Source organism: Saccopteryx leptura, chromosome 1 (genome assembly GCF_036850995.1).
Source record: "Saccopteryx leptura isolate mSacLep1 chromosome 1, mSacLep1_pri_phased_curated, whole genome shotgun sequence".
NCBI classification, from domain to species: domain Eukaryota; kingdom Metazoa; phylum Chordata; class Mammalia; order Chiroptera; family Emballonuridae; genus Saccopteryx; species Saccopteryx leptura.
In genome coordinates this window covers 386,326,022-386,431,946 of record NC_089503.1, presented here as the reverse complement: position 1 = coordinate 386,431,946, position 105,925 = coordinate 386,326,022, and the positions used below count along the sequence as shown (strand labels likewise).

Genomic DNA, 105,925 nt, shown 5'->3' with positions numbered 1-105,925 from the left:
GTTGCCCTTGGAGCCCACCCTAATCTGCCCCCAAATTCCTGCGACTTTCTTGGTTCTTCTCATTCCTCTAATCCTCAGGTGGCCGCCCCGGGACACCCCACTCCACGCTTGCGATTTCTCGCTTGTTCCCCACATTCCTGGTACCCTCAAGGGAATCCACTGCGAATGCCGCAGACCTGGCGATCTGGCGAGACCTCTCGCCCTGAAGAAATAGCTCCCACTCCACCCTATAGGAGCCCCTTTCCACACCTGCCTCCCGGAACCCTCAGCCTGACCCCCTCCCGCGCGTATCCAGGGGGCGTGGCGCTCCCGGGCACGTGGGGCGGGGGGAGGGGGAGGGCGTTCGTTGCTTCTGGAATTTCAAAGAAGAGAAACAAGTGGAGGAGTCCGGAGAGGAAGCCCGAGAACATGGAATGCATTTTTGGTTCCAGGGAGCGTCACCTCTCACCCTCCCCATTATCCCCAGCGCCTGACGGATGCCCTCCTCCTCTGCCTCTTCCCCTTCCTCCTGCTTCGCTCTGGAACAGCCTGCGGCCTCGTCCCCTGTCTCCCCCCTGCACCCGTCACAGCCCTCTCTCCCTCCGCGGTGCCCACTGGATGCCTTCGCCCCTCCCGCCTCACCTCAGTTCCCGTTCGCCCGTGCCCCTCCCGCTCCCCGTGCTCTCTCGACCTCGGGTGCCCCGTGACAGCCAGCGGACTTGGCAAACGTGCCTGTTGTTCTTAGGAAACACCGTGGGGAGGGGGGGGAATACATAGAAATGTTGACCCAAGTCTCCTCCAACCCACCAATCCAATCCAAGAAAAAACAGCCATCCTGCCTGCCCAGGTGTTCTTCCCCAGTGCCCGCCTGATTCTGTTCCGCTTGGGGCTTTCCTGGGTTAGTTCCGCCAGGTCCTTCGGCCTGGCTCCCACACGTCTGCGTATGTATGTATGTATGTATGTATGCGTTCGGCAACGTCAGAGATACAACATGGACAAAAGAGAACTTGACGGTTTTGATGCGGAGGAGCGAGATGCATGTAGGAGAATAACTAACAGTGCAAAACAGCCAAGTGGAGAAAGTCTGGTAGTAGAGTCAGGCAGACCTGGGCAAGAAGGATTCAAGATCCTCACCCATAAAAGAATCACTTAGATCAGGAAAGAGCATGGAGTCCAGCACGTGTCAGGACTGCCCTGGGACCTGGGTATCACACACAGGCATATGCTGTGGCTCCTGCCTTCCAAGGATTTGACCTCGGGGTGTTCGTGCTGAGAATCCCAAGATCGAATCCAGCAGTTAGTGCTCGCTATCAACTGTACCCCTTGTAATAATACCTCTCCAGTCTGTCCACTCCCCTCCGTCCTCTACTTCCCTGGTCCCACCACCCCCGAACATCTGGCTCGCCTCTGAATCTCTGCAATCGTTAGAGAGGCTGGGCATGGCCTTCTCTAATACCCGCTACACACCCGAGTAAGAGGGGATGTCTTTGAAATGCAAATATGATTGTTTCAGGCACCCTACTTAAATTCATTCCGTGGCTGCCCATTGATCTTAGGGCAAGGACCCAGGTCCTTAAGCTGGCCCCTAAGGCCCTGTGAGGTGTGTGGCCAGCCAGCCTCTGCAGCCTCACCTCCCACCCCTCACTCTCTCCTCACACCCCCGCCCCCCTGCTTTGCAGGGCTCCACTTCCTGTCCCCGTGTGCTTCCTTCCTCCCCACCGGGAGCCTTTGTGCAGGCTGGTCCCTGTGCCAGAAAGACCCCTCCTTCCATTGCTCTCTGTTAGATCCTTTTCATTGTTCAGATACCAGCTCCTTTAACCCGCCCTCAGGCCTTCCTTTCAGGGTCAAAATCCCCTTTTCGGAGCTTCCACACCGAGGTGTACTTTTCCTAATAACTGCGCCCGTCAGCTCAGTGGACAGTTGCTGTGCACATGGCACACTTGCTGGAGACTCTGGTTGATGTTCGTCTCACCGTAGAAGGTCAGCTCCCCGAAGGCAGGGGTACGGCTGCTATGCTCACTCGTACCATTCCCTGGACCTGGACATGAACACTCCATAAATATTGAGTCGACATGTTGGTTGAACGGATCTATGTGGTCCAAGGTCTGGGGCAGGAGGGTTTTAAGAGGCAGCAGGGAGTAATGTGGCAACAGCACAGGGTTGAGAACCAGAATATCCAGGTTCAATAACTATTGATAGGTTAAAAGTATTAATGGCGTGAGCTTCAGCAGGCTGTGAAACCACTCTGAACCCTAGCTTTCTATAAAACGGAAACAACTGCCCTGGCCGGGTAGCTCAGTTGGCTGGAGCGTCATGCCCATACGCCAAGATTGCTGATTCAATCCCAAGTCAGGGCACATACAATAATTAACCAATGAATGTAAAATAGGTGGAACAACAGATTGATATTTCTCTCTCTCTCAAAATCAATCAATCAATCAATCAAAACTTTGAAAATGGATATTTTTCTCTCACCTTTCCTCTCCCAATATTTTCCTTTCTTTCTTTCTTTCTTCCTTTCTTTTTTTTTTTTTTTTTTAGTGAGAAAGAGACAGACAGGAAGGGAGAGAGATGAGAAGCATCAATTTTTCAATGCAGCACCTTAGTTGTTCATTGATTGCTTCTCATATGTGCCTTGACTGGGAGGCTCCATCTGAGCCAGTGATTTCTTACTTAAGCCAGCGACCTTGGGCTCAAACCAGCAACTTTGGGCTTGAAGCCAGTGACCATTGGGCCTAAGCCGGCAACCCTGCGCTCAAGCTGGTGAGCCTATGCTCAGCTGGCCACCTCAAAGTTTCGAACCTGGGTCCTCAGCATCCCAGGCCAATACTCTATCCACTGCACCATTGGTTGGTTTAACAATAAATTTTTTTAAAATAAAATAAATAGGAACAACTTGAGAATCAAGCCAGATAGAGGAATTAGAGAATCTAAAAGTAGCCCTGGCTGGTTGGCTCAGTGGTAGAGTATTGACCTGGCATGTGGATCTCCCGTGTTTGATCCCTGGCAAGGGCACACAAGAGAGGAGCCCATCTGCTTCTCCACCCCTTCCCCTCCCGCTTCTCTCTCTCTCTCTCTCTCTCTCTCTCTCCCTTCCTGCAGCATGGCTTAGTTGGAGCGAATTGGTCCTGGGTGCTGAGGATGGCTTCATGGCCTCTGCCTCAGGCAATAAGAAGAGCTTGGTTGCTGAACAACAGAGCAACGCCCCAGGTGGGCAGAGCATCGCCCCTTAGTGGGTTTGCTGGGTGACTCCCGGTCAGCGCGCATGCAGGAGACTCTGTCTCTGTCTCCCCTCCTCTCACTGAATAAAAAAATAGAAAGAAAAGAAAAAAAATTTTAAGAGCACCATCACCTTGAAATACTGGATAAAATATAGAAAAATAAATAAATGTATGACTGAGTTCTTAGAAGGAAGTTAAAATCTCACATGCTAGAAACAAAGAGGAAACAAAACTGAAGGATGAGCTGCCAGGGGTGACAGTTACTAGAAGGGAGTTGGGGAGAACTGGCTCTGTTGATGAAGAGCCCGAGTTTTAGCTGGCCAGGAACAGAGGCGAGGCCTTGGTCTTGAGAGGTGGGGAAATCAGATGAAAGGCAGCCAGAGCTGCCTCAAGAAGTAGAAAACCTGAACCGGACTATACATTCTAATAAGTTGAACTAGAAGCTAAAAAATGCGCGCGCGCGCGCACACACACACACACACACACACACACACACACACAGCACCTAGATAGTTTTATAGATGTATTCTGCCAACTCTTAAAGAGACTGTTTATTTATTTTTATAAACTGTCCCAGAAAATGTAAAAAGAGGGCCAATCACACTTATATAACTAATAATCTCAAATGAAATATTAGCACACTGAATCCAGTAGAGTGTGGCAACTATGTGCATAGGTGTATGTATGACAAAGAAGGGCTTCTTCCAGGAATGCAAGGATGGTCACTTTAGAACTCTATTTATTGCCTGCCCTGTGGTGGCGCAGCAGATAAAGCATCGACCTGGAATGCTGAGATGGTGGTTCAAAACCCTGGGCTTGCCCAGTCAAGAAACATACAAGAAAAGAAGACAAAAAAGAATGGAAAGATATGCAATGCTCATAAATAGGAAAATTCAATATAAAGTTAGTATTTTTATTTTATTTTATTTTATTTTATTTACAGAGACAGAGAGAGAGTCAGAGAGAGGGATAGATAGGGACAGACAGACAAGAATGGAAAGAGATGAGAAGCATCGATCATCAGTTTTTTGTTGCGACACCTTAGTTGTTCATTGATTGCTTTCTCATATGTGCCTTGACCGTGGGGCTACAGCAAACTGAGCAACCCCTTGCTCGAGCCAGCGACCTTGGGTCCAAGCTGGTGAGCTCTGCTCAAACCAGATGAGCCTGCGCTCAAGCTGGTGACCTTCGGGTCTTGAAACTGGGTCCTCTGCATCCCAGTCCGACGCTCTATCCCCTGCGCCACCGCCTGGTCAGGCTAAAGTTAGTATTTTATAAGTTCAGTAAAAATCTCATCAAACCCCCAAGATATTTTATGGAACTTGGCAAGCTGTTCTTAAAATTCTTATGGAAAAGTAAACAGCCAAGAAAAGCCAAACAAGTTGGAGGTGAGAAAAAGAGCCCTTGCCTTGCGTTTGTTTGTTTGTTTGTTTGTTTGTTTAGTGAGAGGAGGGGAGGCAGAGACAGACTGCCCTGTGGCCCTGACCTGGATCCACCTGGCAAGCCCACTAGGGGGCGATGCTCTGCGCATCTGGGGCCACTGCTCCACTGCAACCTGAGCCATTTTTTAGCATCTGAGGTGGAGGCCATGGAGCCATCCTCAGCAGCTGGGGTCAAGTTGCTCTAATCGAGCCATGGCTTTAGGAGGAGAGGAGAAGAGAGAGAGAGAAGCGAGAGGAGGAAGGGTGGAGAAGCAGATGGGCACTTCTCCTGTGTACCCTGACCGGAAACCGAACCCGGGACTTCCACACGCCAAGGCCAACGCTCTACCACTGAGCCAACCGGCCAGGGCCAAGCCTTTGCTTTAACACACATCACAAGTTTATTCTCACGCTAGAGTGATTAGTCCTGGCACATGGGCCAATAAATAGATCCCTGGGACAGAAAAGAGCTTCTTGGAATCAGACCCTTAAAGATTTGAGAACGTGTCCTAACACAAAAACCAGTGAGAAAGGTTGGAATATTTGTTAAATTTTCTTGGATTCATTGGTAATCCCAATGGGACAAAGGTAGATTACACACCCCAGAATAACTTTCAGATAGTTTAAAAGTGTGAAATGCGGCCCTGGCCGGTTGGCTCAGCGGTAGAGCGTCGGCCTGGCGGGGGACCCGGGTTCAATTCCCGGCCAGGGCACATAGAAGAAGCGCCCATTTGCTTCTCCATCCACCCTCCTTCCTCTCTGTCTCTCTCTTCCCCTCCCGCAGCCAAGGCTCCATTGGAGCAAAGATGGCCTGGGTGCTGGGGATGGCTCCTTGGCCTCTGCCCCAGGCTCTAGAGTGGCTCTGGTCGCGGCAGAGCGACGCCCCGGAGGGGCAGAGCGTCGCCCCTGGTGGGCGTGCCGGGTGGATCCGGGTCGGGCGCATGTGGGAGTCTGTCTGACTGTCTCTCCCCATTTCCAGCTTCAGAAAAATACAAAAAAAAAAAAAAAAGTGTGAAATGCAAAACTTACGAGACTGTTCAAAGAAAATATAAGGCACTATATTGACAATACCAGGGTAGGGAGGAGTTTCTTAAACAAGATACAGAAAGCACAAAGGAAAGATGGTCACATGACTCTGTATTTTAAATTTTTTGAATTTCTATAAGACAAGACACATCATAACACCGTAAAAAGACAAACCACGACTTGGAGAATATTTCCAGTTTATATGACCAAGCAAGGACGGGTATCCAGGATTTATAAAGAACTCTTGCAGATCAGTAAGAAAAGGACGAGGGCCTGACCAGGCGGTGGTGCAGTGGATAGAGCGTCGGATGGGATGCGGAGGACTCAGGTTTGAGACCCCGAGGTCACCAGCTTGAGCGTGGACTCATCTGGTTTGAGCAAAGCTCACCAGCTTGGACCCAAGGTCGCTGGCTCGAGCAAGGGGTTACTCGGTCTGCTGAAGGCCCGTGGTCAAGGCACATATGAGAGAGCAATCAATGAACAACTAAGGTGTCGCAACGAAAAACTGATGATTGATGCTTCTCATCTCTCTCCATTCCTGTCTGTCTGTCCCCCTCTCTGACTCTCTCTCTGTCTCTGTTAAAAAAAAAAAAAAAAAAAAAAAAAAAAGGACAAGGCAGCAGCTCTGCCTCCCCGGAAGACACCTGGCCTTTCCCTCCCTTTCTCTCCTACCCCCGCCCCCCAGCAGACAACTGCAGTGTCTGAGCTCCAACATCAACTGCCTATCAAATGAGTGAGGACGTTTGGGAACACCCACCCATCCCAGAGCCCAGCCAACAGTGAAGGAAGACCTGCCCAGTCAACCAGCAGAACTGTGAGAAGCAAGAAACCTGTTTTAAGATGCCAAATACAGTACTAGGGTGGTTTGATAAGCAGCAACTGAGAGTCAAAATATGCATTAGAAAAAAAAGAAGCCTAATCTTACCTAGAAGAGTCAGGATTGGAGATTTGAGCTAATTCTTAAAAAGGCGTATATTGGTATTTCAGTGTGTGTGTGGGAAGGAGTGGATGGTGAGCAGTTTCCCCTCCCAGAAGGAGGAGAAAGTCTGTACACAGCATGGATAATAAACAGTGTAATGCAATGAGGGTCCCCAAGTAAGTCAGTTGTGCCAGTTGGCAGGCGCAGTGCACCAAGGCGGGAGGGACAGAGATAATAACTTCTGTGAGTGTGTGTGTCTGTGTGTGTGTGTGTGTGTCAGAAACAGAGAGAGAGAGACAGATGGGAACAGATAGGAAGGGACAGAGATGAGAAACATCAATTCTTCATTGCGGCTCCTTAGTTGTTCATTGATTGCTTTCTCATATGTGCCTTGACCAGGGGGCTACAGCAGACCGAGTGGCCCCTTGCTCGAGCCAGCCACCTTGGGCTCAAGCTGGTGAGCCTTGCTCAAACCAGATGAGCCCGCGCTCAAGCCGACGACCTCAGGGTTTTGAACCTGGGTCCTCTGCGTCCAAGTCCAATGCTCTATCCACTGCGCCACCGCCTGGTCAGGCCCTTTTTCTTTATTCTCCTTATTTTTTTTTTAAGTGAAAGGAGGAGAGATAGACAGACTTCCACATGTGCCCTGACCAGGATCCACCAGGAGATAATAACTTCTAACATTTCTTGGAAACTTACTGTGTGTCAGGGATTGTGATAGATGCTTCACAAAATCATATACATCACTAATCCTCACAATGTTGCTATCTCGTTTTACACATGAGAAAGTTGTAGCCCAGAGAGGTTAGGTTACTTGCCAAAGATCACACAGCCAGCAAATGGCAGAGCTGAGACGTGGCGCTGCTCTGCAAAGCCTGTGCTCTTTCCACTCTATGGTGGAGACACGACGGTTTCATATATTGAGTCAGACCCTGAAGGGTGGTGTGCCAGGTGAACGGGTGGAATTGTCGCTAAGGAACTGCGAGTAGGGGAATGAGATGTTCCGTTGTCACTTCCGAAGCATTCCCCTGGCAACTTGGCAAATCCCGAAGCAGAGGACAAGTAAGGAGGCATTTCCGAAGGTGCAGGTGGGGACCTGCACAGGCCCGGCGGCTGGCCGAGGGGCTGGGATCCGGTGTTAACTTCATGGCAGAACCCGGATAAAGGTCCTTTCGGAGGCACAGTGAGCACTGAAGGCCTGGCAGGGAAAACTGGGGTCAAACCCTGAGTCCAAAGGTCCAGAAATGAGACTTAAGGGGTTGGGGTTATAAGGCCAAGAGTTAGAAGCAAGCGGGGGGCGGGGGGCGTTTGCGCCACGGCCACAAACTCTGGGGAGCGCTGTGATTCGCGTCGGTGACGCGGCCGGGCTTGCTGTGCCCGCGGCGGAGGAAGGCCAGGGGCAGGTGGACAGGCTGGATTCGTGTGCGGTCAGGAGTGGTGAGCTGGGTCACAGGCTCCGGAGGAAGCGCAGGGGTGTGACCTGGGAGCCCTTCTGTGTTTCTGGCCTGGGCAGCTGGGTGGTTGGTGACTCTAACTACTGAAACCAGGAACAGTGGAAAAGGTGCAGGTTTGGGAGAAAAGATGAATTCAAATTTGGGAAATTCAGTGCTTGCTTGGTAGATTTTTTTTTAAGTGAGAGGAGGGGAGATAGAGAGACAGACTCCTGCATGTGCCCCGACCAGGACACCCACTCAGCACCCGTCACCCCCGTCCCGTCTGGGGCTGATGCTGGAATCAACTGAGTTATTATCCTCAGTTCCCCAGGGCTGATGTTTGAACAATGGAGCCACTGGCTGCAGGAGGGGAAGAGGGAGGGGGAGGGGAAGAGAAGCAGATGGCCGCTTCTCCTGTGTGCCCTGACCGGGGATCCAACCCTGGTCGTCCACACACTGGACCGATGCTCTACCATTGAACCAACCGGCCAGGGCCTATTTTATTTTTAATTTTTTTTTTATTGATTGCTTTTTAGCGAGAGAGGAAGGGAGAGAGAGAGAGAGAGAGAGAGAGAGAGAGAGGAACATAGATCTGTTCCTCTATGTGTCCTGACCGAGGATCAAACCAGCAACCTCCATGCTTCTGGCCGATGCTTCAGCCACCAAGCTATCTGGCGAGGGAATATTTTAATACTTCAACACCCATCTCCTGAAAGGGCTTCCTCCTACATGATCACAATGCCCTAACCACGAGAAAATAGTGAGTCCCAAATATTATCCATATGCAGGCCCTGGCCGGTTGGCTTAGCAGTAGAGAGCGTCAGCCTGGCATGTGGATGTCCCAGGTTCAATTCCCGGCCAGGGCACACAGGAGAAGCGCCCATCTGCTTCTCCACCCCTCCCCCTCCCCTTCCTCTCTGTCTCTCTCTTCCTCTCCCACAGCCAAGGCTATATTGGAGCAAAGTTGGCCCAGGCGCTGAGGATGGCCCCATGGCTCCACCTCAGGTGCTAGAATGGCTCTGATTGCAGTGGAGCAACACCCCAGATGGGCAGAGCATCGCCGAGTGGGCACACCCTGGTGGGCATGCCGGCTGGATCCCTGTCAGGCACATGCGGAGTCTGTCTGACTGCCTCCCCTGCTTCTCACTTCAGAAAAATAAAAAAAATTTAAAAAAATTATCCAGCCTGACCTGTGGTGGCACAGTGGATAAAGTGTCAACCTGGAAACACTGAGGTCATGGGTTCAAAACCCTGGGCTTGCCTGGTCAAGGCACATATGGGAGTTGATGCTTCCTGCTCCTCCTTTCTGTCTGTCTGTCTGTCTGTCTGTCTCTCTCTCTCTCCTCTCTAAAATGAATAAATAGAAAATATTAAATAAAAAATTATCCAGCCTGACCTGTGGTGGCACAGTGGATAAAGCACTGACTTGGAATGCTGAGGTTGCTGGTTCGAGACCCTGGGCTTGCCTGGTCAAGGCACATACAAGAAGCAATTACTATGAGTTGATGCTTCCTTCTCCTCCATCCCACCTTTCTCTCTCTCTTCTCTCTAAAAAATTAAAAAAATAAAATTTTAAAAATTATCCATTGCAGAATATACTCAAATTCTCTCCAGTGAATTCCAAAATGTCTTTTCAAAGGATCCCAGCGAGCGGCGTGCACTGTGTACATGAGGGGCTGGGCAAGGCGACCGACAGGTACACTTCTCCTTCTGAGGGGGGGTGACGTGGAGGAAGGGACGTTCTGTTTTTGTTTTGTTTGGAAAGGGAGACATTACAGATTCAGGGGAGAAAAGGAGCAGCTGAGGAAACAGGGTGCAGAACGCCGCTCAGAGATGAGCCTGGGCAGGAGGAGGGCAGCGCCTCGCCTCTGGTGGTCCGCACAGGGGGTCCCCAAGCCGGCAGCATCAAGCGTCCCCTGGAAACAGTCACAGATGGAAATCCCCACCCCTCCCCCACTTCAACCTACTGAATCAGAAACATGTTTTTGGTTTGTTTTATTTTTATTTTATTTATTGCATTGAGAGAGAGAGAGAGAGAAGGGGGGAGGAGCAGAAAGCATCAACTCCCATATGTGCCTTGACCAGGCAAGGGCAGGGTTTCGAACTGGTAACCTCAGTGTTCCAGGTCGACGCTCTATCCACCGCGCCACCACAGACCGTGTCTTTACATGCCCCCCAGGCGGTTCCGAGGCACGCAGAGTTGGAGGATGATTGCTCTGCTCTGATACGAGGACAAGGAGAAGGGTGCACAGCTGCAGCATTGGTTTGGGAGCAGGTGGTTGAGAGAGCTCACCTCTGATGGCTTCAGTCTTCTCTGTGACAACAGAGTAGGGTCGCCTGACCAGGCAGTGGAGCAGTAGATAGAGCGTTGGACTGGGATGCGGAGGACCCAGGTTCGAGACCCCAAGGTCACCAGCTTGAGTGCAGGCTCATCTGGTTTGAGCAAAGCTCACCAGCTTGGACCCAAGGTCGCTGGCTCAAGCAAGAGGTCACTCAGTCTGCTGTAGCCCCCCCGGTCAAGGCACATATGAGAAAGCAATCAATGAACAACTAAGGTGTCGCAACGAAAAACTAATGATTGATGCTTCTCATCTCTCCGTTCCTGTCTGTCTATCCCTCTCTCTGTGTCTCTGTAAAAAAATAAAGTGAAATAAAATAAATTTTAAAAAAATTAAAAAATTAGCCTGACCTGTGGTGGCACAGTGGATAAAGCATCGACCTGGAAATGCTGAGGTCGCCGGTTCGAAACCCTGGGCTTGCCTGGTCAAGGCACATATGGGAGTTGATGCTTCCAGCTCCTCCCCACCTTCTCTCTCTGTCTCTCTCTCTCCCTTTCTCTCTCTCCTCTCTAAAAAATGAATAAATAAAATTTTTTAAAAAGATTTTAAAAATTAAAAAATTTAAAAAAAAAAGAGTAGGGTCATCAGCTGACAGGGAGGTGAGAGACAGAGATGGCCTCTCAGGTCCCAGGGTCAGGGAGTGTAAAGTCACCAATGCCCAGCACGATGCGGTTTGGGTCGCTTAGGGATTGTCAGGTTGATGGCCACAAACGAGGAGGGGTGACCATGTCCCGGTTGGGTGACTTCCTCCAATACTTGTCAACCCTCAGAATGAAATCCTGAAGAAATCAAAGCAGTGAACTCTGGGCCAGGAGCGGCTGCCGGGCTGGACGAGGGAGACACATGGCTCCGGGGGTCCCGGGAGACTGCACATGGCTGTGAGAGGAACAGACAGACTGAAGGGTGGGAGGGTAGGAGGTGGGGAGAATGGGTGGTGGTCGGGAGCGGCTGCCGGGCTGGACGAGGGAGACACATGGCTCCGGGGGTCCCGGGAGACTGCACATGGCTGTGAGAGGAACAGACAGACTGAAGGGTGGGAGGGTGGGAGGTGGGGAGAATGGGTGGTGGTCGGGAGCGGATGAGGTCCAGCGGGTGAAGTGGCCAAGTTGTTGAGCGGTCAGGTGGGGAATGGGTCTTCCACGTGGACAACGGGATGGGAGCAGACAGACAGTCCGCCGCGGGGTGCCAGCACCCCCCCTTACCCCCCAGCGAGGGGGAGAGGCCAGGCCGGTGGCAGACAGAACCACAGGGGAGGGACAGGGGCCAGTCACCCAGTGGCTGAGCCTCAGACGCAGAGGGTTATTTTAAACTAGCGAGTGGGGGTTGGCGGAGGACAGCAGCAGAGGAGCGGTCTGGAGAGAGCCGGCAGCTAGGGAAGCACCCACCCCTGCAGGAAAATAAACAGCTCTCACTTCTGAAGCGGCCAGAGGAGCCTGTGCCCTCGGGGAGACTTGAGTTTCAGTGACCGCCGGGAAGTGGAGGGGGCTCCAAGGAGAAGTTAAGACTCTGAGGACATTTGCCATTGACGAGAGGGCATGAGGGAAGTTAGGGAGGGGACAAAGGGAGGGCTGGGACACAGCCAGCGAGCACAGAGCGAGTCTGGGACAAGAATGCCATGGAGTGGGTGGGCCGCGGAGTTCACGTTTCCACCACTGCCTGAGACCCGCTGGGAGGGGCGGCTGGACCCCGTCCAATGAGCCTCTCGGAAGCCGTCAAGAGCGGGGGCGGGGGAGGGTGTTCAGGACGTGGCCTCTGGAGTCACCCTGCCTGGATTCGCACCCGAGTCTCCTCATGCACGAGCGCTCTATAACCTTGGGCACATTCTCTGGGCCTCAATGTTCCCTTCTGTGAAACGGAGTTAACAATAATACCGACCTCACCGGGTCGCTGTGATGAGTCAGTGACTTAATGTGTTTGATGTTTAAAACAGGATCTGAGCGAGTCACCTCAGATATGCTGGAGGGGCTCCCAGGCCGGGGGGGGGGGGGGTGGAGCAGCCTCTTCCCGTGCCTGGCCCCTGGCTCTGTGCCAGGTAGGAAACAAAGTGTCAACCACGGGGACAGCGGGGACAGGTTTGACGAGCAGCTGCAAATGCAAGAACCATATGGAAACACCAAGCACAGCGAAGAAGGTCCCCGTGGAAAATGGATTCTCTCAGGCAGCAGCCGGCTGATGCTCCCAACAAGTGCAATCTGGACCAGAAGGCTTGGTTCCCCAAGGCCATGGTAAGTTTCGTTCCTACACATCTGGACGATTCTGTAATGGCTTCTGTAATGACAGCATGTCTTGCTCTTCTGCAAACATCCAAGCTACCAATGGTGCCCTGGACGGTTGGCTCAGTGATAGAACGTCAGCCCGGCGTATGGATGTCCAGGGTTCAATTCCTGGTCAGGGCACACAGGAGAGGTGCCTCTCTGCTTCTCCACCCCTCCCCCTCTTGCTTCTCTCTTTCTCTCTCTATCTCTCTTCCCCTCCTGCAACTATGGATGGATTGGAGCGAGTTGGCCCCAGGCTGGAGGATGGCTCCGTGGCCTCTGCCTCAGGCACTAAGAAGAGCTCGGTTGCTGAGCAATGGAGCAATGCCCCAGATGGGCAGAGCATTGCCCCCTATTGGGCTTGCTGGGTGGATCCCAGTTGGGGCACATGCAGAGGTCTGTCTCTGCCTCCCCTCCTCTCATTGAATGAAAAAAAAAATTCCCTACAGGCAATGCATCCTCTTACTGCCTGCCCCAGGATCACCTCGCAGCTTCTGGTCTTTGAGCCGGTGCAGCTGGGGTGGCCCACGTGAGCACTGTGCCACACCTCTCCCAGCTCGGGAGCCCATGGGAACCTTCGGCAAGTGAGGATTGTTTGGAATCTAGTAGCATGGTTTCGTGCAGAATTGTCTTGTACAAAAAAAGGTGTTTCCTAAACATATGATGAACAAATAAAGAATTGAGTAATAATGAAAAGGCAAGAAAATACAGGCAGATATTACACAGCAGGCATTTATCAAACATGAAGAAAACCTTCCTAATTACCATGGTTGAAAAAATGCAAATTAGGAAACTACCATTTCAACAGAGATCTAGGGGTTCTTAACTATTTTATAGTTTGGACCCCTTAGACAGTCTGGTGAAGTCTGTGGAGTCTCAGAATGTTTTTCAGCTGCACAAAATGAAATACCACAGAGTTACAAAAGAAAACAATTATATCGAAGTACAGTTATCAAAATAAAATACAAATGTGTGATGATAAGACCTAGTCAGAGGCAGATTTAACAGTGGGCACACTGGGTACACGCCCCAACTTCTGAAGGGCTCCACAAAACCCCAACTTTACACTTGTTTCTAATGTAAGGGACCCAATATTTTCTTCTGCACCTGGGGCCTCAACTGACCTTAATCCGCCTCTGGACCTAGTGTTAAGTCTAACCACGATCCTAACTACAAAGTAATGATGAGCGTATATAACATCTTGAAATTTCTGCAAATGAAAGATGATATAAAAACTCTGTGATTGCTGCCTGACCAGGCAGTGGCGTAGTGGACAGAGCATCAGACTGAGATGCAGAGGACCCAGGTTAGAAACCTCAAGGATGCCAGCTTGAGTGCGAGATCGCTGGCTTGGGCGTGGGATCATAGATAAGACCCCATATTTGCTGGCTTGAGCCCAAGGTCACTGGCTTGAGCAAGGGGTCACTCGCTCTGCTGCAACGCCCCTCCTCACCATCGAGGCACACATGAGAAAGCAATCAATGAACAACTAAGGAGACTAAGGAGCCACAACAAAGAATTGATGCTTCTCATCTCTCTCTTCCTGCCTGCCTGTCTGTCTGTCTCTCTCTCTCTCTGTGTCTCTTGTCACACACAAAAAAATGTCTATGATTCCTATTGGTGACAGTCACATGCACTGCTAATAGTGTTTGTTCCTACATTTATCATTGGAGGGAATGCTGAATTTCAGTTTGAGGTTAGTGAAAATAAAATGTAATTTTCCCAGCCCTCATTCACAGATACTTAGGGGTCCTGGGTAAGAGCTCTGCGACAGAGCGAGGGAAGTGTCGGCGTGGAAAGAGAGCCAGGTGGAGGACATGCGGCTCCCTGCCCATGAGCCTTCTGACCCTTGGTTCCCGGTACCTAGATCCTGCCTGGAACTGTCCTTTTCCAAAGCCTACCCGTTCAACTTTGCCTTCAGTACTGTGAACATCTTTCCAAATAACTTACTCTTACTTCTTAGGAGTTAATTTGTTATTCCTCTACACCCAGCTGTTTTCTCAGCTCCATCCATGACTCCTAGCCCGGAGTCATGGCCCACAGGGTGAATGTGGCACAGACGGTCTGAGCCACTGAGTGGCTGTGTCTGGTACGGGCTCACTACTTCTTTGAGCACACGAAACAGGAAGAACAGCTCTTTCCAGGGCAGGTGTGTGAAGCCAGTGAGATGAAACTACTGTTCTGTGAGGTTAGGAACCACAGAACATGGGAAGGGGGGGGGTCAATAAATGTGTCTTGGTTTAATGAATTGTATATCTGAAAAATTTTCATGAACTCTAAAATGCAATGTGAGTTGCTGTATCCATTATTTCCAAGATGAACAGCTGATCTCTATTTTTCCCCTCAAAGTTTTGTCCTGGTCTTGCTTTCTCCTTCTTTCCTGGGAACCCTTGCTTTATTCTTTTTTTAAAAATTTTATTTATTTATTTATTTATTTTTTACAGAGACAGAGAGTGAGTCAGAGAGAGGGATAGACAGGACAGACAGACAGGAACGAAGAGAGATGAGAAGCATCAATCATTACTTTTTCATTGCGCATTGCAACACCTTAGTTGTTCATTGATTGCTTTCTCATATGTGCCTTGACCGCGGGCCTTCAGCAGACCGAGTAACCCCTTGCTGGAGCCAGCGACCTTGGGTTCAAGCTGGTGGGCTTTTCCTCAAACCAGATAAACCCTCACTCAAGCTGGCGATCTGGGGGTCTTGAACCCGGATCCTCTGCATCCCAGTCCGATGCTCTATCCACTGCGCCACCGCCTGGTCAGGCCTGGGAACCCTTGCTTTAAATCTGTGTGGAAACCCAGCCAACGCGCCTGCTTCCTGGAACACCTGCTTTCCTGAAATCAGAAAAGCCGTCCTTATTAAGTGGAGGGTGGATGGGTGCTGTGAATAGCATGGGAAGAAAAAAGGATGTCCCTCATTGCTTGTGTCCTAGGCGTACATATCCACATTCAATGGGTCCGAAATTTATGCAGAGATGGGCACCCTCATGGTATGCAGAAACAGAGCTGTTGACCACTGAGCAAATGTTCCCCGGAGAGCACAGTTAAGAAATAACTCAGGGCACAGCCCTGGACAAAGAGGGAAATGATTTGTCTTTAAAGGACGGAGATCCCTGAACAGATTGGAGTGGTTGTTACCATCCAACGGGACACCTCCAAGTCCTTCCTATGAGAGTGACAGTAGGTGAGGATAGGGACCCTCGCACAGATACGTTCTTAGAGATTAGCAGAGGGAAGGAGGATAGTGACACAATCTTGTCCTAGGGAGTGATCCCAGACATTTCTGGGTCTGAGGCCAGTGTGTCCGTCATCAGCGGAAGGAAAGAAGTGGGGGAGAAAGTTGAGGGGCAGTGATGTTCACTGGAAGTTATGAGGTTCGGCTGAAGGAAGAGCCCCTGGGCGCTTTCAGCGTGAGGGGGGTTATGGAAGAAGCCAGGATATCTTGAGAGAACGGCAGCGACTGCGGCCGAGAACAATTCCGTCCCATGGTCGATGCTGCCCCCTGGACGTCCGCAGAGGTATCGCGGTTCCCTTGCACGCTTTTGTCTCATTTTAATCCCACTCGCAGGGACCTTTCTTTGGGTCAGAGAGTTCGTATGGACCCCCGGGGACTTCAGTGTCCCCGAAAACTGGGCTCCAGCGTAACCTGAATGCCTCCGAGTTCCAGGACGACGAGCCCCGCCCTCCTCACACTCCCGCACGGCCCCTCAGCGAGCTTTGCAACAAACGACCGCTTAAAGGTCAAGTCTGAGTGTTCGGGTTCGGGGATAGATAGAAGGAAAGGGCAGAAACTGGGGAACCCCAGGCGTCTGTCTGCACCCGCCTTCTTACATCGCAGCTTTCGTTGGCTCCCGGTGAAGTGGCGGGTCTGGGAGGCAGTCTCCCTCGCAGGGCACCCGGCGACCCTTTCTAGGGGACCCCACTCTTGGCGAAGGCAGCCTGCGCCTCCCCTGCCTAAGTCCCCATCCTTGGGCGGGCTCTTCTGTCCGTCCTCGCGCGGAGGCTGGAGTCAAATGTGAGGACAACTGGACCCCCCCAAGGTGGAAACCTAGAAGTGGGGTACGGGTGTAGGTGGGCGAGGAGGGAGGGGCGGGAAGGGGGAGAGACAGACTGCCGGGGCCGCTCCCGGAGCCCAGCACGCCACCGCCTAGCGCGGGGCAGGCCCGGGGCGGAGAGCCGGGCGAGGTGGCGCTGGGAGGACAACGAGAAGGAGAAAGCGGCGGTGGTGCCCGGTGAGGTCAGTTAAGGACGCTGCCCTGGTTCCGCCCCCGAGGTGTCTGGGCCAATCCGGAGCCGCCCTCAGCCCCCGACATCACCCGGTCGTCCTCCCCTGCACTCAGCCTTGGGCGCCATGACGCTCAAAGCCGCCAGGCCGAGGTTCTGAGATGCGGTTTCCAAAGCCAACGGAACCCGGCTCTGGATGGGGCGGAACCCCAAGAAAAGGCGGGAGCCAGGAGGGCGGCCCTTCGCCACGCCCCTTCCCGCGGCAGCCAATCAGGAGAGCCCTCCAGCCGTCACGGCTCTAGCTCCGCCTCAGGAACGCGCCCACTTTTCCAATACCGCCCGCGCGCGGGACGCTCCCACACTCGGCGCCCCGACCACGCGGGCCGCTCTCAAGGACGCCTTCTTCCCCGGCACCGCTAGGCGGGGTCTGCACCCCGCGGCATAAGCGGACAGTAGAAACCGCTTTCTTTCCACCGCTCCGCGGGCCCTGGGAGGGAATATTAGGCCTTAGGGGCAGAGGAATCAAAGGAAACATTGCCAAGTTACCGTTTCCCCTTGACTGCCCGCGCTTTCCCCCATAGGATTTCAAGGCTCCCGTGTCTCTCCGATCCAGAGGCCAAGTTCAAAGGACACGTACAGGCGGAGGCTATATAGTAAGACTCCAAATCACAAACGGAAATGGGCGAGGACACCCTGCAAACCTGGCTTACCCCTGCCCCAACGGTGTGCTACATAGAGCCCTCTCTCTCTGCAAGGGCTGCAACAGCCACAACCGGAATGGCTAGGAAGGTGACGCTGAAATCGTGTGGGGGAGCCAAGGTAGCCCTTGGGACAGTACCTGAGGCTGCAGAGCCCTATACCCCGCCCTTGCATCTGCTCCCTCCCCCCCACTGATTTGAGAGAGAAGCATCAACTCGTTCCACCTGCCGTAGTTGTTCCGATTAGTTGTATACTCACTGGTTGCTTCTCACTTGTGCCCTGACCTGAAATCAAACCCTATGACCTCCGGCACTGGGCGACGCTCTACCCACTGAGCACCTGGCCACGGTTGCATCTGCCATTTTAACCAAAGGCCACCTTCCTCGTCAGGTAGATTACTCAAGTGAAATAATCCCCACCTCAAAGCCAATGCAGCCACTTTGGCCTAAAGCAACTAGAGGTCAGAGGTCCCTACTTTTCTGACACCCACTAGGAATGTAAGCCCAGGACATTATTCAGAGATGGAGGTGACCCTGGAGCAGAGATGGGGCTACTTGGAGGCCCCAGGCGGAAGGAGAAAGGAAATGAGAGAAGTGTTTATGTCATATTAAATATTTATTGTTCTCTGCAGACTGGCCTTGGAGTACCTCTCAAGTCAAGTGGGGGACTGGTTAGTGTTCAAGTTGCTGAGATCTTAGGTCCAAAAGCTACAGAAAATCACTTTGCATGAAAAAAAATCCCAATTACGTGGACGCAGTCTCCCCTCGCCACCAATTCCTACAGTTGAGGCTTCACGCCTCAGGACATGGTGTGGAGCTGAGGGAACAGGAGACTGAGGCAGTGCAAGTTTTACTGGAGGAAGAGCCTTGGTTTGAGGGTTTTCTTGGGGGGGACGGTGTCAAACTGGGAGAATGATAAAGGTTGTTTCAGACGCCTAGGGGAAGGTGATTGTGGGAAACCTGAAGACACATGGAGATTCAGAAGGCCAGTTTACCCTGCTGAGGCAGGGCCCTGGGAATGGGGGCGGGGCCCGGAGGCAGGGCCCTGGGAATGGGGGCGGAGTCCGGAGGCGGGGCCCAGAGAATGGTGGCGTGTCATAGACTTGCGAGGTTAGGGACCTGGAAGGGGCATGCCAGGTGAAGAAGGGGATGGGACAGAGTACAAGAGTCCACGGAGAGGGCTGGCGAATCCCGGGCTCCGGCGCGTCAGAAGTTGGGCTTGTGCTTCTTGAGCTCCACCATAAGGTGGTGGATGTTGATGAGCTCGGCCCGGGCAGGGAGCGCGCGGAGCTGGGGCTGCGACAGCACCCGGTGGAAACGATGATAGAGCTGGATCAGCTGGGTCAACGCTCCCTGGTCAGAGAAAGTCAAGGGGGGCTCAGACTGGGGTGGGGGGGTGCTGAGGACGATGACTGAGAATCGGGCTAGGGCTCATCCAGAACTTCTGGGCACAGCTGCCAGTTGAAGGCTAAGGGTCCCTGGGGTGATGCTGCGTCCAGGGCAGAGAGAAAAGCAGTGACAGGGCAGGGTGGGAGCGGGCGCGGGGAGCCGCAGGTCACCTGGATGATACTCGTTCCGTTTCGGAAATTGGTGAAACTCCGCATTACATCCTGACTCAGGGACTCCACGGATGACTTCCAGGAACTACCAAAGCCGCGGATCAGCTGAGTGACCCGGGCTGACGGCAGGAGGAAAGCGAGTGTCAGACAGGGCCTCGGCTGACCAAGCTCTGACTCCACGGAGTCCTCTCCAGGGCACAGCCACCCTCAGCATCCAACTCCCCGCCTGGTCTTCTCCCAGCCCCCTTTCCCCGCCACCCACTCGCCACGTGGGCCACACCCTCATTTTCCTTTCCCAGTCACCTCACAACCGACCCCATCACGGCCACACCCTCCTCCTACCTTCTTCCCCTCGGAGCCGTTCAGCCTGCCCACGTTCAATCAAAGTCTCCGCCTCCTTCACAAATGCCACCAGACCCCCAAAGGGGGGAGACAGCAACTCCTCAATGAATTCCTGGAGAAACACACACACACACAGAGTTGAGTAGAGAACAGCTAAAGCCTGCAAAGTTCATACACTTTAAGAAACTGCTGGTCTCACAAAAGGTAGGGGAAATTTGACAGACAGGAATAGCCAGACAGGAATAGCCAGACAGGAAGGGAGAGAGATGAACCACATCAACTCATAGTTGCACCACCTTAGTTGTTCACTTGATTGCATTCTCATATGTGACTACACCAGGGGCTCCAGCCGAGCCAGTAACCCCTTACTCAAACCAGCGACCATGGGGTCATGTCTATGATCCCACACTCAACCCAGCGACTGCACTCAAGCCGGGTGAGCCTGCACTCAAGCCAATGACCTCAGGGTTCTGAACTTCAGTCCTCAGCATCTCAGGCTGACGATCTATCCACTGTGCTACCACCTGTTCAGGCACAAGAGGTAGGGGAAATCTCTAAAACTCCCCCATCTCAAAAACAAACCAAGAAACTAGCTTGTGCTGGGAGCAGACCACCTGGAAATTGGGGTCAGAGCTGGAACCAGAGGGCTGGTGATGGCAGAGGCACGGCTACCAGAGGCAAATGGCCATGGCCACTCTGCTCTCTGGAAACCGAGCCTGACTCCAGCCTCGGGGGGGGGGGGGGGAGCTACGTCTCTCACGAGAGCCCAGAGGTGCCAGGGTGGCCCAGGCGGAGGGCATCTTTCAGTACCGCAACAACAGAGGCAAACCCTTTCTGAAGGAAAACATTCTCAATCTCAGGTTAGTCCCACGTGACCCCCCACACACTGAGGTCAAGCAGTGACTCAAAGACCAGACAGAAAATAAACCAATCAGTCATGTAGAAAATAAATAATGCCAACATTAGAAACTGTCAGATACCTACAGTTGTATGTTATCTTTTTAATTGATTTGAGAGGGAGAAAAACATTGATTTGTTGTCCATTCACCCATGCATTCACTGGTTGGTCCTTGTACATGCCCTGACCTGGGACTGAATTTACAACCTTGGCACGTCAGGACGACACTAACAAACTGAACTACCCAGCTAGTGCTTACACTTGCAAGTTTGTTTTGTTTTGTTTTTTACAGGGACAGTAAGAGAGTCAGAGAGAGGGACAGATAGGGACAGACAGACAGGAATGCAGAGATGAGAAGCATCAATCATCAGTTTTTCACTGCGACACCTTAGTTGTTCACTGATTGAGTTCTCATATGTGCCTTGACCAGGGGGCTACAGCAGACCGAATAACCCCTTGCTCGAGCCAGCAACTTGGGTCCAAGCTGGTGAGCTATGCTCAAACCAGATGAGCCTGCGCTCAAGCTGGCAACCTCGGGGTCTTGAACCTGGGTCCTCCGCATCCCAGTCTGACGCTCTATCCACTGCTTCACTGCCTGGTCAGGCTCACTTGTAAGTTTTTTTTGTAAGTTTTTTATGAAACATTTAAAGTAGTTAAAAGATAAAGATACAAAAATGACCATTAAGATTAGGAATGGGGAGACTTGAAACAAAATGGAATTAAAAAAAAAAATTTTTTTTTTTGGCCCTGGCCTGTTAGCTCAGTGGATAAAGCAGGCGTGGCCAACATTTTCTGCCCCCGGACCAGATTAGAAATAAAACCTTTCTTCACGGGCCAGATGAAATATTAAAATTAAAAAATGTTAAATAGCCTGACCTGTGGTGGCGCAGTGGATAAAGCGTCGACCTGGAAATGCTGAGGTCGCCAGTTTGAATCCCTGGGCTTGCCTGGTCAAGGCACATATGGGAGTTGATGCTTCCAGCTCCTCCCCTCCTTCTCTCTCTGTCTCTCTCTGTCTCTCTCTCTTTGTCTCTCCCTCTCCTCTCTAAAATGAAAAAAAAATTTAGAAAAAAAAAATGTTAAATACAAAACCGATTCGTTTAAGTAAATGAAATTTTATTATGTAATTTGTTTATGAATAAATGTAAGTATTTAGTACCACAAATTAACAAAAAAACTAATGTGATGTGTTGAGGCACTTTGCATCGCCTATTATTTTTTTAATATCTGGCTCTATACCTGTAGTAGCTATTCTTAACAGCATCCAAATGTAAATCATTCAATCTTGATCTTGTTGTACTTTTATTTAGAATCATTAAAGTTTGTTAACAAATATAAGTTGAGCTGAAGATTACTGAAGATATCGTAGTTTATGTATAACGATTTAAAAGTACCACTTACTTCATTTCCACAGTGCGTTGTGCAGAGAATACTAAAAATTTAATTGCGGGCAGCATAAACTCATTATGTGGGCCGGATCCGGCCGCGGGCCGTAGTTGGCCGTGCCTGGGATAGCGCATCGGCCCGGCGCACGGACATCTCAGGTTCGCTCCCCGGTCAGGGCACACAGGAGAAGCGACCATCTGTTTCTTTCCCCCTCGCTCTCCCCCTTCTCTCTCTCTTCCCCTCTCACAGCCAATGGCCTGAGATCACACAAAGGATCCATATGTAGACTACATAAAGGATTCTTTTAAATCAAAAAGAAACATACAACTCAACTTCTTTGAGTTTTTTCAAAGAACATTTATTGTTATAATTTCTGACGCCAATATCCTCAAGCCGGTCTGTACAGCGAATATGGTAGTAAAGGCAACCAGCCTCCCAGTTCCCCTCCTCTCCTGGGAAGCCCGGGAGACATCCGATCTCCTGGCCTTTGATTTATTTATCTTTGATTTTTGTGTTTCTCATTTCCCTTTAAGTTTTTTTAAATAACTTTCAGTGTTCTTTTGTATTGGTTCCAGGTGTACCGCAGAGTGATTAGACAACTGGATACGTTACAAAGCGTTCCCTGTATTTCCAGGGCCTGCCTGGCACCACGCAATCGCTAAGTATTACTGGCAGTATCCCTGTGCCGCGCTTTCCGTGCCGTGACTGTTCTGTAGCCACCGAGCGGTACTTCCTACTCCCCTCACCTCCTGCCCCCGGCTCCCCACCTCTGGCAACCACCAGTCCAGTCTCTGCATCTACGAGTCTGTTTCAATTGTTTGTTCATTTATTTTCTTAGATTCCACATATACTGGTAAGTGAAATCATACGGTACTTGTCTTCCTCTGACTGATTTCACTTAGCCAAACAAGTCTATCCATGTTGTAGCGAATGGTAAGATTTCCTTCTTTCTCATGGCCAAGTAATATTCCAGTGTATGTGTGTACACACACACAGGGAACATACAGTTTCAAATTAGTGTTACGGGTTTCTTCAGATAAGTACCCAGAAGTAGAATGGCTGGGTCACAGACAGTTCCATTTTTAATCTCCCGAGGACCCTCCGTACTGCTTTCCACAGTGGCTGTACCAGTCTGCGTTCCCACCAGCAGTGCAGGAGGGTGCCCTTTTCTCCACACCCTCGCCAGCACTTGTGTGTTGATTTGTTAATGAGAGCCATTCTGACGGTGTGAAAAGGTATCTCACTGCAGTTTTAATTTGCATTTCTCTGATGATGAGTGATTTTGAGCATCTTTTCATGTCTGCTGGCCATCTGTATGTCCTCTTTGGAGGAGTGTCTATTCAGGTGTTCTGCCCATTTTTTAATTGGATTGTTTTGATATTGAGTGAGCTGAATTTTTTAAAATTTATTTTTTATTTATTTTTATTAATTCATTTTTAGAGAGAGAGAGTAGAGAGAAAGAGAGAGAGAGAGAGAAGAGGGGAGGAACAGGAAGCATCAACTCCCACATGTGCCTTGACCAGAGAAGCCCAGGGTTTCGAACCGGCGACCTCAGCACTCCTGAACTGAATTTTTATTTTTTTTTTTTTTACGAATTTTTATTTTTTTTTTATTTTTAGTTTTTTATTTTTATTTTTCTTTTTAAATTTTTTATTTATTCATTTTAGAGAGGAGAGGGAGAGACAGAGAGAGAGAAGGGGAGGAGGAGCTGGAAGCATCAACTCCCATATGTGCCTTGACCAGGCAAGCCCAGGGTTTTGAACCGGCGACCTCAGCATTTCCAGGTCGATGCTTTATCCACTGCGCCACCACAGGTCAGGCTGAACTGAATTTTTTAAAAGGTCACATACTATGACAGACATTTTAATTTTTTAAAAGATTTTTTTACTTATTGATTTTAGGGAGAGGAGAGAGAGAGGCAGTGTGGGAGGAGCAGGAAGCATCAACTCGTAGTTGTTGCTTCTCGTATGTGCTTTGACCAGGCAAGCCCAGGGTTTCAAATTGGCGACCTCAGCATTCCAGGTCAACACTTTACCCACTGCGCCACCACACGCCAGGCTATGACAGCCACTTTACAGAGACACTGTATGGCTACTTAACATTAGAACTGATGCTCTATTTCATTAGTATTAAGAAAAATGCAAATCAAGACCCCAGTGAGAGACATACCAGAAAGGCAAATAGTGTGCTAACGCCCCGTGTTGGAGAAACTAACGGCTCACTGAGCACCCTTACACACTGCAGGGAAGGCCTCAACTGGACACATCCACCGGGAGAAACGAGCTGGCGCTGTCTCCTGAAGTTACGTGCTGGCGTCCCCACGAGCAGCAAGCCTAATCCACACTCCATGAGGAACCTGTGATAAAACTGACCTACATCTATGTGCACTGAGACACAACTGCTCAAAAGAAACAAACAAAGCTGACACAGACGCATGGGCACCGAGCAGACTGACGGTGGCCGAGGGGCGGGGCTCGGGGCTGGGTGACAATGATGAGGGGCTGAAGTACAAACCAGCAGTTACAGAACCGTCACGGGACGTCAAGTACGGCACAGGGCACACAGTCGACAGTACTGCCTACAGTAACTGCGGGTGGTGCCCGGCGGCTACATTCTGTCAAGCATATGGCTGTCTAACCGCCATGCTGGACACTTAGAGTTAATAAAAACAATGCTGAGAGTAAAACGTAGCTGGAAAATAAAAAGCCGAATTTAAAAAGACATTCTGTTCATAAGACCGTGCTCACAATAGCAAAAATGATGGAAATAATCCAAATGTCCTTAGTGGAGAATGTTATACTCACACACGTAACTTTATATTGCAGTAAAAAAGAATGAGCTACAGCCAGGGGCTAATAACATGGTCATATTAGAAAGATGCGGAGAAAAATCCTTATTTCATTTTTGTGACACTCAAAAACTAGAACTCAGTAATTACTGTTTTAGCACTCCCTACACACACACACACACACACAACACACACACAGAGGACACAGCACAGGGCTGTCCCGGTCCATCCCCCACACCACCCTACCTGTGTCCGGGCGTTGAGCAGCTGCTGGAAGCTCTCCACCTCCTTGCTGTCGTCCGCCGCCCGCTCCTAGGGGACGAGAGGGAAGTCTCAGGCTCGGGGAGAAGCAGCCCTCACCGCCGCACAGCCCTTCCTTCGGCACTCACTGCCCTCGGCCGGACATGTGCCAGACTGCAGAGTAAACCCCAGACAAGACCAACAGACCCCCGCCCCGAGAGCCGGCAGACGGCGCGGGCGCCCGAAGTCGCCAGGCGGAACAAAGAAGCCGGGGCAGCGTTACCATCAGCACGCCCAGCATCATGTCGTAGTTGTTGATCAGAAACACGAGCTGCTCCTTCCTGGAGGAGAACTCGGCCGCCACCCGGAGGACAAAGTTCTCCACCTCCACCTGGAAGAGCGGGAAGGAGGTGAGGAGCAGGCGAGGGCACGGGGCCTTCCTCAGCCCGGCAGTGGCCCCTACCTGGAGCTGCCCCAGCAGCTGCATCGTCCGCTCGTTGGGAATCGTCTGATTGATGCTGACCAGGGCAGAGGAGAACTCTGCGTAGCGGCGTGTGATCTGGGGAAAGACGGCGGGAGAAGAATCACACCGAGCTCCGGACAGGCCACAGCCCCGTGTGACTCCCACCTCCGGGCCCACAAACAGTACCCCACCACTGCGTGCCCCCACACTCTGGACGGCCCCTCACCCATGTGGCTAGACCACCCACCGGGCCCAAGGCAGCCACGCAGACAAACCCCCACCGGGCCCAAGGCAGCCACGCAGACAAACCCCCACAGGGCCCAAGGCAGCCACGCAGACAAACCCCCACAGGGCCCAAGGCAGCCACGCAGACAAACCCCCACAGGGCCCAATGCAGCCACGCAGACAAACCCCCACCGGGCCCAACGCAGCCACGCAGACAAACCCCCACCGGGCCCAATGCAGCCACGCAGACAAACCCCCACCGGGCCCAATGCAGCCATGCAGACAAACCCCCACCCAAGCTCAGAGCCTCGCCTCCAGGAAGCCCTCCGTCACCCTGCCCTTCCTCACATAGTGGGGCCGAGTGTCCAGCCCGCCGAGGCGCTGAGGGTCGGTGTTTCGGACACTCTGGACATTCATCTCCAGGATCAGCTCAAACCGGGGCCACAGCAGGGCGAGCACCTGCTCCCAGTACCTGTGGGCTTAAGCAGAGTCCGTCAACGGCCAGCTGGCCCGGACTGTCAGGGTCAGGGGTGGGGAGGGGAGGTGTGTGTGTGTGGGGGGAACGCGTCCTATTCTGGGGCATCCTGCAGTGACAGTTAGTGACTGGTGCTGGTCCAGCGGGATGTGAAGGGTGACTCAGAACTAGCAGCACTGCCCCCCGGCAGGTAAGAGGGAAGACGGTCAATGGTACACATCACCAGGCGCCTGAGAGTCAGGACAGAGTCATGTAAGACCAAGAGTTCCAGGCCAGAAGGGCTCCGAGGACCAGAACAGTGACCTGTCCAGGGCGGGAACGTCCCTCTTGGTGGCGATGTTGCGGAATCGGAGGACGATGTGGATACAGAGAAACACAGCGATGGCGTCGTAGCAGTCGGCGAGGTAGGACTCCAGGTGTTTCTGTAATTTAGGGACAGGGACAGGGCTGAAAGAGAACGTTCCTTTGCCCTCCCAGTGGCTACAGACAAACTCATGTGGCTCCTTTGGGGGTGGTCCCTGGGAGGGAGAGGGGAGAGGTATCTACAAGGAAAACGTCCCCTCCCTTCTGTCTGCTGGCCACTCAGGGGTCCTGCCTTGCTCACCAGGGTCTGTGACCACAAACCTGTTACAGAACCCAGGGCTGAACACCAAGGTTTAGGGGGCCCCTAAACTCAGGTACTGCCTGAGTTTGCATACGCGGTAGGGGCAGCCTGGGGACCCCATGCTTTGAGGGTTTAGTGAGGAGTCACACTGGGAGTACGAGGCTTAGGACGTTTTAGAATGAAGCGTCCTGGTTTCAAGACCACCAGAGCTATGACCCTCCCACAGCGCCGATAGGGACAGAGGACATGGGGGCCTAAGAGCCGGGAGCGAGGGAGCTTACCAGGGTCATGCTGAGCGTGCGGCCCATGACGGCGTGGAAGAGGTCATGCGCGGCCGGGCCAGACACAACAAAGAATTCACAGATGAAGAGATACTCCCGGCAGGAGTTGTCCAGGAGGGCGTAGTGCTGGCTGCGGAACAGGGCCTCAAACGGGTACTAGGACGGCAGGGCAGAGCGGAGACAGAGGGTGAGCCCCAGCACCAAGCCCCACAGACAGGGCCTCAAACGGGTACTAGGGCGGCAGGGCAGAGCGGAGACAGAGGGTGAGCCCAGCACCAAGCCCCACAGACAGGGCCTCAAACGGGTACTAGGACGGCAGGGCAGAGCGGAGACAGAGGGTGAGCCCAGTACTAAGCCCCACAGACAGGGCCTCAAACGGGTACTAGGACGGCAGGGCAGAGCGGAGACAGAGGGTGGCCCCAGCACCAAGCCCCACAGACAGGGCCTCAAACGGATACTAGGACGGCAGGGCAGAGCGGAGACAGAGGGTGGCCCCAGCACCAAGCCCCACAGACAGGGCCTCAAACGGATACTAGGACGGCAGGGCAGAGCGGAGACAGAGGGTGAACCCCAGCACCAAGCCCCACAGACAGGGCCTCAAACGGATACTAGGACAGCAGGGCAGAGCGGAGACAGAGGGTGAACCCCAGCACCAAGCCCCACAGACAGGGCCTCAAACGGGTACTAGGACAGCAGGGCAGAGCGGAGACAGAGGGTGAGCCCAGCACTAAGCCCCACAGACAGGGCCTCAAATGGGTACTAGGGCGGCAGGGCAGAGCGGAGACAGAGGGTGAACCCCAGCACCAAGCCCCACAGACAGGGCCAGGCAATCGGCAGACCTGCGCACTAAGGGCTCAGACGACCCTTCCCATGTAACCCGAGTCTCCTAGGCTGTAGCACAGCCTCCTGAACGGGCAGGGACGGAAGGGGACAAGGAGTACGAGCCAACAGCCCACCCCATCTGTGCGGCTACTCCTGCGTCCATCTCCACACCTGCCTCAGGCATGTCACTCACTCCCCTCGGCAAGCCTGTCCCTCACATCAGTCTGCCTGTCCCTCCTTCAGTCTGCCTGTCCCTCCTTCAGTCTGCCTGTCCCTCACATCAGTCTGCCTGTCCCTCCTTCAGTCTGCGGTGCCACCCTCTTCACATCACAGAACACTAGGGGACTGTACAGGCCGCTCCCAGGGCTCAGGGGATCGACGGAGGGACCTGCGTGGGGGGAAGCTCTGGCCGTCCCGACCCATCTCAGCCAGCCCTCCACGCCGGAAGCTTCCTCCTCCTCCTACCCTCTGTTCTCCCCGCTGGGCGGTGTGGGGCACCAGGATGGGGGCCTCCAGCTCAGTGGGGGCAATGACAGAGCCCCTGGTCCCCAGGGTGAAGATGGTGTTTCTGCTTCGCAAGGATGGCTTCGAAAAGAATCGTGAGGGGTCAGTTAGGGAAAACAGTAAGATCACACTCAGGACTTCCAGGTCGTCCTACCTGCACCCCCCCTTTTTTTGTATTTTTCCTGAAGTTAGACAGACAGACTCCCGCATGTGCCTGACTGGGATCCACCCGGCATGCCCACCAGGGGGCGATGCTCTGGCCATCTGGAGCACAGCTCCGATGCAATGGGAGCCATTCTAGCACCTGAGCTGGAGGCCCTGGAGCTGTCCTCAGCGCCTGGGCCAACCTTGCTCCTATGGAGCCTTGGCTGAGGGAGGGGAAGAGAGAGACAGAGAGGAAGGAGAGGGGGAGGGGTGGAGAAGCAGATGGGCGCTTCTCCTGTGTGCCCTGGCCAGGAATCGAACCCCAGACTTCCACACGCCGGGCCAACGCTCTGCCACTGAGCCAACCAGCCAGGGCCCTACTTGCCCCTTTCTCAGAACTGGGGCCCCAGTCCACCCGACACCTGTCAGTGGGCTTCAGGAAACATCTACACCCGGCATTGTATGCACAACTTAAGTATCAACATGCTCTTTTTCTCTGGGAAGGAGGACGGCCACAGCCTCCTCAGTCTCGAAGGGGCGGGCCCCACAGAGACAGGTCAGCAGCAGCTCCATGGAGGCCGGGCCCTCTGCGCTCTCCCAGCCCAGCACAGGCTGCCTCGGCTCTAGGATATCTTTCTTCGCTGTATCTTCCACGCCCATGAGGTCATCCTTCTCAGCGACTTCCTCGTACTGGAGAGGAGAGAGCCGGTAACCACCCCTTCCCACGGCACCGTCAGGAACGGCTTTCACGCTGTCCCCCCTGGCCCAGCGCGGGCGCCCAGGCCTCACCTGCACCTTCATGAGCCGCCCCAGGTAGGAGCGGTAGTAGGACAGGTAGATCTTGCTCAGCGTCTCCACGTACTCGTCCCGGATCTCCTTGGCCGTGGCTCTCTCGTTGCCCATCAGGAACTGATAGAAGAACCTGGGGGAAGGGGGGCAGGGACCCGTCAGTCTCCCCGCCCGCCCGAGAAACCGAACAGCCCGCGGGGCGCGCAGGCGCAGAGACCGGCCTTCCCGCGGCGACCTGTACTTCAGCAGGGCCGTCTGCGGGATCTGGTAGTTGGTCATCGGCTTTCGGAAGGAATAAATCTTCTGAAGGATGAACTCTCGGATCTTGGTCACCGCCTAGATGTGGGGGACCAAACACCGGGCGTGAGTTGCCACCTCTGTACTGTGTGGGCGCAGTGGGGGAGGGTGGCGAGGGTGAGACGGGGGTGGGGGGGTGGAGAATACGTCCTCAGTGTTTTTCCTAAGAGTTTCAGGGGACCCCAGAGATGTGAGCTTGAATCCTGCAGGGAAAGGCAGAGGTGAAGTTCTTGGGGAGGCTACGAGTTCTGCCAAGAAACTCCAGGGTGCAGATGTTGGGGGGCGGTTCCAGCAGTCTCTGGGGTACCCCTCACCCCAGGGTGCAGGTGTTGGAGGGGTTCTGGCAGTCTGTGGGGTACCCCTCACCCCAGGGTGCAGGTGTTGGGGGGCAGTTCCAGCAGTCTCTGGGGTACCCCTCAGCCCTCACCTTGACCCGGAGCCGGTCGAGCACCCCTCTGACGTCTGCGCAGGCCGCTGTGCCTCTTGCCTCCTGCTCTCGGACAGCAGCTGCCTTGGCGTCCAGTTCCTGCAGCTGTTCCAGGAACCGGGGCTCTGTCACTGGAGCCTCCAGAATGGCCCTGGGTGGCGGGGAGCGGTGGGACGAGTTAGGAGGGAGACCCAGACATCCCTAGTTCAGAACCACGTCCCTCATATCCGGCCTCTGTCCCCTTTCCCTTCCTGTGCGCACTGCAGTCAGGACTTATGTCAGTTTCCTGTCCCTAACCACCCCACCACTCCCCTGGCCCTGACGGGTTCTTAATCTTTGATGCCTAAAGTATGCACTAGGTTCGAAAGAGCGGTCAACCCAACCACCAGTTTCTGGAAGGCACCTGATGACCCAGTGCCAGGAAACCCAGGTGGTAAGCAGGTGAGTCAGCCCGGCTCATCAACCTGCTACAGACACTGTGACCCTTCGAACCGGTAACTCACGTGACCAGAGCAGAGGGCACGACCAGACCATCGACAAGCTCTCCAAGTCTCCCCCGCACTGCTTGGCGGTTTCGAAGCCGGATGTTCATGGCTCCTGACTGTTCCTGCAGCGTCCGGATCTCAGAGCTGATGGAGCTGAGGTCGCTCTGAAAAGCCCCCAACATCTGCTCCATGCGCTAGGGAAAGGCAGAGGTGTTGCACAGGGTTGGCAGGGGAGAAGTGGCCCCCTAAGTGCACTGGTGGCCTCCGGGACCTGTCAGCCCATGCGGGCAGCAGGTGATGAAGGGAGAGGTACCCCAAACAGTAACGTTAGTTATGACAATAACACCAACAAAGGCTACTGAGGTCATGCTGCAAGTGACTCTAACTGTTCCCACCTGAGGTTGCCAACCTAAAGAAAGACACCAGAGCCTGACCTGTGGTGGTGCAGTGGATAAAGCATCCACCTGGAATGCTGTCCCAACCCCCAGGTCAAGGCACCTACAAGAAGCAACTACTACGAGTTGATGCTTCCTGCTCCTTCTCCCCCCTTCTCTCTCCCCTCTCTCCAAAACTCAATAAATAAAATCTTAAAAAAAAAAAAAAAAAGGCCCGGCCAGTGGCTCAGTGGTAGAGTGTCGGCCCAGCGTATAGATGTCCCAGGTTCGGTTCCCAGCCAGGGCACACAGGGGAAGCGCCCATCTGCTTCTCCACCTCTCCCCCTCTCCTTCCTCTCTGTCTCTCTCTTCCCCTCCCGCAGCCAAGGCTCCATTGGAGCAAAGTTGGCCCCAGTGCTCAGGACAGCTCCATGGCCTCCGCCTCAAACACTAGAATGGCTTCAATTGCAACAGAGGAACGGCCCAGATGGGCACAGCATCGCCCCCTGGTGGGTGTGCCGGGTGGATTCTGATCAGGTGCATGCGGAAGTCTGTCTGTCTGCCTCCCCACTTCTCACTTCAGAAAAATACAAAAAAAGGAATAGCACCAGAGACCATGATCTGGTTTAGGATTATTCTAGGGGTTCCAGGTCATGGTTACTAACCTCAAGGACAGCATCGCAGGCTGTGATCTGGTAGTGCAGAGATGCTATGTTCTCACTCTCTTGGATATCTGACCCACAGAAAGTCAAGGGGCGTCAGTGTGAAGATGGAGAGCCTCGGACCTGCAGGCCCTCTCCGGTGTCTCCCTGAGGTGACAGGAACCTCGGAGAGAAGACGTCATCCCCAGCTCACTGTCTGCAACCACGCTCCACAAAACCCCCACTGTAACACCACCATTTCCCTCTGCTGCAGGATACAGTCCCGAATCGACTTCTGTTCAATCTGCTGTAACTCCAGCTCCACCTGCTTTGAGTAGTGACGGAGATCCACACCCTGGGAGAACGTAAACATAACAGGTCAGGCGGAAGTCACAGTGGAACAGAATCATCGAAGGACTAGAAGGGAAGACACCACAATGATAGTATAAGCACAAAAACTGTTTCCTTTTTCCATTTTTTTTTTCTTTAAAGGGAAGGCAAGGAGGAAGCAGGTTCGTATAACGGAAAGCCTCACCGTTTTAAGAGCTTCCTTTACTAACTCATCCTCCAGATTGGCCTGAATGTGAACTGGAAACAGAAGTTTATTATGAGCGTTTGGTGCCACAGCTCCCTGTCCGCACACTGAACATCTGCACACCAACCCCTGGCCTTACTCCATCCCCCAGTGCCTCTCAGATTATAGGCACTGTGTCTCTACCCCAGGCCACCACTTACCGTCCACTTCATCCAGGATAAATTCATCGGAGGTGATGTCTAACTCTCCGAGTTGTAATGGCTCCTGAAGACCAGACCCACCCCCCTGGAGAGAGATAAGTTAATGAGAAAGGAAACAGGGAAAGACTGCATTTTATATTTTTACAATGGGGTAATTCCTAATCCTTCAAGGGGGAAGAAGGAACTCTTAATGGGGAAGCCATAGGTCCTGAGTCAAAAAATTCCAAGAGTCTCACATAGTACCCAATCTGTGACTTAGGGCTGATGGGCAGGAAATAGGACAAGCGGCCAGACAACCCACCTAGAGCGGTGGAGGTGTCTGAGTAAGAAAGATTAGGAGTGGCAGAGGCAGAGCAGAACTTGCAGTTGAATTTAGGGGCCGTCCAGACTCCCGCTATCTTAGGAATTCTATCAAAAGCCCCCTGGGGAGCTGCGTTCTAGAAATGTCAGCTAACAACACAGTGTTTTACCTGCATGCCAGATGCCATCTTAAATATGCTAATTCATCTACCTAACAACCTATATGGTAGGTCTTATGATTTTCTTTCCCTTAGGGATGGCACAGAGAGGACACAGCGGGTAGCAGAGCTGGAATGAAAACCAAGCAATCTGGCTCCAGAGGCCAGGTTTCTAACCTTTACACGGCACCGCTTCTCTATTCAGCCCCAAATGTGAAAATTAATTGACACCGAGTCAAGCACTCCGGGCCCTGCTCAGGGTAGGGTCGGGTCGGGTCGGATCCCAGGGAGGGCTACAGAGAGCACCTCCGGTAGCCGCCGAGCTCCCCACCCTATGTCTACACTCAGCCCAGGTCCTTCTGACGCGAAGACGACAGGACGAGAGAACCAGGAGGAGGGAAAGCTCTGTATTCTCACCAGCGGACCCTCATCCTCCTCCATGTCTGAGGCTCCGGCCCGCAACACCAGCTCCCGGGCGGCTGCCGCCATGGTGGCAGCGGCAGCCATGCAGCTCAGCCTCACTTCCGGCAGCTGTCGTTCGCAGCGAGTCGGTTCCCCGGAACGGAACGACAAGTCTAGAGTGCCTCGCAGAGCGCGAAATCGTTCCCAGATACTTGCGTTCAATTGTTCGACTCCAGCTTTCTCTTTCAAGCTCTAACCACTCCACCTAAATACAAATGATCACTGGAAGCCTTGAGCACAATCTCACCCGGAACCTTCTCTGATCTTTCACCCCAACACTTGACGAACTGTAAACAGACCGCACCGGAAGTTGTGGCAACCAATGCAAGCTCTCAGAAATCAAGGGGACTTCCCCCCCGCACAAGAAGCAGTTTCCGGAAGCTCTTTACCCGAAACCGCCCCGCCTCTTCCGCCTGATCTCTATAAAAGACTGTTGCGTCACTTCCGCTCTCTCTTCCACAGGAGGCCTACACGCCGTTGGCGCCATGGTAAGACTCCAATCCGCCTTGGGGATCCGGGGACATCGGAACTGGGGCAGGGAAAGTCTGCTATCGGGGAGCCGAGAACACCCTGTCTTAGGGGCCTGCGACTTTCCGTGTGGAACTTTCGGATCGCGCCTCTGGGAAGGAACGACTAGAGACGTCCCGTTTTACTGGGGAGTGGGGCCAGGAGGAAGAGTCGTTCCCCGGGCGCTCGAAAGTGGCGACCGGCTCTGGGCGCGTTTGGGGGACCTCCGGCCTCTGCCCCTCGCACAGAGTGCACTTTTGGAAACAGGCAGATGGGCCCTCTCTCCCAGGGGTTGCATTCTCCCCCGAGCACTTGCGTGTACCTGCGGCCCCGCAGGACTAAGGAGGTCGCCGTCGGTGTGAACACACCTGAGCACGGGGCGCGTTGCTCCCTGTGTCCCGAGTGTAACGTGCCCGTGGAGGTTTGTGATGTGATCGTAGCTCACCGGTGTGTGCTTTCTCCTCCCAATCTGATCAGTCTCTAGTGATTCCCGAGAAGTTCCAGCACATTTTGCGAGTACTCAACACCAACATCGATGGTCGGCGGAAGATAGCCTTTGCCATCACTGCCATTAAGGTAAAGTGTAGGGTCAAGGAGTGGACGATAGAAATGGAAGCCTGGGTTGTTCCGACCTTAAAAAGCTGTGAGGCAAGGTTGTGGAAACATAAGCCCCAACCAGATCATCCCCGCTACTGGGGAGTTCCCTGCACCCCTTCCCACACGGTTTCCCCAAAAGGTAAGTAAGAGTTAGCCAGGGAACGGGGAGTGGGTTTGGGTATCCGCCTGAATCCGTAGGGTTTTCCTGGACGGCCAGCCATCCTGTGAGCGTTCTAGGTTTGGGGTCTGCCCCCTTCCCTCTGCATCGTGACAGCAGCCCTTCCTGTGGCGTGGGTATGCCCCGTAAGTTAGATAACCGTGCATCTGGAGGGGTGAGCAGAAATGCCGACGGATCCCAAGTGTGAATAAAAGTAGAGGTGGGAAGCCTGACCAGGTGGTGGCGCAGTGGATAGAGCGTTGGACTGGGATGCCGAGGACCCAGGTTCAAGACCCCGAGGTCACCAGCTTGAGCGTGGGCTCATCTGGTTTGAGCAAGGGGTCACTCGGTCTGCTGTAGCCCTGCGGTCAAGGCACATATGAGAGAAAGCAATCAATGAACAACTAAGGTGTCACAACGAAAAACTAATGGTTGATGCTTCTCATCTCTCTCCGTTCCTGTCTGTCTGTCCCTATCTATCCCTCCCTCAGACTCTCTGTGTCTCTGTAAAAAAAAAAAAAAGTAGAGGTGGGAAGATTGGCACTGCCTTCTGAGCAGGACATTCTCAGATGCCAGGGGTGAAAGTCACTGCCCCTCTGCAGTTGGTAGCAGGAACCAGTACTTGACTCATCAGGTGAAGTTGGTGGCTGGAAGCTTGGGTTTCACCCTTCACCAACATAATGACCTCTTAGCCTTCCATCAAGAGAGAGGTATTTTGTTTTTATTTTTTGGAATATGTGTAATTAGTTGTGCAGGTGGCTGAATGACTTCTTTCCTACCAGTGTGCCCACCGTTGGTGGGGTCAGGGATAGCCCTGGCTTGTTCACAGCCCCCCTCCCCCCCCCACTTCTGGTGCATGCTAGGTGGCTCAGGTGGTGCTAGGGAGTGGCTGTTACCAGCTATGTTGTTAGCTGGTTTTGGAGAGTATTAAAGGAAACCGTGTTTTCCAGATGAGTTCATTCAGAATTAAAGTAGCTTCACATTTTCTTGGTTTTTAACCTGTACCGTAAGGAGCACAACTTTTATTTGTTCTTAATTTCTGTGTAAGAAGGTTGCCTCGGTCTTGGAAACAGCTATACCTTTTTCAAGGGTTGTCACTAAAGGTAAAAGGTGACTCTGGTTAATGGGACACTTCCTATTAGCCACAATAAGTAAATAAAAGACTTGGTAAGCAAAGTTAACTGGCCTCCTCAAAATGAGTTGGTTTTGTGTTTTACTTTAGTTAAATATCTGTTGTAGCTTTTGTAGTAAACAGTTGGACTAAAGCAGTTGCAGGCACTGAATGAGCATTTTGATGAGAAGCCTCTTTAGGAATCCTGACGCTCTGATGTCGGGGAAGGTTATTCTATACATGAGTACTGAGGATTTTGCTAGTTTTGTGAACAGCTGGCAGAGGCAGCTAGTTCTTCCTCTGCTGAGAGAACTAAAGTTTGGAGATAGTCTTTTTATTTTTTTTTTTAATTCATTTTTAGAGAGGACAGAGAGAGGGAGACAGAGAGAGAGAGAAGTGGAGAGGAGCTGGAAGCATCAACTCCCATATGTGCCTTGACCAGGCAAGCCCAGGGTTTCGAACCGGCGACCTCAGCATTTCCAGGTCGACGTTTTATCCACTGCGCCACCACAGGTCAGGCCTTCTTTATTTTTAAGTGAGAGAAGGGGAGATGCTCTCACAGGAGCCCCCTGACCGCGATCCACCTGGCAACCTCCACTTGGGGCCAAAGCTAGAATCAATCAAGCCACTGGCTGCGGGAGGAGGAGAGAATCAGTCACTTCTCATGTGTGCCCTGACTGGGAATCAACCCAGGACGTCCAGGCACCTGGCTGACGATCTTATCCACTGAACAACCAGTGAGCTCTTTGGAGGTAGTTTTTTGTTAAAGATCCAGAGTGGAGGAAAGGCGGGTTGAGTGTAGGAAGGAGTGTCTCAAAAGATGTGATTGAAGAAGTGGTCAGCAAAGCAGGTTCGAATCCTGGCCAGGGCATACAGGAGAAGCACCCATCTGCTTCTCCACCCTTCCCCCTCTCCTTTCTCTATCTCTTTCTTCCTCTCCCACAGCCAAGGCTCCATTGGAGCACAGTTGACCCTGGTGCTGAGAATGGCTCCATTGCCTCTGCCTCAGGCACTAGAATAATGTCTTTGGCCACAAGGGAGCAACAGCCCAGGTGGGCATGCTGGGTGGATACCTGTCAGGCACATGCGGGAGTCTGTGACTGCCTCCCGCTTCCCACTTCAGAAAATACAAATAAATAAATAAGTGGTAAGCAAGGTTAACTGGCCAGGGAGGGATGAAGAATGGAGTGGATGCTGACACAAGCAGAAGGGCATTTAGTGGTAGTAAAGATCCTGTAAGATAGTTCTCTGTGGTGACCCCTTCCTGCTTTCCACTTGGAAACATTGGCTGTGGGAAAATTTTTGATGAGAAGCGGGGAGGCAGAGAGACAGACTCCCACATGTGCCCCACCTGGGTCCACTCGGCAAGCCCACTAGGGGGCTATGCTCTCCCATCTGGGGCTGTTGTTCAACTGAGCCTTTTCTTTTTTACAGGGACAGAGAGAGGGATAGACAGGGACAGACACAGGAACGCAGAGATGAGAAGCATCAATCATCAGTTTTTTGTTGCGACACTTTAGTTTATTGATTGCTTTCTCATATGTGCCTTGACCGCAGGCCTTCAGCAGACCGAGTGACCCCTTGCTCAAGCCAGCGACCTTGGGTCCAAGCTGATGAGGTTTTTTTGTTTTTGTTTTTCCTCAAGCCAGATGAGCTCACGCTCAAGCTGGTGACCTCGGGGTCTCGAACCTGGGTCCACTGCATCCCAGTCCGATGCTCTACTCACTGTGCCACTGCCTGGTCAGGCTGTGCCTTTTTTTTTTTTTTCTTTAAGTGCCTGAGGCCGGAGGTGGGGGATGGAGAAGCAGATGGGCACTTCTCCTGTGTGCCCTGGCCGGGAATTGAACCTAGAACTCTTGCACGCCAGGCTGACACTCTACCACTGAGCCAACCAGCGAGGACATATGCTATGGGTATTCCTTTAACATTGGCTGGTCTTCTGTTCTTCCACTAAATTGGGGATAACTGCCATCTTTGGGTTATTGGGAAACATGGAAGGAGAAGGGTTGGATTTAGTTAACAAGGACTAGGAAGCACCCACTGTTTTTTATGAGGACTTATGCCCAAAGGCCAATCCCTCTGTGAATAACCCTTCTAAATACTTCCAGAGAGTCATATTAAGTTGGTATCACCTATTCTATTACATGGTTCAGGCTATTGGACTACAGAGCTGAGTGCTGGTCCCCTGTAGTGTATGTACTCTAAGATGGAGAAAGTAAGGGTGATCTAGGGCCAGCAAAGGGGTCATCTATGGACCCAACGTATAAAGTTGACAGGCCATTATTTAGATTCCGTAAATGGGGCTTTCAGAAACCTTAGCTTGACAGCCTGACCAGACGGTGGCACAGTGGGTAGAGCGTTGGACTGGGATGCAGAGGACCCAGTTTCGAGACCCCGAGGTTGCCAGCTTTAGTGCAGGCTCTTCTGGTTTGAGCAAAGCTCACCAGCTTGAGCCCAGGTTGCTGGCTTGAGTAAGGGGTCACTGGGTCTGCTGTAGCCCCCCAGTCAAGGCACATATGAGAAAGCAATCAATGAACAGCTAAGGTGTCGCAACAAGAAACTGATGATTGATGTTTCTCATCTCTCTGCATTCCTGTCTGTCCCTATGTATCCCTCTGACTCGCTCTGTCTCTGAAAAAAAAAACCCTTAGCTTTACAGTATCTTTTAAAAAACTTGATTATGGAAAGTTTTAAATACTTCAAAGTAAAGGGAAGAAAATTAATATAATAGCCCCTGTGGGTGTATCATGTAGTAGTTAAATATTGGAAATCTTGTTTCATCTATATCCTTCCCTATCTACACGTTTTAAGGTAAATCTCAGACATACTATTTCATTTGCACATAATTAAATTTGGAAAACTTATGCCCTGGTCTCTTCTGAATCTGATAACTTGATTTACTAGGGCACTATCTTACAGAGGGGAAATGCCATCTCATTTCCTGGGGCTAGTGGAATAGGTTACCACATACCACAGACTTGTGGGCTTAAAACGACAAGCTTCCTTTCAGTCCTGGAGGCCAGACATCCACAGTCGGGAGGTTGGCAGGGCTGTTCCCTCTGAGGGCTTTGGGGAACTTGTCCTTTTTTTTTTTTTTTTTTTTTTTTTTTTTTTTTTTTGTATTTTTGTATTTTTCTGAAGTTGGAAACGGGGAGGCAGTCAAACTCCCGCATGCGCCTGACCGGGATCCACCCGGCATACCCACCAGGGGATGATGCTGTGCCCATCTGGGGCGCCCCTCTGTTGCAACCAGAGCCATCCTCAGCGCCCGGGCCAACTTTGCTCCAATGGAGCCTTGGCTGTGGGAGGGGAAGAGAGAGATGGAGAGGGGGAGGGGTGGAGAAGCAGATGGGCACCTCTCCTGTGTGTCCTGGCCGGGAATCGAACCTGGGACTCCTGCATGCCAGGCCGACGCCCTACCACTGAGCCAACCGGCCAGGGCCGAAACCTGTCCTTGTATATGCTGGTGATCACCAGCAAGCCTTTATGTCCCTTGTCCTGCAGCTGCATCACGCTCCAGCCTCTTGACTTCATGTGATTGCATGACCTTCCTTCTGTTTCTGTGTCTTCTTTTGTGAGGAGGATATGGTCATTGGATTTAGGGGGTGATCCCTAATCCAATATAGCCTCATTCTAATGAACCAATATTTTCCAGATTCTGTGTGTTTCCAGATAAGGTTGCATTCTGAGATTCTGGGTGGAGATATATTGGGGGGGGGCACTATTTAACCCAGTATACAGGCAGTTCCCTGGGGCCTGGTCATCTTAGGGTGCTAACAAAATCAAGTTAGTGATCTTGAAAAACATGGGGATTCAGTGGGTTATCCAGAGAATTATGACCTTGCTTGACCAGGTGGTGGTGCAGTGTATAGCATGTTAGCCTGGGACACCGAGAAGACCCAGGTTCAAAACCCTGTGGTCGCTGGCTTGAGCAACAGGCCACTCACTCTGCTCAACCCCCAGTCGAGGTACATGTAAAAAAGCAATGAACAACTAAGGTGCTGCAACAAAGAATTGATGCTTCTCATCTCTTTCCCTTCCTGTGTCCATCTGTCACCTTACACTAAGAAAAAATAAAAGAATTCTGACCTTTAGAGAATCCAAGCAACTGACAGCCCTACCCTTGGATCAACATTGTTGACCAAAAGACCCTCGTCATGCTGCTTGGAAGCTTTATCTGCTCTGAGAGTCGGGCCTTTTGTCCTCTGCAGGACAGAGATCAGAAGGCACTGCTGCTGAGTGCCACTGCAGTGTCTGGTGGCCAGCGTGAAAGAAAAGCCCTTGCTCTCCAAGCTCATCTACCTCAAGCTCTCTGGTCTGGGTTCAGCCCTGCTCCTGAACAAACAAAACTATTTTCCTCCTTTCTGATTAGTGGTTAGGCTTCTTATCTGGAAAGTGGGTGAGGTACAGGTCATCTGGAAAAGACCAAGTGCCAGGTTATTGCAGCCCTGCCTTTGTGTGCTATTTGAATAATGAGGCTATAAAGAACCAGAAAACAAACACAGGCCCAATTCCAAAACCTCTCCTCAGGGTGTGGGGCGAAGATACGCTCACGTGGTGTTGAGGAAAGCAGACATCGACCTCACCAAGAGAGCAGGAGAGCTCACAGAGGATGAGGTGAGGACAGAAGGGGGCTGGGGCAGGCCCACCTGGCAGGGACGCCCTCTGGATGGATCTGACTCTCATCCTGCCTGCCAGGTGGAACGTGTGATCACCATTATGCAGAATCCACGCCAGTACAAGATCCCAGACTGGTTCTTGAACCGACAGAAGGATGTGAAGGATGGAAAATACAGCCAGGTGTGTGTGGAGATGAGGGATTGGAGAAAGGCAGGCTTCCAATTGGGATAGAATTGGTCGCAGGTGGGGGTGAAACAAATCCCTCACCCTCTTCCTCATCCAGGTCCTGGCCAATGGTCTGGACAACAAGCTTCGGGAAGACCTGGAGCGGCTGAAGAAAATTCGGGCCCACAGAGGGCTGCGCCATTTCTGGGGGTGAGTTGGACTGGAGGTCCCCTTTTCCCTCGTGCTCCGTTTCCTCCCATAACTTTCCGTGTAATGTGTATAACCCGTGATTCTGTGTTCTCCCCTGCAGTCTTCGTGTTCGAGGCCAGCACACCAAGACTACGGGCCGCCGGGGTCGCACTGTGGGTGTGTCCAAGAAGAAATAAATTTGTAGGCCTTGTCTGTTAAATAAATAGTTTATACACCTATGGCTCCTTTGTGATTTTTTCTTCTGTGGACACTGGTAGGGAATACTAGCTATCCTGAAGGACGCTACTGGTCGCTTTCCCAAGTCTTAACTGATGTCCCACTCAGCAGCGCAATCAGTGCCCGTGGTTTTGATTAAATCAATGGTTTTGCTCCCCACCCCTCAGGTATGAGGAAGTTGGGACAATCAGCACTCGGCCTTAAGGGGGAGCCCACGGGTTTTAACCACGCTAGGTTTCTAATGCGGGAGCTGGTGTCAGCACGTTGGATGTGGGTGCAGACTTTGACACGGAATTGATGGGCTCCGCACCTGAGATGTGACCGTGGTTAGGGAGGAAGACCTCCCGTGAAGACACTGGTGGCCCAATCAGATTCCCGCCCGGTGCCCGGAAAGGCCCCACTCCTATGGGGGTCGGCGTTGCGAAGCTTCCGGCCGGGATTCTGGGAGCTCGCGCCGCGCCACACCCTTCCTGGGGAAGGGCGGGGCTGCTGCATCCACCAGCCATGGAGCCGAGACTCGGCGTGGCGGGGCCGCGACCAGGTAACCTCCCCGCACCTCCAGCCGCGGGCCGCCGTGCCGTCTCCCGCGTCTGCGCCTCGGCACCTTCCAGCGTTGGTGCCGCTCGCGCGTTCCGCTCGCCCCATCCCCGGCGCGGCCGGTTAGGGACCCAGGCTGCTGAGAGCCGGGCTCTGCGCCCTCCGACCGCCCTCCATCTTCCTCCCCAGGTCCCCTCTGACTGCGCCACGCTATGCCCCTCAGCCTCTTCCGGCGCCTCCTCCTGGCCGCCCTGCTGCTGGTGGTCTTCTGGACCCTCTTCGGGCCCTCGGGCCTGGGGGAGGAGCTGCTGAGCCTCTCGCTGGCCTCCCTGGTCCCGGCCCCGGCCTCCCCGGGGCCGCCCCTGGCCCTGCCCCGCCTCCTGATCCCCAACGAGGACGCATGTGGTGGGCCCGGCGCCCCTCCTTTCCTGCTTATCCTGGTGTGCACGGCCCCGGAGAACCGGAACCAGAGAAACGCCATCCGGGCCTCGTGGGGTGGGCAGCGCCAGGCCCGGGGACTCCGAGTGCAGACGCTCTTTCTCCTGGGAGAGCCGCGAGGCTGGCATCCCACCCAGGGCTCCCGGGACGACTTCCTGGCACGGGAGTCAGCGGCCCAGGGGGACATCTTGCAAGCGGCCTTCCAGGACTCTTACCGCAACCTTACCCTGAAGACCCTCAGCGGGCTGAACTGGGCGGACAGACATTGCCCCATGGCCCGCTACATCCTCAAGACCGACGATGATGTGTTCGTCAATGTCCCGGAGCTGGTATCAGAGCTGCTCCGGCGAGGGGGCCGTTGGGAGCAATGGGAGAGAGCCATGGAGCCGCGGAGAGAGGTTGAGGCTGGAGACGAAGACTCAGAAAGAGAAGGCCCCACCTTGGGGGTGCGGCCTGTGCCTCTTTTGTACTTGGGTCGTGTGCACTGGCGGGTGCACCCCTCTCGGACACCAGGGGGCAAGCACCAGGTGTCAGAGGAGCAGTGGCTTCCCAGCTGGGGCCCCTTTCCACCCTACGCCTCTGGCACAGGGTACGTGCTGTCCGCTTCCGCTGTGCAGCTCATCCTCCGAGTGGCCAGCCGGGCACCCCCTCTGCCCCTGGAGGATGTCTTTGTGGGGGTAAGTGCCCGACGAGGGGGCCTCAGCCCGACCCACTGTATCAGGCTGGCTGGTGCCACCCACTACCCCCTGGACCGGTGCTGCTACGGGAAATTCCTGCTGACATCCCACAGGTTGGACCCCTGGAAGATGCAGGAAGCCTGGAAGCTGGTGGGCGGCAGTGATGGGGAAAGGCCTGCGCCCTTCTGCTCCTGGCTTGAGGAGTTCCTGGGCACCCTGCGCTGCAGGGCAATAGCCTGGCTTCACAGGACCTGAGGGCCCAGCCTGCACCCCCACAACCTTTCTCCCCAGCCCGAGGCAGCTGGCTGCAACTGAACAGTTTCCCTGTACCAGAGTGCCAGTCTGTTGCTGAAGACAGAAGGATATAAAGGGGAGTGTCGCCTGGCATTCAGGAGTCCCGGGTTCAATTCCTGGCCAGGGCACACAGGAGAAGCGCCCATCTGCTTCTCCACCCCTCCCTCTCTCTTTCCTCTCTGTCTCTCTCTTCCCCTCCAGCAGCCAAGGCTCCATTGGAGCAGAGTTGGTCCGGGCGCCGAGGATGGCTCTGTGGCCTCTGCCTCAGGCGCTAGAGTGGCTCTGGTCACAAGAGAGCGATGCCCCAGATGGGCAGAGCATCGCCCCCTGGTGGGCTTGCCGGGTAGATCCTGGTCGGGCGCATGCGGGAGTCTGTCTGACTGCCTCCCCGTTTCTGGCTTCGGAAAAATACAAAAAAAGAAAGGATATAAGGGAGACCAAGGCCCTGGTGGCCGGCTAGCCCCAAAGATGGTCATCAGGAGAGGAAAACAAGGCCAGGGTTCTCCCTTCCTGCTGTGGAAGGACAGGGGCACGAGCTCTTCAATAAACTTGTCTCTCCCTCTCCGAGTGCAGTGTGGTCCTCCCAGCAGTCCCAGCACACAGACCCGGGGGCCCTGGGAGACGGCAGACTCTACTGGACAGGACGGACACCCCCAGGGACTTGGGAGGAGACAGCCTCTGTGAGGACAAAGGCCCCCAAACAGCAAAGCTAAGGCTACAGCGACCACGAGAGAGGTGGTGGGGGCAGAGGCAGTCACCGTGACCCCTTGCAGGCTCAGGTCACCCTGTGCTGGGGCAAAGGAGGGGAACAGGTTCACAGGACAATGCAGACGCCTTATCCAAAAACTCACCTTCATCTTTAATCCCCACCCACCCCAGGAGCCAGCTGCCCACTCTAAGTTGGGAAGGAGACAGGGTCATTCCCCCATGGGTGATCTTGCAGAAAAACTGTTGTTCCCAGGCCGCCCTATAATCTGGCTCAGTGCACGAATCTGTCCAGGGCAGATAGCCGGGCGCCCACAGGCTTGGCTGCCTTATCTTGTTTCTGCGGCTGCTGCTCGAGGCTCTGCCGGACCTTGTCCTGGGGTGGGGAGACAGCAGTGAGAGGCGGCAGGCTGGCCGGGGCGGCCCGTGGGAGGCCTGGCCCACCCCCTGCGTGTTCCTTTACCCTGTGCTCTTCATCCATGACCTTCCTCTTCCTCTTCACCAGGCTGGCTGTGGAGCTCCGGCCCTTCTGCTTTGGCTTGGGCTGGAAGGGGGCCTTGGACTCGGGGTCGTAGCCCTGGGGCGGGGGGAGGGAACAGGTGAAGTCTGGAGCAGCCTCAGAGACGGGCACTGTGGCTGCAGCCACCCGCTGTGCCTCGCTTCTGGGGACATGGTGGGGGAGGATGGGCCTCAGCACTCAGGGCTCCACTCCCTACCAGCCTCTCGATCCGTTCCTTCTTTGCCTGCTCCAAAGAGATCACGTCAACCTCGGCCAGGGCTCGTGGGTCCAGACAGATGAGCTCTGCAGGCACCTGGAGGAGTCACAGAGGGACAGGAATGGGTAGGAAGGGTGGCCCCAAAGAGGGACCGAAGCCAGGGAGACTGCTAAATGCCAGTCTTCCCAAGAGCCCCAGCATGGGAGCTGTCCCCTCCCCCACCCCAGGCCACACATCCTCACCTTGTCCAGCAGGGCCTTCACCTCCCACTCCTGCCGCTGCTTCCGGCTCCTGTACGGGTTACTCTCCAGGCCATCAAAGTTGGGCTCAGCAGCCCCTGGACGGAGGGAGGGAAGAGTGCGGAGCCATAAACAGGAACCCAGTTCAGCACTGCCGCCTGCCCAAGCCCCCCTCCCCTCCCCCCCCCTCCAGGCTGTCTCAGCCCCACCCCCTGACCCACTCACCGGGGACCAACATGCTGGTGATGCCCCCACTGTGCCCCACCCCCAGCACATCTTCAAAGGGGCAGAACTGAAGGCCATGCACGTGGCCTGAGAGCCGGTGGGTGAGGTAGGGCTTCTCCAGGGAGGGGGGGCTGGCCTTGCCCTGCCCCATCCACGTGTTGACCACGTCACCCATTCCTGCAGCCAGCAGTCCCCGCTGGGAGAAGGCCAGGTGCCCTGCTCCCTGCGGCAGGGTCCGAGCGCTCAGGGGCTGGAATGTCCCTCGCAAGTCAAAGATCTTCAGCTGGTGGTCCAGGCCAGAGGTGGCCATGTACCTGAGGGAGGGGAGGTTAGTCAATCAGGAACCAGGGTTACTGAGCAGGCCTGTGGGTCAAGTCCAGGCATCAAGTCCAGTTGGGGAGAAAAAAACTGAGTGACCTTGGCCAGGCAGCTCTGTTGGTTAGAGCATCGTCCTGATATACCAAGGTTGCAGGTTAGATCTCTGGTCAGGACATAAGAGAGACAGCCAGTGAATGCATAAATAAGCAGAAAAACAAATCAGTGTTTCTGTTTCTTTCCCTTCCTCTAAAATCAATAAATAAAAATAAAATAAAAGGAAAAAGACGGATGGTAACCACGACGATCACAGCAAATGCTGCAGGCAGCCCCTTGGTTACACATCGGACAAACAGGGCAAGTTCCATGTTTATTTCCCTTTTACAGATGAGGACACTGACTCAGGAAGGAAACTGGAGTGTAGAGCTAGAATTCAATGGCCATCGGTGCAAACCAGGGGTTACGGGGGCTCCCGGGACGGGTCACTCCGGAGGACCAGCAGAGACGAGCAGGACTGGACCTAAGGTCCACGAGCTGTGCAGCACCGAAGTGTTGACCAGACCTCCGCAAGCGAGCTGACGAAGCCCGGGAAACGGGAGCAGCGGCCCTGGGCAGCCCTGGAAGGGCAGCCTGCAGCTCGAGTCCAGCGGCCCAGAGAAGGCTGAGAGCCGGGGCGGGGCCACCCCACTCTCCGAGACCCAGGCCGGCACAGCGCCCGAGTCCAGCGGCCCAGAGAAGGCAGAGAGCCGGGGCCAGGCCACCCCACCCAGCGGCCCAGAGAAGGCCGAGAGCCGGGGCCAGGCCACTCTCCGAGACCCAGGCCGGCACAGCGCCCGAGTCCAGCGGCCCAGAGAAGGCAGAGAGCCGGGGCCAGGCCACCCCGCTCTCCGAGCCCCAGGCCGGCACAGCGCCCGAGTCTAACGGGCGGAACCAAACCAGTGGTTCCCAAAGATACAACTCTGGGAGTCTCAGCGCTCGAAGCCTCTAGAAGGCTTCCGGTCGGTGGCTAGTGAGCTTCTCCTTTGCCTTCAGAACAACCTAACAGTCACGTCGTTTATATTTAACACAGAATCTCGAGCGGCAGCGTAAAGGGAGGAAGCGGCTGGTGGGAAAGGTCATCCCGACAACAGCCGCGGAACCAGACAGAAGGGAAGACGAGGCTGGAAACTGGCCGCGAGCGCCACGCGTGCCCGCCGAGACAGCAGGGACAGGGACAGACAGAAACTGACCGGAGGGCCCTGGGGGGGGAGGACCTCAGGAGCAGCAGGGCCGGGCTACCTGGACACTCAGCATGTTTGTTTTTTTATTTTCCTTCCCTTTTTCTTTCTGTCCTTTCTTTCTAGTGATCAGTGCTTTTGATTCCTGCTATTCCTGATGGCTAAGGAACATGGGGCTGTGTCAGAGAAGTCCAACTGTGGGTGACAGGAAAATGTGGCATCAGAGGAGCAAGCAAGGAAGAACCCTGGGAGTGGGGTGCCCGATCCAGTGACGGACACATCAAGGCTGGGGTGATGGAAGACAATGGAGTAGAAACCAAACGCCCTACCTGGCCAATCACTCCCATAAACTGCTGCCACTTGTTTTTTGTAAAACAAACAAATTAAAAATAAAAAATATAACAAGAACACTGCACCAGGGTGGACTCGATGACCAATTCATCCTTATACCCCAGGACCTTAGCACAGAGCCCAGCCCACTGCAGCTGCCCAGAGGCCTGACGGAAGAAAGGAATTAGAAGAAAACACACAAGAACTTGTGTGAGAAACTGTCCACCGGTCCTGACCAATTGGTGCAGTGGTAGAGCATCAGCCTGGCGTGTGGAAGTCCTGGGTTCAATTCCTGATCAGAGCACACAGGAGAAGCAACCATCTGCTTCTCCAACCCTACCCCTTCCTCCCTCCTTCCCTTCCCTCCTCCCTCCCTCCCTCCTTTCCTTTTTTCTTTCCTTCCTCTCTTTCTCTCTCTCTTCCCCTCCTGCAGCCATGGCTAGAATGGCTCCAGCAAGTTGGCCCCCGGCTGAGGATAGCTCCATGGCTTCTCCTCAGTTGCTGAAAATAGCTCGATTGTCTAGCAACGGAGCAAGCCCCAGATGGGCTCAGCATCACCCCCTAGAGGGCATGCCGGGTGGATCCCGGGAGGGGAGCTAGTGGGAGTCTCTCTTTTTGCCTCCCATGTATTAAAAAAAAAAAAACTGTCCACCAGATCCAGACATACATACAAATCAGTATAGATGTAAAATGCAAATACTCCAAGGAGAACAGAAATTCAAAGCAGACTCATCCCTCCTCCCACCCCCCCCCCCCCACATCACCTCCAGGACCTGAAGAGAAGGGTCATCTCCCATGACAACGAGGATGAGGCACGGTGCCCTACTCACCGGGCCCCTCTGCGGGGCTGTGTGTGCCTGAACTCACAGTGCGGTCCACAACAAATCCGGCCCACCGCCTATTTCTGTGCTGCTCACACGTTAAGAATGGTTTTTACATTTTTAACTGGTTGGAAAAAAAATCAAAAGAAGAATATTTGGAGTGCTCACTTGGGCCGCACCACGCACTGAGATCAGAACCACACAGAAAGGATTAGCGTGGCCACTGCGTAGGGATAAACTGCAGATTCGTGAAGCATTCCATGTTTAAAAAGAAAAAGTATTTCGAGATGAGGATAAACATATGAAGTTGTGTCCACAAATAGTTTTCCTGGCACACAATCCCATTCTCTCATTTCCTGCTTTTGTGCTACAACGGCCCGGGACAGCGCTCGGGACAGCGCCCGGGACAGCGCTCGGGACAGCGCCCGGGACAGCGCCCGGGACAGCACATGGGACAGCGCCCGGGACAGCGCCCGGGACAGCGCCCGGGACAGCACATGGGACAGCGCCCGGGACAGCGCACGGGACAGCGCCCGGGACAGCACATGGGACAGCGCCCGGGACAGCGCCCGGGACAGCGCCCGGGACAGCGCCCGGGACAGCGCACGGGACAGCGCTCGGGACAGCGCTCGGGACAGCGCTCGGGACAGCGCCCGGGACAGCACTCGGGACAGCGCACGGGACAGCGCACGGGACAGCGCCCGGGACAGCGCTCGGGACAGCGCCCGGGACAGCGCCCGGGACAGCGCTCGGGACAGCGCTCGGGACAGCGCTCGGGACAGCGCACGGGACAGCGCCCGGGACAGCGCACGGGACAGCGCACGGGACAGCGCACGGGACAGCGCTCGGGACAGCGCCCGGGACAGCGCTCGGGACAGCGCCCGGGACAGCGCTCGGGACAGCGCCGGGTCTGATGGGCTGGCGCTGCGGAGCGCTCCAAGTCACGGCGGGCACCTCACAGACCACCCACGTCGTTCCCTGTCTGTGTGAAAGTCGCTCCCGAATAGAAAATGTGGGAAATCACTCCGCACGTCAGCATTAACAGAGAAACATTTGCAGTTGAGTTTGATGAGATGGAACAGAAACTCTAAATGTGAATTAGGCAAAATATCTTCAGAAAGAGGAATCCAATTCTTCTCATTAGTAGACTTGTATTTGAAAAATATTGCATTTGGTGGTTATATTTCAAATTGCATTGCTTAAAAAAAAAAAATTTTTTTTTTTTTTGACACAGAAAGAGAAAGAGAAAGGGACGGCTAGGGACAGAGAGACAGGAAGGGAAAGAGATGAGAAGCAATTCTTCATTGCGGAACCTAAGTTGTTCATTGATTGCTTTCTCACATGTGCCTTGACCAGGGGCTACAGAGCGAGTGACCCCTTGCTCAAGCCAGGGACCTTGGGCTTCAAGCCAGCGACCATGGGTCATGTCTACGATCCCAAGCTCAAGCCAGTAACCTGGCGCTAAAGCTGGTGATCCTGAGCTCAAGCTAGCAACCTTGGGGTTTCAAACCTGGGTCTTCTGCATCTCAGTTCAATGTTCTATCCACTGCACCACCACCTGGTCAGGCATTGCTTAAAAATTTGTGATGCTGGCCCTGGCCGGTTGGCTCAGCGGTAGAGCATCGGCCTGGCATGCGGGGGACCCGGGGTTCGATTCCCAGCCAGGGCACACAGGAGAAGCGCCCATTTACTTCTCCATCCCCCCCCCCTCCTTCCTCTCTGTCTCTCTCTTCCCCTCCCCCAGCCAAGGCTCCATTGGAGCAAAGATGGCCCGGACGCTGGGGATGGCTCCTTGGCCTCTGCCCCAGGCGCTAGAGTGGCTCTGGTCGCGGCAGAGCGATGCCCCAGAGGGGCAGAGCATTGCCCCCTGGTGGGCAGAGCTTCGCCCCTGGTGGGCGTGCCAGGTGGATCCTGGTTGGGCGCATGCGGGAGTCTGTCTGACTGTCTCTCCCCATTTCCAGCTTCAGAAAAAAAAAAAAAAAAATTTGTGATGCTGTTTTGGTTTTTTTTTTCCTTATTTAAGTACCTGCATAACACCCTCATTTTGCCTCTTGGCCGGCAAAGGCTAAAATATTTATACATACTATCTGGCTCTGTACAGAAAAAGTTTACTGGCCCTGGCAAGTTGGCTCAGTGGTTGAGCTCGGCGTGTGGAAGTCCCGGGTTCGATTCCCAGCCAGGGCACACAGGAGAGGCACCCATCTGCTTCTCCACCCCCCCCCCCTTCCTCTCTGTCTCTCTCTTCCCCTCCCGCAGCCAAGGCTCCATTGGAGCAAAGTTGGCCCGGGCGCTGAGGATGGCTCTGTGGCCTCTGCCTCAGGAGCTAGAATGGCTCTGGTTGCAACAGAGCGATGCCCCAGATGGGCAGAGCATCACCCCCTGGTGGGCATGCCGGGTGGATTCCAGTTGGGTGCATGCAGGAGACGGCCTCCCCGCTTCTAACTTCAGAAAAAAATAAAAGAAAAACTTTACTGTCTCTTGAGCTAGACACGTACGCCCCCTCAGGGTGAGGCAAGGGCAGCACAGAGCCGTGGCACGTGCCCACACTTCCACGGGGGACCAGCGCCGGCACCAGGACTTACACCCAGGCAGCCAGACCCCTGCGTCTGCGCTCCTGAGGGCATCCTGCCTTCCACACCTCCCTGCCCAGCTGGGACCGCCGGCACCAAATGCCCAAACAGGTGACTTACGTGCCTGTAGAATCAACTGCCACAGCCCGGACCCCACCACGGTGACACAGAATCTTTGCCAGTGGCTCCTTCATGGCTGGACTCCATAAAGATACAATACCTGGTGGTCAGAGAAGAGCTCCAGTTACTCATAAGCAGTGAAGATTAAACTTGGGAAAGATGGAGACTGAGGGGGAGGCAGAGGGCCACTGGACGGGCTCAGGAAGTACAGAGAGAGAAGGAGGAGACTGAGGGGGAGGCAGAGGGCCACTGGACGGGCTCAGGAAGTACAGAGAGAGAAGGAGACTGAGGGGAGGCAGAGGGCCACTGGACGGGCTCAGGAAGTACAGATACAGAAGAGACTGAGAGGGAGGCAGAGGGCCACTGGACGGGCTCAGGAAGTACAGAGAGAGGAGACTGGGGGGGAGGCAGAGGGCCACTGGGCGGACTCAGGAAGTACAGAGAGAGAAGGAGGAGACTGAGGGGAGGCAGAGGGCCACTGGACGGACTCAGGAAGTACAGATACAGAAGAGACTGAGGGGGAGGCAGAGGGCCACTGGGCGGACTCAGGAAGTACAGAGAGAGAAGGAGGAGACTGAGGGGAGGCAGAGGGCCACTGGGCGGACTCAGGAAGTACAGAGAGAGAAGGAGGAGACTGAGGGGAGGCAGAGGGCCACTGGACGGACTCAGGAAGTACAGAGAGAGAAGGAGGAGACTGAGGGGAGGCAGAGGGCCACTGGGCGGACTCAGGAAGTACAGAGAGAGAAGGAGGAGACTGAGGGGAGGCAGAGGGCCACTGGACGGGCTCAGGAAGTACAGATACAGAAGGAGACTGAGGGGGAGGCAGAGGGCCACTGGGCGGGCTCAGGAAGTACAGATACAGAAGGAGGAGACTGAGGGGGAGGCAGAGGGCCACTGGGCGGGCTCAGGAAGTACAGATACAGAAGGAGGAGACTGAGGGGGGGGCAGAGGGCCACTGGACGGGACTCAGGAAGTACAGATACAGAAGGAGGAGACTGAGGGGGGGGCAGAGGGCCACTGGACGGGACTCAGGAAGTACAGATACAGAAGGAGGAGACTGAGGGGGGGGCAGAGGGCCACTGGACGGGCTCAGGAAGTACAGATAGAGAAGGAAAGCAGAGCAGGACGGCCAGAGACCACGCTCCCGGGACCAACCATTGCTCTGTCCGAGATGGATGACGGCGTTGTAAGGGTTCTGGGCCAGCACGTTCAGCCGTCCAGCCCGGGCATTCAGGGCTGTGACGATCTTCCCCACCGACACGTCCAGGTAGGTCAGGAACCCCGTCTCTGACTGGGAGAGGGAGGAGTGCTGACTGCCCTGGCCGCCCCCACCGGGGCCCCAGGGGACGGGCGGCATCTTCAGAGGCTCCCACCAGTCCCTGTGCTGCACAGCCACTCACAGCAGTGGCCAGGAGGAAGTGGAAAGGCAGGAACTCAAGCCGTGTGACGCGGTCACAGCGGCGGACGCAGTGGAGTTCAATTCCCTGGTTGTCGTAAATGTGAAGCCAGCGGTTCTGAGCGACAGCGAGCAGTGCCTCTGAATGCAGGAACCTGGGGGTGGGGGGGAAGTGGCTCAGCGGGAAAGGGGGTCACAGCTGTCCTTCAGCCAAGAGTGGGCTGGCTCCCCACCACCGCCGCCGACACAGAGACCACCGACCGGATGTCCCGCACGGCCTCCATGACGTTGATCTCACACAGGAGCCTCTTCGTCACCCAGTCGAGGGCGGCCACGTGACCCCGGCGCCCTCCTAAAGCCAAGTGTCTGTTGGGGGTGGGAAGTCAGCAGGTGTCCACGCAGGGGAGCACCCTCAGACCACCTGAAGTCCACTGCACCCCAGCCCGCTCTCTCCAGGTCACGAAACACGCTCACCCTCACATGCCGGCCAGGCACAGGCCACTCCCCACGTCACCCACTCAGACACCCACTGGCACACGGCTGAAGCGGGCATGGCTGAAATTGTTAAGGAGACACGGCCACGTCCTCGTTCAAGAGTTGCCGGAATTCAACCTTACCTCCCAGTCTGAGAGTAACTCAGCCGGTAGGGTCCGAACTGCCGCAAGTTCAAGTCAAAGTGCTGGGAAAGGGGAGAGTTAAAAAAAAAGAATCAAGAAGCCTGACCAGGCGGTGGCATAGTGGATCGAGCGTTGGACTGGAATGTGGAGGACCCAGGTTCGAGACCCCGAGGTCGCCAGCTTGAACGCGGGCTCATCCTGGTTTGAGCAAAGCTCACCAGATTGGACCCAAGGTCACTGGCTTGAGCAAGGGGTCACTCAGTCTGCTGAAGGCCCGCGGTCAAGGCACATATGAGAAAGCAATCAATAAACAACTAAGGTGTTGCAACAAAAAACTAATGATTGATGCTTCTCATCTCTCTCCATTCCTGTCTGTCTGTCCGTATCTATTCCTCTCTCTGACTCTCTCTCTGTCTTTGTAAAAAAAAAAAAAAAAAGAAGAAAAAAAGAATCAAGAAGTAATTGGCTTGCCTGACCAGGTGGTGGCACAGTGGATGGAGCATCGGACTGGATTGCGGAAGGACCCAGGTTCAAGACCCCGAGGTTGCCAGCTTGAGCGCGGGCTCATCTGGCTTGAGCAAAAAGCTCACCAGCTTAGACCCAAGGTTGCTGGCTCCAGCGAGGGGTTACTCGGTCTGCTGAAGGCCCGCGGTCAAGGCACATATGAGAAAGCAATCAATGAACAACTAATAAGTCGCAACGCGCAACGAAAAACTAATGATTGATGCTTCTCATCTCTCTCCATTCCTGTCTGTCTGTCCCTGTCTATCTTTGCCTCTGTAAAAAAAAAAAAAAAGAAGTAATTGGCTTATCCTTTGCTCTGCATGCTCCTCACTCCACTTGGGAGTGGGCGGGGGACAAGTCCTGAAGCTCAACTGCTGTCCAGCAGGGTGGAGAGGGGGCCGGACACCAGAGGACAGAGGGATGGAGTTACAAATTCTATTAGTCTATGTGTGTGTGTGTGTGTGTGTGTGTGTGTGTGTGTGAGAGAGATAAATAGAGACAGTCAGGAAGGGAGAGAGATGAGAAGCATCAGTTCTTCATTGTGACACCTTAGTTGTTCATTGATTGCTTTCTCATACGTGCCTTGACCGGGAGGGGGGGGGGCTAAAGCAGAACGAGTGACCCCTTACTCAAGCCAATGATGCCACACTCAAGCTGGTGAGCCCGCGCTCAAGCCAGCGACCTCGGGGTCTCAAACCTGGGTCCTCCACGTCCCAGTCTGACACTATCCACTGCACCACCACCTGGTCAGGCTAAATTCTATTAGTCTTAATGACTCAGTTCAGTAGGTTTCCTATCTTCCTCCTCATTCCTCTCCCATCAGTCCCCAAGGAAACACTTGGCTCACTTCAGTCAATACCTCCTCAAGGCCCCGCTGCGTGCTTGCCCAGTGCCCTTCCCACCTGCAGGCTCACCTTGGCCGCACTCGCAATGTCCACAGCTTCCACGATGTCGGCCTGGAGGATCTTTGCTGTGTCTTCCCCGTCCTCCCCTTCTAGATACCTGCAAGGGAGCATCAGGGCTGCAGGACAGCTTCCTCATATTTGAAGTGTGCACCCACATAAAAACGACAAAGGACAGTCCCATGAAGGAGGGGCTGGGGAGGCCCAGAATAGGGTCCACTTACCCGGGCTCCTCGGCAAGCAGCAGCTCAGCACGGGCAGCTTTGACACTCACTTCCTCTTCCTCAGCTTCAGCGGCCGCAAGCCGGCTTCGGGTTTTGGACTTAGAATGTGGCAGCTACATAGATCATTGGTGGGAAAGGATGGGGAACGTTACCAGAGACCATGTGTGTGAGGGTGTGTCTGTGAGGGGGGGGTCACAGGAGAGCCACCTGGTCCCGCTTCTGTCCAAACACTCCTTGCCTGCCACCCCACTCTCAGGCTGGTTCTCACCTTTTTGGATTTGTCAATGCGACGGAACTTCTGAGCCACCTCCGCGGGGACCGGGGCGGGACCTGGGAATGGGTCCTGGGCCTGGGGCCGAGAGGAGGCAATTCGCTGACAGGCTCGGACAGACCCCAACCTTTGTAGCCTCAAAACCCAAGGCGACTAGCCCCGCCCACCTAAGCAGGTCCCCCGCTCACTCCGGACAAACTCCGCTGAGGCTCCGGATTCCTCCGTTCTCGGGGTTTCTTCAGGACCCGGCGCTTCTTCGGGGTGTGAGTGTTCCCTGGCTTCTGGGGAAGGAGCTTCCTCTTCCTCTTGTTGCGACGAGGGGGCCCGGGAGAGGCTGCAGGAGCGGTCGGAGCGGTCTTCTCCCAGTATCTCCGCGGTCTCTACCGGCAGATCGGGGGCCCTGAGGTTCCGCTGCCCGCGCCCCGCCCCTCCGACCCCGCGGCTGAAAACTTTCCTTCTACCCCTAGGAAAACCTCTACCTTCTTCTTGGCCTGTGGTTTGTCTCTCTGGCGAGGGACATCCCTGCCCGGCTTAAGGACAGTCTCCATCTAGTCCACTCTGAGCTCGACCCACGTGCAAACTCCCCTCAGCTGTCCCACGGTCGCACCGGGGACCTCCCGGAAGTCCTCCCGCCTTCATCCAATCAGCGCTGTGCCAGGGGTGAAGCCTTAGTCGCCATTTTGAACGAGGGCGCTCTCGCCCTCCCGAGCGACAACTCATGAACGAGTAAGGAAAGAAAGGCAAGTCCGGGATCAGGTCCCAGTTTCCTTTCCAGCTTCCTTGCCTCATCTTGCCTAAAACCTTCAAATTTTGTTTTGTTTTGTTTTAGCAGAACGGCGCCTATTAAGCTCGCCGGAACTACGATTCCCGGCATGCGTCAGAGGGAGAGCTTCCGTCGCAGTCTTTTCCCAGCATTCTTTGTTTACTTCCGGGTTTTTTTTTTTTTGTGTTTTTTTTTTTCTTCAATACTTCTGAAGGCAGAACGTGAGTGGGACTGAGCTTCGGTTGAGAGATTTGGGAGGATCGTGTTTCAACCGCCACCCCCTACCGCCTGGGTCGAGTCGACATCCGACGGGGAGAAGCTTCGGTGCCCCGAGAGGCTGCCTGTCATTTCTGCAGGCCAGAGACCATTAAAGGGAGCCCGGGTACCTTCCAGAGTGTGAGCCCCAGCGCCCCTCGCCCGCTGCCGCAGGCTTTCGTCTCCGCCATGGCCGAGCTGATCCAGAAGAAGCTACAGGGAGAAGTGGAGAAATACCAACAGCTACAGAAGGGTAAGGGAGCAGGGTCGGCCGTGGCCTCGCCCCCGTCCCTTCACTCACTCCGAACGCACAGCCAGACCGGTACCGTGTTTCCTTCCCCACCCCCGGACTCGCCGCCTCCATTCTGATCCGCCTCCCCTGTTCCATTTTCTTGGTACTGAGATTGTGGGAGTCGGGTAGCACATGTGATGCCTCTAATCAAGTCTTTCCTCCCACCCAGACTTGAGTAAATCCATGTCAGGGAGGCAGAAGCTTGAAGCACAACTAACAGAAAACAATATCGTGAAGGAGGTGAGACTAGGTGGGACTTGTGGGGCGAGAAGGGTACCCGTCCCGGCAAGGATTCTGATCCTTTGTGTCCCACCCCTTCCATCAGGAGCTGGCCCTGCTGGATGGGTCCAACGTGGTCTTTAAACTTCTGGGCCCTGTGCTGGTCAAACAGGAACTGGGAGAGGCTCGGGCCACAGTGGGGAAGAGACTGGACTATATCACAGCTGAAATGTGAGTGTCACCACACGAGGAGGCGCGCGACACCGCTGGAGTAAAGGTGTTGAGGAACCACCCTCGAGTAGCTCTCCAGAGTAGCCCCTTACTGTCTACTTCCTCCCACCTCTTCCTCTTTAACTTCTTTTCCCTCCCGCCCTCCCCTAGATTTTTAAGTTGTCCATTGATCTGTTTCTTCCCTTCAGCAAGCTAAATAAGTCTAATTTCTTATTTGCTTCTTTGCCTCACTTGCCTCTTCTCAGTAAGCGATACGAAGCTCAGCTCCGGGACCTGGAGCGGCAGTCAGAGCAGCAGAGGGAGACCCTCGCTCAGCTGCAGCAGGAGTTCCAGCGGGCCCAGGTGGCAAAGGCAGGGGCTCCCGGGAAGGCCTGACCCTGTGGTGGGGGGTGGGGGGTCCAGGCAGCTCTAGGAGTCTGTGCTATAGCTAATAAAATGTGAAAACACTTGTTTCCTGACCAGCCACTTTTGTCATGATTATCTCCATCTGTTCCCCGGGCCCCTTCCACCTAAGGTTTGCATGACCTGTTACCTCAGGTCCAAATTCTTGCAACTGGAACCTGTGTGGCCAAGTAATCCGTCCTTTTTTTTTCTTTTCTTTTTTTCCTAAGTTATAAGCAGGGAGGCAGGCAGACTCCTGCATGCAACCGACCAGAATCCACCTGGCATGCCCACCAGGGGGCAATGCTTCTCTGCAACAGGAGCCATTCTAGCACCTGAGGCGGAGGCCATGGAGGCCATGGAGCCATCCTCAGCATCAGGGCCAACTTTACTCCAATGGAGCCTCGGCTGCGGGGGAGGGGGAGAGAGACAGAGAGGAAGGAGAGGGTGAGGGGTGGAGAAGCAGATGGGCGCCTCTCCTGTGTGCCCTGGCCGGAAATCGAACCCGAGACTCCTGCACGCCAGGCTGACGCTCTACTGCTGAGCCAAATGGCCAGAGCCCATCCTTCTTTCTTGAGACTAAAATCTGGAATATCTCAAACCTCGTCTGTATATAACACTTTTATCTCTGCCTCAACTTGGTCTGCCACTTTAGGAAACATGAGGGCATTAACAATGCAAGTTGTTGGGAAGACCAGTTTAAGAACTCAGTGCTCTAACATGGGACCCTAGGAAGAAAGGTGGTGACCCTCTGTGCTGTGACTTCTTATCCTCCAAATAGCCTTGGCATCTTAGTTCTTTTTAGTATCTCTTTCTAGAATTTGTTTCAGTGTAGCTTGGACTGATCTAAAATCCTAACACCTGCTTTGTGATGTTGTTAAGTCCTCCCCAAGTTTGTACATTGCCCACAAAGTTCTTCCATTTCTTTGTCCTAAAACTGTCAGCTATAAATTTGCAGCCAAGAGGGGTTCTTGATACTGATCGCTTTAATTGGGTTGCTAGTACTTGACATAGGCCTGTGACAACTTAAGGAGAAAAACTTAGGAGCAGACAGAGACAGGGGTGGGGAGGGCACTGGGGGGAAGGAGTGCTCAGGAGAAACTGGCTTTCAGCAACACCTCACTTTCAGATCTGCATGGGGACGGGAAACATGGTCCCTTCGTGTTCTGTGGCACTTGAGTTTCCACCCGCTCCCCACCCCCACGCCTGCAAACAGCTCACACATACCACAAGGCACAAGGGTAAGGAAGTAGAACTCAGTAGTGTTTGGTTTATTACCTTAGTGTTGTCACAGTGACAGGAACCCCCCGAATAGGAAAAGGAACACCAATTAGAACCTCCTTCTTGCCATCCCCTCTCCCTGGGGCTCAGAGCCAAGGTCTTTCTTCTCTCCCCCCCACTAGGCCCTCGCATGCTAGGAGACGCCCGTTCCCAACGCTAGCCACGTGCGGCATTCACGGAGAGTGGGAGGCTGTACGCAGGTATCCAACTTGGTCACCAAGGTCACCGTTCCCCACAGGGCGAGATCTCTCGGCTGTCTGATAAGCCAGCGGCACTTCACTGCCCCAGGGTGGCTGGCCGCCTTTCCGGGTTTCTTCCCAATGCAACGGAACTGCCGCCATTCAGCGGGGCCGCCCACATCTGGCATGGTTGGTCACCAAGAGTTCTGAGAGCCAAGAGAGCCTCTTGCTCAGAACAGTGCCCGGGCAATCTTCCTCCCTGTGGCCTTGATCCTGGGGAAAGAACCCCCTCCCCCCTCGTGCGGGGGCGTTCCCGAGGCCGAGGGGCCGCTGGCCAGGCCAGGCGTAGCGATCGAGGACCTTCGCCGCGGCCGCAGAAGGAAATCGTGGGAAGCCCTGTCCATGGCATAGAAGACGTTGGCGGACGGGGGGATGGTCAGCTCTGTGGGTGCAGACAGGGCGGTCAAGCACGAACAGGTCGCGTCCCCCCAGCCCCACCGGGATGGAGCAGCATTCCCACCGGGGGCGGGGGCGGGGGCGGGGGCGGGGGCGGGGCCCGAGCCTGCCTCTCACCTCGATCCCCGGGTAGCAGCTGCACGAGCTCAAACTCCGAAGTCACCGCGCAATCACGATTGTTTTTCTTAAGGACACGACTGATGACACTCGGAGCCTTGTCCTGGCTTGTCACCTGACAGAGCAGGAGACCCAAAAGAGCAATCAATTGGCCAGCATGACCTCTGCTTCCCACCCTTCCAACCCCGGCCACCTTTTCTCCAACCTAGAAAAGGTCACCCGTGTCCAAAACTTGAAAGCGAACAGGGAACCAATAAGGCGGCTCCCTGGACTCCAGGGGCCAGCCCCCGTGAACCTCGTGAGACGGGCGCTTCCCTGTGGGGAAGGCTGCTCTTCATACTGAAACTAACACGGCCGCCAAAAGCTCAAGGTGCAACCGCCGGTAATGCTTTTAAACAAAACATGGCTGTTCCGACCAAGGGCCGGAATTCAAACTAGAACCGCCCTGCCAGGTGGGTTCAAACCCACGCCTCTGGTCCCACAGGGCACGGCCCCTGACCCCACCTCCCAGCGCACGCCCCCGCACCAGGATGCTCTTGTAGACACTGCCGTCCTCCCCCAGCCCCATCTGGACGCGGATGATTCGGCAATCGGAAGCCCCCGGCCCAGACGCCTCTCCCCCTGGGGCAGGCCCCTTGGAGGCCCCTTCTGCACCCCCGCTGAGTGGGGAGCCACACGAGGCAGAGCGGCGGTGACCTCGGGAAGGCCTAGGGGAGGACGCAGGTGGGGAGAGGTGGCTGGGGCCGGCCGGGCTGTGCAGGGTGCCTGGGCCGCTCTCCAGCGCGGAGTCCAGAGACGACACGGATGGCCACTTCATGTGCTGGGGACAAACGACACGGGGCACTGGTTTGAAGGCAGGGAGGTCCAAGGACAGGATCCGTGTTGAGATCAGAGGTCAGGAGCAGAGCTCACCTGGGCCAGCCGGGTCAACAGAGGGGCTGGGGTTCCAGGCATCTCAACTCCCCCAACACTGGGCCGCTCCCAGGAGACCAGGGGGGTGGGACCCCCAACAGAGCCCAGAACCCTGGAGTGGCAGGACATTGGGAAGGTCAGAAGAAGGCATGTCCCCAAGAAATTAACCCCCACCGACCGACTCCCTCACTCTGTCCACTGTGAGATGACCAGCGTTGGCCGAAGCACTCGCGGGACAGAGGAGTCACTGGTACCAGGTGGCTCCACCTCACAGGACACTCGATGGCTGGGAGAGAGGGGCAAGGGGCAGAGGTCAGAATGTGACACACTGATCCCCAAACCCTGCCCAAGCCCTGCAGTCCCAACCTCCCCGCCAGTCACCTCTGGGCCTCTGTGAGCGGCCGGAGTCCCCGTAACCACTGCTGGATGTCAGGGTCAGGTCGGAGGTCATAGCCACGACATTCATTCTGGAGCCGCCGCAGCTCGGAAAGGACAGCAAACTCCTAGAAAGCACCTTCAGACTGTAGGAGCCAAGCACTCAGGAACCCCGGTCTCGTCCCCTCTCCCCTTCCCGGGGCGTGGCTAGGGAGGTCTATCATCCAGTCCCAAGCTCTCCCCTCACCTTCCTCCGCTTGTCGAAATTGATGTATCCGTTCTGCAAGGGTAAGGGAGTGGGGTGAGTCCCAACCCTGCCACCCAGACTGTGCGCCCCCACACACAGGCGCCCCCACCCAGTGCTATCTGCCTCCCAGCCTCTCCATCTGTGCGCCCCGCCCACACCTCCCCCCATGTCATTCTCTGAGCGCTCTGCCTTCTCCTCCACACTGGGCACCGCAGGGAGAAACTGTCCACTTTACAGGAGAGAAAATCAGGGCTCGGAAAGGATTAGGAACTCGCCCCAAGTTCCGGTCTAGCTTTATTTATTTTATTTTATTTTTTTAAAGGTTTTATTTATTTACTTTTAATTCTTTTTTCATCTTAGAGGAGAGAGAGAGAGAGAAGGAGGGGAGGAGCAGGAAGCTTCAACTCCCATATGTGCCTTGACCGGCAAGCCCAGGGTTTTGAACCAGCCACCTCAGCATTCCAGGTCGACGCTTTATCCACTGCGCCACCACAGGTCAGGCCCCGGTCTAGCTTTATATAACAAACTCTACATATGCTTAAACTTCAGGCATGTTCTAAGCACTTGCGCAAGATTAACTCATTTCCCCTTTGTGACAGATGGACGTACACTCTGCCACGCGTCTACTACGTACAGATCACTAAGTCAACAAGGTTGCACAACTTGCCAAACAGCAGAGCTGGAGGGTGGACACCCTGGCTGAAGCCCCGGTGGGCTTCAGTGCTTCCGGTCTGCAGCCTGCTTCTGGAGGGAGGGCTATCTGACCCTGAGGCCGTGTGCTCCGCTGTGGCACTGAACACCCGCACGCACGCACCACTGACCTGCAGCTCATCCTTGGAGGCAGCATCCAGCATCACCAGATCCTTCAAGAAGGTGCCAAGGTATGGGACCACACCCTAAGGTCAGAGTCAGGGTCAGACAGCCCTGCCCCGGCCAAGGGCTTTCCCTCCCCACACCTTCCAATCCTGCCAGCCTCAGAGGATAAAGTGCATGTCCCCACCCCACGGTGGGGCCCTCTTCCATCACTCCCCCCCCATCCCTCGTCTGTCCCTCAGACTGCCCCCCCAATCCCTGCTCCTTCACAACCAGCCCCGCACACTCACCCCACCCCGCACACTCACCCCGCCCCGCGCACTCGCCCCGCCCCGCGCACTCGCCCCGCCCCGCGCACTCGCCCCGCCCCGCGCACTCGCCCCGCCCCGCGCACTCGCCCCACCCCGCACACTCACCCCACCCCGGGAGCCAGGCTTCGGGGTCTTCTTGGAATTTGGCTCCAGAGGGGGCTGCCCCTTCACCTCCTGGGGGTGACAGAACAAGAAGTGGGGGTGGGAGGGGCAGAGGGACACCAGGGGACGCCAGGGGACAGGGCCACACCTCCAGCAGCAGCTCCCGGCTCTGAGAGTAATTGTCCTCCTCGGAGAAGATCTGGCAGAGGCTGGAGAAGGCCCTGAGGCTGTCCCTGGGGGGGGGGGGGGGGGGGCAGGTCTGAGGACGCCCAGCTCAGCACCCCCTCCAAGCCTGGTGCCCCGTCCTGAGGCTGTCCCTGGGGTGCCCTACCCTGAGGCTGTCCCTGGGGGGGGGGGGCAGGTCTGAGGACGCCCAGCTCAGCACCCCCTCCAAGCCTGGTGCCCTGCCCTGAGGCTGTCCCTGGGGTGCCCTGTCCTGAGGCTGTCCCTGGGGGGGGGGGGGGGCAGGTCTGAGGACGCCCAGCTCAGCACCCCCTCCAAGCCTGGTGCCCTGTCCTGAGGCTGTCCCTGGGGGGGGGGCAGGTCTGAGGACGCCCAGCTCAGCACCCCCTCCAAGCCTGGTGCCCTGTCCTGAGGCTGTCCCTGGGGGGGGGGGGGGCAGGTCTGAGGACGCCCAGCTCAGCACCCCCTCCAAGCCTGGTGCCCCGTCCTGAGGCTGTCCCTGGGGTGCCCTGTCTTGAGGCTGTCCCTGGGGTGCCCTGTCCTGAGGCTGTCCCTGGGGGGGGGGCAGGTCTGAGGACGCCCAGCTCAGCACCCCCTCCAAGCCTGGTGCCCTGCCCTGAGGCTGTCCCTGGGGGGGGGGGGCGGCAGGTCTGAGGACGCCCAGCTCAGCACCCCCTCCAAGCCTGGTGCCCCGTCCTCCCACCTGGCCGCTTCCCCCCAGGCTGCCCGGAGCCTGTGGACGGGGCTGGACTGCAGGGCGGACACCACGGCGTAGACGGAGGAGAAGTTCCGGAGCAGACGGCACTCCTGCAGGGCGTCACAGAGGGGCCACAGCTGCGGGACCTCTCTCCACACCATGGTCCCCCACAGGGCCGATCCTCTCTCTCTCCTACCTCTGCCACTCGAATCCACTTCTCCAGGAGCCGTGCCCTCTGCGGCGGACGGAGGGGCCGAACGGTCACCTCCCCGGGCTCCTCTCCAGTTGAGGTAGCCCCCAGGACAGAGCTGACCACTGCCCCCGCCACCTTGTTGAACTGTGTGACAGTGGCTCGCACTGACGGGCAGAGGTGGGAATGTCCTGGCCGGTCTCTGTGACCCCACAGGCCCCCCAGGCACTGAGAGGGAACCAGATTGAGAAATAGCTCCTGTGGGGCAGAGGTCAGAGGTTAAAGTTCATAGTCAAGAGCCAGCTTCCCAATTTTAGGGGTGTGAGGATCTCAGGTGGCCAAGGAACCAGAGGGGCCAGGATTTGAAGGGTGACAACCCAGGGGAAACAGGAAAGGTCACAATCGGACGGAAGAAGGCTGGGGGCTGGGTCAGAGGGCTGGAAACAAGGGAGGCTCTGCAGTCAGGGGACGGTCAGTAAGGGGCAGGGGCAGAGGGGCAACAGGTCAGGGTCTCACCGCATCGAGCAGGGTCAGCTGTTCGGCCAAGTGGTCAGCGAGGAACACCAGGACATCCGTGGGGTCGGCAGGGGGGTCGCCGGGGAGGGCCAGGGGCTTAGGAAGGTCGGGGGCCTGGGGGTCCACCCGGGACCGGAGGTTGCGGATGAGGTCAGCGCTGCACCCCCCAACACCCTCCCCTGCTGCATACCCTGTCCGAAGCAAGAAGCTCTCAAGCCGGTCAAGCTGACCCTTGACCTCAGAGCCAAAATCCTCAGGGTGAGAGGCCAGCCAGGTTGACAGCACAGAGATGGCTACCCTGGGAGAAGGGGGAATCGCCCAGGGGTCAGAGGTCAAGCTGCAACCCTGGCAGAGGCGGCTGTGAGGCTAAGGGTCAGGGCTCACTCACCCTTTTGTCCTCTCTAGTTCATCAGCAGGATGAGATTCAAGGGCTTCCAGCCTAAGGGGAAGAAATTCAGTCTGTCCCTTGAGCCCAAAACTGCACTGGCTTTGACTAGTTTGGTAGGAAGCGCTGGCTTTAGAAAGTCCAGACATCTCTATGACCCTCAGCCACTTATAAACCTGACCTGTCGGCCACAAGCCCCAGCAGAGCCGGCGTGGAGGTGAAAGCCCGGTGGGTGGCCAGAAACGTGGCCGTGAAGGTCACGTCGGTCCCTGATGTCCGGCCATCCAGCAGGTGTCTGACCAGAGCCTCCAGAGTGCCCGCTCGCAGCCTCCGGGAGCAACGTGGAGGAGGAGTCGGGGCCTGGGAGAGACAGAGCCAGTCACTGCCTAGACCTCTGGGGAGAACCCCACACCTAGGAGCTAAGCCACGCTCATCATGTTAAGGTTCAGAAAGGGCAAAACACTTGACCAAAGTCACACAGCAGAGTCCAGATCCCCGAACCTCCAACCTCGCACTCTGGCCAGAAAGCTGGCCATTCTGGGGTGATGGGTCAGAGGTGAGAAGCCAAAGCTATGATCTCACCAAGGGATCAAGGGGCCTATACTGGCGGCTTGTGACAGCAAAGATGGCACCGTCCTCTTCCTCATCCCAGACAGACACAGGGGCCTGCAGTTGTAAGAGAGGGGAGGTCAGACAGGCCCACACCACCTCCCACTAACCCCAGCGTTCCGTTCCAGGCCCTGCTCCCCCTTCTGTACCCCTCACCTGTGGCGGCAGGGGACAGTACCAGCGAGTGCGAGGGGTGGCAGGGGCTGGTGACCCCAGGTCTCCCCTACTGGGGCTCAGACAGCCCCACCCAAACCGCCTCAGGGCCCGCTGGAGTTGAGGGGGCTGCACTGGGGGGGAGGAAGGTGGAATGCAGGAACCCTGATCCTGGAGACCCCCACAGTCCCTTCTCCCCACAGCTGAACCCCAACCCAGCAGAAAAGCGAGGTACAAAGGATAGGAGGAGAACCCGAGAGACAGCCTGAGGCAGAGACCTTGGGAAGCTGAAACCTCAGTCACAGGCACAGCCGCATGCTCTGCCCGCCCCCCGCCCCCCGCGGAACTGGCCAAGCCCGAGGAGTTAGTCTTTCCCCCTAGCTCCCTTCCCCCCAGTCCCTACAGACGCCCCCCTCCCCCAAGGTGGCGGCTCCTATCCCAGTACAGGAAGGAGAAGGGGAAGTGAGGATGGGGGGGGGGGGGAGGTAAGACTCAGAGTCACGTGGCCCCGGCCCCACCCCCAACCGATCCCGAAAAACCAGCCCTGCCAGTCACTCAGTACACACACGGCTCCTGGACTCAGGAGTCTAGATCTTTGGGGGCCCAAGTCCAACTTCTGGCCCCTCCTGAGGCCCCAAATCCCACTCTTGGCCACCACTATTAGTCCCGGAGGAAAGCAGGTGACCACTCCGGGCTCAGCCTGGAACCATCCCTCCAAGACCCAAGAACCTCGGCTTCCCGCCTCCACCCAGCGCCTAGCGGGAGGGGGAGGGGTCACGAAATCGAAGGGTTCCCTCCCCAATCCCAGTCAGAGCAGCCGGTTACCGTGGAAACAAACCCCACCCCGCCAAACAAAAACAGGGAGGGAGACAGGGACCCAGACACCATGCCCAGCGAGGCAGGCACACCGAGGCAGAGGCCGGAGACCCGCGGGACAGCCGGCCAGACCGCCCCTGGCAGGTGGCCCCGGGCGGGCCCTGAGTCACATATTATTGCCAACAGTGAGCCACAGGAACGCCGCGAGTCCCCGCGGCCGGGGACAGGCCGCTGATACCAGCAAGGGAGCGGGAATAACTGAGGCAGCGAGGAAGAGGTTCAGGGACGTAGACACGGAGAGAAATGTGGTCTCCGAAATGCACCACCCCCCACCCCGTCCACATCTCACTCACCTCATCTTCCTCCTCCTCCTCCTCCTCTTCCTCCTGTCCCTCACCCACGCCCTGGCCACTTGGGCGCCCACCCTCTTCGGGGTCTCGGGTCCGGAAGCTGCTCAGCACCACTCCCCCGGGGGGGCTCGTGTCCCAAAGCAGCCGCAGGGGCCGCGGGAGCATGGCCGGGTCGTCAGCGGGGTCGGGCCATGGGGCGCCTGGGGGGGTCGGGGGGGGGAGACAGGAAGGGGTCGGTGGGCGGGGAGGGACGCGGGTGAGTGTCTCGATAACCCGATGGGCATCCGGCGGGGAGGCTGGGAGGGGGCGCACCAGCCTGAAGTTTGGGGGGCCCTGGTGCATTTAGGGAGACGAGGGGACCACGAGCACGGGTACGGATAGGCAGGGTCACAAGGTGCTCTGGCTCTGACCTGCTCGGGAGGGTGGGGGTCAGCGCGGGTCCCGGGCTGCTGTTGCCGTCGGTCTCCGGCCCCGGACCGAGTCCCCTCCGCGGCTTTTCCGCACCCCCTGTACTCCCCCGCCAGGCTCCTGGCCCTCCCGCCCTTTCCGCTCCCCCCCTACGTCCGCCCGCTCCGAGTGCAGGAGCCAAAAAGGGAAGGAAGTGAGGACAGGAGCCAGCCAGGGCCGCAGACCCGGGGAGCGCTGGACGCCCAGGGGCCTGGACGCAGGAGCCCGTGTCCCCTGCTCCGCGGTCCTGCGCCCCGCCCCCACCCCCGACCCGGGGATCCCGGAGCCCATGCAGTCCGCACTGAATCGGTGTAAAGTTCCCAGTGTCCAGCCCTGGGAGAGGGCAGGAGCAGAACTCGACATCCTCCTCCCCGTCACAAAACTAAATCTCCTGCGGGACGCGTTTTAGGCAGGTGGGCCGAGCTCCTCCGCCCCGCGGGCTTTCCACTCCCGCCCCACCCACGCGGGTAGCCGTTCGAATCCACTCCGGGTTTTCCGGAGAGCCCTCCGAGCCCGCCCTCCCGCCGGAGGGGCGGAGCAGGAAGCCGCTACATCCGGTTCCAGAGTGGGCGCTCTGGCACTTCCGGCGCGGGAGACCGGGATTTCGGTCTGCTCCTTGGGTTCCCCGGGGAAAGCCTGCTGCTTTGGGATCCACCGTTAGTGTCGCTGGGTCCCAGACTTGTTTCACGCGAGGCTTTGGTGTCGCCGGGAGGTCGGGGTAATTGGAAAGGACCAGCGGTGATCGGAAGAGGCATTCCTTTGGAAGTAGGGAACACAACTTTATTCCACCCGATTAAGATCCCCCTCCCGCGTGGGAATGGCCCCACCGCCCTGCCCCTCGGAGATCTCTAGGTCGAGCCGCCGCTTTTCTTTGTCCAGTAGTTCTTTGAATGGTTAGGATGAAAAGAAAAGCACTCAAATATCTTCCACCGAGCGCCCCCCGGTGGGCGCCAGGGGCAGCGCGGGGGATACAGCAGTGGACCGACTGGTTCTTTCCTTCCAGGAGGTGAGTCCGGGGTGTGGGGACAGATAGGCTTTCATAGCGACCTGAATACTACCGGGGAGAACGGCAGAAAAGGGACACGCGGCCTGTCTGTCTGAGGGGAAGCCGAGGCCGGCCTGGTGGTCTGCAGTCCAGGGGAAGCGAGGGTGGACCAGGCAGAGGGAACAGAGCTCCGGGACCCAGCGCGGGTGGGAGGCCATTGGGGGAAAGGCATAGCAAGCCCTCGGTGTGATGAGCCCTGAGAGGAGGGCTGGACGGCACCAGGTCTGGCCGAAGAGGTAAGCAGTGGGAATGCAAGTGTCAGGGTTAGGAAGACCCGATTTAGCCTCCGTAGAGCGCAGGCCCTATCTGCAGAGGTCCCTGGGAATATTTCACAGGGTATGCGAGGTTAAAACTGTTGTCATAACAATAGATGTTATCTGCTCTTTTTCTCTCAGAAACGTACTGTGGCCTTTTCCAGAAGCTACATGACGTGTATTTACGTCGCCCTCACCGCTGATGGAATGTGCTTGTGAGTCTTACTGTTTTAAATTTTTCTCCGTTTTAAGTTCTAGTATGATAAATGTCTATAACCGGCATAAGTAAAACCTTTTAGAGCACTTGATAATTTTTAAGAGGTCCTGAGACCAAGTTTTGAGAACCACTGCTCTAAAGCTCCAAAAAGGTGAATGCCACCATCTGTGTGTCAAGAAGAAACCCCCTCTCCCCCCCCCAAAAAAAAAACACATTCCAACTACTTGGTGGAAAGAGACTGCAAGGAGCAGGTGGTGGCATGCAGTGTGGGGGAGCTACTGCAGTGGCTCAGGCCGAGATGTTGGTGGCTTCCCCAGGTGGCGGTGAGGCCCCTCACTGTGCTTTCTGGAAAAGAAGTAAAAATAAGGTGAGAAATGCAAGGTTTTAGAAATCTGGATGGGGTGCTCATGGTTGACCCAGAGATAAAGGAACCATCATGAGCCCAGAGAAGAATGGGGCTTTCTGTTTTCTACCTGGCGGACAAACACTGCCAAAATGCTTTTGCTCCTACATCTTACAAAGGAGATGCGCCGTCTCCTTTCATTCTCCCGACAGCTCTGTCCAGTGCAGTAGCCCCCACCCACACATGCTTCCTGAGCATTTGAATGTGGCTCCTCTGAATTGAGATGTGCTGACAGTTCAAACACCTGTTTTTGAAGACTCACACAGAAGGAAACAAAATTTCATATACTGATTATATGTTGAAATGCTAATGTTTTGGATATATCAGATGAAATAAAGTATATTATTAAAATTAATTTTATCTGTTTCTTTTTACCTTTCTGGACAAATAAAAAGAGGTCCTACAGAAAGTCACCTCTCAGGATGATCTGATCATAACTTACTAACTGGGCAGGTCATGGTGGGTCATCAAACCCCAAGCATGTAACTTCTTGAGTGAAAGACTTCTCTTTGCCTTAAGGCAGCCCTGCCCGTTGCTTCTGTGCCTGTGGGTTAACATACCTTTGAAATCATACCCGCCCTCAAGAGAGCACAAAACTTGTTAATTATCCTGTAGTCTGATCCCCCCTTGCTTTCTCCAACCTTTATGTAATTATTATATGCCCTCCTTAATTTCAAATGCATAAAAGCTGCAAGCTGTCATTTTGAGGAGCACATGAAACCTTCCTGGTGATTGTCAGTTTGGGTTCAAGTAAACTCTTACAAAGACTCTCTAGAGGTGTGGACTTGTCTAACCTCAACACCTTTTAACGTCTACTAGGTTGTTTACATTTATATATGTGGCTTGTGTTATATTTCTCCTAGACATCATTGCCTGTGTTACTTTTTTTATCCCTACATGCAAGACGCTGATTAGCTTGTTCAAAGGAGCAGGATTTACCCCGGGCCTGTGTGGCCTCCAAGGCGGGGTTCTGCCCACCGTGCAGGCAGCCTGCCTCCATGGGGGAGGAGTTGGGGGAAGAGGATGAAATGAGAAGGGAGAGAGGAGGCCAAGGTGGAGTGCTCGTACCTTCTCCTTGGACTCCTTGGATTCCCTGGAAGCAGACAGGTAGGCAGCTGTGGAGAGATGGAGGAGAGATGGGACGGGAGAGCGGTGTGGCAGAGCCATGGGTGTGCGGCTTGGGGTGCAGGGAGTGACCCCCAGTGGTGGCTGTCACTCACCTGCCCAGCACAGCACCTGGAGGAGCCCCAGGAGCAGAAACGCGGACAGGAAAAGGCCCACACCATCCTCCAGGGAGGGTCCAGAGAGACCTGGCAGAAGGGGCTGGCGTGAGCTCCCAGCCTCTTCCCAGACCCCTCGCCCCCTTCTCTGTCCCCTTGGCTCTTACCTGCCACCTCCAGGGTGACTTCAGCGCTGCGCCCCAAGGCGGGCAGGCTGGGGTGGTGGACGCGACAGGCATACCGTGCCCCATGCTGAGCCACCGTGACTGGGGGTGGTTGCAGGTGTGCCGAGACGCTGATGGAACCGTCAGAGTGGTGGCGGGCGGCTGACAGCCACCTTTGGCCCTGGGCCTTCTGAAAGCTGCCCTCTGGGCCACCTCGGAGTTCCCACTCCACCTCCAGGCCCTCAGAGGGGTAGAAGTGGGACACGAGGCAGAGCAGCTCTGGTGGTGCCTCCCCCGGGGCGGCCCATACAAGAGGTGCTGGCATCAGGGTCACCTTGGGGGGCTCTGGGACGAGAGCAGGAAAGGAGCAGAAGGGGAATAGAGAGCCTCAGTTCTCTCTGGCCTCCCCAAAACTAAGGGGGTGGGGGTGGGCTCACTCTCCCATGGTGGGGAGCCCACTGTCTCCCACTGGTACACCACAGGACTTCTCATGTCAAAGCCTCAGTTCTCAGGGACACTATTCCCACAGATTTGGGGACCTTCACCTCAAAGCCCCTCGTTCTCAGCCCCTCTACCCATTGTTTCTTGGACTTCCAGGGACCCAGTCTCTCCCCCACCCACCCTGCATCCTCTTCTCCACGATTCCTCCCCCCACCATGGTGCCCCCATAACCCCAGTGCCTTTCCTGGGCACGTGCACCCGGTCCCACTCACTCTGCACAGCCAGCTCCAGAGCGACCTGCCCCTGCAGGTACGGCAGGTGGACTGTGGCCATGTAGCTGCCCTCCTGGACGGGCCGCACCGCAGGCAGCCAGAGGGTTCCGTTTCCGGTCCACGGACCCCACAGCTCACTGTCGTCATCCCACGCAGCAAATGCCGCTGCCCCGTCTCGGGTGGCCGGGGTCGGCCCTCCTAGCCCGGGGGTGGCAGCCAGGAGCAGATGCCCTTTTCCCTGGTGCTGGCGCCTCCACTCCAGCCCGAATGGAGGGGGACCCGGGGCCAGAGGTGCAGCGGCGTCTGGTGAGGGGGGCATGTAGGCAAAGCTTAAGTCCAGCAGAGCATCGTGTCCCAGCCGGATCCGAGCGACGGGGGTGTGGGTGACCACAGTCAGCACAGCTGTGGAAGACGGGGTGGGTGGGGGGTAAAGGGAGTGAGAGGGACTCGGCTCCAATGTACCCATCCCTCAGAGGACAGGCATTGTCTTTTCTGAGACACACCATGTCCCAACCCTCCCCGCGGATCACCTGCGCTCTGGGACTGGGTGGGGGTGGGGCCCAGCGCGCTGAGAGTGAGCAGAGAGGTCCAGAGATGAACAGGGGCAGAGGAGGCGTGGCCCTTGCCTGTGCTCTGGGCCCAGCCCTCCGGGCTCTGGGGACAGCGGCTCCGAGTGTGCTTCTGACACAGCCTGAACGGTCGTCTCCACACGCCACCCCCAAAGAGCCAGGTCTGCTGTCTTGTTTGTGGGTAACGACAGGGATGACACGTGACTGTTGATCCTGCTGGGCCAGACAGAGGACTGACCGCCTCTGGAAGGCTCTGGTCTGGCCGGGACCGAAACAGACCTCGAGGCGCTCCTGAAGCAGCAGCGCTGACAGGTGCCTGGGGCCTGGCGGCCCTGCCTGGTCCCAACTCTGAAGCTAAGTGTGTGGCCTTGGGACAGTCACGGGCTTCACTTTTCTATGGCTCTGCTTCCTAATCTCAATAAAGATGATGATGATAGCATCTATTTCATGGGGTTGTACAGAGGACTAAGTTTACTTAATCCCTCTTGCTACCCGGATTTACTCAGCTCCTGATTCTGGGTAACAAAGACACCTGTACACGAAAGGCAGTCAGAACAGTAACTGGAACACAGTAGGTCTACAGAAGCGTTTGCTGCAGTAACCACTAACCGTCTGCCAGACCTCACAGGCCCCAACCCAACAGCGTCCCTGCAACATTCCCCACCCTGCCCCAGTGCCCACCTTCCCTGCCTTGATGGATGATCAACACTTCCTCCATTCACTCAACTAATATTTACGAGCACACAGGGTGTTCAAGGTGGAGGACAGACCAGTGAGCAAGATGGGCAGTCCCTGCCCTCGACTTGCTTATCGCTGAATGAGGGAGACAGGTGAGCAAACTGCCAGAAACAATATGCTGCGTGCTGTCCCCGCCAGGCCCTGGTTCTGTCTCCCAAACAGACCTCACATCTGTTTCTGACTCAAGTGCCCATCCCCGCACATGTGGACAGTGACAATAGCCTTCTCTCTGGTCCCGCTGTCCTGGGTCTTCCTCTCCTTCAGTTCATCCTACACTGTGGCCAGTGTGGCTACAAGTCTGATCCGGTCACTTGCCTGTTTAAACATCCCAGCTGCCTTGGAAACCAAAAAATAAAGGCCCAGGCTGGAGTCAGATGGCCCAGATGCCATTTCTAGCCCTGTTTTTTACAAGCTGTGTGTCCGCTGCCTCACTTCTCTGTGTCTCGGAACTCTCTGTCTGTGACAGGAGGGTAATGTCAATACGTAGTTCCTGGGGCTGCGGAGAGGAGTGAGACTGTCTGTAAACTTAGAACACAGCCTGGCACATAGAAAATGCTCCCTACATGTTAGCTGTTACTGTTGCCATTACTGTCATCGTGGACTGGGTATCTTGGGAAAATCAGTTAATCTAGATTTTCCTCAGTCCAATGACTTGATCAATCCCTGACTACCTTTTTGTAAGAATCGAGTAAAATAACACACACAACTTCTGATGGCTCACTATCATCTGTGAAACCCAGCTTTCAGGGTACTTGATAATTCAACCCCAACTTCCCTTCCCAGGCTTCTCTTGCACCCTAAGAAACAGCCACATAAAATCCCTTTCTTGCATCTAGTAGAAGCTCTAATCATTGGGAATTTCTTTGTCTTGGGCATAAGATTCCTTCAGTTTCCAATGTCCCTCCCCATTTCCTCCCAAGCTTCTTTTTTTTTTTTTAATATTTTTGAAAAATGTTATACTTTAACAGGGGAGAGCGCGAACGCAGTCCCCCACTACCACAAATTATGCAGTCGAGTTTTCCACATTTGGGGAAATTGCAGGGGTCAGCACATCCAGAGAGCAATGGATAAGCCTCGCCCTGGGAAAACCACCTTCGTGATCATGGTATCTCCCCTGCCAGGTAAGTATCCTCCCAAACTTCTTAACACTCCACATCCCTCAAGGTCAGTTCCACTGCTACTTCCTCCCAGAAATGTTTTGGTCCTCCAGGTAGTAGTAGTATTTTGGCCCTGGCCAGTTGGCTCAGTGGTAGAGCATCTGCCCGGCATGTGGATGTCCCGGATTCAATTCCCAGTCAGAGCATACAGAAGTGACCATCTACTTCTCCACCTCTCCCCCTCTTCTCTCTTTCTCTCTCTCTCTCTCTCTCCCCCCTTTTCCTTCCTACAGCCATAGCTCAATTGGAGCAAGCTGGCCAAGTTGTTCCCTGGCCTGAGAATGGCTTCATGGCCTCACCTCAGGTGCTAAAACTAGCTCAATTGCCAATCAACAGAGCGGCAGCCCCAGATGGGCAGAGCATTGCCCAGTCGGGAAGTATGCAGGAATCTGTCTCTCTGCCTCCCTGCTTGTCACTTAAGAAAAAAAAATTGCACAGAACTGAAGGAAGCCAAGGACTCGACTCACATTCACCCTCCACTTTGAGCAGGGTGAGCTCCTACATATCCTGGTCAGATTTCCCCCTTTTTTGCTTTACTTTTCCCAGCCATTCCCAAGCCCCGGCCCAGCAAAAGGCCGAACCCCTGGGTCTCAAATAGTTATCCAATGCAATAAGCAGTGAGAACTACTTGCAATGAGAACCATCTGGTCTCCAGCCGTGTCTCTAGCACACTATTTGGTGACCAAAAAGCCTATCCCCAAAGCACCATAGGAAGGGACTGTCAGGAAGGTCAACACACTGGGGCACAGGGGCCTCCGCTTTACTGATCGCCCCAGCCCCGGATGTGGGCGCGGGTGGGGCTCGAAGGCTAGTTTATACACAGGACAAACCGCAAAGGCGGGGTCACCTATCAAGATATAGACCTGGGAGGAGAGGGAGACAAGTCTCTGCTCCGTGTCCCTCCCAACCTGGTAGACTAACAACTTTCTCCAGGTCGGGTATCTGGAAACTAGGCCTGTCTCCGAAACTCCGCCCCAAAGCATCTTTCTTTTTTTTTTTAACTGGCTAGGAGACGCGGTAGGGATAGTTTCCTTCTAGCCGAAACCACCCGCTTTACAAATAAGGAAACTGAACTCCCATTGGAGAGATGCCTCGCTCGCTCAGGTCCACACAGCAGTCGAGGGCTGGTCTAGAGCTTTACCATCCACCCAATCAGCTCCGCTTCCCCTCCCCAGCTACCTGTTGCCATGGTGATGAGGGCAGGCTCCGGCTGAGACTGGGGCTGTGGTCGCAGGAGGCTGGAGACGCCGACGACCGGGCTGGACATGCCGACCATGAACCAGGCACCGTCCAGGGCCCGCGGGCAGCTCTGCTCGGGGGACAGGCCGCTGGCCCACTTCACCGCGGCGGGGAACGGGACGTAGCGGCTCATCTCGCAGCGTGGGGCGGGGGCGCTCCGGGGGTACCGCCTGAAAGCCTCCTGGAGGGTGCCCGCGGGGTCTGCGAGCGTGGAGGAGTGGGGTTCAACCTTGGAGTCACCGCTGGGAAAGGGGGGGACCGGGCAGCGTCCAGGGACTTGCAAATGAACATATCACCCGATAGGGAGAGATTTTTAAAAGTGATCCAGACTCATTTCACAGAGGGGGAAACCGAAGCTCGAGGTCACTGCGCGACCGAAAGCGGAGGAGGTTTCCGTGGAGGTGACAGTCGGGGAAGACTCACCATGCACTTGGAGATAGAGCTCGGGGTCCAGGTCTGGCCGAGGAGGCGGCCCCCCCGGGCCCGGGCGCAGCAGCAATGCAGCGGGTCGTTTAGCCAGGCGGCCCCGGCCCGCATCCTCCACCAGCCAGCACTCGATCACCGCCGGTCCCGCCGAGACGGCGGGCCCCAAGCCTAGGCGAGACCGGCACCAGTGAGGAGGCGGCTCAAAAGGCAGGTGCCTCGAGCTCCTTCCCCTTCCCGCGTGCGGTGCGTGGCGGGGTCGCCTCTCCCCCTCCCCCTTGTTCAGTTCCAGGGCAGAGAGTCGCGGGGTTCGCTCACCCAAAGCCACAGCGAGAAGTAGCCACAGGGGCTTCATGGCGCCGCGATCTGCTCAGCCTCGAAGCCGCCTCTTTCTCCCCCCCCTTTCACTTTCGCTTTCTCCGAAAGGCCCGCAGGAGGGGCGAAGGAAATCCCCGTCCTGGTTAGGAGAGCGCGCGTGGGAGGCAGGCGCTTCCTCCCCTCGCGGGGTAGGTGCCGGAACATCCTCTCCAGCTTCGGTTGGGGTACCTCGGCCGCGGCCCACCCTCCTGGGCCACCCAGCACCGTGGAGCCCCAGAGCCCTCCCCAGTCCTAAGCTTCTCCTCCTGTCTCCCCCCTCCACCCCCCAGAATCCACTGCTTCGAGAACCGTTACTCCGCCTTCCCCCACCTCTGCCGGGTCCCCAGCAAACACATAGAGGAGTAGCCAAGTGGAATGACCAATAAATATTTTAATCGCTGTTTAAAAAAAATAAGATTTAAAATAAAAACCTTGTACTCCTACGACTTCCTTCCTCCCTCCCTCCCTCCCCAGTGAGAATAGAGTTGAGGGGCCCCTAAGAAGGGGAAGAGGAATTAGAGTAGATATAAGGGGCACATCCTTGAGGGAGGGCGCGGGGTGGGCTCTAGGACAAGGTGGGGCTCCAAGGCCTGGTCCCCAAACACAAACACAGATTTCAGATACAGACTACAACCACCTGACCCTTGACCCTGAGACTCCAGAATACTCAACAGGCACCCTCTCCGCCCCCACCCCACCCCCAATCAGCACCGTATTCTGAATCTGGGGCTTCAGTGTACCCATCTGAGGGAAAGGAAGGGCTTAGTCTCGGGATATGTTGAGGGGGGAGGGGCTGAGGAATAGAATGGGGTAGCCGATGGCACAATGTGTTTGCCCCCCAGAATATATACAAGTCCACAGAGAGAAGGAAGACAATAACTATGGTGGGAGACCACCTGGGGCCACAGCATCCCGGGCTTGTGTTCCCCGTTTCCTCTTTCCTGAAAACGACCCCTACTAGCCTGCCCCCTCAGCTTCCTCCTCCTCCCCCGCCGAAGTCCATCTCAACTTTGTGGACCCTGGGTGGGGACCAGACCCGACGTCCAGGTGGCGGTGTGGTCCCACTCGCCTCATCACTGTTGCCCCCGCCCACCCCGGGGGACTCTCTCTTGGGTGGCAAGACTGAGCCTGTGGGCCCGACGGGTCCAGGTCCGGCCCCACCCACCCCCAGGCGGTGCCGGCGCTCACAGTGTCCTCGGTGGCGCATGAAGCTGTCTCGCCACATAAACTTCTTAGCGCAGACGCCGCACTCGTAGGGCTTGAGGCCGGTGTGCGTCTTCATGTGCTCTGTCAGGTGATGCTTCATCTTGAACTTCTTGTTGCACACGGGGCAGTCGAAGGGACGCAGGTTGAGATGCATGTTCACGTGGCGATCGCGCATGCTCTTGTGGGAGAAGGCCTTTCCACAGTGGCACAGAAAGATCTTATTCCCGTCCCCGCTGCCTGTCCCTCCAGGGGTCCCACCAGCGCCACCCTGGATGCTCAGGCCCCCTGCAGATGTGCCCGCCAGGGTCACAGCTCCATGTTCAGCTTGGTTCCCTGGCGGCTGGCCTGGGGCCTGTGAGGACGACGACGATGATGATGGGTAGACTAGGATCTGATTGCCCTGCATGTCCACGGGAAGCAAGGGCCGTGGTGGGTGGGCGGGGGCATAGGAAGAAGGGGCTGGACCCCCTGAATCATCAAGCCCTGCCCCAGGGCCCCCACCCTCATAGGAGCCAAAGTCATTGGAGGACTCACAGAAGTTGACCTGCTCCTCTCCCTTGCTCTGAGGCTCGGTCAGAGTCCGCACATCACTTATGCTAAGAGTAGCCTCAGGCCCTCCCCCTGCTGGGACACCCGAGCCACCCCCTAGCTCTTCATCTTCATCATCCTCACAGGTCAAAACCAGGTCTTCCTCCTCCTCATCCTCTTCCAGATCTTGGTCTTGGGGAACCAGGGGCGCTGGTGCCGGGCAGTTTCCACCCCGCTTCACGTATATCCAGTGTTTCTGCGGCATGATGCTAGGGGGTGCGCAGGTAGGCCGCCGGAGCCCGGACCCAGGGACCACCGCACCCCTTCCATCCCCACCGTCCTCATCGCACAGCTCGTCCGCCTCCAGCAGCAGCTTCCCAGAGGCAGCCCCCCCACTGCCAACCACGGGGGCGGGGAACACAGGGCCACCTCCTCGACGCTCCCCACTGCCCAGCGCAGAAGCTGCGAAAGCCTCCTGGGAGGAAGATGAGAAGTCAGTGGATTCTCTGGGGCTGAAGTAGTTGCTGCTGCTAGGGGACTGGTTCTCACTGGCCCGACCGGAGGCATGGGAGCGTGCCGAGCCCATGGCAGAGGCCACAGTGCCCCCGCTCCCTGACGGGACCCCAGCACCAGGGACGGTGACCGAGGTGGCTGCAGCAGTGGTGATGGCAGCGGCGGCCGAGGCTCTGCCTTCGCGAAGAAGCTCGGTGCATTTATCCACAATGTGCCACATTTGGAGCACAGAACCCACTGTAAGGAAGTTGACAATGTCAGCAGCAGCCATGCTGAGGCGACCAGTGTAAGCCGAAGCCAAGACGGTCTCGAAGGCGCCCGGGTCCATGACGCTGGGCAGCGAGATGGAGGTCATGCCCTTGAGTAGGACCTGGTCGTGGAAGTAAGGGGAGGAGGCAGCCAGGACAGCACGGTGAGCCCTGAACTCCCGGCCCTGCACTCGGATGGACACATCGCAGAGCTGGCCCTGTAGCCGCTGCTGATTGAGGGACTCCAGGAGGGCACTGGTCACCTCGGGGAAGGACACGTGTACCACTGCTGCTGCAGGCAGGGGCAGAGGGGGTGGGGCCAGCGACAGGGGCAGAGGGAGTGCTGCCCCGCTCGGAGACAAAGGAGAGGGCTCCATAGTGTGGAGGGAGGGGGTACCCCCCCAGCCACAAGAACAAGGGAAGGAGGAGGGCGGCCGGGGGGGTCTCTGGGAAGAGAAAAAGAGAAGAATGATAACATCTCATAATGGCAGAGCCCTTTACAGTTTAAAACCATGTTCACACCCATTATTTGAGTAACTCCTCACACCTGTGAAGTTTTCTTCTTAACCCCATTTGATGGGTCAGGAAACTGAGGCTAATAAAAACCAAGAGACTGTTCCTGGTCACAGCCAGCAAGTGGCTGCGCCAGAAAACTCAGGTGTCCCTGACTCCAAATCCAGTGCTCTTCCCTTGAAGATTAGAGAAATAAATGCTCTTTGGGAATGGGATGCCTCCCCTCCGAATTGCCCATTTGATAAAGAGCCTGACTTGCCAACATTTACCTTTTTGATGTTTTGCACCCTTTCTTTCCTTGGGAAGAGGCAGGTCTGCTCAGTTACTTAAAACCACCCGCCCTCTCCAGTTCCCTTTTAGGCTATGCCCCGGGCTCTTTCGCCAGTCACGCCCCTTTTACCCCCCGCTTAACTCTAGCGTCACCCCCGCCCCCCGTCAAGACCCGCCCCCAGGTCCCTAGGCCACGCCCTCTTCAAGACCCGCCCCTGTAGCCTTTTCAGCCCCGCCCCTTCTCTACCCACTCCCATACCGGACCCCGCCCCCCTCTGCCCCGCCCCAAGAGCTATTTCGACCTCCTCTCCCACCCGGAAGGCGCCCCCCAACCCCGCGCGTCTCCGCTTACCGGGCCGCGCGCCCCCGGGGCCCCCCCGCCCCTCACTTGGCCGCCAGAGCCGCAGCCTGGGCCCCTCCCGCCGCCATCTTGCGCCGACTCCCTCCGCCCTCCGCCTCCGCTCCGCCTCCTGCCCCTACGGCTTTAAAGGCACAGGCGGGCACCCCGCCCGTGCCGCTGGGCAATACTTGGCCGACTGGGCCACTTCTCCTTTAAAAAACAGCTGCTCCATTCCACCTTAAAGGTACCAAGTCTCTTCCGCTGCTGAGGACCCAGGACTTGGTTTGGCCGCAGCACTCATTCCCCTTTAATTCTGTAAGCCTGCCTCTTCCCGTTGGCGTTAGGTCTTGGCTTTGGAGCGGTGGTCATTAGCGGGTTTTCGGGATCTAACCGCCCTGGTCTCCCAGTTTCTGACAGTCCCCTGAAGCCCCGCCCCCATCCTCCGGGCCCGGATTGGCCAAATAACCTTGAGTCGGCCCCTGATTGGCCTTTTTACTCCACCGCTCGAAAAGGGAAAGTAAAGCACTTGAAGCACTTTTTTTTCCCCAGTGCCTGGCAAAGGGCAAGGAAACTCCAGGAGAGCGGGGCTAAGGGCAGGCTAGGGAGGACAGATCCAGGGCTACCGGGGCCGGGCTAACCCTGAGCCAAAGAACAGCTGGGGCCAATCGGTGACGGCAGAAAGACAAAGAAAAGACAGGGATACAATAAAAAAACAATTTTATTGTTTATTAACGTTTTGTGTAAAACTTAAGATTTTTTTTGTTTTTTTAAAAGAAACACCACCAAAATGGCATTAGCTCAGTCTATCCCCCAGCCATCTGCTTCCCACCAACCTCCAAATACTCTCGGCAAACATTCTGGAGGCGGGGCGGGGAGGGGAGGGGCGGGAGGCAGCTAGTCCGAGTCTGAGAGCACGATGATCTCCTCCGGGTCGCACTGCGTTGCCACACTCATCTGCAAGGGAGCGAGAGGCCATCAGAGAGGTCTGGAACCCGGGGGAGGGGGGATGATCTGAGATTAACAACGGGAGTAGGAAAAAGGAAGAGGCTGCAGCAAGTGCAAATATTCAAACGAACTGCCTGACCATGAACAGACACGGAACGAGAATGAAGTCGGGGAAACCCGGCCTCCCCTTCTTACCTTGTAAGTACCAGGCTGGGCGGGTTGTAGTGGGCGGGGTAGCGACATCCGGGCTGGAGATGAGCTAGAGAGGGAGCTGGTCACCAGGCCGTGGCTGGGAGAGTCCACCCTTGTTGAGGAATCAGCGACTGAAGCCAAGGGAGAAGGTGGGCGGGGCGGGGTACACATCTTCCTCCCAGTCTTCTCGGGGACTGCCCTTTGCCCTTCCACACAGCTAGGGACAAAACAGAAATGTTGGGAGCCTGCAGCTGGGGGGTCATGTCAGTCTCTCCCAGCAGGCTCAGCGCCTCAATACTCCCTCAGAACACCCCCCACCCCCACCCCACCATCCATCCCCCTCGGCTTCCTTCTCCCTACTCTTATTGTTACCTGTTTCCTGATGGCCCTTCTGTCTGTCTCTCCTTCCGAAACTTCTTGCAGGGAGGACTCGAATCTCCCCAGGTATGGGGCGAGACACCTCCATTAAAGGAAGTAGAGGTGACGATGGCTGCTCCATTCTCCACAACAGCAGGGAGGGAGTCCTCGGCCTGCTTCCTGGAAGAGGAAATGTCCCCCTCCTCAGGGGAAGGTGTGGTGTCCACAGTCAAGGCTTCAATTTCCAGCTCAAAGACCTGAGACACAGGGCTCTCCTTCTCCTGAGGCAACTCCTCAAGGTCCTCCCCATTGCTCTCAGCATCTATACCAGAGGGCAGGGGCCCTTCTGACAGTGCAGGTGCTGACACGCTGAGTCCTTTGTTTGGCTGCTCCCCTGAAGATCTGTGGGTCTCTTTGCTGGGTTCCAGGTTCTTTTCAGTGGAGATCTGTGGTAGGGACGTGGGGCTCTTGTCCCCATCCTTACCTGGGGAAGAGAACAGAGGGGAGACCTAGCACAAGAACTAAGGGAGAGAACACTGCCAAGAAGACGCTAGGAATGAGAAGGAAGGAAAGGGTCTCAGAGAAGTGGCTCACAGGAAGAGAATTCTTGACATACCTACTTCTTCCTCTTCCTCATCCTCCTGACCTTCTGGAATACGTTCTAGATCCTCCTCCTCCTCTTCGGAATCTGTGGCCTCCTCCTCTTCTTCCTCTTCCTCCTCCTCTTCTTCTTCATCACTTTCCTCATCTTCTTCGTCATCAGTCTCAGCCTTGGAGGAGGAAGGGCATTCCTGAGATGCCATTCCACTAGGACCCTGAAGGACAAAGGAGTTTAAGAAATCCCTGCGCCAGCCTGATCAGGCGATGGCGCAATGACTAGAACATCGGACTGCGACGCAGAGGACTCAGGTTCGAAACCCTGAGGCCGCTGGCTTGAGCACGGGCTTACCGGCTTGAAGGCAGGGTCGCTGGCTTGAGCGCGGGATCATAGACATGACCCCATGGTCACTGGTTTGAGCCCAAAGGTCGCTGGCTTAAGCAGGGGGTTACTAGCTCTGCTGTAGCCTGTAGCCACCCCCCCCCCCTCAAGGCACATATGAGAAAGCAATCAGTGAACAACTAAGGAGCCACAACAAAAAACTGATGATTGATGCTTCTCATCTCCCTCCCTTCCTGTCTGTCCCTCTCTCTCTGTTTCTGTCTCTGTCACACACAAAAAAAGAAATTAATGGCCCAGAGGATCTGATTCTGTGTTCCTTCTGCAAAGTCCCCCATCAGTCGCCCTGACGTCCCAGCTGGTCAGTACGGGGGAAGAACAGGGTTTATCTGAAGGATGTGTCCCTTCCACACCTCACCAGAATCCAAGGAGGCTTTGGGGGGGTCTGCAGAGTGGGCAGAGGCGGCTTGGGGGAGCCGGGCTTTTCTCTTCTGTCTCTCGCCCTCCTCACTCTTGTCCTGTATCATCGCATACTTGGAGATGATGTCATCCAGCCGGCTCATGGCCAAGCTCCGGTTTTCCCGCAGGCGCCGGGCTAGGGTGGGATCTGACAGCGCGGGGTCACTGCCTGCGTGGGAAGACGCCAAGTCAGAGTGCTCAGCCCAGAGCCTAGAAGGGGCTGGAGGGCCGGCCCCTTGACCACACACCCGGCACCTAAGGGTTACGGAGGGGCGTCTTACCAGTCCCTACCTGGCGCATAGTCGTCTGTGAGGTGACAGCCGAAGTTGTAGATGAGATCGAGGTGGCGTCGCTCCTGCAGCCTGATGCCCACGTCTCGAAAGGCGTCCTGGGCCAGGAGCTGGAGCTGTTGTCGAGGAAGGCCGAGGCTGTGCCGCGCGGCCGCCTTCTCCACGGCGCGCAGCACGTCCCCGTAGTCTGGGAAGGCGTCAGGCCCCGGCTTGTTGATGAGCCGCTCGATGCGCCTATTAACCTCCGGGTAGCGGGTGCCGCGGTAGGGGATGCGCTGCTCTATGACGCGGCCCGTCAGTGAAGAGCAGTCCTTCAGCTCACACAGCCGCCCAAAGAGCCGGATCAGCTTCCGCTTCAGCCTTGCCTCCTGCAGGTACGTGGAGTCGGGGTCGTCCAGTTCCCTGAGATCCAGCTCCTTCTCCTGCAGCCGCCGAATCTCAGCCACGTACAGCGCCAACAGCTGCTCCAGGCGCTGGATCTGCCGCCGGGAGCCCGGGGGCCTCGGGGCCTCTGAGCCGGTGGTCTGGGCGTCTGTGGGGTCCGGGGCGGGGCCTGCGGGAGGGTTACTCCCAGAAGGCTCACCAGACGCTGCAGGAGTGGGGACCAGGTTCAGCTTTTTCTTGGCGGAGCGGGCCTTGAGAACAGTGCAGAGCTCATTAATGTAGACATAGAGCTTGGACGGCCGGCTCTGGGCCCGAGACAGGACCCGAGAGAGGATGTTGCAAAACTCCGCTGAGGCCAAAAACCACGAGTGGGCTCGCTGCTGCTTTTTACAGAGGAATGGGACCACGTCAGGGTGGTCTGCCGTCTGTGCCTTACACAGTTCAAGGAACTGGAGGGGTCAAGGAAAGAAAGGAGGAAAGAAGAGACAGGGATGGGGTTGAGAGAAAGAAGGCAAAGTGGTATTAGTGGGGGAGAAAAGACAGGAGCGCCAGTCAACCATCCCTCTACCTGGGGGGACTAGGACCTTCTCCCCTAAGACTCACCTCTTTAAACAGCTTTTCATTCTCCAACTTGTAGCATTTCTTGCCGCTGGAACTAGTGTTCCCTCCGGCCCCAAGAGCCTGAGAGGAGCCAGGGGCTTCTGCTTGGGGCGAAGCTGGAGTGGGGGGTGGGTGGGAGGGCCCTGGCTGAGCAGCTGCTTCTTCTTCATCATCATCATCCAGCACAATGATGCTGTTGTCGGTGGCCATGGGGGGTCAAATCCCCCGGAGGACGGAAGTGTTGGGGACTGCGTAATTCCTGCTGGAAGGGGATGGGGCCTTAGAAAGAGCCCCCTCCAGCATAGCGCTTTCCCTTCACCTCACACCGTCTCCCGGGTTTCAGGACCCCCCAGCCCTGCCCAACAGCGTCCTCGCTGCCTGCCTAACTCCAGCAACCATTAGTACCTTGTTTTGGGGGGGTGGCTTACTAGGGAGCCGCAGCCACCCCAAATCTCAAGTCTCCACACCGCATATCACATCCGGTCTTTCAGTTGCGTTTTCTCAGTATTTCTCCTAGTTGGCAAGTTGATTTCTTCCTCCCCAACCCCTGGACCACTTCCCACACCGCACTCCGGACTTCCCCGACATCCCCCTCGCCCCGCCCAGAAGGAAAACGACACGACCTGTCAGCACGTGCTTCCCCCCTTCTGCTCTCAAACATGTCACACCCACACCTTCACCTCCCATCCTTAAGGGTCACCCCAACTCCTGAGACTCGGAGGCGAAGACGATTCCCTCCCGACAATATATATAACATATCCCCCCCTTTCTCCATGATCTCCACACGCCACTCCTGATGGGTCTCCAAGCCAGGTGTTAGGTTGGACGTACTGTCCCCCAAGTCCCCTCCCTCCCTCTCACCCCACCCTGATTCTCCCCCTTCTCTCTCTGTGACCTGTAACGACGGCGAGCCCCTCACTGGGCTCCCCCGATGCCTCTCGGATCCCAACCCTAGGTCGGGCCCCTTCCCCAAGAGGAGCTTCCCGCCAAGTCCCCCTCCCCCCTCTCAGTTCGGCCCCTGCCCGCCCCCCACTACCCCCTCCAGGGATAGGAGGGAGAGGACCACAGCTTGCCCCTCAGACTGAGCGCCCAGGACTCCCCAGCACCTCCTCCCTCGACATTCCGGCCCCGCCCTTCGAGCCCCCTACCGCTCGGCCCGCACCTCAGAAACGGCCTCTGGAGGCGACCCTCACCGCGGCTAGGAAAAGCTCGCATGGTTCCCTCCTCCTTCCTTCCCCCTCCCACCGCAGGCCCTGTTCTGGAGCGGAAGCCGCAGAGTTTCCGCCCCCAGACACACACTCCAGCGCGGCCCTATTGCTGTACGGAAGACAGGCCTTCTGTGGCCGGAAGTGACGGTAGGCTCCACCCCTCCCCACCCACACCCCTACCTTGAACGCCTCCAAGGCCGCCAGCATAGTAGGAGGCTCCCTTTCCGTCTGACCTGTAGGGGGCGGGCTTATTTCCCCGGCGCGCCCCCACTAAGTGCCTGGGTGCCACCATTTTGCCGTACGGCGGCGATTCGGCTCGGACTCCGGAGCGCCGCCGGTGGAGCTCATTGCACCCAGCTCTTCTGCGATTCCGCCAATCAGAAACTTCCTGCGGCCGGCCCAACCGTCTCTGAGTCGCGTGCAGGGAGGACCGAGCCCCCTTTCCAAGGAGGGGAGGGGGCAACGGAACAGGGCAACTCAGGAGCCGGGGGCCTTCCAAGGCTGCGCCCCAGTGCACGAAGGGCACGAGTCTCTTACGACGGAAATAAAAGCTTTTCCTTCCGATGGGCTTATTGACCAGGCTTCCCCGACCCGCTTTCCTACCTGCCCGGTACCCGGTTCCACAGCTTCATCGACGGCGCCCGCCCCAACCTACCACGGGGCTGCGCGCTCCTCTGTTACTTCTACGTCCCGGTGACGCGTCCCCGTCTCCCCCGCCCCCCGCCCCCAACGCTAAATCAAAACACAGGCACACACCAGGCGCTAAACAACATGGTGGTGGTATTATTATTACTGCTATTGCTGTTGATTTGCTTTTCAAGATCTACCGCGCAACTGATGACCCACCAAAAGAAGTGGGACCTCGCTGGTTCTCCGCCCGTTTCTGGAGGGGCGTCCGAGGCGCAGGCGGTGATGCCCCAGAAGCCGGGCTTTTGCCCTGGAGCTCCGGGGACTTAAGGACGGGCGAGCTGGGGCGGGGCGGGGGGGGGGGCATTGCGGAGACTCCGTGGGGGCTGCTGCTGCGAGACGCGATGAGCCTCGGGAAGTACCTCCTCGGGTCTCGTCTCCTTTTCCTCCGGGAGATCTGAACAAAGAACCAAGAGGGAAGAAACCGACTTTGGCGCTCGCCCGGTTATAGGGCGGCCCGAGGGACCTGTGGAGGCCAGCTGGGGTCCAAAGGCGAGCTCGTAGGGAAGCCGGGAAGGCCGACTGTCCCAGTAGAACCCCAGCTCTACGTCGATCAGGCATCCCTGATTCGACTTCCCTGTGCAGTGGGACCCTCTGCTAATCAGCAGGGCTGGCAGCCTCTTCCAGACTACTCTTTTTTTTTTTTTTTTTTTTTTTTTTTTAAGGAAAGTTTATTTTATTTATTTATTTTTTTTTTTTTTACTTATTCATTTTAGAGAGGAGAGGGAGAGACAGAGAGGAGAGACAGAGAGAGAGAGAGAAGGGGGGAGGAGCTGGAAGCATCAACTCCCATATGTGCCTTGACCAGGCAAGCCCAGGGTTTCGAACCGGCGACCTCAGCATTTCCAGGTCGACGCTTTATCCACTGCACCACCACAGGTCAGGCCAGACTACTCTTGAGGCGGCTATGAGGATGCTACTGATCAGTGCCAACACTAGCTGCCACTAGAAGAAAGACACAACCGACACACAAGTTAGTTGCAAGAATCACACAGGCAGTTTATCACCCACAAACCCTTTTTGCGTGCCTGCCTGGGTACAGCTTAAGCCGGGACCCGGCGGGAGTGCTTCTCTCCGCTGTTTTTGGTCATAGCCCCGTGGAGATAGTCCATGTTCACACTGCAGTCTGGGCGACTACAGCAGCAGAGGAGCCCCTTAACTTGAGTACCTTCTCTGGCCAACGCCTTCTAACAGCTGTTCATCTACAGGATTATCACCTCAAACCACCTTTTGGGGAGCTCCTCGCAGCGAGCCCTTTTTATGTTCATCTACTGAAATGTAACATTAAGCCACTTTTAAGGTGTTCCTAGGGAAGCTTCTTGTTTATGTTCATTTACGGAGTTATGACATCAAGCCACTTCTTATCTATGTCTAACTTCACACACGCACTAACTGGGCCCTGCTCAAAAGTTAGTCTGTCACATCTGTGCACACTATATCAGGGGGTGGGAACCTTTTTGGCTGAGAGAGCCATGAAATCCACATATTTTAAATTGTAATTCTGTGAGAGCCATACAACGACCCGTGTACGTTAGGCATTATTCAATAAAAATTTGGTGTTGTCCCGGAGGACAGCTGTGATTGGCTCCAGCCACCAGCAACCATGAACATGAGCAGTAGGAAATGAATGGATTGTAATACATGAGAAAGTTTTATATTTTTAACATTTTTTTTTATTAAAGATTTGCAAGCCAGATGCAGCCACCAAAAGAGCCACATCTGGCTCGTGAGCCATAGGTTCCCGACCCCTGCACTATATTAATTCCTATCCAGACAGCATAACTTTATTTCGTTTCCTTAATTGATTTTAATATTATATCTTAATTACTTTTATATATCTTCCATATTTTTTATATTTCTATATACTTAATTACTATAACCTTATATTACTACAACACTAACACACTTCCAGTCACTGAGATCCTCGACCTGCTTCCTGCATCTGTGCACATTCTAGCATCTTGTCACTTTCTAGGACCGTGGGGGTCCCTACATCTTCGAGCCCTCATAGTTCCGGAACCTCAAATGTGACTTCTTTCAGTCGTAATTGAACCCTACCATCTTCAAATTGGGGTCAATGAAAGCTCTCTCCAAAGAGCACTCAGACTTGGGAGATACAAGGGATTGAATTCCCAGATCCTCAATTTTCCCAGAATTTGTTTTCCTGAGTAGTAAATGCCTATAGCAGAGGTTCTTCATCTTTCTTTTCCATTTTGCAATAGACTTTCTCCCTCCTTTAAAAACAAAAACAAAAAACAAGTACAATTCTCAACTATGATATCTGAAGATAATCTTACCTTGTTTTTTTTTTTTTTTTAATCTTACCTTGTTTTAAGTAAACAGATATATAGCCTATTTTTTAAATCCAGGCACCATAAACATCACCTCTTCTCACTTAAAAAAAAAAAGTTATTATTACTATTTTTAGGCCCTGGCCGGTTAGCTCAGTCGGTTCGAGCGTGGTTCCAACACCAAGTTTGTGACCAATGAACTCACAACTAAGTGGAACAACAAATGAATGTTATCCTCTCTCCCTTTCTCTCTCTGTCTAAAATCAATATATATATTTAATTTAATTTATTTTTAGAGAGAGACAAGAAGGGAGAGTGAGAAGCATCAAATTGTTTGCTTCACTTTAGTTGTTCACTGATTGCTTCTCGTGGGTGCGGGTTGAGGGGCATACTGAAGCCAGCAACCTTGGGATCATGTCAATGACCCCATTCTCAAGCTGGCCAGCCCGCACTCAAGCCTACCAGCTTGCTCTCAAGCCGGCGTTCTCAGGGTTTTGAACCAGGGACCTCTGTCCACTGTGCCACTACTGGTCAGGCTTTATTTTTTAACAATTATAAAAATGTGTGTAATCCTCATGCAATTTGATCAGTTCTGCTATCACAACTAATTGCAATAATAACCCTGAAAAACAAATTTCGGTCAAAAAAGATGTTTTTCATCTGAGACTTTCAAGTATAAAAGTATAACATTTTCTCTGGGGAAGTAGAATGCTAACAGGAGTTCAAGGAAAAAAGAGAGAAGAAGAAAAAGAATGATTCTCAATAGGTAAGAGCTTATTTATGTATTTTTTAATGGATGCTAGTAGGTATCAGGTCAGCCTGATATTTTGGTTCCCCTGGTGACTTGTTTTATTTTAAAATGTGAATTTATCCAATATACCAGAATGACATCCTTATGATGAAAAATTTTAGATGTAAGGAGTAGAAATTTTCCCCCAGTTGTTTCCTGGAGAATAAGTGCAGAAATTTTAAGACAGCTGCTCTAAAGCTATCCAAGTGTCCCCTCCACAGGCCCCCCACCTCCCCTCTCACCTCTGTGGCAGGGCAAGAGGATGTTTCTAGAAAGGGTGGTCACAGTTCCAGCTCCTCCTCTCGCTGAGGCGTTCCCAGGAGCCAGCCCCCAAACTCTGCCCATGGCAGCAGCCACAGCAGTTTACAAAGAGCTTCCAGCATCAGCAGTGTTAGAAAGAGGACCAGGAAGATGAAGAAGGCCTTGTCCATGGCCCGACGTAGGGGACCCCTGGGAGGAGAAGGACCCTGCGCAAAAGCGAGGAACACATCCTCCTCCTCCACGTCACCCTCCCCCTCTGCCATCCTGACCTACGTCTGACAGCAAGCTGGGTCGGGGAGGCTGGGGCGGAAGCCCTTACTCAGCAATGGCAGGATGAAGGGGAGTGGCGGCTGCAATCCTCCATCTGTCTGGTTGGCCCTAATTCCAGAGAGAGGGGGGAGAGAGAGAGAGAGAGAGAGAGAGAGAGAGACTGCCTCTGAGCCTTTGGAACAATCATATAATCATCCAATGCAATGTGAACGATCTGGTATGCTACTGTGAGCTGCTGTCAATCAAAGATCTAAAGTCTACTCCAGCTTAACAGTGGTTGGTTGGAGGTGAGGGTGGGACTCTCTGAAGTGAGGCTGTGGGAACTGAGAAACTGCAGCAGCCCAAGGGGAGGTTTCTTTAAATTTATAAAAGGAGGAGGAGGAGGAGGAGAAAGAAGAAGAAGAGGAAGAGGAAGAGGAAGAAGAAGAAGAAGAAGAAGAAGAGGAGGAGGAGGAGGAGGAAGAGGAGGAGGAAGAAGGAGGAGGAAGAGGAGGTGAGGAAGAGATGGAGAAGGAAGGAGGAAGAGGAGGAGGAGGAGAAGAGGAAGAGGAGGAGGAGGAGGAGGAAGAGGAGGAGGAAGAAGAGATGGAGGAGGAGGTGGAGGAGAAGAAAGACGGTGATAGGTTAGCAGGGCAAGAGTGTACCATTAGGACTTACCTGTTCAGGCAATAATAGGGAAGAGTGAGATTTTTCCATGGGGGCTCCTCGTCTGAGAGTCGCTAGTGGGAAATGTTCTCCAAGAGATTGTCTTACAGCTTGAGCCCAACGTCACTGGCTCGAGCAAGGGGTTACTTGGTCTGCTGAAGGCCCGCGGTCAAGGCACATAAAAAAAAAAAAGAGAGAGAGATTGTCTTAGAGGGAAGGTTGGAGGCTTTTCCTGGCCCCTGTTCCCTAGGCATTGGCCTGAAGGTCTGTGGGGGAAACTGAAGCCCTGTGGAGGCTCTGGGGTCCCTGGGAGAAGACGTGGTGGTCGGTGGACAGCAGAAGGAGTGGTGTGTGCAGTAGTGGACTTCATAACTGGAGCCTTTAAGGTCTCTTATCTAAAATTCATTTTGACCTGGCCTGACCTGTGGTGGTGCAGTGGATAAAGCATCAACCTGGAACGCTGAGATCTCTGGTTCAAAACCCTGGGCTTGCCTGGTCAACGCACATATGGGAGTTGATGCTTCCTGCTCCTCCCCCATTCTCTCTCTTTCCTTGTCGGGAGCCGATCCACTAATGCTGGCTAACTAGGTCACAGCAGAAGAAGATCCACAATTGCTGGTTGACAAAGTCACAGCAAAAGAAGATAGAGTCACCGCAGTAAAGACCAACAGCTGCGGGTTGACAAAGTCACCGCAAGGAAAGGCATGATACTTCCCCCTTTAATCTTTTGAATTAATCTGGCCTTATATCCCCCCTTTTTTTCTGGGTGTGTGCTATTATTTGTGGCACAGGGATAATAGTACCGTACTTTCCCTGTAGATTTGTAGTAATTTCTTTAGAAATGAGACAGAGGGTGTGAGTTCCACAGAAAAGCCTGTAAGCCCCTTGAACTGGGCTCATAGACATAAGAGGCTGGCTATGATATCCTTCATAAAGGGTTAAGTTTGTAGGAGAATTCCTTCTTAATCATGTTAAAAAGAATAGTTTGTGACTTGTGAATGGTTAGGAGGCAGTGGCTGTGCACAGAGCACCCTTAGGCCTTCACTTAACATTTATCTTCCCTAGCCTTTTCATGTGATAAGTAGAGAAACATTCCTTTCTTCTTTGATCTGCAAATAGTGGTACACTCTGAGAAGAATAGAGCCAGAACTTAACTAGTGTTTAAATATAATAAATAAATAATATTTGATTAGACAATAGTATCTTAGGTAGGTATAGTAGAATGGCCCATTGTGTGGCCTAGAATGAGAGCGTAGTCAGCAAGAAAAGAATGTTTTACTAAGAGAATTGTCTTTTGACTAAAGGCAATTGCTAGGCTTTCTCAATGAGATGTTCTCATGAGATTTAAAAATGTAGGGAAATCCATGGAATGTCTTGCGTTGCTGCTGGGCTATCTTGCAAGTACACTCTGCATATCTTTGGATGAAACCTATTCTTGATGTTATGTTAATTTCTATAGAGGCAAGCCTTTTAGAACTAATACTCTAAAAGCTTTTACTGATGTTGTTATCGCTATTCAAGTTATTTTGTATTTTGAATGATTTGCTACCTGACTTGTGACTCATAGATGTAAATTAACTGTTATCCGGAAACATGAAAACATAGTGAAACAAAAGTAATAATTAACACCATGTGATTGTAACTCGGTGTGCGTGTATAAAAAGGGAGCTATACTAGCATTTGGGAGAGATGCCTGGCAGTAAATGCTAACCGGAGAATAAAGAGAAAGAAAAGAATTCGGCTCTCTCACTCGATTTCGCCGACGCCGTCTCTTCCTGTGGGACCCCTGGATCCCCCCCGGGGCTGGACCCCGGCATTTGGCGCCCGATACAGGGACCTACAGGTAATCCCCCCTCGTTGTCTCGGGACGGCTAGGACTCCACTCAGGGTGCTGCAGACCCCCCTGTAAGAAAGACAGGGTGAGGATAGGTGGAGAATTTCAGAACTTAAGATTTTGAGAAGTCATGGGCCATACTGAGTCTAAAGAAAGAAGACTCTTTATAAAAGTCATTAAGTATACACTTTCTAAAAAAGGAGTTAAGGTCTCCTCTAAACAAGTAGCTCGTTTTATGAAATTCGTACAAAAATGTTCTCCATGGTTTCCAGATGAGGGAACGCTTGATTTCGAGAAATGGGTTAAAGTTGGAGAAGATTTAAAACTTTATTATGAGCTTCACGGACCAGAAAAGGTTCCAGTTGATACATTTGCTTTATGGAGCTTGATTAAAGATGCCTTAAATCCAGAACATGAGATGCATAAACTTTCTAAGGCAACTGCTCCTCCAAAAGAAGAGACTCCGTTAATTAGAAGTAAAAGGCAGTCTCAAGATAGTACAAATCATGCTATGGCCTCTTTAAAATTAAGTAAACATCAGGATGATAGTGAAAATCATTTATCTCCAAAAGATGAGGCTGAATTAGAAGATGAGGCAGCTAAAAATAATAGGAATAATGAGGATTGGAAGTCAAAAACAGTCTTGCCTATATTATATCTCTCCAAGACTGACAAAAAGGATAAAAATAAGGCTATTAAAATGTCTTTGCCTCTACCAGTACAATCACCAGATGTTAATGAAAAGAAAAAATCATCAGGGTTAACAGGGTTGCAGAAGGCAATTCAAGCTTCTTGCGACCAAGGGGAAACTGATTTGGCATTATGTTTCCCTGTGGCTGTGGCTGGTGAATTTGATGAGGAGGATCCTACATGGGAGCCGCTTTCTTATAAATTATTGAAAGAGTTGAAAATGGCTTGCACTCAATATGGACCCACCTCTCCTTATACTATGTCTTTGGTGGAAATAGTTTCTCATAATTGGATGACTCCTTATGATTGGGAACAAGTGGCTAGGGCTTGTTTGTCTGGAGGAAATTGTCTCCTTTGGAGAGCTGAATATGAGGAGCAAGCTAAACAGCAGGCAGTTGGGAATCGGAGGACTCATAATCCTGTAATTGGAGGAATGATTGCGGGAGAGGGAGAGTTTGCTGATGTTAGTGAACAGTTAAAACTTTCTAAACCGGCTTTGATGCAGGTGAATGGTTGTGCTATATCAGCTTGGAGAAAGTTGCCTGCTTCGTCTGGTGGAAATGTTACTGTGGTAGGAGTAAAACAGAAAGGTGATGAACCTTGTGGGGAGTTTGTTGCTCAGTTGATTCAAGCAGTAAGAAGAGTTATTTCAAATGAGGCGGCAGGAGATATTATAATTAAACAGTTGGCTTATGAAAATGCTAATTCCACTTGCCAGGCCATGTTGCGGTCAGTGAGGAGAGAAGGAATGATAGGGAATTTCATCAAAGCCTGTCAGGATGTAAATCCTGCTTTTATTCAGGGAGTAACTATTGCTGCAACTTTGAAAGGAGAAACGTATCCTCAATTTATTAAGACTATGTATCAAGGAAAAATGCCTTCTGTTAATGAAGCTTCCTCTGAGGGAAGTCTTGCTTGCTTTACTTGTAACCAAACGGGCCACTTTAGCCGACAATGCCCTAACAAGAGTGGGCAAGCAGGCCCAGGAGTGCAAGGGACAGCTCCCATAATTAATAATGCTAATAATAATGTCCCATTGCCTAGGACTTTGTGTCCACGCTGTCAGGAAGGATATCATTGGGCAAAGCAGTACCGTTCTAAATTTCACAAAAACGGACAGCCATTAGGACCAAATTTAGGAATAGAATGGCAGCCCCCACAAAATCAAAATTTAGCAAGCAATCCCAGTAATAATCAGGGAAACTGGCAAGGGAGCCAGCCTCAGGCCCCAATAACAATTGGCGCCAGCTTGAATCCATTTGTCAACTCCCGTCTGTCTCAGTCCCCACTCGGGCCTCCCCCATGCCTCCATGCAAAATATGAGAAACAAGCCTCTTGTGGGGGTTGAAATGGAGGAATTTCGGCTGCCGGTTGTACCAGCTATTAGAATTTAAGAATGATTAGAGACTGTGATGAGTTTTAAAGTTGTGTTATTATCTGATTTTCTTTAGTAAATAGAAGGACTTAAGAGTTTGGAAAAATTACAGTTTTTTCTGTTCTCCTCTTTCTCTCAACTCATTTTATTTCTTTCCTATTCTATGCCTGAAAAGAGGGCAAAGGAAACACCTGTTTGGATATGACTAAACAGAATCTCATAAACGGCCGTTCTTGAAACTTTTCAAGAGAGAGTTCTGTTTAGTTTCTATTCAATATGTTCCAATCAAAACTGCCCTGTGTAAAAATCAAGCAGGCCATATTCTGATCTCTAAAATCCCGGGTTTCTCTCTAATTTGTCTAATTTGTCTACTTTGTCTGATTCTTGTTTGTGTTTGGTCTTTGTTTAATGTTGTCTAAATGTGATTTTTTTAAATTCTTGCATGCAAAAATTGAATATGCCGGCTCTAATATTATAAAAATATCATCCCTACAAATTTATAATTTTAATTGAAACAAATAAAGCGCGCTCATTTAAATTTAAATAGTATGAAACATAAATCCTAAAGACTTGTTGATTTTGACTAAACTGCTTCAAGCTTCAGGCTGCTTGCTGCCGCTGCAGAGCATGAAGCAGAGTAGATTTGCCTAACAAAGGTGTAGATTTGTTTTTAATATAGGAAAATAATAAAAGTCACTAAAGTTTTCCAGCTTTAATGTGTTCTTTAAATTGCCTGTTAATTAATGAAGTAGAAATGTTTTTATAAATATAGAAAACTCGTATACTGGAACCACTGCAAATCTTCTTTATCATGCTTCTTACTTTAAAAAATTTCTTTTAAATGCTGATATACAGAATTATTCAACAGCTGAGAGATGCTGGAATCCTACAGGAGATGCTGAACCTGTTTCTTCTGCAAACTTTTACCCTCTTTTGTTTAATCCAGCTAATAACATTGTTTTGTCTTTTTAGAAATAGCTCCAAATATACGGAAATGATTTATATAGATGAATAAGAACCCTTAAACCCCTCACCAGTTGCAGTGCCTCATGGCTACAGTGTAATTGTTATAGATTTACAAGACTGCTTTTTTACTATACCATTAGCTACACAGAATTGTCGAAGGTTTGCATTTAGTCTGCTATCAGAAAATTTTAAACAACCTTATGAAAAATATCAGTGGAAGGTATTGCCCCAGGGAATGAAAAACAGTCCCATGCTTTGTCAAAAATTTGTGAATCTAAATTCAAATTGCTTTTAGTAATTTTACAGGGCAGGTTTTATTTCATCTTCCTGCTCGCCCACTGCTGCAATGTCTAAAAAGACAATCAGTAATTTATCCCACTAAGACTTCTAGAAATCTGCTGCCCCCTCCCAGTCCGGAGGAGACTTCTGTGCCACCCGCGTCATCAGTGACTTCCCAGCAGAGGTCATCAAGGAGCTCTCCGTATGATCCTGTTACTCGAGGAATACAGCGATTGTCACTACAGGAAGCTAGACGACCTCCCTATCAACGGATGGCTCGCTCTACTCGAACTGTCAACCCACCAACCTGGGGCCAGTTGAAGGCGTTGTCTGAAAGGGCTGATTCAATTTGTCGTCAACAAAATATAGAGCGTAACCCTGTTAATATGTTTATTGCTATGCTAGCTGTACTTTCAATTCAGGTACTTAATGTTGAGGCTACTGAACAAAACAAATCTTATTGGGCTTATATTCCAAATCCACCATTAGTTAAGCCTGTTACTTGGGGAGGAAATGATATACCTGTGTTTAATAATCATACTAAGTTTTTGGAAGAATCATGTAGTTCTTTTATTATGTATAAAACTGATTCAAATTTCTCATTTCATGGAAAAACGGTTAAGATACCTCTATGTTTTCTCTCGCTGTGTTTTAACAAACTGTCTATCTTATGACACCAAAGCTCAAGTTATGTTTATTTTGCGGCAGCCACCTTATGTGATGTTACCTGTTAGTCTGTCTCAGCCTTAGTATGATAATCCAGGGTTGCATGCACTACAGGCTGTTTCTGAAGTGCTTGCTCGCCATCGAGAAAAGCGATTTGTTGCTAAATTGATTTTGGGAATTACTCCTCTTATTGCTATTATAGAATCTGTAACTGCTTCCACCACTGCTTTAGCTCAATCAGTTCACACTGCAAATCATGTGGATAGTTTATCTCGTAATATATCTCTTGCATTAGCAGTACAGGAGACTATAGATAGGAAGTTAGAATTGAAAGTGAATGCTTTAGAAGAGGCTTTTATTCACATATGTAATGAGTTGTTAGCTATGAAAGCTAGAATGACTCTTAGATGCCATGCAGGATTCAGGTGGATATGTGTGACTCCTTTAGAATACAATCAGTCTATCATAGCATGGAATAATGTACAGAATCATTTGTTAGGTGTATGGAATAATAGTAATATTAGTTTAGATTTAAGGAAATTACATCAGCAGATACAAAACTTAGGACATTCAGGCTCTTTAGTCTCTGCCTCAGAAGTAGCTGATCAATTTGTTGAAAACATTAAAAGTATGTTTTCTATGCATGGCCTGACCTCTCTGGCTACTGATATAGGCATAATAATAGCTGTGGCAATTATCACTCTTCTTATCCTTCCAGTCATGTTCCGACTTTTAAACAACAATCACAGGGAAATAGCGGTGAAAATACAAAAGCTTTATTTAAATAATAAAAAAGGGGGAGATGTCGGGAGCCGATCCACTAATGCTGGCTAACTAGGTCACAGCAGAAGAAGATCCACAATTGCTGGTTGACAAAGTCACAGCAAAAGAAGATAGAGTCACCGCAGTAAAGACCAACAGCTGCGGGTTGACAAAGTCACCGCAAGGAAAGGCATGATACTTCCCCCTTTAATCTTTTGAATTAATCTGGCCTTATATCCCCCCTTTTTTTCTGGGTGTGTGCTATTATTTGTGGCACAGGGATAATAGTACCGTACTTTCCCTGTAGATTTGTAGTAATTTCTTTAGAAATGAGACAGAGGGTGTGAGTTCCACAGAAAAGCCTGTAAGCCCCTTGAACTGGGCTCATAGACATAAGAGGCTGGCTATGATATCCTTCATAAAGGGTTAAGTTTGTAGGAGAATTCCTTCTTAATCATGTTAAAAAGAATAGTTTGTGACTTGTGAATGGTTAGGAGGCAGTGGCTGTGCACAGAGCACCCTTAGGCCTTCACTTAACATTTATCTTCCCTAGCCTTTTCATGTGATAAGTAGAGAAACATTCCTTTCTTCTTTGATCTGCAAATAGTGGTACACTCTGAGAAGAATAGAGCCAGAACTTAACTAGTGTTTAAATATAATAAATAAATAATATTTGTTTAGACAATAGTATCTTAGGTAGGTATAGTAGAATGGCCCATTGTGTGGCCTAGAATGAGAGCGTAGTCAGCAAGAAAAGAATGTTTTACTAAGAGAATTGTCTTTTGACTAAAGGCAATTGCTAGGCTTTCTCAATGAGATGTTCTCATGAGATTTAAAAATGTAGGGAAATCCATGGAATGTCTTGCGTTGCTGCTGGGCTATCTTGCAAGTACACTCTGCATATCTTTGGATGAAACCTATTCTTGATGTTATGTTAATTTCTATAGAGGCAAGCCTTTTAGAACTAATACTCTAAAAGCTTTTACTGATGTTGTTATCGCTATTCAAGTTATTTTGTATTTTGAATGATTTGCTACCTGACTTGTGACTCATAGATGTAAATTAACTGTTATCCGGAAACATGAAAACATAGTGAAACAAAAGTAATAATTAACACCATGTGATTGTAACTCGGTGTGCGTGTATAAAAAGGGAGCTATACTAGCATTTGGGAGAGATGCCTGGCAGTAAATGCTAACCGGAGAATAAAGAGAAAGAAAAGAATTCGGCTCTCTCACTCGATTTCGCCGACGCCGTCTCTTCCTGTGGGACCCCTGGATCCCCCCCGGGGCTGGACCCCGGCATTTCCTGTCTCTCTAAAAATGAATAAATTTAAAAAAAAAACATTTTGACCTTAATAAGAAGGCCTGTTTCCTTGGATAGGTTTTGTTGACCCCAAATGGTATAAAGCATGGCACAATTTTGTTTAGAATTTTTTGTAACAAAAATTTCTTTTATACCTGACCAGGGGGTGGCGCAGTGGATAGAGCGTCGGACTGGGACGCGGAGGACCCAGGTTCAAAACCCCGAGGTTGCCAGCTTGAGCACGGGATCATCTGGTTTGAGTAAGGTTCACCAGCTTGAGCCCAAGGTCGCTGTCTTAAGCAAGGGGTTACTCGGTCTGCTGTAGCCTCCCAGTCAAGGCACATATGAGAAATAAATCAATGAACAACTAAGGTGCCGCAATGAATAATTGATGCTTCTCATATGTTGGGCAGATAAAATATATTATGCTCACTTTGTTAAAGATGGCACTGCCCACGTGGATGCCCATCGCCCAAGTGATATTAATGTGTGTTGGGGGCTGGCTGTGGGCAGGCAGGATCCTTGTAGCCTGGGGCTTGGTTTTAGGACTAAGCCTTTCCCACCCTTTTTTATGTGGGGTGGTGCAATCCCATCATGCCTCAGATAAGTGACTTTGTATTAGAGACTTCCCTATTTTGTATATTGGATTAAAGGTTTTGATTTCTATACTATAAAGTGGGGCAGACTGGGAGCTTGCTCTCTCAGTTCCTGAGATTAGCATTAGAGGAGAGAGCAGAGAGAGGCCACGTGGAGGAGGCCAGAAGAAGCAGCCAAGATGGCGGAGTATTGAAGAAGAAGCCAGTTTGTGCAGAGTTTGTGCAGAGAGGAGATGGGGAACAGAGGTGAATAAGGCTGGTGAGGTAGGAACCTTTGATTCTAGGAAACTCGGATAAGTCAGTAGCTTTGTGAGCACTGAATGAGTGGGTTTTGGAGCCCAGTGTGTGTTTTTACTTGCCCGCCAGGTGCAAGCTAGAATTAAAAATGATGGCCCACCAGTTCTTGGCTCCATTGTTTCATTACCGTCTGTCAGAATCTAATGCGAACCTGCATGGGCCAGGCGGCTGTGATGGTGGCCGTGGCTACTGGCTTTACATCATCTCTCTCCCTTCCTGTCTGTCTGTCCCTCTGTCTGACTCTGTCACAAAAAAATAAAAAACCTTCTTTTACAATTTTTCTGTAACAAAAAAACTAACTTATATCATTGTTTTCTGCCGCCACAGGGGTTCACATTACAAGAAAAAACAAACAAACCCTGTATCAGGGTTGAAACCAATCTATTAGGTCCTGGTGGGTTCAAGAGGTTCGACCAGAGGGTGGGTGGGGGAACTAGTCTCTCAACTCCCCGGGGAAGGGGAGGTAGGATCCTGGGGTCCTGGCGTTAGCCTGAGAGGGGCTGCCGCTGCTCACTGCTCCTGGGCTGGTGACGCCTCAGCCTCCGGGGGTTGGGGTTGGACCCTGACTTGTCTCCGGCACAAACACCTCCGGGGTCTCGACACCAGAATGGAAGGCAGAAAGCTCATGATGAACTGAAAACACGAGGCTGGTGTGTTCCAAAAGGAAATTTTATTTTATAAACGCCTGGATGCAAGCACACAAGTGAGCCGAGACCAACACGTGTCAGCCCCAAACTGCGAGAGGGGGCGTTAGATACAGGGGATTTGCTGGCTTGGGTGTTCGTGCACCTGGACAAGCCTAGATTAGCATATCGGGGTGTTTGTGACCTCGGTTACTGACTTAATGAGGGGAATTCTGCCGCAGAGACACAAGTTCTTTGATGTAGCACAGACTTGGTGTCCTTGGTAAATCCTGAAGATGGCCAAGAGGTCAGTCTCTCCGTAACAGTTGGGGGCCTGAGTCTGTGAGCCTGTCTGCATAAACAGCTATTGTGATTTAAGTCTCCCCTAATGATCAGGTTCCTCCCTAATGCAAGCTTTGCTACATTTCAAAGTGAAGGCCAGGCAGCTGTTAGGAGAGAGAATAGCAAGCAAATTAACTCTATCTTTAGAAAATGTTTTGCATGAGGCGAATATGAGTTTTACAGGGGCTAATTTAACTCTAACACAATCTTTCATTAGTTGTGTTAAATTGATTAAACAAAGAGGCCAGTAGATTGAGCTATCCATGGTGGCCGACTTGAGCCCAAAGGTTGATGGCTTGAGCAAAGGGTCACTGGCTCGACCTCTGCCTGGTCAAGGCACATATGAGAAGCAATCAATGAATATCTAAAGTGAAGAAACTATGGGTGATGCTTCTCATCTCTCTCCCTTCCTGTCTGTCTCGAAAGAAAGAAAAGAAAGAAAGAAAGAAAGAAAGAAAGAAAGAAAGAAAGAAAGAAAGAAAGAAAGAAAGAAAGAAAGAAAGAAAGGAAAGAAAGAAAGAAAGAAAGAAAGAAAGAAAGAAAGAAAGAAAGAAAGAAAGAAGAAAGAAAGAAAGAAAGAAAGAAAAGAAAGAAAGAAAGAAAGAAAGAAAGAAAGAAAGAAAGAAAGAAAGAAAGAAAGAAAGAAAGAAAGAAAGAAAGAAAGAAAGAAAGAAAGAAAGAAAGAAAGAAAGAAAGAAAAGAAAGAAAGAAGAGGGAGGGAGAAGAGAAAAGAAAGAAAACAGTGGAACCACACCTTTTAATAATTAGCCTGACCAGGAAGTAACTCAGTGGACAGAGCTTCAAACTGGGACGCAGATGACCTAGGTTTCAAACCCCATGGTCGCTGCTTGAGCCCAAGGTCACTGGCTTGAGCAAGGGGTCACTCGGTTTGCTGTAGCTCCCCGGTCAAGGCACATATGAGAAAGCAATCAATGAACAACTAAAGAACTGAAATGAAGAATTGATGTTTTTCATCTCCCTCCCTTCCTGTCTGTCTATCTGTCTCTCTCTCTCTCTCTCTCTCTCTGTCACACACACACACACACACACACACACACTGGAGAGAGCTGGGTACCTCCGAGGAGCATGCCCACACTGCCCGTTCTCCAGCTATCCTTGTCAAATCTGTCTTAGGGCTGAGAGAAGACACTAAATTTAAAACTAAGACCAGAAAACTTTGCATACCAGAGTTTGAGCAGAGGACGCTGGGCAGCCTTCCTGAGCACGTGCGGGACAGTGGAAGAACTAGCCCCGGGCAGGTCACGGGGGCAGGGGGGGGGGCGGCGCTGTGATCTCATCGCGATCTACAGGTCCACAGACTCAATGCATTGCTTCAGAAGTAAAACGTGCCAGCTTGCAGCGAGTGATATGAAACAAAGGGACAGAGAGTGGGAAGACATTGAGTTGCTGATTAGAGAGGCCTGGAAAGAGCCCCAGGAGGTGACTTGAAGTAGAAAAATGAACCCATCAAAGCATTTCAAGCCAAGGGAACAGCTAGTGGAAAGCCCTGAGGCAGAATGTTTCTTGTTGGGTCCAGAGGTTTATTGATTTTAAAGAACCAGCCCTTGGTTTCATTGATTTTTCTCTATTGTTTTTTCTGCTCTCAATTTCACTGATTTTTGCTAATCTTCCTTCCTTGTTTGCTTTGGATTTAAATTTTTTCTGATTTTTCTTTTCTTTTCTTTTCTTCCTCTTCTTCTTCTTCTTCCTCCTCCTCCTCCTCCTCCTCCTCCCCTCCTCCTCCTCCTTCTCCTCCCCTCCTCCTCCTCCTCCTTCTTCTTCTTCTTCTTTTTCTTTTTCTTTTTCTTCTTTCTTTATTTTCTTAAGAGAGAAGCAGGGGCCTGACCTGTGGTGGCGCAGTGGATAAAGTGTCAACCTGGAATGCTGAGGTCACAGGTTCAAAACCCTGCCTGGGCTTGTCTGGTCAAGGCACATATGGGAGTTGATGCTTCCTGCTCCTCCCCCTTCTCTCTCTCTCTCTCCTTTCTCTCTAAAAAAAAAAAAAAAAAAGAATAAATAAAATCTAGAAGAGAGAGAGAGAACAGCAGGGAGGCCAAGAGACAGTCTGCTGCATATGCCCGACTGGGATCCGCCCAGCAAGTCTTCTATGAGGTGGTGCTCTGCCCAGCTGGGACTATTCTAGCACCTGAGTCAGAGGCCAAGGAGCCATTCTCAGCACTCAGGACCAACTTTGCTCCAATGGAGCCTTGGCTGCGGGAGGGGAAGAGAGAGAGAGAGGGGTGGAGAAGCAGATGGGCGCTTCTCCTATGTGCCCTGATCAGGAGTCACACTGGTGACAGCCACACACTCGGCCAATGCTCTACCATTGAGCCAACCGGCCAGGGCAGCTGCTTTTTTTTTTTTTTTTTTTTTTGGACAGCAAACGTTTGTTAGTGTCTTTGACAGCCAGACTAGAGGCGGCATCATCCCTCTCTGGGCAGGATTGGGCCACCCCAGCCCGCACCAGCCCCTATAAGGGGCTCCCACTCAGCTCCCAGCAGCCACACCCACATCTGCCCTGCACCTTGGGAGAGGAAGGTGGCATTCTGCACCTCAATTTGAGAGGGAGGGAGGGAGGGGAAGAAAACCATCAGGAGAAGCAAACACTTGGCAAAGTTTTGTTTGACAGCAGGTCCAGGTGGAGGGGTTCTGGGGCAGGGCTGGCTCCGGGTCTTCTGCTGGCCACGTGAGGAGACCCACGCTGGCGCTGATGGTCAAGGGCAGCCAGCCAGATGAGGTCAGCCGGGAGGCACTGATTCTGAGGCTTTGTGTTCATTGTGTCCTTGGCCCTTTCTTCCCCGGCCACCCCAGTGCCCTTCCTCGGGAACTTGAGGCCAATGGCTCTCTCATTTTTGCCTAGAATCTGGTTATTGGGAATGGCCCATCATACTCTGCGATGACCTGCTGCTTTTGGCTGATTTGGGTCGCCAGGTCCTTCTGCATCAGTCTCTTGCTCTGCGGCCCTGCTGGTCGCTTTGCCCACCTCCAGGGTCACCCGCCTGGTGCAGCTGGCTCCTCGGTCTCCCGGCCCAGCTTGGCCGTGTTCTCGGTGATCGCCTGCTGTTTGTTCTGGCCAGCAGCCCATTCCTTGAAAGTCTCCACATCTTCTACGGGTCTCTGAGCCGCCAAGATGGGCCTGTCTGGACTGGGACCACGGCCGGGGCCCCTTCTGCGCAGTGCCGGGCAGTCTGGGGGCTGGGCGGCAGCTGCTCCAGACCCTGGTACTCTGATGTCTTAAAATGGAAGATTAGGTTACTACTGTTTTAAAACTTCTCGTTTAATGTTGAACTTTCCGTTTAAGCAAAGCTTGGGCTGTGTCCCACAAATGTTGATATGTGATGTTTTCATTTTTATTCAATTCAAAATATTTTCTAATTTTCCTTGTGACTTCCTATTTGAACCATGGGTTATTTAGAAATGTGTTGTTTAATTTGCAAATATTTGGGAGATTTTTCAGATATCGTTCTGTTATTGATTTCTAATTTAATTTAGTTGTGGTCAGAGAACACACTTTAGAGAATTTTAATTACTTTAAATTTGTTGCATTTTTAAAATTTTAATTGGGTGACATTGATAAATCAGAGTACATATGTTCAGAGAAAACATCTCCAGGTTATTCTGACATTTGATTATGTTGCATACCCATCTCCCAAAGTCAAATTGTCTTCCGTCACCTTCTATCTGGTTTTCTTTGTGCCCCTCCCCTCCCTCCCCTCCCCTCCCCTCCCCTCCCCTCCCTTTCCCCCTCCCCTGCCCTCCCCTCCCCCTCCCCCTCCCCTTCCCCTCTCCCCCCTCTCTCACCCCCACCCTCCCCCCCACGGTTCTTTTTTTTAAATTTTAAGACTTCATTTATTCATTTTATAGAGAGGGGGGAGAGAGAGAGAGAGAGAAAGAAGGGGGGAGGAGCAGGAGCATCAACTCCCATATGTGCCTTGACCAGGAAAGCCTAGGGTTCCGAACCGGTGACCTTAGCGTTCCAGGTTGATGCTTTATCCACTGTGCTACCACAAGTCAAACTGTTGCAGCTTGTTTTAGGGCCCAGAAATATGATCTCTCATGTTGAATGCTCCATGTATTCTTTTTTTTTTTTTTTTAATTTTTATTTTTTTTGTATTTTTCTGAAGCTGGAAACGGGGAGAGACAGTCAGACAGACTCCCGCATGCGCCCCACCGGGATCCACCCAGCACGCCCACCAGGGGCGAGGCTCTGCCCACCAGGGGGTGATGCTCTGCCCCTCTGGGGTGTCGCTCTGCCACGACCAGAGCCACTCCAGCGCCTGGGGCAGAGGCCAAGGAGCCATCCCCAGCGCCCGGGCCATCTTTGCTCCAATGGAGCCTTGGCTGCGGGAGGGGAAGAGAGAGACAGAGAGGAAGGAGGGGAGAGGGGGGGAGAAGCAGATGGGCGCTTCTCCTGTGTGCCCTGGCCGGGAATCGAACCCGGGTCCCCCGCATGCCAGGCCAACGCTCTACCGCTGAGCCAACCGGCCAGGTGTATTCTTGAAAAGAATGTCAATCTTCTGTTGTTGGGGAAAATGTTCTGTAAATGTCAATTAGGTCAAATTTGTTGACAGTATGTTCAGGTATATATATCTTTGCTGATTTTCTGTACACTTGTTCCATCAATTATTGAAACAGGAGTGTTGAGTCTCTAAATGATAATTGCAGATTTACTTATTTCATCTTTTAGTTCTATAAGTGTATATATTATATATATGTATATATATATATTTAGCAAGAGAGAGAGACAGGGACAGACAGGAAGAGAGAGATATGAGAAGCATCAACTCAGTTACAGCACCTTAGTTGTTCATTGACTGCTTTTTCTCTCTCTATATATATATTTTAAAGATTTTATTTATTGCCTGACCAGTGGTGGTGGAGTGAAGAGAGCATCAGCCTGGGGCACTGAGGCCCCAGGTTCAAACCTCAAGGTCGCCAGCGGTCACAGAGAGTGACTCTGCTGATGGATCAGGGCAAACTGAATTGAAAACCTATTGGAAGATATAATTGCCATTGTAGTTGCCATTAAGAACGTTGTGAGTCATGGGAAGAGGTCAAAATATCAACATGAAAAGGAGTTTGGAAGAAGTTGACTTCAACCCTCATGGATGACTTTGAGGGGGTTCAAGACTTCCGCGGAGGAAGGAACTGCAGCGGTGGGGGAAACAGCGAGAGAACTAGAGCGAGAGGTGGAGGCGAAGGCGGAACTGGACTGCCACAGCCTCGTGAGAAAACTTCAATGAACGAGGAGCTGTTTCCCTGGATGAGCAAAAAACAGTGTTTTTAAAAAACTATTTATTGTCTCTAGAGAGAGACACACATAGAAAGAGAGAGAGATAAGAGAGAGAAAGTGAGAAGCATCAACTTGCTTTCACTTCACTTCAGTTGTTCATTGACTGCTTCTTTAACATGCCTGGACTGGGGAGTCAAACCGAGCCAGCGACCCGTTGCTCAGGCCAGTGACCTTGGACTCAAACCAGCGTTGTTGGGCTTCCAGCCAGTAACCTTTGGGCTCAAGCCAGCAACCCTGCGCTCAAGCTGGTAACCTCGGGTTTCAACCTGGGGACCTCAGCATCCCAGGTCAACACTGTATTCACTGTGCCACCACCAATCAGATTATGCCTAGTAAAGATGTTGAAATGACAGCAACGGATATAGAATGTTACATAAACTTAGTTGATAAAGCAGAAGCAGGATTTGAGAGGATTGACTCCAATTAAAATTTCTTATTTATTAATTGATTTGAAAGAGAGAGAGAGAGAGAGACATCTCTTTGTTGTTCCTCTTATTTATGGATTCATTTATTGATTCATATATGTTCCCTGTCCGGGGATCAAACCTACAACCTTGGCATATCAGGATGATGCTCTTAACCAACTGAGCTACCCAGCCAGGGCCTTGACTCCAATTTGGATAGGTGCACTGTGGTAAAATGCTGTCAAGGCTCTGGCTAGTTTTCTCAGCAGTAGAGCGTCAACCAGCGTATAGATGTCCCGTGTTTGATTCCCGGTCAGGACACACAGGAGAAGCACCCATCTGCTTCTCCACCCTTCCCCCTCTCTCCTTTCTCTGTATCTCTCTCTTCCCCTCCCATAGCTATGGTTTCATTGAAGCAAAGTTGGCCCTGGGCGCTGAGGATGGCTCCATGGCTTCTCCCTCAGGTGGGAGAATGGCTCTGGTTGTAACAGAGCAACGTCCCAGATGGGCAGAGCATTGCCCCCTGGTGGGCATGCCGGGTGGATCCTGGCACATGCGGGAATCTGTCTCTCTGCCTCCCCACTTCTCACTCTAGAAAAAAAATACTATCAAACAGCATCACATGCTACAGAGAAATCATTGATAAAAGAAATAGTCAATGTGGCAAACTTCACTGTTGGCTTATTTTAAGAAATTGCCACAGTCACCCACCATCCTGATTGGCCACAGCCATCACCACTGAGGCAAGACCTCCACCAGCAAAAAGGTTATGACTTGTTGCAGGCTAAGATGATGGTGAGCATTTCCTTTTTAGCAATTATTTTGAAATTATAATATGCACATTTCTTTTAGACATAATGCTCTTGGCACAATTAATAGACTTCAGTATGGTATAAACATAATTTATATATGCCTGGGAAAACGAAAAACAAAAACAAAAAACCATTTATGTAGCTTGCTTTATTGTGGTAGTTACTTTATTGTGGCGGTCTGGAACCAAACCTGCCATATCTCCGAGGTGTGCCTGTACCAGCCTGGCTGTGGTCTGGCCCCATAGCCATCCCACTCAGAGAAGAGGCAGGGCCTCAGGTGCAAGACTAGTCCTGGAATTTCCCTGAGTTTTATGCAGGGACAGATGTCATGTCACGTGCTGGTTTCAGCCTACTAATCCTCAAAGTGGTGGTTGGGCTGGTCTTTGTGGTTCTTATTATGACTGTCAGACGCCCTTTAGCAATAACCTTCAGGAAATAAAGGTTTTTTTATTTACAGGGCATGAAAATTACGTAGTACTCCTAGGGCCACACAGGGAAGTCATGGGGGTTCGGGGCTCACTCTTCATGGGTGAATTTAAAAACCTAAGAGTGGGGATTTAAAGTGTCGGAGAAGAAAAAGCAAGTAGCCTGTAAGGCCAGGAGCCGCCACCGTGGCCATTCACATGCAGGTTCGCATTAGATTCAGACAGACAATAATGAAACAACGGAGCCAAGAACTGGTGGGCCATTACCTTTAATCCTAGCTGGCACCTGGTGGGCAAGAAATACTCACACTGGGCTCCAAAACCCACTCATTCAGTGCTCACACAGCTACTGACTTATCCGAGTTTCCTAACATCAAAGGTTTCTAGCTCACCAGTCTCATTCAGCTTTCTGTTCCCATCTCCTTCTCTCTGCACAAACTCTGCACTAACTGGCTTCTCCCTCAGCACTCTACCATCTTGACTGCTTTTCCTGGCCTCCTCCATGTGGCCTTTCTCTGCTCTCCTCTCTATTTTTTTATTTATTTATTTATTTTTAGAGAGGAGAGGGAGAGACAGAGAGGAAAGACAGAGAGAGAGAAGGGGGGGAGGAGCTGGAAGCATCAACTCCCATATGTGCCTTGACCAGGCAATCCCAGGGTTTCGAACTGGCGACCTCAGCATTTCCAGGTCGACGCTTTATCCACTGCGCCACCACAGGTCAAGCCTGCTCTCCTCTCTAATGCTAATCTCGGGAACAGAGAGAGCAAGCTCCCGGTCTGCCCCACTTTATAGTGCAGAAATCAAAACCTTTAATCCAATATATGATGGGATTGTACCACCCCACATCTAAAAGGGTGGGAAAGGCTTAGTCCTAAAACCAAGCCCCAGGCTACAAGGATCCTGCCTGCCCACAGCCCGCCCCCAACACACATTAATATCACCTGGGTGATCTCATTTGCATAAGGGCCACTTAACTATGTCTTGTCTGAATAGTCAGGTTTTTTATTCTTCCCTCGAAGATCTCTGTTGTGGGTGTTGATAGTTCTATTTTCTGCTGCTTTGTTTAATATATAGTGTTTCCTTTATTCCTCCTACCTCAATGCCCCACTCATATTTCAGGCTGGGACCTACTCCTAATTTAGAGCTCTCTTTCCCACTTTTGCCAACTTCTATTATGAATGTACTTTTGCCACCCAGCTTAGTGTATCCCAAGGTTCTCTTTACCAAGCCACAGTCGCAGAGCTCCAGGGAAAAGCAACCTGGTCTCATCTCTCCAGGCAGAGGAGAACAGAAGCTCCATCTCCACACATGCTGCAGATGGCTTTTCCAGTCTACCTGAATCATTACCAGCTAGAAGCAGCGGTCATTGGGACTTGGACGTGAGCTGCAAAGTATAGAATTGTGACAACAATTCCAGTGCCACGCGAACTTTTCCTGGATGTGGACTTTTCCTGGACTCCTGCTCCTTGTGACAGCTCCTAACAGACTGAACTGGGGTTGGGTTGCATTTTTCAGGGATATGGCATGGTGTTGGGGCCAACTTGGACTTGGTGAACATGTTAAGGACACTACTCTTTTATGGATTCTTGCTGTATTGGCCAAGAGTTTGCTTAAAGGCTTTAATCATTGTAAAAAAAAATATATAAGACTGGATAAAGAAGATGTGGCACATATACACCATAGTATACTATTCAGCCATAAGAAATGAGGACATCGGATCACTTACAACAAAATGGTGGGATCTTGATAACATTATACGGAGTGAAATAAGTAAATCAGAAAAAAACAAGAACTGCAGGATTCCATACATTAGTGGGACATAAAAACGAGACTAAGAGACATGGACAAGAGTGTGGTGGTTAGGGGGGGTGGGGGGGGAGGGAAGGAGGGAGAGGGGGAGGGGGTGGGGGGAGGGAAGGAGGGAGA

General features: G+C 53.3%; 10 protein-coding genes and 1 non-coding gene across 17 annotated transcripts; 3 read left to right on the top strand and 8 right to left on the bottom strand.

The window, feature by feature from the left end:
- Positions 1–18,114: 18,114 nt before the first annotated feature.
- VPS52 (VPS52 subunit of GARP complex) lies at positions 18,115–33,212 on the bottom strand. The gene is made up of 20 exons (XM_066359668.1): positions 32,872–33,212; positions 31,997–32,081; positions 31,797–31,849; positions 31,541–31,616; positions 31,286–31,353; positions 30,265–30,440; positions 29,762–29,912; positions 29,273–29,373; positions 29,038–29,170; positions 28,881–28,938; positions 28,066–28,199; positions 26,779–26,934; positions 26,197–26,315; positions 25,767–25,890; positions 25,194–25,289; positions 25,014–25,121; positions 24,737–24,802; positions 19,419–19,530; positions 19,077–19,195; positions 18,115–18,870 (listed from the first exon to the last, which is right to left on the bottom strand). The coding sequence occupies exons 1-20, from the start codon at positions 32,959–32,961 to the stop codon at positions 18,724–18,726; spliced, it is 2,172 nt and encodes a 723-aa protein (XP_066215765.1). The 5' UTR covers positions 32,962–33,212; the 3' UTR covers positions 18,115–18,723.
- Positions 33,213–33,365: 153 nt separating this feature from the next.
- On the top strand, positions 33,366–40,501 carry RPS18 (ribosomal protein S18). The gene is made up of 6 exons (XM_066359666.1): positions 33,366–33,404; positions 33,901–33,999; positions 39,819–39,905; positions 39,987–40,088; positions 40,192–40,283; positions 40,384–40,501. Exons 1-6 carry the CDS (start codon positions 33,402–33,404, stop codon positions 40,457–40,459), a joined length of 459 nt encoding a protein of 152 aa, XP_066215763.1. The 5' UTR covers positions 33,366–33,401; the 3' UTR covers positions 40,460–40,501.
- A 149-nt stretch (positions 40,502–40,650) lies between these two features.
- On the top strand, positions 40,651–43,272 carry B3GALT4 (beta-1,3-galactosyltransferase 4). 2 transcript variants are annotated; one of them, XM_066359664.1, is made up of 3 exons: positions 40,651–41,040; positions 41,226–42,151; positions 42,650–43,272. In XM_066359664.1, the coding sequence occupies exons 2-3, from the start codon at positions 41,249–41,251 to the stop codon at positions 43,127–43,129; spliced, it is 1,383 nt and encodes a 460-aa protein (XP_066215761.1). In that variant the 5' UTR covers positions 40,651–41,040; positions 41,226–41,248; the 3' UTR covers positions 43,130–43,272. The 2 variants fall into 2 exon arrangements, with proteins under 2 accessions (XP_066215761.1, XP_066215762.1); XM_066359665.1 differs by having other exon boundaries at positions 40,651–43,154.
- An 8-nt stretch (positions 43,273–43,280) lies between these two features.
- WDR46 (WD repeat domain 46) lies at positions 43,281–54,257 on the bottom strand. Its single transcript, XM_066359663.1, has 15 exons — positions 54,097–54,257; positions 53,806–53,997; positions 53,615–53,695; positions 53,347–53,459; positions 53,135–53,222; positions 51,717–51,778; positions 51,361–51,465; positions 51,104–51,254; positions 50,859–50,994; positions 49,704–49,803; positions 44,331–44,644; positions 44,109–44,203; positions 43,867–43,962; positions 43,614–43,727; positions 43,281–43,526 (listed from the first exon to the last, which is right to left on the bottom strand). The coding sequence occupies exons 1-15, from the start codon at positions 54,163–54,165 to the stop codon at positions 43,425–43,427; spliced, it is 1,818 nt and encodes a 605-aa protein (XP_066215760.1). The 5' UTR covers positions 54,166–54,257; the 3' UTR covers positions 43,281–43,424.
- A 303-nt stretch (positions 54,258–54,560) lies between these two features.
- Positions 54,561–55,838, top strand: PFDN6 (prefoldin subunit 6). The gene is made up of 4 exons (XM_066361448.1): positions 54,561–54,888; positions 55,097–55,167; positions 55,253–55,377; positions 55,623–55,838. Exons 1-4 carry the CDS (start codon positions 54,825–54,827, stop codon positions 55,750–55,752), a joined length of 390 nt encoding a protein of 129 aa, XP_066217545.1. The 5' UTR covers positions 54,561–54,824; the 3' UTR covers positions 55,753–55,838.
- A 1,162-nt stretch (positions 55,839–57,000) lies between these two features.
- Positions 57,001–65,022, bottom strand: RGL2 (ral guanine nucleotide dissociation stimulator like 2). The gene is made up of 18 exons (XM_066359658.1): positions 64,861–65,022; positions 64,454–64,650; positions 63,105–63,188; positions 62,704–62,882; positions 62,526–62,576; positions 62,138–62,435; positions 61,628–61,879; positions 61,438–61,541; positions 60,700–60,784; positions 60,555–60,623; positions 60,147–60,221; positions 59,326–59,358; positions 59,085–59,206; positions 58,894–58,989; positions 58,704–58,815; positions 58,318–58,611; positions 57,792–57,906; positions 57,001–57,660 (listed from the first exon to the last, which is right to left on the bottom strand). The coding sequence occupies exons 2-18, from the start codon at positions 64,613–64,615 to the stop codon at positions 57,449–57,451; spliced, it is 2,343 nt and encodes a 780-aa protein (XP_066215755.1). The 5' UTR covers positions 64,616–64,650; positions 64,861–65,022; the 3' UTR covers positions 57,001–57,448.
- A 633-nt stretch (positions 65,023–65,655) lies between these two features.
- Positions 65,656–73,519, bottom strand: TAPBP (TAP binding protein). Its single transcript, XM_066359662.1, has 8 exons — positions 73,358–73,519; positions 73,040–73,210; positions 72,557–72,817; positions 68,914–69,315; positions 68,204–68,545; positions 68,037–68,126; positions 67,885–67,931; positions 65,656–66,758 (listed from the first exon to the last, which is right to left on the bottom strand). Exons 1-8 carry the CDS (start codon positions 73,392–73,394, stop codon positions 66,747–66,749), a joined length of 1,362 nt encoding a protein of 453 aa, XP_066215759.1. The 5' UTR covers positions 73,395–73,519; the 3' UTR covers positions 65,656–66,746.
- Positions 71,186–71,349, bottom strand: LOC136389993 (U1 spliceosomal RNA). Its single transcript, XR_010748525.1, has one exon. It is a non-coding gene; the product is annotated as a U1 spliceosomal RNA (small nuclear RNA).
- A 250-nt stretch (positions 73,520–73,769) lies between the features above and the next one.
- On the bottom strand, positions 73,770–77,429 carry ZBTB22 (zinc finger and BTB domain containing 22). Of its 2 annotated transcripts, none has more exons than XM_066359660.1 (2): positions 77,027–77,429; positions 73,770–76,337 (listed from the first exon to the last, which is right to left on the bottom strand). In XM_066359660.1, exon 2 carries the CDS (start codon positions 76,266–76,268, stop codon positions 74,367–74,369), a length of 1,902 nt encoding a protein of 633 aa, XP_066215757.1. In that variant the 5' UTR covers positions 76,269–76,337; positions 77,027–77,429; the 3' UTR covers positions 73,770–74,366. The 2 variants fall into 2 exon arrangements, with proteins under 2 accessions (XP_066215757.1, XP_066215758.1); XM_066359661.1 differs by lacking the exon at positions 77,027–77,429 and adding an exon at positions 76,674–76,781.
- Positions 77,430–77,714: 285 nt separating this feature from the next.
- DAXX (death domain associated protein) lies at positions 77,715–83,367 on the bottom strand. 5 transcript variants are annotated; one of them, XM_066359654.1, is made up of 8 exons: positions 83,233–83,367; positions 81,182–81,440; positions 80,196–81,027; positions 79,859–80,073; positions 79,125–79,323; positions 78,524–78,992; positions 78,155–78,368; positions 77,715–77,968 (listed from the first exon to the last, which is right to left on the bottom strand). In XM_066359654.1, exons 2-8 carry the CDS (start codon positions 81,386–81,388, stop codon positions 77,909–77,911), a joined length of 2,196 nt encoding a protein of 731 aa, XP_066215751.1. In that variant the 5' UTR covers positions 81,389–81,440; positions 83,233–83,367; the 3' UTR covers positions 77,715–77,908. The 5 variants fall into 5 exon arrangements, with proteins under 5 accessions (XP_066215751.1, XP_066215753.1, XP_066215752.1 ...); XM_066359656.1 differs by having other exon boundaries at positions 81,182–81,437; XM_066359655.1 differs by lacking the exon at positions 83,233–83,367 and adding an exon at positions 82,567–82,756.
- Positions 83,368–86,731, bottom strand: SMIM40 (small integral membrane protein 40). The gene is made up of 2 exons (XM_066359657.1): positions 86,397–86,731; positions 83,368–83,470 (listed from the first exon to the last, which is right to left on the bottom strand). The coding sequence occupies exon 1, from the start codon at positions 86,676–86,678 to the stop codon at positions 86,436–86,438; it is 243 nt and encodes an 80-aa protein (XP_066215754.1). The 5' UTR covers positions 86,679–86,731; the 3' UTR covers positions 83,368–83,470; positions 86,397–86,435.
- Between the last annotated feature and the right edge of the window lie 19,194 nt (positions 86,732–105,925).

Excerpts from the sequence above, each read along its gene's own strand:
- VPS52 (XM_066359668.1), bottom strand. The coding sequence starts at position 32,961 with ATGGCTGCCGCTGCCACCATGGCGGCAGCCGCCCGGGAGCTGGTGTTG. Across the intron at positions 31,354-31,540 it reads ACAGAAGTCGATTCGGGACT|ATATCCAAGAGAGTGAGAAC; the intron begins GTATCCTGCAGC and ends TCTGTGGGTCAG. Across the intron at positions 25,891-26,196 it reads GACGTTCCCGCCCTGGACAG|GTACTGGGAGCAGGTGCTCG; the intron begins GTCACTGTTCTG and ends TTAAGCCCACAG.
- RPS18 (XM_066359666.1), top strand. Across the intron at positions 39,906-39,986 it reads GAGAGCTCACAGAGGATGAG|GTGGAACGTGTGATCACCAT; the intron begins GTGAGGACAGAA and ends CCTGCCTGCCAG. Across the intron at positions 40,284-40,383 it reads GGGCTGCGCCATTTCTGGGG|TCTTCGTGTTCGAGGCCAGC; the intron begins GTGAGTTGGACT and ends TCTCCCCTGCAG.
- B3GALT4 (XM_066359664.1), top strand. The coding sequence starts at position 41,249 with ATGCCCCTCAGCCTCTTCCGGCGCCTCCTCCTGGCCGCCCTGCTGCTG. Across the intron at positions 42,152-42,649 it reads TGGAGGATGTCTTTGTGGGG|CCAAGGCTCCATTGGAGCAG; the intron begins GTAAGTGCCCGA and ends CCCCTCCAGCAG.
- WDR46 (XM_066359663.1), bottom strand. The coding sequence starts at position 54,165 with ATGGAGACTGTCCTTAAGCCGGGCAGGGATGTCCCTCGCCAGAGAGAC. Across the intron at positions 49,804-50,858 it reads CCATCTCGGACAGAGCAATG|GTATTGTATCTTTATGGAGT; the intron begins GTTGGTCCCGGG and ends TCTGACCACCAG. Across the intron at positions 43,728-43,866 it reads AGGAACGGATCGAGAGGCTG|GGCTACGACCCCGAGTCCAA; the intron begins GTAGGGAGTGGA and ends CCCCCGCCCCAG.
- PFDN6 (XM_066361448.1), top strand. The coding sequence starts at position 54,825 with ATGGCCGAGCTGATCCAGAAGAAGCTACAGGGAGAAGTGGAGAAATAC. Across the intron at positions 54,889-55,096 it reads ATACCAACAGCTACAGAAGG|ACTTGAGTAAATCCATGTCA; the intron begins GTAAGGGAGCAG and ends CCTCCCACCCAG. Across the intron at positions 55,378-55,622 it reads GACTATATCACAGCTGAAAT|TAAGCGATACGAAGCTCAGC; the intron begins GTGAGTGTCACC and ends GCCTCTTCTCAG.
- RGL2 (XM_066359658.1), bottom strand. The coding sequence starts at position 64,615 with ATGCTCCCGCGGCCCCTGCGGCTGCTTTGGGACACGAGCCCCCCCGGG. Across the intron at positions 62,883-63,104 it reads ATAGGCCCCTTGATCCCTTG|GCCCCGACTCCTCCTCCACG; the intron begins GTGAGATCATAG and ends TGTCTCTCCCAG. Across the intron at positions 59,359-60,146 it reads CCTCCAAGGATGAGCTGCAG|AACGGATACATCAATTTCGA; the intron begins GTCAGTGGTGCG and ends TTACCCTTGCAG.
- TAPBP (XM_066359662.1), bottom strand. The coding sequence starts at position 73,394 with ATGAAGCCCCTGTGGCTACTTCTCGCTGTGGCTTTGG. Across the intron at positions 68,127-68,203 it reads AGTCACCCTGGAGGTGGCAG|GTCTCTCTGGACCCTCCCTG; the intron begins GTAAGAGCCAAG and ends CCCTTCTGCCAG. Across the intron at positions 67,932-68,036 it reads CCAGGTGCTGTGCTGGGCAG|CTGCCTACCTGTCTGCTTCC; the intron begins GTGAGTGACAGC and ends ATCTCTCCACAG.
- ZBTB22 (XM_066359660.1), bottom strand. The coding sequence starts at position 76,268 with ATGGAGCCCTCTCCTTTGTCTCCGAGCGGGGCAGCACTCCCTCTGCCC.
- DAXX (XM_066359654.1), bottom strand. The coding sequence starts at position 81,388 with ATGGCCACCGACAACAGCATCATTGTGCTGGATGATGATGATGAAGAA. Across the intron at positions 80,074-80,195 it reads CACAGACGACTATGCGCCAG|GCAGTGACCCCGCGCTGTCA; the intron begins GTAGGGACTGGT and ends CTTCCCACGCAG. Across the intron at positions 78,369-78,523 it reads GAAGGGCCATCAGGAAACAG|CTGTGTGGAAGGGCAAAGGG; the intron begins GTAACAATAAGA and ends TTTTGTCCCTAG.
- SMIM40 (XM_066359657.1), bottom strand. The coding sequence starts at position 86,678 with ATGGCAGAGGGGGAGGGTGACGTGGAGGAGGAGGATGTGTTCCTCGCT.